Genomic DNA, 144,179 nt, shown 5'->3' on the forward strand with positions numbered 1-144,179 from the left:
AAAGAAATGTTGCATGGGTGTTTGAGAGAGTACTACATTTTTATTGATAACGATACCAGACAAACTCAAAAAATTTAAGTAATAAAAGAAATAATTAAAAAATTAATTTTATATCAATTATATGTAAGAAAATCAAGGATTTTTTTTTTCTGCCTAGACGCAATCAAAATTCAGGAAGTACTCTGTTTGACATAAAAAAAATTAAATATATATATAGTTGATGTCATATTTTAACAAATTGGTTCTCAATATTGGCAAGGAATCTCATGAACTTTTTATCTACATAATTATTAGATATAATCTTTTGTACGTATTATTAGAGTTTCTTATTTGTTTTATTATAATTATTTCTACTTGGTCGCCAACATAATTGTCAATGATGGTGACACGGAGAATATTTAAAAAGTAAGGGTTATATGTGCTTTGATTCTTATTATTGTGATATTATTTTATAATGTAGTTTTTTTTTTTATTTTGAAAAGTTACAAATCATATAAAATAAGATTTTCTCCAATTTTATCAATCAAATTATGTATATATATTTAGATTTAAAATCTCATAAAAAATGTATATATATAAATCACATGGTGTGTATGAATCTAATATATATTATAATGTTAAATTTGTAAAAACAACTATTTATAATATTTTATGTATATGGATATTGTTAGAGACAAAATGTAAAAATTATAAAAAAGAAAAGGAAAATATATAGAATGACGAACAATATTTATATAAATAAATATATATATATATATACAATAAACTTAAAAAAATAATTTGATATACATAAATTAAAGAAGTATATTTATAAATATATATAGGAAATAACTATAGTTAGAAAATTAGAAATGAGATTAGAGAATATATAAAAAGAAAACAAACGTTTAGAATAAATTGATAATATAAATAAATAAATAAATAAATAAAATCGGGAAAAAATCAAAACAAGTCTCATCGAATTTAAAATTAAGAATAAACTGTGTTTTAGTCCGGTATCTGATCTCTATTATCATTTTAGAACTTTAAGTGGACCATGTCTGAAAATAGTCCAGTAAATTTTTTTTCGCTAAAATGGTCATCCAGTGCCGGAGTCTCCACGCTGGCTAGTCGTTACTGACGGGCACTACACGGCTAACATGTCATCGTCACATAGATGCCACGTCGGATGGCCATTTAAACAAAAAAAAAAAAAAAAGTTTACTTGCAAGACTATTTTAAGACGTAGTTCATTTAAATGTCCTAAAAAAAATAAATGAGGTCATATACGAGACTTAAAAAATAGTTTAGCAAGACATTTTATAAAATAAAAAATTAAAAAATATCCACGTGTCGATGATCTGGCATCTACGTGGCAATGACATGTCAGCCGCATCAGCGCCATGTCAGCATCGGCGGGCCAACGTGGAGACACCAGCACCGGAGGACCACTTTAGCGAAATTTTTTTACTTACAGGTCAGATAGAGTCCACTTAAAGTCATAAAATGATAAATGTGGTCAGATATGGGACTAAAAAATAGTTTACACTAAAATTAATATATTTTGGTCTCATTATAAAAAATTCACCAATTTTAGTCCAAATATAAACAATTTTAATCAATTCTAGTCCCACCCATAACAAACTAACAATAACAGTTGATGTGGATGTAACGTACTGTGATGTGGCATCGGATGTGGACTAACACAGCTGTGTTCAATCACCACACGGCCATGTATTATTTTGTAATTGCAATTCATATCGCCAAATTGAATAAAATCAAGATTGATTCATCCATTCAATTTCCACGTACGCTTTCCTATTAATTTCCCCAACCTTTCTTCTCCGAAATTTCTCCTTCTTCTCCTTCCTCCCCTTTAATCAATAATTCCTCAACCCTTCAATCCTTCAATTTTTACTGTATGAGCGTAGATGCAAGTATTTCTCACACTTCTTTTATTTTTTTGAAATATATCTTATTTCAAAGAGAACCAATAAAACAACTTTTCATTTTAAATTCCTCTTCTCTATTTTTATTTATTTTATTCTATTTTATTTTTTTAGGCTGCAAGTGTTAGTGCCAGATTGAGCCTAGGTGCAAATATTTCTCCCATTTTCTTTTTTTGTTTGAAATTTGTTGTATTTCAAAGAGAACCAGTTAAAGAAATTTTTAATTGAAAAAAATATTTTTGATTTCAAATACAACTTCTCTATTTCTTTAACGAGGCTGAAGTGTTAATGCTAGTGAGTGAGCGTAGGTACAAGTATCTCTAGCATTTTTCTTGTTTCAAAATTTGTTTTTATTTCAAAGAGAACTAGTAGAATAATTTTTCATTTCTAAAAAATTTTTGATTTAAATTTCCTCCTCTATTTTTTTCCTTCTCATCTATATGGTTTTAATATTGTACACTCTGCATAACAACTGTTTCTTTTAGAGTACGTAGTATTACATTTTTATTTAATTGTTTTTTTATGTTTATAGTGTGTATTTAAATTTTATGTAGTTATGGGTCAACTTTGCAATGGCATATTTTATTTGGATATAGGAAGAATAATTGCGGCAAAATATGTTAGTTATGTTTGAATGTGTGATTTGATCCGTCTTAGTACTATATAAAACTATTCCAATTCAGTTTTTTATTTCAATTTTTATTTAAATAATATTTGGTGTGATATTTGATAAGAGTAAATAATATATCTGTTTATTGTGAACATGAAAGCTGAATCGTAAATTTTTTATTTCAAATAAAAAAATAAACAAAAAAATATATTATTTTAAAAAAGTAAAGTAATATATAATAAATTTAAAACTATTTATAAAAATAAAAATATAAAAAATAATTAATAAAATAATTAAAAAATACATAAAGAAGTGTATTTATAAATATATATTAACTATATTAAATTGTAAGTGATTAACTAATTTAGATAATATAAAAGAATTATAGAAAAGTCTAGAATAAATTATATATATAATTAATATATATATATATATATATACAACACTTCTAGAACCATTGAGTTAATATTATAAAAATCTGAGTACAAGGAAAGAAAAATGAGTGTGCCCACAAAAAAAACTCTATTTAAAAAATTGTACAAAAGTTTAGAATAAATTCAAAATATAATTAAATAAGATATATATGTATGTATGTAAACCTTCTAGAACATCTGCTTAATACCATAAAAATCCTCCATTTTGATATTAGGGTTATTGTATACTTTATCCCGCGGTGGGGCTATTATACTTGTTCAAATTGGAGTTTATTATGTGATAAGGGCTTTTTCTAAGGTTTAAATTCGGGTGCAGTTAACTACTTGTGGATTTTTATGTTAGTTAGCTTAAAAAATTCATTTATGAACCTTAGCTTAATCTCTGACTCCTCTTTGCTATAATCTAGTTTATTTCGGTAGCTGCATTCTTTACTCTATCTTAATCAGTCGTGTGGCGTTTAGTTTATCTAAGTGTATAATGTACTTATTTGTAAGCAACTTGTAATTATAAAGTCGCCGGTGATAAATTAAAGACTACTCTGAGATATGTTTTGTAAAATTGATTAAGGATTTAAAAAGCAAGTACCATTACTTTGAAGAAAAACTATGATGTATCTATCAATCGTACAGTACTCAATAGATCTCATGCTTATCAAACTCCACCATCAGCCAGGATACCTTTGCCAACTGTAAGGATAAGTCGGACCTGAGACTTGACGTAGGGGCAAGTGTGGATGCATGGTGGGAAGAGGGTGGTGGGCATATATATTGATCTTTGGATTGATTGACACATGCAAGTCAAAGGTAATTTGCTATTAATAACATATGTGACGATCAATTCAAAAATAGAGAGAGATAGGAATGTAAGAAGCAATTGAGAATTTTTTTAAAAAATAAAATAAAATAAAGGATAAAAGAAGACAATATATTATAATAAAGAAAAAGAAAAAAAATCAAAAATTGATACGGAGAGCACACTTATTATATCACGAAAACACAATTTTTATATCACAATAGTACAATATTAATTATAAAAAAGCACAACAAGGATACTTGTTATTGTGCTTTATACAATTATCTTTCTATTCATTTTCTGCAATCATTTAGTTTATCTTCTTATGTATTTTTTATTCTTATTTCATTCACTTGTTTTAAATATATAATTACTTAATTTATTAATTTAGTTAATTTTAATTTGTCTTCTATGATTTTAATATTCAAGTACTTAAATTTATTTATTTAATCTATTAATTTTTACTTTTTGCTAAGGAGAACATAAAAAAATACAATATTAGATTACTTTTATTTATTTATTTAATCTATTAATTTCTACTGCTTGCTAAACAGAACGTGAAAACATACAATAAATTAATTATAGGCATCTAAATCCGAAGAAAGAAGACAACGTTCCACAGAGGAAAGCGATGTTGCAGGGAAAAAGTGGGTGCGGGCGGCCCACCAAAAAAACTCTATTTAAACTATTATAAAAAAATTTAGAATAAAATAAAAATATAATTAAATGAATAAAAATATATTGAAATTCTAGAACGATCCGGTGAATACTATATAAATCTTCAAATGCAGAATTAGGGTTATTGTATATTTTCAGGACGGCGCTATTGTTCGTATTCAGATTAGGGTTTACCATGTAATAAGGGTTTTTTTTTTTGTTCGGGTCGGTTGATTTGTGTTTTTCTATTTAAATTTTCACTTGATTTGCTTGTTTGATTTTTGTTTATTTGTTTTGTTGCTTCACTTCAAGATATGAAAGATGATATGAGAGGCAAAATGAGATATTGGCACTACAATTTGGAACAGAAAAATACTGAGAAGATCTAGCTAAGGATTTAGAATCAATTGTTGGGCCATGGATGGAATGGTGGTGAGATAGGTGTTGATTTTGCGGGTGATGAATCAAATACAATTCTGAGGTAGGTTTTGTAAAATTGATTAAAGATTTAAAGCAAGTATCTTTACGGTGACGAAAACTATGATGTATCAATTAATCGTGCATACTCATTGGATCTTGTTCTTATCAAACTCTACCATCAATTATGAGTGAAGGGGAAGGACTTGGATCGAACCCGAAAAATCTTCAGCTCACACTTGGCTACGAAATCTCGAGATCATCCAGCAGTGGTGGCCGTTCGACAAAGATCTCCTTCGTCAGGTAGCTTTTGAATTGATGACTAAGGACAGATACTATTCCTAGATGACGAACAAAAATTTATAGTTTTCTCCTCTGCAGTTCGATTTCTTGGATGAACAAGGAACGTGGATCATAATCTACAATATCTGGGAAGACGACGAGGGATCGTCTGAATTGGATTTCGACACAGTTGAACACATTTTATCGTTGGTACGCCGTCCAGCTAGACACGACGGCAGAGGCGTAGTCGGTACGCTGTCCATCCCTATCGTTGGGTCGAACACATTTTATCGTCGGTCATGTTAACATTGGTCATCTTTCAGGTGTCATCGAAGCGAACTTTGTCAAGCCGGCGCACGATAAACAGGGATTCGCGCGAACGACTGCCCGGTCTTGGCTTGAGTCGAGACTTATGTCCAACCAGAAAAACTACTGGTTTCTCATCTTGCTTAAAGTTCACTTTGATTCTGTTCAAACAGCCGGTTTCGATTTTTATGGTCGATTTTACGCTTTCTGCAGGTCCCTAAATTTCCATCTCATCGGCTACGCTCAGCGGCACGGACCCGAGAAATGTTCTTCACCCGAGCCAGCTATCAAATGTCTTCATTCATTTGAGTGGACTGATCGACGCTGGATTTGGGGAGGAGACATCTTTCTTGTTCGGACCTGTGTTGACAGCGACAGACTTGGGAGGGCTAACAATTTTCATAAACCCTATAGGTTGACTCGTCCAACTAAGAAAAAAAAAAAAAAAAAAAGATAACATGCCAGGACGGATGAGCCTTTTTCTCGGACGGACCTCAAGTATTGCCTCGAGGAACCCAACAAAGCTGTTTGGATTGATGCACCGGAAGATCATTTTGTTCTTGAAGGATCTTCTTTGCTAGTAGGTAACAAGTTGTAATTTTGTGGGATCATAGTCATTGTTTGTACTTAATTCAACATTGGAAAGGAGCATACATTGTAAGTTCAATAGGTTTTTGACTTTTCGTGGTCGAACTACCGATTGTAAGTATTTTGTTTTTCCAAAGCACACCAATTACGCAAAGGGGATATGCATAGGAAGAACAGCTTTGGCTAAATGTGTTTTATATGTTTGAGTGTGTGGTTTGATCTACCAATAATACTCATTCCTATAATTTTGATAAAGTATAGAATTTTTAGAGCAACAATAAAATGTTTTTGTTTTTCTAAATGAATGTGTTAGATTTTGTAAAAATTGGCAATTTGAATTCGGATAACGAATTCTTTTTCCAGAACCCTCGTGGTGCAAGTGATTCCATTATGAATTATTGGTTACATTAGATAGATTAGATAGTTTTCCCATTTTGTCGTCTCCTGCTCTTAAATAAATGTAACCCTTCGTGAGGGTTAATGTTTATTGTTTCCTTCGATACAATGCTCTAGCTAACAAGAAGTTTAAATCTGAGGTGTTCAACATTTCCAAGAAGTTTAAAACGCTTGTTGAGAAGCAAAGTGGGTGTGTAATTAAATGCCTCAGAAGTGACCGAGGAAAAGAGTACAACTGCAATGCGTTTGACAAATTTTGTGATGATGAAGGCATAAGTAGGGAACTTACTGTCCGTTATACTCCTCAATAAAACGGAGTAAGTGAACGAAAGAACCAAACGGTGGTGGAGATGAGCAAGTCCATGATTCACGCAAAGGATTTGCCAAAAGATTTTTGGGAAGAGGCTGTGAATACAGCAGTGTACTTGATTAATAGAAGTCCCACAAAGGCCTTGTACAACAAAACTCTATTCGAAGCTTGGAGTGGAAGAAAGCCATCGTTGAGGCACTTGAAAGTATTTGGATGCATTTTTTATTCTCAAGTTCCAAAGGAGAGGAGAAAGAAGCTGGACTAAGCGAGTGAAAAATGCATATTCATTGGGTATAACACTATGTCGACAGGGTACAGGCTTCTGAATTTGAAAAATAACAAAGTTATAATTAGCCGTGATGTTTTATTCGGCGAGAATGCTTCTTGGAATTGGAAGAACAGGGAACTTAAAAAGAAGGAGGTTCACTTTGAGGATGAGGAATCTGAAACTGAAGAAGAAAAAGATGAAGAAGAAGATCATCCAAACTCGCCTAGTAGTCCAGAAGCATCCTCAAGTTCGAGTTCGAAATTTGTCGTCCTCTCCCGACTCAACTCCAAAGAAATTAAGGAGTTTGAGTGATATTTATGAAAGGTGCAACTTTTGTGTCTTAGAGCCTGAAAGCTTCGAAGAAGCTTACAATGATAAAGATTGGAGAAAAGCCATGGAAGATGAGATTCATTCCATAGAAAAGAACAAGACTTGGGAGATGGTTGCGACGCCAAATAATAAGGAGATTATTGGACTGAAATGGGTGTTCAAAGTGAAGGTTGCTAAAGGCTACTCACAACAGCCCAGAGTAGATTTTAATGAAACTTTTTCACCGGTAGCCCGAATCGACACGATTCGAGCTCTTATCGTAGCAGCCCAAAAGGATTGGAAACTTTATCAATTGGATGTCAAATCAGCCTTCTTGAATAGAGAATTGCAAGAGGAATTTTATGTTGAACAGCCCCAAGGTTTCTTGAAGGAAGGCGATGAAGACAAGATATACAAATTGAAGAAGGCATTGTACGGGTTGACGCAAGTGCCTCGCGCTTGGTACAAAAATATTGATGCTTATTTTGAGGGTAACATGTTTCAAAAGAGCAAAAGTGAGCCGACTCTATATGTGAAGACTCAAGGTAAATCTATTCGCATTGTTGCTCTTTATGTTGATGATTTGCTCTATACGGGAAATAATGAAGAGATGATTCTTGAGTTTAAGAAAGATATGGTGAAGAGATATGAGATGAATGATATGGGTCTGCTACATCATTTTCTTGGGATGGAAATTCATCAAAATGGCAATGGAGTGTTTCTTTGTCAAAAGAAATATGCTGAGAATATTTTGGTTAAGTTTGGAATGGATGATTGCAATCCTACCAAAACTCCTCTTGTAGTTTGTGAAAAATTGTTGAAAAATGATGGCGCAAAGAAAGTGGATGCCTCTCTTTACCGGAGTTTGGTTGGAAACTTGATGCATCTTACAGCTACGAGGCCGGATACTATGTTTGCTGCAAGTTTGTTGTCGAGGTTTATGCACGATCCAAGCCAAAATCACTTAGGGGCAGCAAAACGGTTTTTGAGGTACATTAGAGGTACTACAAATTTTGGAATCATATTTGAGAAAAATACAATTCTTAAGTTGTATTGTTATTGCGATAGCGATTGGGGAGGTTGTGTGGAGGATATGAAGAGCACTTCTGGCTATGCATTTTCTCTCGGTTCAGGCGTGATTTCATGGTCATCAAAGAAGCAAGAATCTGTGGCGCAATTATCAGCTGAAGCAGAGTATGTTTCAGCTGCTATTGCAACATCACAAATCATTTGGCTTCGAAGGATTTCGAAGGATGTCGGTGAGATCCAAAATGAGGCGACTATATTGTTCTGTGACAATAAATCGGCAATTGCTATGGCCAAAAATCCAGTTTATCACAGTCGCACTCGTCACATTGCGATCAAGCATCATTTTATTCGTGATGTTATTGAAGGAGGCGAGATGGAGCTCAGTTATTGTAAGAGTAATGAGCAAGTTGCAGACATCTTTACAAAAGCTCTTCGGAATGAGATATTTCATCAATTAAGAGAGCGCCTTGGAATTGTGAAAGCACATTAAGGGGGAGTACGTTGATTAATGCGCTATGATGATTAACGTGCTTTGTCTAATGTTTGGTTTTCATTATATTTTATAGACTCTTGGTTTCTAAGAGATACAATTAATTATTATGACTTGAAAGGTCTTCCTCTTTGGTTCACCTAGCATTCAATTAACAAGACTAATATATATATAATGTCTAGGAGGTTGGTTAGTTAATATCACATTGATACATTTTGTATTCATAATTCAAATCACTGTTGCAATAGCTCAATAGCTAGAAATAAGTCCTTGCCTTGGTAAACGAATGGTTAATGTCACTAATAAAAATTCATGACTTCGATTCTTATCATACTGTGAGGTTCTGTGTTCGGCGAGGTCGATGCAGCGCAGCCTCTGAGGCAATGTATAGTAATTTTACAAATTGACTAATTGGTTTGAAAGAAAACTTAATCATATATTCCAAAGTCAATTTAAGATCCTTCAAACCTTTATTTGCATTCCATAAATTTTTTTGCTAGTGGAATCAAAAACAATATGTGTTAAAAGTATGTGTATTTTATTTTATTTTATGCCAAGTTTTAGAAAACGAGAAATAGGTTTACAGAATAAGGGGTGAAATCCTAGCCCCAATGCAATTAAACTCCTAGACCCTATTTTAATTCATTTAAAGTTAAAACCTATTATTTTTTTTATATCTTAATTATTCTTGATCAATTATAAATTTTTTTTATATCTTAATTATATTATTTTATCTTCTTCTCCCAAAATATGACAATGCACATGGTTGTTTGTTTGTAGAATCATGGGTCATGTATGAGCACATATCTAAAGTAAACAAAAATAAAACTTAGACCATATGGTTCACTTAAATGCTCGACACAAATGTAAAAGTACATGTCTTAATTAAGATAACAAAAATGCAAGTAGTAACAATGAAACGCTTGTAATTAAATTACATGATATTATATGAGATTAAAAATTATAGTTAGTGATATATATTATCATTTTTGTCATTACAGTAAAAAAATATAAAAATTGAATATCGTGTTAAAATCAGTTACAAATGACTTTGATAAATTACAATATTTCAATGCCAAACAAATTTCACTGCCTCTTCATTTGCACAATTAATTCAGGTAATATGTTGCGCAATCATTTTCCTATCTTGTTATATATATATATATATATATATATTGGTCCTCAATGATTTACTAACCTAAAACCCTGCAGGCGAATCATGTGTGGCATGTGGACGGGAGGCGTCGGACCCTTACGAGACTATTTAGATAATATTTTGAACTACTTTTTAGTGAAAGAAAATAATATATTTTTAGAATTTGTTCTTCTCAAAGATTTTGCCAAACTTTCACTCTTCACCAAATTTTTTCTCCTAAAATATCAAATTAAGTATTTATTTTAAATTTTTTATATTATTTTTAAATTCAATTTTACATTCAAAATTTTTTTTATATCACATCATACAATTATTCAAATTCAAAATTTTTTCAATTAAATCCTAAACCCAAAATCCAAAACCTCAGACAAACACATATTTTGGAAACAGTATTGTAATAAAATATTATATTCACAATATATATTTTTTCCTTTTATTATTCAAATAAAAAGTATTTCATATTAAATAAAAGTTTGTATGTTTTTCTATTTTAAATACATATCAATATCAAAATATTGTATTAATATACTATTTAAAAAAAAAGTAAAATAAAAAATTCAATTTTCAAATCAAAACCAAATAAATCATAAGATTTTCCTCTTTTATCATTTCAATTACGTGCATATATATTTATATTTTAAAATCTCATAAATAACATATATACATATAAATGATATAATTAATATTTATTTAATGTATTTATATATCTATTTTAATTATGCTAAAAATAACAATTTAAAATATTTTTTGTATAAAGGGTTCGCTTGTTTTGATTTTAAAGTGAGTTTTTGTTTGAATTTTTGTTTAAATAATATTTAATATGTATAATAAATTTATTAGATAAAATAATATATTTTAATTGGAATCGAGCAAATTGTGGTGTAATTTTTTATTTAAATTAAAAAGCAAAGCACAATTAAATATAATAATTATAAAATAATTAAAGTACTATATATAATAAATATTAATAAAATAAAATGTATAAAATACAATTAATAAAGTAATTAAAAGTAGCTAAAGAGAAGAGACGGACGATATGACATCAAGGCAGCGTATTCGAGAGCAACAAAAGGAGAGTGAGAGGTAGGCTTAAGTGGGATTGATATGTGCCATTCATTCATGTGTATTGATATAATATAATTAATTTAATATGAACTTAAGCAAACTGACCTTGAAAAACAACATCCAACCATATCGATCTGACCGGCTCAAAGAAAATCAGCAAAATCATGTCTCCGAATATGCAAACGCCGCAGCGGTGGCTTGCCCAAGTAGTGTCTTTAAACCCTCTCTAGCAGGGAACATATACATATTTCTCCATTCATCTAAGTGGAGATCTATGGTCTGAAGGAAAAGTAAGAGGACATCTGGCATGCCCCTGTGAAGTGAAGCGGGTAGAGAGTGGAAACCAAATATATACATAAAGTACGAACAAAACTGGTTTTGAGAAAACGACAAGCCCAACATTCCCCAGACACTTCCCCGGTGGCAACCGGTGACATTCAATACTTTAGTCTTTGTGTTCAAACTTTCCCCAGTGGACCCAGAATGTATGCTCCATGAATATTGGCTGTAATTAGTTTTGAGCTAAGAATCGCTAATCCTTTCAATTTCAGCAAACAACTCTACATTTTATCTATTTTGTTCAATGTATACCATGTAATTTCTACAATACCCATTTGCCAAATTGCAACCCATTGGTTGATGAATGTGGCTATGAGTATATATAAAGAATCAACTTTTTTTCTACTTTCTTATGTAATTATTATGTAAGTCATGCTTACATGCATATTTATATTTTATGCAATTATGGGTCATGGGTGAATTTTAAGAATGCTTTTTTGTGTGTGGATATATACAGGAAGGAAGCCTTTAATTTGGGTAAATGTGTTTTATATGTTTGAGTGGTGGTTTGATCAACCTATAGTAGTCATATGGTTGTGCTAAAATTACTTAATCTCTTAATTAAAAGCTTTTTCCATTTTGTGTGAATTTTTTATTGTTTCCTTCAATAGCATGCGTGAATGACTCGGCATACAATACAACGTTCTAGCTGACGTCAATATTGAGCTGTAACCCTTTTCCCTTGTTGTTGTGTGACAATAAAAATATTCAGAAATTTGTAAAGCTCTCATTCATAAGCCTTTGTCTCTGCCTCTGTTTGTTTGCAGTAGTAGTCTTTCCTTAAAACCTACTGAAATATATGTGTGTTATCTCTAGTAGCTGCACAGAAATTTTTATCCCAACATGAAATTTTGGCGGATGTAGTAGGGAAAGGAAGGCTGATACATATTATAAGAGATCATCTTCATCTCGTTGGAGATTGGCCCACCATGGTTTTCTGCCCACTTGATTCTTGTATATGGTTGTATTGTATTTTCCTTTCTTTTCAAGGTTTTGGGATTCCCATTCATTCTTGGGCTACAAAAGGGCTGTACTGGATGGTCGGTTGGTGCTTGATTCAGACGAGAGCCTTGACCTAGTCTAGCAATATGTACGGATCTTTTCTATAAAACCGATGAATCAATTTCATTTAATATGTTTCATCCAAAATTAATTTTCATTTGACTTTATATTAGTTATCACTGTAGAATAATTTGACAGCTCTGTATTCTTGTGCAGGGATACAAATTTAATCCTCAGGTTAGGCTTCTACCATCATCATTGGAGATTGGAGATTGAAAGAACCACTACTCGAGGTGAGTCTAGGACGTCCTTTTTTTTTCATTTGTAGAAAGAAATCTGTTTCATCTATTTAGGATCATTCCGTTGGGTACACTAGCCTAAGTTTCTCATGTTTGTTCAATCCGGTTTCACTTTCTGGACTAGACGATTAGAATGTTGGTCTTTTCCGATGTCAGGCTTCATCGCTAGTTTTGTGTAGCGTTTACCGGTATATTTACATGTAACGTAAAAATGGAGTAAATGATTCAACAAATTAAGGTATTAAGTTGTAACAAGCCATCCTTAGAAATCTTGTAAATAAATATGAAAGCCTGCTGCAAGATGCTTTGGAGTTCTGTTCTCTTATGATACTATATATTCTATATATGAAACAATATTAAGTGGCATCAGATGTGAAACCTTTTGAACAATTGTATGCTATGATTATCATTTCCAATTTATGATTCAATAGTAAAACTTCAACTTCCCATGGAAAAATGTAATGTATTTCTAGCATGTTAGGGTAAAAAAAAAAAAAAAAAAATCGGCTAAAGCTTTCGAAGTGATCTTGCAATGCATGTAATGGCATAATTATCGGAGTTCTTACTGCTCCTCCTTTTGTCGTCTTTAGAAATTGGTTTCTTCTTTCAATTAGTAAATGGGCACATTTCAAGCTTTCCACATTCTTATGCTTGGATGAATGCGAGGCATTCTTGGGCCATTCTTCCCACCCGAGATACTCACAATTCCCTTAAATGATTAGAGTAAATGTTGCTGGGGTTCTTTATAGCTTCAGATAATACAGAAGGAACAAAGCTCATGACCATCTTCAATGATCGGTATCAACTCAATCAAACTATACTCATGTGGCACCAACTATATATACATTGCCTCCATAAAAGCACAAAAAAACAACTAAAATTTATAAAAGTGGGTGATGTACTACTAAGTTCGGAGACCTGGGGGAGAGGTGAGGAATGGGGAACGAAGGTGGCTCAATGCGATAGTGAAAGGTAGAATGTGTGAAAAAAGTAGACAATTTTGTGGTTGACAACAATGGAGATGGTTTGGAAACAAAATAAGCTGGAGGAAAGTAGTACTTGTTGTTTTTGGTTGGAATAGTTGAACTTGTGGTTGGGTTGGAATTTTGGTTGGATTTTTTTTTTTTTGTTTTTTGAATTAGCAATACTGGGATTCTATTTGATTTGAATCCCATTTGGCTTAATATGTTCAAATTTCTTGAACACAATTTTCAAGCTGAGGAACTGTTGCATTTAGAGGCAAGCTCTGGATGTATATTGACCCCTCAACCGTAAGCATAATGCACCTAAGAGAAAATAAGATTCATGTAACTATTCAAGAAGATTTTTAGATACTTTATATGTTGGAGATATTCAACTAGTGTTTTTCTTGTTTCATTGTTTTTTCCCTCATTTAAATGATATAAACACCAGAAGTCTATAACTTCATACTGATTTCTAGGTCACTAATTGGTTCACTGATGTGTTAGAAACAAAAGCCTTCTTGGTACAACAACATCACTTCTTGGGGTCATTCACAGAATGTCATCGAAGGAAACAAAAAAAATTATACAAATGAAAAATTCAAATAGTCAATTATAATGTACACAACCACTCGTCATATACAATATGTAACGGATTCATTCAACAAAGCTGAAACATTAGATCGCTGTTGTAAAGAGATTCATTAATTTTAGCAGATTCCTAGGAATGGGTACTATACATTGATCAAACCACACACTCAAACATATACAACACATTTAGCCAAATTAAAGGTTTCCTTCTTGTATTCAAATACAAAAAAGTATTCTTGAAGTTGGCCCATAATTGCATATAATCTAAATACATATTGTAAGCATGATATATATAACAATTATATAAATTAAATTGAAAGAGAGATAATTCTTCGTATAATCATTGCCATATTCATCCGCCAATGTAATATATGGGTTGCAATTTGGAAAATCAGTATTGTAGAATTTACTTGGTAAACAACACCCAACAAAATAGAAAAATTTGCATCAGTCGTTTGCTGAAATTGACATTAATTAAAAGGATTAGCGATTCTTAGCTAAAAAATATTACCTGCCCATATCATAGAGCATTCGTATTGGGATAATACAAAGTTTGATCTCGAATTCTGGTAGAAAATATCGAGATAAAGTGAACTTAGGGAATAAAATGAGTATGGAGACTACAATTTCTTGAAAAGATAAAACACTATATATCTATTCATCTTGTTTTGATCTGTTATTATTATCTCTGGACCAATCCATAGATCAAAAGTAACTTTTCATTCAAATTGAACAGACACAATGGTCAATTTAAATTTAAATTTTAAATGAATTGATGTATTGATTCAATTCAAACAAAAGTTTGAATTCATAATTTAAATATTATTAAACACAGATTCATAAATAAACACAATTTTTTAAATTAAAATTCTAGGAATATTCCAAAATAGCCCGTACCACTTAGTCATGCCCATTACTAAGCTATTACATTATGTCCCATAAATTTAATTACAGAACTTCCAGACTTGTAGACGGAAAATTAGTCATGCCCATGACTAAGGCTGTATCAACAATATGTCCCAGAATTTGTGTTACATGTCAAAATCACGTCGAAATTAGCTTCTTCGAGTGCGCACTCCATGCATCCCATCCCTAAGTTCACTTAATCCCAATATTCATTGGTCTCGAATAAATCCAATTACACTAAAATTACCAACAACATGTATCAATGGTGCAGGGTGAAACTAATACTGTGTTTTTGCATTTGCTTAGCATCTGTTAATACTACTTTTAATTTCCATCCGCTTTTACAGCTTAAAAGGATTCTGTTTTTGCTTTCTGAAATTTCAAAATTTCAGCTCAATTAAAAAACTGCATTTTGACCATATATATTTTTGGAGTCGAAAAAACATAATGTTGCTGCATTAGTTAGTTTCCACGTTTCACAAATTGGTTGTTTCAAATTCTGATAACCGATTTCTATTTTCAAAATCCCTGGTTTTGACAATGCCACATTCTTGCATTTTGTTGTAGTAAAAAATACATAATGGTAGGTGCTGTGTTCTATTCTAAAGTAGGTTAGAAGACAAATGGTAATTGCTGGTGTGTTTCTGCGTCAACCCACACCCAAACCCAGATCCAGAACCGACCCTGTCCGACCCGATCCAGAACCGACCCGGTTTGTTTTTTATCTCCTTAAATCAAACCGATCTCTCCCCATTCTGTTCGATTGTTTGAATCGGTCTCTCATCCGTTCCGTCATTCACGGTGCTATCCCTATTTTTTCGAGATTGATTGAGTCCGCCATGGGTGTTGATAAGGTAAGGTTGTTCCCTACTCTTTTGGGTTCTATCCATCCGCCTCCTCTGTATACATATGGGTTTGGGATTTTGGGAGAGAAGAGTGACAAGTTCGCTATTCAGTTCTCTTTTATGTGAGCGACGAACCTACTGCCTTAGCCTATCGACTTCTCTCATTATTTTTCGTCCTGATACTGCGTGTGCGAGGAACACTATAGGGTTCTTAGGTTACTTCGTGTTAGGAACCACCGCAATCGACACCTTTGTGGGTTACCTTGTAGGACGACTTGGAGTTGGCGAAGGAGTGGCTGCGATCTGAGCCTACACTACCGATTGATCTATCTTTCTTTTCAATTCTTAACATATATATATGTTTTACATTCTTAATCATCGTTTTTATCCGCACTAATTATTTGGTTGAGAATCTGTGCAGATCACCCAACGTTCAGGAAGATCGAGAATCCCAACATTGGTATCAAAGCGAGGTTAAAAGCTGAATGCGGGCTGAATTTGCTATCCTAGTTGCAAAGAGAAATTGGTAAAATTTGCCCCAATCGGTAACGGATGGCTAACCCTTGAACCTCTATGTGTTAGATAATACTTGGTCATTCGTGATTGTTTATATATGAATTGTGTGACACAACTATCACGTAACTGGCTGCTCCAAGAGCGAGTAAGTAGCTGACCACTCATAGTTAGTGAATTATTGTCTGACATACTTGATTGTGTGTGTTGGCTATTACGTACCAAGCTGCTCCTAAAGGAGTAGGTAGTTGACCTCTAATAGCCCCTTGTGTGACCGTGTAAATTATTCGTTAATATGTCGTCTGTGTCATCTTTCAATATTGCACCATTTGATGGAAAAATTGATTTTTCGATTTGGCAACAAAAATGAAAGGACTTTTAGTAACTCAAAAAGTTTCCAAAGCAATTGATGGTGATTATAATGCGTTATTGACGGAGGAGAGAAAGGCTGAAATAGATGAATGTGCTTATTCTCTGATTATCTTGAACTTGTCTGATTCTGTGATTAGAAAGGTAGGAAAACTTGATTCTACGAAAGAATTATGGGAAAGATTAGAAGAGCTTTACATGGAAAAATCTTTGCCAAACAAACTGTTTTTACTTGAAAAGTTTTTCCGTTTTAAACTTGATTTGAATCGAAACATTGATGAAAATTTAGATGTTTTTACAAAGTTAGTTCAAGATATAAAACAAACAGACAATAAGAATATTGATGAATATACCCCTATTGTTCTTTTGAATGCAATTCCTGACTCTTATTCAGATGTTAAGTCTGCTATCAAATATGGTAGAGATAGTATAAATCTTGAAACTGTCATGAATGGATTAAAAAGCAAAGAACTTGACTTGCATGCACATAAAAGTCATAAACATGCTAGTGATGAAGTTATGTTTGCTAGGGGTAGGTCACAAGTTAGAAAAAATACATAAAACCAAAAGAATAGGGGAAAGAGCAATGAGAGATCTAGGTCTAAGTCTAGGCCTAAGAACAGAAAGTGTTACAACTGTGGGGAACCCAACCATTATGCTAAGCAATGTCCACATCCTAAGAACTTTAGAAACCAACAAAATGAGCATGCTAATATGACTATAGGAAATGAATATGTAGGAGATGTTTTCATGGTTAAAGGAAGTTGTGTTGCTGTTAATACTATATGTGCTAACGAGCGGTTGCTTGATTCTGCGTGTACCTTTCACATGTCTCCTTTGAAAAACTTGTTTTCAAACTATAGGTCTATTTCGCATGCTAACGTTTCAATGGCAAATGAAAAACTTTGTAAAGTTGTTGGTATAGGTGATATCTGTCTAAAGTTTGACTCTGGCTATGTGTTAACCTTAAGGGATGTTAGGCATGTTCCTGATTTGTGCAATAACTTGATTTCATGTGCTGCACTAGATGAAAGTGGATTAATAGGAAAATGGGGAAATGGCGTTATGAAAGTCTTAAAAGGTTCATTCGTTGCATTTAAGGCTGTTAGAAAAAATAATTTGTACGTTGCTTATGCTGAACCAAATTGCATGCCAAATGTGAATTCTGTTGTTAATGATAAAACTGAATTGTGGCATAGACGATTAGGTCACCTTAGTGATAAAGGTCTTGAAATATTAAAGAAAAATGGTTTTATTGAAAATGATAAGATTACTACTGTGCCTTTTTGTGACTCATGCGTTTATGGTAAGCAACATAGGGTAAAATTTGATTTGTCCCATGCTCCTAAAGTGTCTAAATGTAAGAATGTGCTTGAATATTTCCATGTTGATGTGTGGGGTCCTGCTCCTCTTCCTACTCAAGGTGGGAGTCGTTATTTTCTGTCGGTAATTGATGAATTTTCACGAAAAGTTTGGATTTTTCTATTAGAACAAAAATCAGATGTTTTTGAAAATTTTCAAGCATGGAAAAAGTTAATAGAAAATCAAACAGGTAAGCGCATTAAATTTTTTAGAACAGATAATGGTCTTGAGTTTTGCAACAATTTGCTTGATTCATTATGTGCTAAATCAGGTATAACTAGACATAAGACAGTTCCCTATACACCCCAGCAAAATGGGGTGGCGGAACGAATGAATCGAACCCTTATTGAAAGGGTGAGGAGCATGTTAAACTCTTCGGGCCTTCCAAAGAGTTTTTAGGGGGAAGCTGTTACTACGGCTGCATATTTGATTAATAGGTCTCCCTCTGTACCACTTGGGGGTAAGTGTCCTGAATCTGTATGGTCGGGTAAGAAACTTGATTTTTCTAATTTGAAAGTATTTGGGTGTACAACATATGCTTTATATAAAGGTGATAAACTTGAACCTAGAGCTGTGAAATGCGTTTTCTTAGGTTATCGTTTAGGAGTAAAAGGATATAGGCTATGGTTAAAAGATGAACAAGGTTTCAAAGTGTTAATTAGTAGAGATGTCACCTTTAATGAAAATGAGATGCCCTGTCTAAATGTGCCAAATACTGAAATAGATTTGACTTCTAATGAGGTAGAGCCAAATAAGGTAGAGCCAACTAAATTGGAAATTTCTGAAAAGTTGCATGACAAATCTGATTCTCATGATAAGTTGCTTGAAAATGACCTACCAAATGCTGAAAATTCTGAATCAGAATATGAGAATATAGAAAACTACCAACTTACGAGAGATAGGACTAAAAGAACCATTAAGTAACCGTCTAGATTTGATGAATACGACTTGACTTCTTATGCTTTTAGTGTGTTCGAGACATTAGATGGAAATGAACCTAAGTCCTATAAAGAAGCTTTTAAATCTAAACATGCTGAACAATGGTTAAATGCAATGCATGATGAAATGAATTCCTTGCATGTTAACAATACGTGGATTCTTGTTCCTAGGCCAACTAATTGTTCTATGGTTGACTACAAATGGATTTTCAAAGTAAAAAATGAAAATGATAATGTTAGATTTAAAGCTAGGTTGGTAGCAAAAGGATTCACTCAAAAAGAAGGGATTGATTACACGAAAATTTTCTCACATGTGGTTAAATATACTACTGTTAGGATAATGCTTGCCTTAGTTGCTCACTTTAATTGGGAACTAAAACAAATGGATGTTAAAACTGCTTTCCTACATGGTGATCTAAGTGAAAAAATTTACATGAAACAACCTGATGGCTTTGTAGATAAAGATAAGCCTGATCATGTATGTCTACTTAAGAAATCTTTGTATGGTTTGAAACAATCACCTAGACAGTGGAACATTAAATTCAATGAGTGCATGAAATCTTTAAAATTCACAAGAAGTAATTTTGACCATTGCTTGTATTTTATGAGATCAAATGATGTTCCTGTTTTCTTAATTATTTATGTGGATGACATGTTATTGATTAGTCCTTGTGTGAATACTATCAAGCATGTTAATGACTGTTTGAGCAATAAGTTTGACATGAAATATTTTGGTGATGCAAAGAATATTCTTGGTATGAACATTATTAGAGATAGGGTTGCTTTTACACTTTTGTTAAATCAATCTGCATATATTGAAAAAGTCTTGAAACGATTCTGTATGTCTAATGCAAAGTCAACTAATGTGCCTCTAGCTTCTCATTTTGTGCTAAGCAAAGATCAATGTCCTAAATCTGAATCTGATATGAATTAGATGAAAGATGTGCCATATTCGAATGCTATAGGCTCTGTGATGTACTTGATGATTTGCACTAGACCTGATATTGTATATTCTGTGAGTTATTTGAGTCGTTTCATGTCTAATCCTGGAACTAAACATTGGAATGCAGTCAAGTGGTTATTTAGATATTTGTGTGGTTCTAGTAACCTAGGGCTAAAATTTGGAAAATGTGTTGAAGGAGTAAAATTGAAAGGTTATGTGGACTCTAATTATGCGAACGATAGAGACAATAGAAAATCTACAACATCCTATGTGTTTACTTTGTGTGGTTCATGCATAAGTTGGAAATCACAACTCCAACATATTGTTGCTCTATCTACTACTGAATCAGAATATGTTGCGATAACTGATGCTCTAAAGGAAGCGCTGTGGCTAAAAGGTTTGCTTTCTGAAATTGAAATTTTGCGTGACAATGTGACAGTCTATTCTGATAGTCAGTCTGGAATCCAATTATGCAAGAATCCTGTTTTTCATGATAGAACCAAACACATAGATGTTAGGTTTCATTTTATACGGGACATAGTTGCAAAAGGGTCAGTCAAACTTGAAAAAATACCTTCTCAATTTAACCCTGCTGATATGGGAACCAAATGTCTGTCTGTTTCCAAGCTTCAGTCATGTTTAAATATGTTAAATTTTGATACATTGGATTAGAACCGTGTCTGCTCTTCAATGATAGCATGTATTATTTCTCTGTGATTAATATATGCTCTACAGAATTGACTCCGTGTTAAGATTGCAGGAATAATGGCGATGATGATAGCATGTTCCCACTCTCGATTGCCCTCCAATGTAACCACGAGAGTTGACTAGAAACAAGGTAGAGATTGTTGGTGTGTTTCTGCGTCAACCCACACCCAAACCCAGATCCAGAACCGACCCTGTCCGACCCGGTTTGTTTTTTATCTCCTTAAATCAAACCGATCTCTCCCCATTCTGTTTGATCGTTTGAATCGGTCTCTCATCCGTTCCGTCATTCACGGTGCTATCCCTATTTCTTTGAGATTGATTGAGTCCGCCATGGGTGTTGATAAGGTAAGGTTGTTCCCTACTCTTTTGGGTTCTATCCATCCGCCTCCTCTGTATAAATATGGGTTTGGGATTTTGGGAGAGAAGAGTGACGAGTTCGCTATTCAGTTCTCTGTTATGTGAGCGACGAACCTACTGCCTTAGCCTATCGACTTCTCTCATTATTTTTCGTCCTGACTGTGTGTGCGAGGAACACTATAGGGTTCTTAGGTTACTTCGTGTTAGGAACCACCGCAATCGACACCACCTTTGTGGGTTACCTTGTAGGACGACTTGGAGTTGGCGAAGGAGTGGCTGCGATCTGAGCCTACACTACCGATTGATCTATTTTTTTTTTCAATTCTTAACATATATATCTGTTTTACATTCTTAATCATCGTTTTTATCCACACTAATTATTTGGTTGAGAATCTGTGCAGATCACCCAACTTTCAGGAAGATCGAGAATCCTAACAGTAATGATTTCTCTGCTTCAATTCCCTGCAGTCGAGATTGCTGGTAACAGACCAAGTCAGGACGGCAAACGGGAGGCAGCCAGTGTACGACAAGTCCTATGTCTGTTGCTACCAGAGGATACGGGCCCAACAGCCCCAAGATCTAAGGAATCTTGTAGAAGTACCGGAGCAGGAATGATCTCAGGATTATGTGTGTCTGCAGCGCAGCCTATGAAGCAATGTATATATAGCAATGTTAACAATTGAGTAATTCCTTAAGAAAACTCTATCTTATTTTCCAAAATTAATTTAAGCTGCTTCAAACTTTCATATCCGCCTTATAACTTTTGTGCAGTCAATAACAATATGTGTTATTAATATAATAATTTTCTTCTTCTTTTAGTGTAATTGTTTAGTCTATAGAATATGGGATGAGATCCTCAGCCCGGTGCAACTTTGTCCTCTTGCCAAATCAATTAAATGGTGATAAGTGTTATTTATTTTAATTTAACATTAAACCTTCTATTTTTTTTTTCTCCATATTTTAATTATTCTGTCTCTATTATTGTTAATATTTTTAAATTAAATATTTATTTTTAATTTATTATATTATACGTAAAAGCAATTCTACATTAAACATCTATTTATTTTCATCGTATCACTATTCAAATTCGAAAATAAATTTAATTTAAATCCCAAACACAAAATCCAAACCCTCCAAACAATGACATATATTTAGAAAATGGTGTGCTGCTAATAGTGTTGTAATATAATATTATATTAACAATATACATAATATTTTTTCTTATTATAATTTAAAGTAAAAGTATTTCATGTTAAATAAAAGTTTGTAAGTTTTTTTTTCAAGGTGAATTGGTTGCCCCAACTTTTTCAACAAACAAACGGAGAAAGCCTGTTTCTCTGAGCTAGGATCACATGTCCGGAATACAATCCTAGCAGTCTTGCCACCATGTCGCAGAACGTACGCTGTTGAGAGGTTCCATATTGCCGAGATGGAAAAGATTCTTCTAGTGTCTCCGGTCCCAGAAGTGCATGATAAATACCGCCAAAGCCTAATACTGCTGTGAAAAATTGTCTTCTAAAAAGGGAAATATCGAATGAAGTGATCCTAAATTCTGAAATTTGACTATTTTTTTCCCTTCTAGACAAGATCCACTAATTCGGAACTTAATTGTTCTATTTCCAAACTTCACCTTCAACAAAATCAAATAGATGCGAAATTAAATTCGAGCCTCGCGTAGCACGCGATTTCCTTGAAGCGAATTCGGCCTTCCACCGATCGCCTCCTAGGATAGAACGAATTGTGAACGGAATAACAGATTCCACAAACCGAATTAGAATGGAAGGGAAATTTTCAGAATAAATTTTTAAAATTGATATTCCGTCTTCCATCCCAAAAAGGGAGGAAAATATAATATATATATTATATATTCCGAAAAAAACCGCCCACGTCTACTGCACATTGCATTAGTTGCAACAAACTATTTATTTGATTATTTATTTATTCATTTTTCAAATAAAATAAATTAATCAAATAAAATGTGGGACAAATAATTTATTCTTCTTTCACCTATTTAATTAAATACCCAAAAATCCTCACATGAAAGAGGAAAATTATGACTCGATGAAAAAACGAAAGATGAATTATGCATAGGATAAGTAGGATTTCCTTTGAACTTTCCCTTGAACAATTGCCCAGTGGACACATTGTCCTTGAACTGTTCAATTTGTTAGTAAATGGGCTACATACCAACACAGAATTCGTGGGTCTAATTCGGTTCTCATTGTTTGGTCCGTTTTGACCAAGGAACCCGTCTTGGTTCTGTGAGAGTTTATAAAGAACTGAGCCTGGACAGTTCTCCTTTGAAGCGGTCTCACTTCTCTCTCACATAAGTGATCTCTCTACTCTGTCACTATTAGTTAACAGGAATGGGTTGAGGCTTTTATCCCCACAGTGACGCACATAAGTCTTATAGGTAGGTTGTCCCATTGAACCTAGTTTTTAGGATCTCCAATCTTTCTAGGTTTGGTTTTCTTTTATAGAACTTTTTTCTCAGTAGGTTTGAGCTTCATTTCTTTACTCAGTTTGTAAACTGCATCACGGTTTAACCATTTGGTTGGCGGATCCGCTAGGTTATCTTTTGACGCAACATGGTCTATCACAATAACCTTAGTTGTGTTCAGTTATCTTATAGAAATGTATCGACGGCGAATGTGTCGACTCTTTCCATTGTACATTGTACTTTCTGCTCTACCGATAACAGATTTATTATCGTAGTAAAGGGTTATGGCAGAGACAAGTTTGTCTCATTCTCGAATGTTCTCAAAAGAGTGAAGAATCCATTTCGCCTCTTCTTCAACATCTCCCACAGCTGTTTAGCCATTAATGCATACTAGCAGACACCGGTATAGAGAGTCGCTTAAGTCATTCAATATATAATTTTTTTTACATCAAATCTGAGTGTTTCATGACTTTCAGAATTTGTTTTTTTTTTTGTTCTTCCGAGGTCGTTCAGGCACAACAGGTGCAACCTCCATTAGCCAATCTGTCCATTCAGTGTGGTCGGATAAAACAACATATTCTGCTGTCATATTTTAAAATTCTGCCCATTGAATTTTTCTGGCTTCTCGGTTGCCGCAGCAACAGGCTGCGTTACATGGTCCGTAACAGCAACAAACTGTATACCAAGTCATCTTGTAGCTGTCTGGCAGACGCAACGAGACCCTGCGCAAGTCCCGCAGCATATGCTGCGGACGAGGCAGAACAACAACAGGTTGTTTCACACGGGTATCAACAAGATCCCGTTTTTTTTCCTCCAGCCAATAGGCTAGTTGGAGGAGGCAACAACAGGTTGCGCTCCCTCCATCGCGGCCTTGAAGACCTTGTTCATACGCTGCCGGCACAACTTTTTTGGCACCAGCCCTCTAGGTTGCCTCACCGTTTGGACGGGGCGGTTGAGGTCATGGAATATAGAGAACATGAGTGTGAAACGTTGGGCTTAACCTCCTCGTCCTCTTCCCAATTGTGCCAATCTGAATAATATTTATTCAGATTTATGTCACTTCCACCACGGCTGTCCGGATTAGCGGCGGATTTCGGGAATTTCGAGCCATCTCAGATTCCACCCGATTCACTTCAAGATTGTTGGAAAATATTTTGGTGAAATCTTGAGATACGGCTAAATCTGAAAATACAAAATGAAATAGATGCAAAATTAAATTCGAGCCTCGCGTAGCATGATTTCCTTGAAGCGAATTCAGCCTTGCAGCGATCGCCTCCAGGATGTAACGAATTGTGAACGGAATAATTACGCAAATCGAATTAGAATGGAAGAGAAATTTTCAGAATAAATTTTGAGAATTGATATTCCGTCTTCCATCCCAAAAAGGGAGGAAAATATAATATATTTATTATTATATTTAATCCAACTTATTTTGTATTTAATCCACTGCATGTTGCATTCGGTTTCAACAAACTATTTATTTGATTATTTATTTATTTATTTTTCAAATAAAATAAATTAATCAAATAAAATCTGGGACAAATAATTTATTTCTCTTTCACCTATTTAATTGAATACCCAACACAATTTTCCCCCTATACCCAAAATGTATGCTCCATGAAAATTGTCTGGTTATATTCTTGAGCTAAGAATTGCTAATCCTTTCAATTAAAATCAAACAATTTATGCATTGTATCTATCTATGGAATGTAAATGTTGCAGGTTGGCCTTGAAAACAACATCCAACGATATCCATGTGACCGGCTCAAAGAAAGATCAGCAAATTCATATGTCTGACAACTATATTTTCGAAGATGCAAACGCAGCGGTGGCTTGCCCAAATTCTAGACAATGGCTGCAGCAGCTCGCCATCTCTTGCAGACACCGGAAGCCTGAGCAGTGTCTCTGATCTCTGAAGTTCAACAGAGTAAAGATGAACACTAGGATATCTATTGCGAAAAAAGTATGAGGAGATCCTATAGCACATTGTGGCATGCCCCTTAATCTGTGAAGCGGGTCGAGAGTGGAAACCAGACACTACAAAAAAAATAGTATATTTGTAACGGAATTCCGTCACTAAAGATCACGTAGCTAACGTAATTCCATCATTAATTCTGTCTCTAATATCATTAGTAACGGAAAAAGTGAATTTAATGACGAAAAAATCTCGTTACAAAAATGATATTTTCTTGTAATGAGATATATACATAAAGCAAGATCACAGTATGTTTTGGGAAATCAGCAAGCCCAATATTTCCCAAACGCCTCTTGGGTGGCATTCATTACTTTAGTTTTGTGTACAACTTTCCCCAATTGACCCTAAATGTATGTTCATGACCATTGGTTGGTAATATTTTTGAGTCAAGAATAGCTAATCCTTTCAATTAAGTTCAATTTCAGCCAACAATTTATGCATTTTTTCAATTTTGTTCAATGTATACCAAGTAAATTTTACAATACTCATTTTCCAATTCGCAACCCATCTCTTAAATTGGTGGAATACATTGAGTAATAATCTATATATAATACATTCTCTGAGTATATGAGAATCATATCTCCTTCTACTTTTTTATTTAATTGTGACATACATCATGCATACAGTGTGCATGTAGATTTATGCCGTTATGAGTCAACTTTGTGAATGCTTTTCTGCGTGCGGATATGTAGAAGAAAGAAGACTTTAATTTGGTTAAATGTGTTATATATGTTTGAGTGTGTGGAATTAATTTACAGCAGCAATATTATAATGTTTCAACATTTTTGAATGAATGCCTTAGAAGTTATAAATCCTAATATATACTGAGTGGTTGTGTACCCTAGAACTAACAAGATTGCCCAAACCACACAACATATTCATACTGCATTTTCGTATTTGCTTTACATCTGTTAACACTAATTTTAAATTCCATTTGTTTTTACAGCTACAAGGGTTCTGTTTTGGTTTTGTGGAACTTCAATAATTCAGCTACATTGAAAAACCGCAGTTTTGACATGCCATATATTTCTTCGGAGTCGAAAAAACATAATGTGGCAGCATTAGTTAGTTAGTTTCCATGTTTTTCCAATTGCATGTTTCAATATATGATCACAGAAAACTGCAGTTTCGACAATGCTATACCTGGTTGCGTTTTGTTGGGGTAAAAAAAATATTATGTGGTTGTGTTGGTTAGTTTCCATGTTTTGCCAATTGGCATTTTCAAATTCTAATAACTAATTCCTGTTTTCAAACCGTGCTTTTGACAATGCCAAGTGCTTGCGCTTTTCTGGAACCAAAACATAAAAACATAATGTTGATGCATTATAAATGATTGGTTTCATTAGTTACTTTTGTTGTCATGCTAGCTACTGTATTCTTAATGCAATGTCTTTCCATGTGGTGTGGAGAGTTTCATTCCTTTCAATGGCTTGGAGAGTTTTCATAGTCATAGAAGAAAAATAATTTTATCTCATTAAACAAATCCAATGATACAGTCTAAAATATAGTACAATGGAATCTATGAAATAAGTAAATACTATATTTACTAAAAATACAAGGATATGTAAAAGTATTAATTTAGCCGAATATAAAGGCACTAATTGTGTCTAATACATAGCACAATATGACAAAAAATGCATCAACACTGTGTTTGACAGCCCTGGTTGACGTCAAACATATTGTAGTCACTAATATTTATAGTGTTTAGGATGTTGGTTAGTTAATATCACATTAACACATTTGGTATTCATAATTCAAATCACCGTTGCAATAGCTCAATAGCTGGAAGCAAGTCCTTGCCTTGGTAAACGAATGGTTAATGTCACCAATAAAAATTCATGACTTCGATTCTTATCAAACTGTGAGGTGCTGTGTTTGGTTGGTGGTGGCGGCGAGGTCGATGCAGCGCAGCCTCTGAAGCAATGTATAGCAATTTTACAAATTGACTAATCGGTTAAAAAAAAAATTATATCTTATATTCCAAAGTCAATTTAAGATCCTTCAAAATCTTTATTTGCATTATATAACTTTTTTTTCGAGTGGAATCAATAACAATATGAATTAAAGTACGACTATTTTATTTTATTTTATGCCAAGTTTTGGAAGATGAAAAATAGGTTTATTGAATATGGGGTGAGATCCTCAGCCCCAATGCAATTAAGCCCCTCCCGCATTATCAATTAAATAGTGACAAGTGTGAAGTGTTATTTATTTTAATTTAAAGTTAAAACTTATAATTTTCTTTCACTGTATCTTAATTATTCTTTATCAATTATAATTTTTAACCTTTCTCCATCCGGAACATATATGTGTATTTTATTTTATCTCCTTCTCCCAAAATATGACAGTGCATCTAGATCAACAACTACAATTGTCTGTACGTAGAATCATAGGTCATTTATGAGCACATATCCACAATAAACAAAAATAAAGCTTAGACCATATGATTCACTTAAATGCTCGAAAAAAATGTAAAAGTAGATGTCTTAATTAAGATAACAAAAATTCAAGTAGTAGCAATGAAACTCTTGTAATTAAATAATATGATATTATATGAGATTAAAATTTATAGCGAGGGATATATATTATCATTTTTGTCATTATAGTAAAAAATCACTACTAGAAAAAAGGTTGATAATTGCGGAAATTTGTCGCAAATTTTAATCTGTGACAATTAAAAGTCACGGAAACACTACAAAAAAATATTATTTTTGTAACGAAATTTTTTCGTCTTTAAATTCACTTTTTCCGTTATTAATGATATTAGAGACGGAATTAATGATGGAAATACATTAGCTATGTGATCTTTAGGGATGGAATTCCGTTATAAATATACTATTTTTTTGTAGTGAAAGTAATTTCTTGACAAATTTATGTCACAACTTTTTGTTTTGACTATTCCGTAAATAATATTTGCTGAAAAAGCTACAAACAACTTTCCGTGACTATTTAAAGTAACGGCTTGTGTAACGAAAATGTCCAAGATATTTCTATTCCGTGTCTTTTGATTATTTCGTCACAAAAATTGTCACGAAATTTTTTCTTGACTATTTTAAGTTGCGGCAAAAATAACCAAAATATTTCCAACATTTTAAATTATTACAGATATTGTCATAGTATAATTTTTGTGACTTTTTAAAATCAAATTTCACAACATAAGTAACGAAAATAACTATAAAATTTTCTTATTATTGTTTGTAGCTATTCAAAGTAATAACAAAATAATAAAATCATCTTCAATATCTTTATTCAATATCGTTCGTAGCTATTCAATTTTTTGTTAAAAATTCATGATGATATATTAAATAAATATGTATATATTTTTAAAAGATAAATTTATAATCAATAATATTTATATAGTTAAAATATAATAACAAACAAAAAGTAATACATTAGAGTAGATAGCTAAGTTGGCATGAGATGTCGTGTAAGTCTTTAATAACTATAGGGTCACTAGTTCGAAACCCTTCGACTTGCCAGCCAGAGTATTGCGAAATGAAATATTAATTTAAATTTTTGTTTAAGAAAATAGTGTATTTTTTTTTCCATTTTATAATTCAAAATTAAAGTATTTCATATTAGATAAAATTTTGTATGTTTTTTTAATTTTAAATACAAATCAATATTATATCACATTCTATACTATTTAAACAAAAACTAAGATAAAAAACAATTAATTTTCAAATCAAAACTAAATAAATCATAAGATTTTCCTCTTATCATTTAAATTGGGTTCATATATATTTAGATTTTAAAATCTCAGAAATAATATATAAAAATGATATAATTAATATGTATTTAATATATTTATATATCTATTTTAATTATGCAAAAAATAACAACCTAAAATATTTTATGTATAAAGGGTTTGTTTGTTTTGATTTTAAAGTGAGTTTTTGTTTAAATTTTTGTTTAAATAATGTTTAATACTATACAATAATTTTATTAGATAAAATAATATATTTTTTATTGAAATCCCGTGGATTGTGGTGTAATTTTTTATTTAAATTAAAAAACAAGCACATTTAAAATATAATAATTATAAAATAATTAAAGTAATATATATAATAAATATTAATAAAATAAGATATATAATATACTGTTAATAAAGTAATTAAAAAATACATAAAGAAAGGTATTTAATAATATAGATATAGTATGTCACAAAAGAGTAACTAAAGACATTAGATAATAATAATAATATTAATAATATTAATAAAAAGAATAGTCTAGAATAAATTTACAATATAAATAAAGAAAATTATAAATACATTATAGAAAACGGTTAAGACGAAAAAGGTGATTTAGCTTTTCGAAGCAGTCTCAAAAGCGTTCACCCAAATTTGGCTAATAATTTTAGAAATATTCCGGAATCCTTCTGGAAGGTTGTAGAACACGCTAGATCATTTGAGAAAGCCTAGAATATTCTAGGTTCTCGTAGATTCTTTGTCCTATAAAAGGACTCTGCTCCTCTCATTTGTATCATCGAAGCCGTTCGCAAGTTTATGCTTTTGTGTGATGATTTCCAGAAACACATCCAGACTATGATTAGGGTTTATTTTTTTATTAGGGCTTTTTGAATGGTTCTAATTCTTTGGTAGGTGCCTTATTCATTTTGAGTTTTATCATCTTCAGATTATTTTAATTTTTTATATTTAATTGATTTTAATTTGTTTGTTTGCTTGGATTGAATTTTCCAATTTTCAGATAATTTTAATTTTTTTTATATTTAATTGATTTTAATTTGTTTGTTTTGGTTGCTTCAGTTGGAGCGATGATGACAGCAGATTTGGGAACAGAAGTAGAGTGAGAGGTATGTTGTGGTCCGATTGATATGTGACAGTGTGTGATATAATATATTTAATTTAATATCAATTTAAATAGGCTGGTGTTGAAAAATAGCATCCAACGATATCTATGTGACCGGCTAAAAAAACCAGCAAATTTATGTCTCCCAAGGTGCAAATGCAGCAGCAGCGGTGGCTTGCCCAAATTCTGGACAGTGGCTGCAGCAGCTCGCCATCTCTTGCAGACACCGGAAACCCAAGTAGTGTCTTTAAACCCTGTCTTGCAGGGAACATATACATATTTCTTCATTCATCTGAGTAGAGATCTATGGTTTGAAGGAAAAGTAAGAGGAAACCAGATATATACATAAAGTACTATCACACCCAGTCTTGGAAAATTGACAAGCCCATCATTCCTCAAATGCTTCCCGGGTGGCAACGGGTGACATTCATTACTTTAGTCTTTGTGTGCAAACTTTTCCCAATTGACCCAAAATGTATGCTCCATTAATAAATGCTGCATTGGTGGATGAATGTGACGTTTGCAGTTATGGGTCAATTTTGAAAATGATTTTATATGTTTGAGTGGCGGTTTGATCAACCTATAGTACTCATATGATTATGCTAAAATTACTGAATCTCTTAACTAAAAGCTTTTTCCATGTTGTGTGGATTTTTTATTGTTTCCTTCAATACCATGTGTGAATGACCCAAACAGTGTTTTCGGCATACAACACAACTCTGACATCAATATTGAGCTGTCAGTAACATTTATTATGTCTAGGATTTTGGCTTTGCCTTTGTTGTGTGACAATAAAAATATTTAGAAATTTGTAATGCTATCATTCATAACCCTTTGCTCTCATTCATAAGCCTTTGCCTCAGCCTCTGCTTGTTTGCAGTGGTAGTCTTTGCTTAGAACCTAGTGAAATGTACTGTGTTTTCTTTATTAGCTGCATAGAAATTTTTATCCCAACATGAAATTTTGAAATTTTCGCAGACGTAGTAGGTAAAGGAGGGCTGATACATATAATAAGAGATCATCTTCATCTCGTTGGCTATTGGCACCCCATGGTGCTATGCGCCCTTTAGTCTTGTATACAGCTATATTGTATTTTCCTTTCTTTTCAAGGTTTTGGGATTCCCATTCATTCTTGGGCTACAGAAGCGCACTCGTTGCTTGAATCAGACGAGAGCCTTGACATAGTCTAGTAATATTTACCGATGTTTTCTATAAAACCATCAAATCAATTTCAATTTAAAATGCTTCATCCAAAATTAATTTTTGATTTGACTTTTATATTAGTTATCACTGCAAATATTTTTGACAGCTCTGCATTCTTGTGCAGGGATACAAATTTAATCTTCACTGGAAATTTCATCTATTTGGGATCATTCCGTTGGGTAAACTAGTCTAAGTTTCTCATGTTTTTCCAATCTGGTTTCACTTTCTGGACTAGGCAATTAGAATGATGGTCTTTTCCGACAAGTTGAGGTATTAAGTTCTGACAAGCCATCCTTAGAAGTCTTGGAAATAAATTTTAAAGGCTGCTGCAAGATGCTTTGGAGTTCTGTTCTCTTATGCTACTATATATTTTGTATATTGAACAATATTAAGTGGGCATCGGATGTGAAACCTTTTGGTTTATTGCAGCACATGGAGGTTGCGCAAGAAAACTTCAGCAGTGGTGGTCAAGGAAACTATCGCAACAGCCACAAAACATGTCTCCAAACTGATAGCTTCAAGGGTCAAGGAAACTTTAGTGCTGGTCGAAGCAGCAGCACCAATGTGGCCTCGGCCCAAATCAAATGGCTCGAGAATTGAAAGATAGATATGGTTGAGGCCATTTTTCAATTGGCTGATGATTAGGAGATGTGGTGAACTTTCAGGTTAAAATGCTTTTTGGATTTGATATTATACAAATGATGCTAACTTGTCAAGTATATGATTATTATTAGTACAAATATTCTTATTTTGCTTTGTTCTAAGCGTATAGATTTAAAGTCAAAATAATTTTAATATATGATGTTATGACAAATATTTTAAAATTAGTGCTATGACTATCAATGCTTTGATTTTTTGTTTTCCCAACATGAATTAATCAATGCAACTTAATGATATGTTTTTATGCTTTTAAAAAACTATACATATGATTATGCGCTACATTAGATCCCATGCGGTACACATTGCAATTAACTCTATTTAGAAAGATATATTTTTACAAAATAAATGGTAAATTAGATAGTAAACTTTGAATGTAAAACTAAAAGATTATCAAACAATGGAATAAATTTAGTGGATAGAGTAAAATAACAGTTATAGTATGGTCATTAACCTTAAAATTAGGGATCATTCTGATTCCATCACAACCATGAGATTGGATGAAAGATGGACAGTCAACAAGGCGAGCAGGGTGGATATGTAATTTGCATTATATAATAAATAAGACAAACATAAATTTTTGCATAAATTAACAAAATGCATCTATAAATATTACATTTCTTTATTAGGTTAGTGATAGTGATCATAAATCCAAGCACAATCATTTTCACAACAAAAAAAAAAAAAGAAAATTATGAATTTGTATTTTGAAGAAGATGGATCAAAATGATGTACATTTCAGTGAGTACCAGCACCCCATGATCGAAGATGAAATTTTAAAAAACCGTGAATGTAGAGTAAGTATTTTTTTTTTCCATTTATCACAAATGTAACGTAGTGGTGACTTTATTTTATATTGTACATTTACTCTTTGAACATCATACTATACATATAAATAAAGCATACTTGTATTGCTTATCTAGAATATCAGTAGTCGCAGGTAGGAGTTATTGAATCATCACCGAAATCAATTAAAAATACGGATAGTCAATAGAATATTGTAGGAAGAAAAAAACAAAGTGATCGGAATAATTTCATTGGGACGATTTTATATTTTACTGTGTGTGAAAATAAATATTACAGAAAAATATTGCCGAAAAAACAAACCCAACATTTCATGAAATGGTGTGATTAATATTTTCTAAAAATAATTGTGTTAATTGATTTAGGGAGTGTATTCATTTAAAATTTTATTGGATTTTAAAAAGTACATGGATTTATGAGCATTTAGAAAATTCACATGGTCTAAGTAGAGTTTGATGGATTTTAATTATATATTGATTTAAATGAATTTTTATAGATTTAATTGGATTGTTTATGGATTTATATAGATTTATATGATTGTAAAATAGTTTTTTTTAATTAATTTATATAATTTGTATAAATTTATATGAAACACATTTGTAAATAAAAAAAATTTAATAATTAAATAAAAATACAAAATATATATAGAGTATTACATGTTTATAAATTAAAGTATATATGAATATATATTATATATTATTAATGATGTATAATAATTATAACATAATATTACTTTTATATATTAATATTTTTAATTTTATCATTTTTATTATATTATTATTTAATATATAATTTATTTTAATTGATTAGAATTTTAGCATAATATTATTATATCTGTATATGTATTATTAATTTAATAATTTCAATGTGAAATGGCAATAACATAAAATTGATATGGAGAGGAATAATGTTTCATTGTCAAGTGTATTGTACATAAAATTTAATAATATATTTTTTAAGAATCCATCAAAATCTCTTCTTGTGTATTGTACAATTTGTTCATAACTTTTCTCTAAAATTCAATAAAATCTACAGACTTGATGGTTGAATATCATAAGATTTTAAAATACTTAGATTTAATACCTCTTTTAAAAGTTTGATTGAATAGGTTCAAATTTTAAAAACATTTAAAAGTCTGAATTAAATATCTTCAGATTTTAAAAGACTTAGTTTGGATTGAATACATAAAAAGTTCAATAGAATCCTACAAAATCAGGATTGAAGACACCCCCTTATATTTGATATATGAATAGATCTTGTATATTATGAAGCAGAAAAGTCAAACTTACCCATTACAATGAATTTTTTATGTGTAGATATTATTGCATCATATTGCGATTATATAAACATCATTTGAAAAAAAAATTATATTGTATTTAGTTTACCATAAAACATCGTAATAGTACTACGATGACATCATAACTGAGAAATCTATACGTCATTACATTTTTTATTGGTAAATATTCCCTAAAAAATTATTATCATATTTAATCGGTGGTTCTGGAAAATCAAAATCTAAATCGATTTTTATGATATTAGGTAACTGCATCACATCATATCAAAGTTTAGAAATGTTTGACTTATTTACAATTCAATCATATTTCTCCTTAAATTAGAGACAATATCCAAGAAAATTGGAGAATTGATATGGGCTTTAAATCAAATCAATTCCACTTAATTTTTCTAATATTTAACGTCATAAAATTGTATACATAAATATGTCATATGTTGGGTAAAAAAAAATGGTCAGTATTTACTTACACAATGTTTATACTGAATTGACATCGTAATTTTATAGCAGATAAATCAATTCATAGTATTATGTGTAGTATAATTTATAACATAATGTATCATTTACTTCTACGGGCAATGATTACTGGGTGAATGCATCATTTTCAAGCATTGATGATGTGTACACATTATATTGTAAATATGCACCTAGTCGAGGGTTGAAAAAAACTGATCCCAACAAGTGCAATACGTACATCCACTTTGTTGCAATAAAGACGAGAGGCAAACAATGGAGGGAGGGAAAGACGGTGGCAGCATGGCTGGGAATCGCGTGGGGAGATTTTTGCGCTGACGGGATTAGGGCTCTGGTGATATTTTGGGGTGGGGGGAGGTGTTTGGACCGAGGGTTAATTAAATTAACCTTTTCGTATTATTACCTTAATAAAAATATTGTTTCAATATCATATTCTGACACGGTAAATAGCATATCATATATATATATTTAGTAAACAGGTATATATTGTTGAATTTGGAAAATTATTGGATTTGTTAAAATATATATATATGTATATATATATATATGAAAAATATTTGTTTAAGGAACATTCTAAAATAAATACATAAAAATATCAGTACAAGGATTTGAATATTATTTTTCATAAATAATTTTGTTCATATATTTGATTAATTGATAGATTTTGTATTAAAAAAAATAAAAAAGTCAAACTTTTGAGTCATTATGAACATTTCATGTATTAAAAACGTTGCATCAATTTATGATCATGTGAACATTATTTTAAGGCAACATACATTATTTTTATATTGCAATAAAAAATCATTACAATTTCTGTAGTAATTATTTGGACAGGTTTCTAGATTAAAAAAAAAAAAAGGTGGATTCAATATATTCTAATGCTGCAAATATATATATATATGTATTTCGTAAATAATTCATATATTTGTTAATTATGGGAAAAAAAAAGAGTTAATTTCTATTTAGAGATATGAGAATTAATTATATAAGGAAACATTTTTTAAAAAATACATAGATCAAGACGACACACGGTGGTTAATGTTTACATACAAAAATTTCGAACATTCTTCAAAATATATTTGCAATAGAGATCCCCACTTCATAAGCAATACTTCCTCAGTATACTAAACTCGTACCACTATTTTATTTTATTTTTTGTCTGCTAAATGTATACACAATCTATTAATAATAAATAATTTTATCCCCTCATATTTTTATTGTTCTTAATTTAAGAAATAATAACTAATTTTTCACTGATTTTTCTGCCGGTAAAATATTTTTTTAGTTCCGTATGTGACCTATTTTATGACTTTAAATGGAACATATCTGAAAATAGTCTTGCAAATAAAATTTTTTCGCTAAGATAGTCCTCCGGTGCTGAACTTGCCATGCAAGCCCGCGCTTGATGCACCTAACATACTATCGCCATGTAGATACCCAGCTGAAAAGGTCAGAGAAACGAATCATCTCGTTTTTGTCTCATAATTTGGAGTCATGTCGATTTTTACTCCAGTAGAGAGTCATCTCGTTTTCGACTCCGGCGGAGAGTCATCTTGTTTTCGCCTCCGGTGGAGAGTCATCTCGTTTTCGACTCCGGTAGAGAGTCATTTCATTTTCGACTGACATTATCAACAATCCGATTTTTCTGCTTCTTAAGGAGCCGACCTCCGGATAATGTGTGGTGGTTTTTGGTGTGCTTGCTGAAATACTTGAGTTGCCTCAGCTTGGTGCTGCCGGAAATACGCCGCCACGTCCCCAAACTTCTAACTCTATCTCCAACTGCTGCTCGCATCACCGGAACTGGACGGTACCGCGGATGACGGTTATCTCCTTTGAAACCAAATAACTCAGGTTGTGGATCATGGTCTGATGGTTCATTGCGGGCTGATATTCAAGTTCCTCTCCTCGTCGTCCTTGAGCTCACCCCAAGCCAATTTTTTTATAATTTTTTTAGTATTAAAAATATTAATTTTTATGTATTTATATACAATTTGCCCCTTCAAAACTATCTAAATTCATATATAATTATGTCATTACTTTTTATTTAAATTTGTTAGTTAAATATTAAATAAATTATAACATTTTTCCGTCGGGATTTCGATGCTAGTTCTATCACTGCCGGCACTCCCCGCTGATCTTCCCCGCGCGACGGGAGGACAGGCTGCCGCCGATGCGTCTGGAGGAGGAGGTGGTGGAGAGTAACGGAAGGGGGACAAAGAGAGGGTTAGCATATGGCTATCTTGATCAAAGGTGGGGATGAAATAGCCGACGGCAATGGGCAAATCTGATATGTTGAAATTGTCCGAATCCAATCTCAATCAAGCAAAAATTAAATAAGACGCGGATTGGTCGAAGAACAGAAGAATCAGGTTGTGTAACAAAAGTTCCGATCGAAATTCGTCGGCTCTTCCTCTTTCACAGCTGGGTAGTAGGTCTGGAAATAAAAACACGGACGTGTTCTCCAGAATACGCTAGTGTTGGATCCGAATCACCTACCCAAGAGCAAAATTGATGAATAAGTTTTTTAACGGAATTAGTTTTGATAAATATTTTTGAATGAGACTAAAAATGAAAAAAAAAAAAAAAAAAAAAGAAGATTTTAATGGGACTACTTTTGGTTTTTGCTCCAAATTAATATGTTAGAAATAAAATAATACTCCGTCCGTCCCAATACAATAGTCTTGTTTATCATATTTGTCTATTCCAAAACAATAGTCTTATTTCTATAAATAACCATATCACTGTAAAACTACTTCTACTTTTTCATTTTTATTACACAATTGTCACTACTTTTTACACTAATACACTTACAAGGGCAAAAAAGTTTTTATCTATACTTTCTACCAACTACCAATATAATATCAATATTTCTTAAATCTCGTGTCCAATCTAATTAAGACTATATTCTGGGAAGGAGGGAGTATAAAAAAGTTAAACTTATAAAAAATGAATAACATACTAATTATAAACAAACAAAATTAAGTTTTCGCATCGGGTTTTATAAACAAGTTTAAAATTTTCAGTTTTTCGGGACTATTTCGTATCAGGTTTTTCAGATTTGTTCGAGTTATCGAATGACTTGAAATAAAATCGTTGACATGTATCGTATTTGAATTGTCAGACTTGGATTGACGCCCTTAAAAGAAGTAAGTATGGGTTCAATCCTGGACAATCCCAATAAATTTGGCATGTGTGTGCACGCATGTGTTAAAATAAAATGTCAATGATATCCGTGGGAACGCGGAAAAGTCAAGTCACACCTAGAGGCGTCGGGTTTAAACCCATTACCTCACAATTACAAGTTTACTCTGCACACCACCACAAGACCATCCTTTGCTGGACAAAATATATATTTTTTTATAATACGAAATATATTATTAAAAAATAATAAGTATCTCTTGGGTATCCAAAAATCCGAATTCAATGTCACGAGTCTACTTATACACTATCAGATGATATTTTACGGACTATTATTATTATTATTATTATTATTATTTAATGCCGATTGTGAGTGGTCTGAATAATTTATAGGTGGGCACGGACATGCCATCCCCTACTAAAGTTATCTATCTTTTACCATTGACTTCCCTGATGTGTGACCTCACTTGATCGCTTTATTCATCATTTAGCTTGCATTTGTTTTTTAGAATTTTAATTTTAATTTTAATTTAGCTTTCATTTTTTATTAAAATTTTATTTTGAATTTGAGCTTTTTTATTAAAATAATTATTTAAGTTTTTCATGTCTAAATGTGTTATATGCGTGTGTAAAAATAGAAAATATGTTTTGTATAAATAATAAGATTGTAGAAAAATAATGGTAAAGAAATAAATTTGAAAAATAAAAAATCAATAGAAAATTAGAGTTGATTTTTTTTTTTTATTTAGTAAAATAGAAAATTCACTTAAAAATATATAAGAAAAATTACAACAAGATGGATAAATTAATATAGTGTGTACCAAATGGAAAATTAGAGGATGAATAATTCATGAGAAAATGATAAATCAAATAAGAAAGAGTTTCATTGAAAATTCGTCAAAAAATAATTTTGTATTTAGTCGGTGATTTTTTTTAAATTTTAAATTTGAATAATTATTTGAATATAATATTTATGAGATTATAATAATATATTTTTAAAGAAAACTATAAAAACTAAATAGTAAAAAACAAATTAACAAATAAACATACACTGAAACATTCTTATTTTCAATTTCATTTTATTTCTCTATAAGTTGAAAGATAAGTAAAATAGAAAATAAAAAAGTTGTGTATCCAGCATTGAATTCACACTAATTCTTTAGTATAATTTGTTATTGATTTGTCCTGATTAAGAAAATTAGAGAAAATTGATAATGTGCATCAAAAAGTGGTGAATCTAACATTGAATGTACTCTAAATTTTGGGCAGTATGATACCAAATACTATTACGAGATCGGTATTGAGCACACAACAAGAACTTTCTGGTTTACTAAACCTCCACCTGTTGGACCTGATGCTCCATATACTTTTGGTCTTACAGGTATATACATACATACATATATATATACATACATACATACATATATATCTACTTGTATACATACTTGTTGGATAGGCAAGATACATAATATGCTGTATTATGGTCTTGGAGAGCTTTAAATATCATAGCCTAAACTTGGAACTTCCCAGTGCTTCAAAATGATTGAATTGAAGTTTTGTCAGCTTTTTGACAGGGGATTTGGGGGCAGAGTTACAACTCAAACAAGACACTTACACATTATGAGCAGAATCCGAAGAAGGGGCAGACTCTGTTGTTTGTTGGCGATCTTTCTTATGCCGATAGGTATGATTTCCATGACAATAGGAGGTGGGATTCGTGAGGGAGGTTTGTGGAGAGAAGTGTGGCTTTCCAACCCTGGATTTGGACTGATGGAAATCATGAGATCGATTTCGATCCTAAAATTGTAAGTGTTCTTCATTTCCTTTAACTATGTAGTTTCTTTCATTAGGGGGATCATATCATAGAATCAATCCATATTTTCATTTAATCACAACTGATTGAGCTTCTCAAATTCCATTTCTGGAAAAGAATTATGTTTATGCTAGCTGTTGGATTAGAGGATGAGTAATTAGCTGATAATTTAGGAGATGAAATTAAAGAATGTGTTGTCGGTTCATACTTTTAGGTGTGTTGTATGAATATATTTTTGTGCTGAAATCGATGGTAACATATGTTATATGGAATCAACTTGGCTTACAGCTGTTAAATCTTTGCAGGGCGAAACAAAACCATTCAAGCCTTATAAGCACCATTATCACGTCCCTTACAAAGCATCGAAGAGCACCGAACCATTTTGGTACTCATCAAGAGAGCTTCGGCACATATCATAGTTCTGGCTTCTTATTCAGCATACGGTCGGTAAATAAACAAAATGCAATCGCAAAACTGGTCAAAATGGCGTGCGACTACTTGTTTGTTATTCTTTTTTGCTCTTTTTTGAAAGGTAAATACACTCCTCAATACACGTAGCTCGAAGAGGAGCTGCCGAAGGTGAACAGATCTGAGACGCCATGGCTGATTGTGCTGATGCATTCTCCATGGTACAACAGCTACAACTACCACTACATGGAAGGAGAAACCATGAGAGTTATGTACGAGCCGTGGTTTGTCAAATACAAAGTCGACGTCGTGTTTGCTGGCCATGTACACGCCTATGAACGATCGGTATGTCGCATTAATCGGTTCACCTTGCCACAGATTGATTGTTTTGATTCACATTCTTCCCCCAAGATCACTTTCTTATCTATATGTATACTTTTGCACCATGTTTATTCTCTATGAAATGATATATATTTCAGGAACGCGTATCTAACATTGCGTATAATGTTGTGAATGGAATTTGTACACCGGTGAGAGACCAATCGGCCCCTGTTTATATAATCATTGGTGATGGAGGAAATCTTGAAGGCCTCGCTACCAAGTAAGAAACACACACATAAAATGTAATGTTTCAAATGAAAATTTTAAAATTTTTTAATATATTAAAAAATAAATATTTGATTTGATTCTTCTAAAAATAAATATTTGATTTAACGAAGGCTTAAATGATTGTAATGTAATGTCAGCATGACAGAGCACAGCCGAAATACTCGGCGTTCCGGGAGGCGAGCTTTGGACATGCGACATTCGCTATAAAGAATAGGACACACGCGTACTACAGCTGGCACCGGAACCACGATGGGGTCGTGGTGGAAGCCAACTCCATGTGGTTCTTCAACAGGTACTGACATTCTATCGACGATTCTACTGCTACCACTGCTCAATAATAATAATAGTAATTTGTTATAGGGTATTGTATTTCCGACTGTAGTTGCTATGCTGCTTTGTAAGAAAGCAGTACAAATTTCTGGATATTTTTTAAAAATATCTAAAGGAAATGCTTATTTCCGACTATTGAACTATTGCTATATCTGTGGAACTCTAGTTTAAGTCGCCAACATCGTAGAGATAATAAATGTAAAACTACTATTCAATATTGATGTTAGCTAGAGCATTGTATTGAAGGAAACAATAAACGTTAACCCGCACGAAGGGTTACATTTATTTAAGAGCAGGAAACGACCAAATGGGAAAACTATCTAATCTATCTAATGCAGCCAATCATTCATAATGGAATCGCTTGCACCATGAGGGTTCTGGAAAAAGAATTCGTTATCCGAATTCAAATTGCCAATTATTACAAAATCTAACACATTCATTTAGAAAAATAAAAATATTTTATTGTTGCTCTAAAAATTCTATACTTTATCAGAATTATAGGAATGAGTATTATTGGTAGATCAAACCACACTCTCAAACATATAAAACACATTTAGCCGAAGCTGTTCTTCCTATGCATATCCACACAAAAGCACTTGCGAAAACCATCCATAACTTACTTACCAATCAAGCAAATTAACTTAGCCAATGAATACAAAATTTAGGATGTCTCATTTGCGCGCATGAATCATTTTACCCATGAGAATATATATAAATATTGAGGCTAGAAACAATTTTAAATCCATACTTGCAAGTGTCAATAAATCGGAAAATCAATGTCCCCTTTGCGTAATTGGTGTGCTTTGGACGAACAAAATACTTACAATCGGTAGGTCGACCACGAAAAATCAAAACCCTAGTGAACTTACAATGTACGCTCCTTTCCAATATTGAATTAAGTACAAACAATTACTATGATCCCACAAAATTACAACTTGTTACCTACTAGCAAAGAAGATCCTTCAAGAATAGAATAATCTTCCGGTGCATCAATCCAAACAGCTTCGTTGGGTTCCTCGAGGCAATACTTGAGGTCCGTCCGAGAAAAAGGCTCATCCGTCCTGGCATGTTATCCTTTTTTTTTCTTAATTGGATGAGTCAACCTATAGGGTTTATGAAAATTGTTAGCCCTCCCAAGTCTGTCGCTGTCAACACAGGTCCGAACAAGAAAGATGTCTCCTCCCCAAATCCAGCGATCAGTCCACTCAAATGAATGAAGACATTTGATAGCTGGCTCGGGTGAAGCGCATTTCTCGGGTCCGTGCCGCTGAACGTAGCCGATGAGATGGCAATTTAGGGACCTGCAGAAAGCGTAAATCGACCATAAAAATCAAAACCGGCTGTTTGAACAGAATCAAAGTGAACTTTGAGCAAGGTGAGAAACCAGTAGTTTTTCTGGTTGGACATAAGTCTCGACTCGAGCCGAGACCGGGCAGTCGTTCGCGCGAATCCCTGTTTATCGTGCGCCGGCTCGATAAAGTTCGCTTCGATGACACCTGAAAGACGACCAATGTTAACATGACCGACGATAAAATGTGTTCGACCCAACAATAGGGATGGACAGCGTACCGACGACTCCTCTGCCGTCGTTTATAGCTGGACAGCGTACCGACGATAAAATGTGTTCAACTGTGCCGAAATCCAATTCAGGCGATCCCTCGTCTTCCCAAATATTGTAGATTATGATCCGCGTTCCTTGTTCATCCAAGAAATCGAACTGCAGAGGAGAAAACTATAAATTTTTGTTCGTCATCTAGGAATAGTATCTGTTCTTAGTCATCAATTCAAAAGCTACCTGACGAAGGAGATCTTTGTCGAACGGCACCACTGCTGGATGATTTCGAGATTTCGTAGCCAAGAGTGAGCTGAAGATTTTTCGGGTTTGATCCAAGTCCTTCCCCTTCACTCATAATTGATGGTAGAGTTTGATAAGAACAAGATCCAATCAGTATTGCATGATTAATTGATGCATCATAGTTCGTCACGGTAAAGATACTTGCTTTAAATATTTAATCAATTTTACAAAATCTACCTCAGAATTTTATTTAATTCATCATCAGCAAAACCAACACCTATCTCACCAAAGTTCCATCCATGGCCCAACAATTGATTCTCAATCCTCAGCCAGATCTTCTCAGTATTCTTGTGTTCCAAATTGTGGTGCCAATATCTCATTTTGCCTCTCATATCTTCAAGTGAAGCAACAAAACAAATAAACGAAAATCAAACAAGCAAATCAACTGAAAATTAAAAAAAAAAAACAAAAAAAACTACAAAATCAACCAATCCGAACCAGAAAAAGCCCTTGTTACATCGTAAACCCTAATCTGAACACGAACCATAGCGCGGCCTTGAAAATATACAATAACCCTAATTCCACAGTTGAAGATTTATATAGTATTTACTAGATCGTTCTAGAAGGTTCAATATATTTTTATTCATTTAATTATATTTTTATTATATTCTAAAATTTTTTATAATATTTTAAATAGAGTTTTTTTGGTGCTCCGTCCGTCCGCACCCACTTTTTCCCTACAACATTCCTTTCCTCTTAGGAACGTTGTCTTCTTTCTACGGATTTAGATGCCTATAATTAATTTATTGTATGTTTTTATGTTCTCCTTTAGGAAGCAGTAGAAATTAATAGATTAAATAAATAAATATAAGTAATCTAATATTGTATGTTTTTATGTTCTTCTCGGCAAGAAGTAAAAATTAATAGATTAAATAAATAAATATAAGTACTCGAATATTAAAATTATAGAAGACAAATTAAAATTAACTAAATTAAAAAATTAATAAATTAAGTAATTATATATTTAAAACAAGTGAATGAAATAAGAATAAAAAATACATGAGAAGATAAACCAAATGATTACAGAAGATGAATAGAAAGAGAATTGTATAAAGCACAATAAATAATTATCTTTATTTTGTTTTTTTGTAATTAATATTGTACTATTCTGATATAACTATTGTGTTTTCGTGATATAATAAATGTGCTCTTCATATCAATTTTTTATTTTTTTTTCTTTTTTCTTTTGTTTTTTTTAATTATAATATATTATCTACTTTTATCTCTTTTTTATTTTATTTTTTTAAAGTTAGTTTACTTTGCTTTTGTGATATAATCATTTTGCTTTCGCAATATAACAATTGTGCTCCCCTTATATAACTATTGTGCTCTTCTGTTTGTTTGTTTATTTTTTTTTTTTTTTTTTTTTTTATTCATATATCACCAAATCACAACAATCAGAATTTCAAAATTTTATTAACATATGCACGCAAACCCACTTTGTTAGTTCATTGATTTTACTGCATGTCTGCCCTCATCCTTTTCAGTCTTCAACTGAGTTTTACCATCTGCGTAGCATCTGCCTCTGCTTATGCTATTGTTATTAATTAAGGTTAGCTATAATAAATATTAGTTTGGATAATTAATTATATATTTTGATTTACTAATAGGATCTTTTATTCGAAAGCCGATGCCGTATACTCTCATTTTTTTTTTTTTATTGTTTTATTTTGAAAATTTTATTTTGTTCTTTTGAAGTAATCATTCTGTTTTTTAAATTTTATTGTTGTGCTATTTCATAATTAATATTGTGCTTTCTTGATATAATCATCGTGTTTTTTTAAAAAAATCAGTAATAATATATATTTTTTGTTGGAGAAATAATCTAGATTGAATGAACATATGAATAAATCGTATTTCGCAAGGTATACACGATTTTGGATATACTTTGAGTCACTTAGATTCGCTTTGCTTATACGATATTTCGACCCTATTAACGCCCCGGGTTACACGAAATTCGTACGAGGATAAAACAAAGCAACACTCGGATTTTAGTTGAAAAATCGAGCAAGTAAACGTTGTGAGATTATTTGCGCACACAAATTTATTCTGCAGACAACATTATTTTTTGTTCTTATGTCCGACAATTATGTAGTGGATAACAAAAAGTAGTGGAGATACCCAAAAGCGGATATCTTCATTGCGGTTAGTCTAATGTCAGCATGACAGAGCCACAGCCGAAATATTCGGCGTTCGGGGAGGCGAGCTTCGGACATGTGACATTCGCTGTAAAGAACAGGACACACGCATACTACAACTGGCACTAGAACCAGGACAGGGTCGCGGTGGAAGCTGACTCCATGTGGTTCTTCAACAGGTACGTACTGGCATTTTATTGATGATTCGACTACTACCGCTGCTCAATAATAATAATAATAATAATAATAATAATAAGAATAATTTTTTATAGGAAACTCGTATTTCCTACTACAGTTGCTATGCTGCTTTGCTTTGTAAGGAAACAGTACAAATTTCTGAATATTTTTTAACATATCTAACATTACAACAAAATATTCATATTTCTATGAAATTAGCTATGGGAATTTCAAAAAATATATGTAGCTAATGAATTTGATATAAAATTAGCCATGAAAATGTATTTAGTGACTATAAGCAGTGTAGCTAATTTTGCTATATAAATTGTCATGACAATTTGCAATATAATTTCCCACAAACTTATTTTGCACACTAATTGCCACAACAATAAGTTTGATATATATTTTGCCACATTTAAATAATAATTAATTTACCAAAATTTTCCACAAAAATTGCCACGATTTATATGAAAAAAAAAATTGTCATGAATAATTAATATTTAAACAATTAAAATTAAATATTTTAATTTTTAATGTGTACAGAAATACAAAATTTGATGTAAAATTGAAATTGTAAAATTCAATATTATAAATATTACGAATAAAAAAACATTAATGAAACATTATATATTAATTAACAAAATTAATATTTTAAAATACATATAGTAAACATCAATACAATATTTAATAAAAATATATTTAAATAATACTACTAAAAATACACATGGAAGTAAATCTTCCGGATTTTTAAAGTTTTGGCATATATGCTTCTCTTGAAATATGCTTCAAACTCTTGATACGTGCTTCGATTTCAATATTTTGCCACAATATTTGATATGAATATTTTTATTTTTTTATTTGCTTATATATTTTTGAATAAATGTAACACAAATTGCCATAAAAAATAACATGCGGCTAATTTGCTTTAATATTATTTACGAAAAAAATCCATAACAAATTTTGCTACGAAAATAGTTATATTTTTATTTTTTTTATCATATTTTTGTGGCAAATTATGTAACAATTTTGACATATAATTATTTTATAGCAAAACTTTGTAGCTATATCAATGTTTTCTAGTAGTGTAAGTGAAATGCTTATTTCCGACTATTGAAGAATTGCTATACATGTTTATATGCATTTTTACAATTACACATGTTAAACTCTAGTTTAAGTCGCAAACATCCTAGAGATAATTAATGTAAACTACTATTCGATATTGATGTGCTAGAGCATTGTATTGATGAAAATAATAAACATTAATATGCACGAACGGAAAAACATTAAATTAGAGCAGGAGACGACAAAATAGGGAATCTAATCTATCTACGCAGTCAATCATTCATAATGTAATCGCATGCATCATGAGGTTCTGGAAAAAACAAAAATATTCGATTGTTGTTCTAAAGATATTCAATAATTTATCAGAATCATAGGAACGAGTACTATTGGTAGATTAGACCATACATTCAAACATATATAACACATTCGGCCAAAGCCTTTCTTCCTATGCATATACATTCAAACATATATAACTTACTTACCAATCAAGCAAATTATCTTACCTATGAGAATATATATATATATTGAGGTTAGAAATAATTAAAATTCATACTTGCAAGTGTCAATCAATCGAAAAATCAATGTATCCCCTTTGCATAGTTGGTGTGCTTTGGACAAACAAAATACTTACAATCGGTAGGTCGACCACAAAAAATCAAAACCCTATTGAACTTACAATGTACGCTCCTTTCCAATGTTGAATTAAGTACAAACAATGACTATGATCCCACAAAATTACAACTTGTTACCTACTAGCTAAGAAGATCCCTCAAGAACAGAATTTTCTTCTGGTGCATCAATCCAAACAGCTTCGTTGGGTTCCTCGAGGCAATACTTGAGGTCCGTCCGAGAAAAGGGCTCATCCAGCGTCAATCAGTCCACTCAGATGAATGAAGAAATTTGATAGCGCTAATCTTGTCAGTATCCAGTCGAGATGACAATTTCGGGACCTGCAGAAAGCGTAAATCGACCATAAAGTTCGAAACCGGCAGTTTGAACCGAATCAAAGTGAACTTTGAGCAAGATGAGAAACCAGGAGTTTTTCTGGCTGGACTTAAGTCGTGACTCAAGCTGAGACAGGGTGGTCGTTCGCTCAAATCCTTGTTTATCGTGCGCCGGATCGACAAAGTTCGCTTCGAGGACACCTGAAACATGACCAATGTTAACATGACCTACGATAAAATGTGTTCAACCCAACGATAGGGATGGACAGCGTACCGACGACTCCTCTGCCGTGGTTTCCAGCTGGGTTCCAAACCCTCCAGAAAGGCTGTTAAGAAAAATTGGAAGTCGTAAAAATGGATCAAAACAGGGAGATATACGGCGCAGCGAACCTTGATAAGGCAGTTCTTGTGGTATACATTGAATCCTTGTACGTCGATACAGTGTTTCGCGTCTTTGATGAATCCAATCATCCCCATCGCAGACATCTGCATCAATGCAAGGAAATCGAACAAGAAAAATTGGGGGACATATGTACAAAAACAAACACAACAAATGCGCTTACATTCGGATCTTTCGACGCTGCTGGTTTGTGATGCATCTCTTGGGGGTAAATCATATCGTCGATTATATCCTGATGCTGAACATTGATGCCCCGTAAGACAATGCGAAATCCGGGTGGAATCTCATATACTGCTGCATTCTCTATCTGGCTCTCGTCTCGGCTGGCTCCTTGAATTTGTATGTCCTATTGGACAAGCAAATGCACAAATAAAATATTCAAAGATATGGTGGAGTTTGATAAGAAGAAGATCCAATGACTACTGCATGATTGATTGATGCATCATAGTTTTCATCACAGTAAAATCCTTAATTAATTCTACAAAACCTACCTTAGAATAGTATCTGATTCATCATCCAAAGAACCAACACCTATCTCGCCACGTTTGCATCTATCGACCCAACAATCGATTCCCAATCTTCAGCCACAGCCTGATCTTCTCAGTTTTCTTTTGTTCCAAATTTTGGTGCCAAGACCTATTTTGCCTTTCTCATATATCTCTCATATCTTCAACTGAAGCAACAAAACAAATCGCGAACTAGAAAAAACTCTTATATATCAGAAACCCTAATCTGAACAAGAACAATAGCAGCGCCGCCTGTGAAAATATACAATAATAAATATCCCACAATTGAAGATTTATATAGTATGCACTGGATCGTTCTAGAAGGTTCAACATATTTTTATTCATTTAATTATATTTTTATTTTATTTTAGAATCTTTTACAATATTTTAAATAGAGTTTTTTTCGGGGGCCAACCGCACCCATTTTTTTTTTTCTTGTGCTATTTTTACAGTACCGATGTTATAAAATAGTTGTATATATTTTAAATTTATTTTAGACTTTTCTATAATTTTTTTTTATATTATTTGAAATAGTTAATCTTTTACAATTGAATATATATACTGTATGTATAAATACATTTCTTTATGTATTTTATTAATTTTGCATATTTTTAATTTTATAAATATTTTTTATATTCATTTTATATATTACTTTATTTTTATAATGATACATTTTTTAGTCTTTTTTTTATATTAAATCAAAAAATTATTATTCAACTTGCATGTTCATAATAATAAAAAAAAAATTGTATTATTTATTTTTATAAAATATCAATAAAATATTATTTAAATCAAAACTCAAACAAGAAAATTCGATTTTGATAATTCTATCATAATCACATGAATAGTACTATAGTGGATCAAATTACATATACAAACATAACTAATATATTTTGTCACAAATTTCTTTCCTATATCCACATAAAATTAGCACTTGCAAAATTGAGTCATAACTACATAAAATAAAATCAAGGATTTGTTCTTCAAATAATTTTTTTCAAACATGATTCTGAATAATAAAATATTTATATTTTATAATCTCACACAATATCAACATTCAACATAAAATAATATTTTTATATTACTTATACAATTTTTTATATATCACATAAAAAATATATCTCAAATTAAAACAAAAACAAACAAACCCTAAGTACACACTATAAATATAATAAACCAATTAAATAAGAACGGATTACTATGCAGCCAAGAAGAATGACTCAAAATTATGCGCAGTAGCATAGAGTATACAACAATAACATATATATATATACATATATATGAAACGAAAAAAAGGAAAGGAGAAAGATTTTAAATCAAAGGTTGTTTTGGAAATAATAAATTGTTTTACTGCTTCTCCTTGAAATTAAACAAGTTTTGAAAGCCAAAAAGAAAAAAAGGAAAATGTCATAAATACTTACACCTACTCTCAATCATTGCCTTTAATATTTGTTTCACTTATCAATTCACTGATTTTTATAGTGTCACGTTGATGGTTCTAAAACATTGAATACATATGATTTTTATTTATTTATTTATATTTTCAATTTATCTAGAATTTTCTTTTTATATAGATTGAGGGGGTTTGCAAAAAATTAATTATTTTTTAAAACATAAAAAATATATTATTAAAAAAAAATTAAATAAAAACACAATCATATAATATTTAAAATAAACAAAAAATCAGCACTAAAAAGTACATATAATTTTTGAGAAAAAATTTAAAATCACCTAAGGATTTTGAAAAAAAATTACAAATTATAATACAAAAAAAATGTCATTTTCTAACGAAATTGAATCCACTGCAATAGTTTCGTCACAAAAAGTGGCTTTTGTTACACTTTTTGTCCGAACAAAACAAATTTGTATTGGTCAATATTTTTTATTATTTGTTTTGATAGTTTATCCGTAACAATTACAAATATGACGAGACGTAGTCCTATATATATTTGTTACGTATTTGAAACCGTAACAAAAAGTCAGTATTATAATTATAAATAAAAAAATTTAAAAAATTATATAAAATTATTTTAAAAAAATAATTAAAAAATAATAAAGTTTTAAAAACATTTTAACACTTTCCTAACATATTATATGTTAACACTTTTCCAACATACATATATTTTACCTAATACAAAATTCACCTTCTATTTTCATTTTCTCAAAATCAACTCCCGATCTGCAAGGAAGATCTGGCCGACATCCTCTGCTCTATCCGTCGCCGATTTGAAGCTCGTCATTGTTGACGGTGTGAATCTTTCTGGGCACGGTGCTGTTCTCACGAAATCGAGCGGTGAGTTAAAACCTAAGTATTCTGTGGTGTAGCTATAAAAATCGATTTTTAGGTTTTGAGTGTTCTGGGATTTTGATAATCTTCTTGTTCACATATTTAATGGTAAATAGCAGCTTTCCTTAACCACTGCTTGTCGTTTTGTCCATCCGCTGGGTTGGGGTTTAGAACCCAGATTTGTGTTCAATTTGTGCTCGTGCCTTATTTGGGAAAAAAGACATTGAAGCAGAGTAATTAATTTTTGAAGTTTTATATGGATTTGCGTTTGGCGATGGATTTGGGTTTAACTGTGACCACTAATAATATTTGGATTTTCTTCATATTTTTAATTTTTATGTTGTGGAAACACATGGAAATTTCATTTGTACTACTTAGTTTTCTGGTCCAAATTCTTAATAATGGCATCGAATATTGGTATGATGGATAGTGCACATTTTGTGGGGAGAAATAAACTTCTTGCGTGGATTAATTCCAGGCTTAGCTTAATTTGAAGAGGTAAAGAATGAACTGCAGAGACTTTAAAATCGAATTCATTTTCTTACAGTAGTTGGGGCTTTTTTCTGTGATTTTATTTTTAGTTCATTTGACCGAATTTTTGATTGTCTGATGCTTTTTGATGTGGAAGGAATGTGGTGATCTTAGATTCCAGTGTGGTTGTTGATTCATTTATGAATTTTGTTTTGATTTGCATTGGAATTGATTGATTCCATGTTGTTCTATATGTATACTTTTTTTGTTTTATTATTCATTCTTTTGACCATTAGAAGGTAGTTGCATATATGCTGCTTTTAATCTTATATTAAAATCAATTCTATTCATCAAAGATTTGGCTATCTTAGATAGAAGTTGTTAGAAGTTTGAAAATTTGGAAACTTTTTATATTTAATGTGACGTTTTGTGAAAAGAGATAGTCATTTCATAGAGATAAAGTTAATGTTTACGAGTAGCATCGAAATTAAAATAAATGTGTATGTAAACATAGCAAAGTTAGGTTGCTGGCCATATTTTGACAGCCTTTGTATCTTGCAATAACCATAGAAGAAGTATGATTATGATTATGTTTTCATTCATCTAGAGGCTTAAGGAAAAATCAGATGAGAAAACCGATTCCATATTGCTTAGGCGGTGTGCTATTTACGCATATGTTAATGGTGATCTCACATTGTGCCATAACACATTTTCAGTCGCAGCAAAAAAGATTTGCATTCTAACTATTTACAGAGTTGCTAGAATTGAGGAATACTAATTTATTTCTTTATTTATTTTGGTGGGGTGATTTAATTAAGTAAGATAAATTATTGATGTGAGACAACACATTGATTGTAAAGTTTGTATTCTTGTCTTGGGAATGGGAGAGAGACAACTCTTATTTCATTTCCATATTCTTACTGCAAGGAGTAAGGGACTGTACAAAATAATTGTAGTAGTAAGAAAGTAGGAGTTCAAAAATTCAATAGTTCTTCACCAATTAGAGATAAAATCAGAATAAAAATAGATGATAGGTGGTACATAAATGTCAACTCGCAATAGGGACACCAACATGCTTGCCTTCTGCTGCTGCTTTTACTGTTACAATGTAATCTCACAACTCACCTATATTCATACCATACAACTTTCAAATTTAGATTTAATTTTCATTTGCTTTTACATTTCAAGTGACTAATGTCTTTCGTTTCTTGTGCTTTTTCAATGGCAGCAAACTCTAAAAGAGCTACATTTTTTTCATTATAAGACCATTGTTGATGAGGACATATACGAGCCTTTTCCTAAGGCAATGATCTTCATTCACTTATTGTTGCATGTTATATCTATTGTTGTTCATTCAAGCCTCTTAGATGTACTTTCCCAAATCAGCACACTATATCAAGGCCACAAATTATCGATTATAGACAACAAATAAATATTGTAAATATGTTTGAATTATTATAGCTGATATGCATTCAACTTGCATTTCAATATCTAAAAATTTTAAGTAATTTCGTACATTTAAGGATGAACAGAAAATTGACATTTTTTTTGTGTGTTAAGTTGTTTTTCTTTCGTATAATAACAACCGCATGCTCATCCTTTTTACTCTACAGGTTGCTCTCTGAAGGTAATTGCTTTATATAAGAGAAGAGCTGTAAAATACTTTCTTTTTTATAGTGAGGTATGAAGCTTTCATTTTCTTTACTCTTGAATGCATTTCTCAATATATTGATCTCAACTGCTATAAACGTATATTAGGTTATTTGTAAATGCATAATATTATTCTCTACTTTTATTTTATTTTAGTGGTAATATTATTTCTACTAGAAGTTGATTTTATTTTGGCATTACATGAAACTGAGCTACTGTGTTCTTCAGAAAGAACAGAAACCACAATTGATTAAACGTAAAGTATTATGAATTGAAGGTGTAGGTTTGGTTAATATTGTTCTGTATTTGAATGCAATCTATGAAAAAATAGTGGCGTATAGTCGAATTTTGCTATTTTGTCATTTGGTTTGGACATCAAATTCAGAGTTGTTCTTTGATTGATCACTTTTTGGAACTTGTGATCTTCAAAGTTGAATATGAAGGTTGTTAGGTTGATGAAGGCATAGCCGCTATTTTTATTTTATTTTATTGAGGTAAATAGAAATTAGTGTGGATTGCATAATAGCAAATACATGTTTGAAAATACACAACTTTAATTAATACATATATATATATATATGTGTGTGTGTGTTTTTGTGGGTTTGATGTTCAGTGAGATCATTAAAGGAAGAGTTGCAATTACTTCAGGAACTTGGATCTTATGTTGGTGAAGTTGTCAAAGTTATGGGGAAATCAAAGGTTCTGGTGAAGGTATATTTTGCATTTGAATAAAATTATTTCTATTTACTGAAAATTTTCTGCTTGTGACATTGATATCTTAATACTTGTTTTGTGTGTGTGTGTGTGTGTGTTTTAAATCTAGATAAGTTTTGACCGTGGAAATTTCAAATTTTCGTATGCTTAGGTACACCTGGAGGGGAAGTATTAATCTATTTAGGATAGCCCCTCTAGCTTTTGACTGCTTGGTTGTCTAATTGATCTATTTCTTACCCTTGTACTATTAGATTCAGTTTAATCGTTGAAATTTTTTTGGTTTCATAAAATATATAGATAGTAGCATTTTGTTTCAATGATAATATGATTATTGAAATTAATTAATCTTCAAAATTTATATTCAGTGTTTTCTCTAGTACCTTAATAATAAATGATACATTGGTAACAATTTTTTTTTTTTTTTTGAGCTATCTAGATATATGTCTTAATCATGGTTGCCAACAAAATAAATATCAATCAAAACGAAATGTGATTTTCTTTTGGTTTTGTCCCACCATATTTATAGATTTATGTATGCATATTCATCTCACTTCAAAGTGTAGAGGAGAATTGCACGTGGTGATGAGTTTCTTTCTTTCTACTATTATACACAAAAGTAATATAAATATTATCAATATCTATCTATCTATCCAATGTCAAAGCTACGTTGGGGTTGAACTAATTTATTGAATCGAATCATCACCCAACCGCCATTCTTGGTCCTATCAACGAGAAAACCTTTGTAATCCACAACATCTGCCACTGTCAAACTTATCTATGCTGCATCACCTACTGTCTGCAATATTTATACATAGATTGTTAGATAAGGTTGTCCTAATGAATAAGTTATTTCAAGAATATATCTTATGATGATGGTGTATTTAAAGGGTTAGTTAACTACTAACCATAGAGGTAGGTTTTCTGCTTCTTGCTTGCTTTGATGTGTGTAATAGATTTTGGTTTCTTTGGGTTAGGCTCAGTTCAAGTTTAGTGGGAAAGAGATGATGAAGAAGAGAGAAAGATAGAGCAGTTTTAGCTGCAGGCTGGTTTAGTACATATTATTGCTGGAGGCTGTTGTCTACTTTATTATATTATATTAATATAGTCGTAATTATGTAACTACTAGATTTTTAATTGCCTCAAGTTAGTCTAAATTAGCATGTTGCCATTAATTGGTAAATTACAATTTTTGTTAATGCAATATTGATTATCTTTGTTGTTGTTGTTTGTTTAAATTATATTACGATAAGTGCTCATTGATTAATTATTTTGCTAGATAGATTAGTCTTGTTTTTATTTATATTAGCATAGGGCTGTTCGTAGATATTTATTTTATTATTTGGCTTAACATAATAGTGGTGATAGTTTACAGTACTAGAATAATAACTTTTGCTCCTGGCTACTTTAGTTTAAATTTTGATCAAACCTATTGTTTGGCTTAGTAGAAAACACTAAAGACTCAAGAGAGGGAGAAAATTAACATCATATGATTGTGGTGGTTTATAAATGTTGGTTTATCGGTGTTGGGAGAGTTGTTTCGTAGTTTATTGTTGTGTGGTTTATCTTCTGAATATTTGGAGGTCAGACTTCTTGACTAGTGCTTTCGGTTGAAGACATTGCTATATTCATATTTAAGATATTGTCCATAGATCAAACTGAATGATAACTTTTATTTTATTATGAAGTTTCCATGCTACTATTTTCTTGATATATTTATATATTTTATTATATTCATTCATGTTGTTTAGAGATATCATATTTCCTAATATTAGCTTTGGTTTTACATTTTTATATAGGTAATACCCTAACCATTGTCAAGGCATTTGTTACCACTGTAACGGTCCCGGAGACCGTACTTATTCTCCCAAGTAATGCCGGAGTGGAATGCTCGATGAGGTACTCGACGGAGAAAACATCAAGTGGACTTACAAGGTTGTACAATTTTTTTTTAAATGTTTATTCTTTTGGGAATTAAATTACTTTAGTTGCTGATATAATTCTTATATATCATTGGAAACATATTGCAGTTGGTTGGCTGCCTTTGATTGCTTCATCTGTGATTTTGCACTCGATGAGCTTGGTCGTTCATAGTTGTATTTTTTAGTCGACCTTAGGATTGTACTGCAGTTTGTACATATTTATTTATTCACATATTACTTTTTGGATTTGGGGATCAAGTGTTAGCAAGTTGTTAGTTGGTTGTTATGGTGTATGGCATGGTGAGTTTTGAAGATGTTTTAAAGTACTATTAACGTGGATTGATGTCATTGTGCAGATATGAACAAGTATTTCAGATTAATTATGATAATATTATATTTTAAATTATTTATGATCCAAATTGATCAATAACAAATTTAACAATTGGATTTTATTCGTGGCGACAAAATCCTTATTTGAGACATGGACACCTTTTGTAGCGAATTTTTTGTTACGGACAATGGCCGGTACAAAAAGTGTTTTACGTTTGCATTACATTTGTACCGAATTTTTCGTTGCGGAAAAATTTCGTAACAAACGGTTCTCTGACAGGACACTACCTTTGTAACGTAATTTTTTGTTACGGATGAAGATTGCAACAAAAAGTTGTCTAACAAGATTCTATATTTGTACTGTATTTTTTGTTTTGAAAATATGTCCTAACAAATAGTTCTCTGACAGGATTTAACTTTTATTCCAAATTTTTTGTTACGGACATATATTGTTCCAAAAACATGATCGATGCTTTTGTTACGTACAAAAAAACACTACAAATACAATAAACACGTGCTTATTTTGAGGGTTGACCGGCACTTATTTGTTACGGAATTTGTTGCAACATAGATTTTTTGTACCGTGATTTTTCGTAGCGGTCAAAATCCGCAACAGAGTTGACACAAAAGGCTATTTTGCACAAAAATTGGATTTTCGTTACGAATTTTTGACCGCTACAAAAAGCCAATTTTTTGGTAGTGGTAATTAACTGCACACGAATCCAGAACTTCGGAAAAACCCTAATCACGGAATCATTTCAAATTAATGAACAATAACAATAGTCCTGCAGCATGAGAGAATACAATAGCTCTTATAAAAACAAAAAAAAAAAAGAGCTTTTTGGTGTCACTTGAAAACAAAGCAAAATTTAAAATAAAAATAAAAAAGTTGAAATACTTACACCTACTATACTAGAGTTTTAGCCATGTTAGTTCAAAAAATTTTATAATATTAGACATGTGGAAGAATGTTGGATATATATAGATATATTTCTTATTTATATTTTAAATTTATTTTAGATTCTTCTTATTTTTTATATTTTAAATTTATTTTAATATATTTATTTCCAATATATTTATAAAAACATTTCTTTATATATTATTAATTACTTTATTAGTTTGTTTTATATATTTGTATTTCTTTAAATATTTTTATATTCATTATATATATATTACTTTAATTTTTTATAATTAATATATTTTATTTGTGCTTGTTTTTTTATTTCAAATGAAAAACTTACGATTTAATCTGCACTTTGAATAAAGAAATATATATTTTTTTTTTGCAAAATATCACACGAACTACTATATCAAAACACAAATAATAAATTATACTCGGATAAGTACTATAGACCGATAAAATCACACACTCAAACATAACTAATACATTTTGCTACAACCTTCCTATATCCATAGGAAATTAGCACTTGCAAAGTTAACCCCATATACATAAATCTAAATAAACACTATAAACATAATAGATCAATTAAATAACAAAATAGTACGAGATATGATTCATATCAATAAACAATAGACTGAACTATGTAAATATATGTTGATTCATACCCAAAATCAGTGGCGGAGTCATAAATTTTTTTGGCATGGGCCGAATTTTTTTTATATATAAATAATATATAATAATTTTAAAATTACAGAATATAATAAAAGAATTTAAAAATTACAAACAAACTTTTAGTTTGTTTTATCTGATATTTGTTTCAAATATTTCTAAATATTTAGATTATTTAAACAAATTTTTTAAGTATTTTATATAAATAATAATAAATTTTTATTAAATCTATAAAGGTGGCCAATTATTTAAATTTTAAAAATTATGCAAATATTACATAATAAGAATACAAAACTTAAATGATTAGGGGGCCGAACACCCTTCAATCCCCTGCTAGATCCGCCCCTGCCCAAAGCCAACATATGTTCACTTTAATAAATGAAGAAATATGCTCACCACCCTTATAGTTTATACACAATACTAGTTTATACTCTTCTTCCTAAGCGTCAGAGTACTCGAATCTACTACATTGATCAGAACAGGAAACCATAATCACAAAACAAGGGCAATTGTGCAGCAGCAAGAGACTAGATAAGAGCATTTGAAGAAGAAAGATGGTAGGGGATTTAATCTGTGTCGATCTTATAATTTTATTATCTAGGAAAACTGCACTCTCAATCTTAGTGTTTTTAGCAGGTACTCTTGCCATGCTGGAAGGAACATACCTTTTGGTGGGTCCTTTCTTCGTTTGGGAACAAAGATTTGATGCATATGATTTCTTTTGGGTATCCTCCTGAGATGTTGTGGTGGCTGATTCTTTTTCTGCTACTGCGTATGGTTTTTAGTTAAATGAGGTTCTGCCCCCACCACTATGTCCCTATCATTTGTCACTTTGTTATTATCTTTCTTCTCAGTATGCAAATTAAAGTCAGGTTGGGAAGGATCAACCTCCTCAGCAGGCTATGGAGGCAAAATAAAGATTATGAATAAGTCTCATCAGCCACATAAGATGTTAAAGAAAATTAACAAATCCAACCTTCATCTTGTGCCATTGTGCTTGATTAACACACACGAAAGTAAATAAAAAAATTTAGGATGTCTCATTTGCACGGAAAACGAATATATCATTTTTCTCATGGGAATATCTTTAAAGTTAGAAACCATTCAAATATGTCATTAATAACAAATTACCTTTAACTTGCATGTGTCAATCAATCCAAAGATCAATATATATGCCCACTACCGTCTTCCCACCATGCATCCACACTTGCTCCTACGTCAAGTCTCAGGTCCGACTTATCCCTACAGTTGGCAAAAGTATTCCTGGCTGATGGTGAAGTTTGATAAGCATGGGATCCATTGAGTACTGTACGATTGATAGATACATCATAGTTTTTCTTTACAGTAAGGGTACTTGCTTTTTAAATCCTTAATCAATTTTACAAAACATACCTCATAATAGTCTTTAATTTATCACTAGCGAAACCAACACTTATTTCGCCACCATTGCATCCATCTTCTAGCAATTGATTCCCAATCCCTCCGCACTATCATTTTTTTCCGGATTATGGTGCCAGGATCTCATACTTCCTTTCTATCTCATCTCTTCAATTGAAGCAAACAAACAAAAATCATACAAGCAAATCAAAATGAGAACACTAAAAATCACCTGATGTTGTAAAAAAAAATTTTGGGTGAAGTTGCTCACATAACTACCACAAAGGGGTTTTGTTTGAGGCTTGAGATGCGGTTTAATATTACAAGTTGCTTACAAATAAGTACATTATACACTTAGATTAACTAAACGCCACACGACTGATTAAGATAGAGTAAAGAATGCAACTACCGAAATAAACTAGATTATAGCAAAGAGGAGCCAGAGATTAAGCTAAGGTTCATAAATGAATTTTTTAAGCTAACTAACATAAAAATCCACAAGTAGTTAACTGCACCCGAATTTAAACCTTAAAAAAAGCCCTTATCACATAATAAACACTAATTTGAACAAGTACAATAGCCCCGCCGTGGGATAAAGTATACAATAACCCGAATATCAAAATTGAGGATTTTTATGGTATTAAGCAGATGTTCTAGAAGGGTTACACATATATATATATATATTATTTAATTATATTTTGAATTTATTATAAACTTTTGTACAATTTTTTAAATAGAATTTTTTTATGGGCACACTCACTTTTTTCCTTGTGCTCACTAGATTTTTATAATATTAAGTCGATGGTTCTAGAAGGGTTGTATATATATATTATATATATAATATATTCTAGACTTTTCTATAATTCTTTTATATTATCTAAATTAGTTAATCTCTTACAATTTATTATAGTTAATATATATTTATAAATATATTTCTTTATGTATTTTTTAATTACTTTATTAATTTTTTTATATTTTTATTTTTATAAATAGTTTTAAATTTATTATATATTACTTTATTTTTTTAAAATAATATATTTTTTTGTTTATATTTTTATTTGAAATAAAAAATTTATGATTCAGCTTTCACGTTCACAATAAAAAGATATATTATTTACTCTTATAAAATATCACACCAAATATTATTTAAATAAAAATTGAAATAAAAAACTGAATTTGAATAATTTTATATAGTATTAAGAAGGATCAAATCACACATTCAAACACAACTAACATATTTTGCCGCAATTATCCTTCCTATATCCACGTAAAATCTATCATTGCGAAGTTGACCCATAACTACGTAAAATTCAAATAGACACTATAAACATAATAAATCAATTAAATAAGAATGTAATACTACGTACTCTACAAGAAAAAAACAGTTGTCACAAAACTATAGGCAGAGTGTACACTATTAAAACCATATAGATGAGAAGGAAAAAAAAAAAAGTAGAGAAGAGGAATTTTAAATCAAAGATTCTTTAGAAATGAAAAATTATTTTACTAGTTCTCTTTGAAATAAAAACAAATTTCGAACCAAAAAAAAAATGCTAGAAATACTTGTACCTATGCTCACTCACTAGCACTAACACTTGTCAGCCTCGTTAAAGAAATATAGAAGTTGTATTTGAAATCAAATATTTTTTTTTTAAATTAAAAATTTCTTTATCTGGTTCTCTTTGTAATAAAACAAATTTCAAAAAAAAAAAAAAAAAAAAAAAAGAAAATGGGAGAAATACTTGCACCTAGGCTCAATCTGGCACTAACACTTGCAGCCTAATAAAAAAAACTTTTTAGAAATGAGAAGTTGTTTTATTGGTTCTCATTGAAATAAAATAAATTTCAGACAAATAAAAGTGTGAGAAATACTTGCATCTACACTCATACAGGGTTGAGGAATTATTGATTAAAGGGGAGGAAGGGGAAGAAGAAGAAATTTTGGAGAAGAAAGGTTGGGGAAATTAATAGGAAAGGGTACGTGGACTGAATGGATGAATCAATCTTGATTTTATTCGATTTGGCGATATGAATTGCAATTACAAAATAATACACGGCCGTGTGGTGATTGAACACAACTGTGTTAGTCCGCATCCGATGCCACATCATAGTACGTTACGGCCACATCAGCTGTTATTGTTAGTTTGTCATCGGTGGGACTAGAATTGATTAAAATTGTTTATATTTGGACTAAAATTGATGAATTTTTTATAATGAGACCAAAATATATTAATTTTAGTGTAAACTATTTTTTAGTCCATATCTGACCATATTTATCATTTTATGACTTTAAGTGGACTCTATCTGAAAATAGTCTTGTAAGTAAAAAAAAAATTCGCTAAAGTGGTCCTCCGGTGCCGGAGTCTCCAAACTGGCCCGCCGATGCTGACATGGCGCTGATGCAGATGACATGTCATTGCCACGTAGATGCCATATCATCGACACGTGTAATTTTTTTATATTATAAAATGTCTTGCTAAACTATTTTTTTTAGTCTCGTATTTGACCTCATTTATCTTTTTTAGGACATTTAAATGAACTAAGTCTGAAAATAGTCTTGCAAGGAGACTTTTTTTTTTTTTTGGTTAAAATGGCCATCCGACGTGGCATCTATGTAGCGATGACATGTCAGCCGCGTCAACGCCAATCAATAACGACTAGCCAGCGTGGAGACTCCGGCACCGGAGGACCATTTAGCGAAAAAAAATTTACTGGACTATTTTCAGACATTACATGTCCACTTAAAGTCCTAAAATGATAATAGAGGTCAGATACTGGACTAAAAAAACAGTTTATCCTTAATTTTAAATTCAATGAGACTTGTTTTGATTTTTTTCCGATTTTATTTATTTATATTATCAATTTATTCTAAACATTTTTTTTCTTTTTATATATTCTCTAATCTCATTTCTAATTTTCTAACTATATTCATTTCCTATATATATTTATAAATATACTTCTTTAATTTATGTATATCAAATTGTTTTTTTGAAGTTTATTGTATATATATATATTTATTTATATAAATATTGTTCATCATTCTATATATTTTTCTTTTATTTTTTATAATTTTTACATTTTGTTCTAACAATATCCATATACATAAAATATTATAAATAGTTGTTTTTACAAATTTAACATTATAATATATATTAGATTCATACACACCATGTGATTTATATATATACATTTTTTATGAGATTTTAAATCTAAATATATATACATAATTTGAATGATAAAAATGGGGAAAATCTTATTTTATATGATTTGTAATTTTTCAAAATAAAAAAAAAAAACTATATTATAAAATAATATCACAATAATAAGAATCAAAGCACAAATAAATCTTACTTTTTAAATATTTTCCGTGTCACCAGCATTGACAATTATGTTGGCGACCAAGTGGAAATAATTATAATAAAACAAATAAGAAACACTAATAATACTTACAAAAGATTATATCTAATAATTTTATGTAGATAAAAAGTTCATGAGATTCCTTGCCAATATTCAAAACCAATTTGTTAAAATATGACCTCAAGTATATATATATATATATATATTTTTAACTTTTATGTCAAACAGAGTACTTCCTGAGTTTTGATTGGCTCTGGGTAGAAAAAAAGAAATCCTTAATTTTTTACATATAATTGATATAAAATTAATTTTTTAATTATTTCTTTATTATTTAAATTTTTTGAGTTTGTCTAGTATCGTTATCAATAAAAATGTAGTACTCCCTCAGTCTCAAACACCCTATAATATTTTTTTTTGGTATGTTCCAAACACCCTGCAATATTTTCAATCTAAGAAATAATTAATTATACTTAATTTCTACAATATCACATCGTCTAAATAAAAAAATAAAATATACATTTCTCTCTCCATCACGTGACATTATTTGTAAATTATTTTACTTAATACTACCCACCTAAAAACCCATGCCCAAAACAAATGTTGCACCTTGTTTGGGACGGAGGGAGTACTATTTTATTTCATAAAAAGATCATATTAAATTTAATCTTTATATAAATATATATTTTTAAAAAATGAGCCAGTGGCCAAAATTTTGAGGCCTTGGGCGTAGGCAGCATTTGATTCGGGAAGAAGCCCAGGTTCTCGACTACATATCTGACTTTCTAAGCCCACCTGCCTCCCAAAAAAACTCCACACCAACAGTTTCGAACCATTAGAGATCTAACTTGACTAATTGACAACTAATCCCCCGAACACTCACAGCTCACAAAGAAAGAAGTCTACTTGGAAAGATTGATGAAGAGAACGATTGTAACTAACAAAAAAATAGAAAAAACCCTAAAAAATTAATGAAAGGAATGCATCAAGAGAATAAACACTCAGAATATAATCGAATTTTACGTACACAAAAATGGAACAGGGAGGAATTATATATCAGTGCGGGTCACGTTAATAGAATAAGATCCAAGTTTTAGGGGTTAGAGTTGCAAGTGGGGAAATGGATCATGGATCACGTTGGGCCAAAAATATCAATAATTTTCGTACAAAACATCACATCCCCCAAACACTCACAGCTCGCAAAGAAAGTAGTCTACTTGGAAAGATTGACGAAGAGAACGATTGTAACTAATAAAGAAATAGAAAAAACCCTAGAAAAACCAATCAAAGGAATGCATGAAGAGAATAAACACTCAGAATATAATCGAATTTTACATACACAAAGAATGGAACAGGGAGGAATTATATATCAGTGCGGGTCATGGTTAATAGAATAAGCTCCAAGTTTTAGGGGTTTGAGTTGCAAGTGGGGAAATGGATCACCGATCACGTTGCGCCAAAAATATCAATAATTTTCGTACAAAACATCACATCCAACAGATAAAATAGAAAAATCCTAATCGTTGAGCCAGGCATTTGCGTAACGACATAGGACTGGACAAAGTATGTGAAGAAGAAAGAGGGAAGCGGGATTTAATCAATGGCTCTATCCTCTTTTGTGTCCTCTGCAAGGAGGACATGGAAACGGCCACCACCTATTGATCCAATACTCCTCGGCAAAATTTTGGACAGAAATATGCAAATAGCTTTAGGCACCAAGGGAGCTCCAAACAAGGCAGAATTGGAAAATTTCGCTTTGGATCCAACTATTTTTGTGACTAAAATTAAAATATGCTGTTATTGAATTTTGTACTCCTTAATGGTACAATCAAACAAAGAATGTCTCAAGGTTTGGAGACAACACTAGCATATCCCTGTGTACGATGGGAGCTGCTCTCGGGACATCTACCTGTAGAATTGAAGGAATGAAGCTGGAAACATTGAAATTCATGCTGCTGCTGATAGCCACCCATTTGACAGCCTCACGTTTTAGCATGTTTGTGTATATATATATATATATATATTAATTTCTTTACTGCTTTCATCAGACAAAACAATTAGTCTTTTCACTAAATGAGGTTGTCACCTTTTGATTCATGGAAACATTATTGTGATCGTCACGGGTATGTCTGGTGTATTGGAAAAAGAATCCGTTATCCAAATTCAAACAACCAATTATAATGTACACACAACCACTTAACATATATTGAGATTTACGAAATCTAAGGCATTCATTCAAAAGATATGAACATTCTATTGAGTATTATTGGCAGATCAAACCACACACCCAAACATACACAACACATTTAACCAAAGTCTTTCTTCATATACATATCCACACAAAAGCACTTGCAAAAGTCCACCCGTAACTACATAAAATCTAAATACACACTATAAACATATTATATATAACAATTACATAAAAAATTTGAAAGAAATTAGATGATTCTTCACATACGAAGATATATATATTTAAAGTTAGAATCAATAATTCAAATACATGCCTGCAAGTGTCAATAATCCGAAGATCACTATGTCCCCTTTGTGATTTGGACAAACAAAGTACTTACAATCGGTAGGCCTACCACTAAAAATCAAACCCTATTCAACTTACAATGTACGTTCCTTTCTAATGTTGAATTGAGTGCAAACAATGAACATGATCCCAAAAAATTACAAATTTTTACCTACTAGCTAAGAAGATCCCTCGATAATAGAATCATATTCTGGTGCATCAATCCAAACAACTTCGTGGTGTTCCTCGAGGCAATACTTGAGGTCCGAGAAAAAAGTGTCCTCTCTCATCCATCCTGGCATGTTATCCATTTTTTTTTCTTAATTGGATGAGTTGACCCGTAGGGCTTACGAAAATGTTAGTCCTCCTAAATCTGTCACCATCAACCAATTAAATTTCACTTTGATCTAATTTATATATTGTTATGGGACAAACAACACAGGTCCGAACAAGAAAGATGTCTCCTCCCAAATCCAGCATCGATCAATCCACTAAGAGGAATGAAGAAATTTGATGGCACTAACCCTGTCACTATCCTTCCTGATCTATAGTCTGAAAAGGTTTCCTTACTGATGGTGGAGTTTGACAAGCCGAGATTGAGAGACTATTTTGAGAAATACATCATAGTTTTTCGTTCACAGTTTAAATCCTTAAATCAATTTTACAAAACCTACCTCAGAGTACTCTTTGATTCGTCATCCACAAAACCAACACCTATCTCGCCACCATTGCATCCATCGCCCAATAATATATTCCCAATCCTCAGCCAAATCTTCTCACTATCATTTTGTTCCATATTGTGTTGTCAAAATCTCATTTTGCTTTTCTCATATCTCCAACTGAAGCAACCAAAACAAATAAACAAAATTAAGCAAACAAATCAACTGGAAATGAAAAAATTCAAAATAATTAGAATCTGAACCTCAAAATAGCCCTTATCCCGCAGCCTAAGAAAGTATACAATAACCCTATCTAAAAGTGGAAGATTTTTATAGTACTAAGAGGATAGTTCTAGAACGATTCTATTTATTTTTTATTTATTTAATTATATTTTTGATTTATTCTAAGATCTTTCTACAAGTTTTTAAATAGAGTTTTTAGCGTGTACACTTTCTCACACCGATTTTTATAGTAGCAGATGATTCTAAGAAGGATTTTGGACTATTTTTGCTTAATTATATTTTAAATATAATTAAAATAGTTAATATTTTTAGTAATAATCATTAATGCTGAAAAAAAAAAGAATTCAGTACATAGATATGTGCGGATATATATATGTATTAATTTATTTCATGTTTTTCTATAGTTTTTTATATTATCTAAAGTAGTTGATCTTTTACAATTTAATATATTTATTATATATTTATAAATACATTTCTTTATGCAGTTTTTAGTTACTTTTATTTTCATAAATATTTTTCATATTTATTTTATATATATCACTTTAACTTTTTTTTTATAATTAATAGTAAATTTTTTGTGCTTTTTTATTTGAAATAAAAAAAAGTTTGCGATGCAGCGTCGCACATTTACAATAAAAAAATATATTATTTACTCTCATAAAATATCAACTATTAGAAAAAATATTGATAATTGCGGAAATATATCATAGATTTTAATTTGTGACAATTAAAAGTCAGAAGAGCAATTTCGTGATAAATTTATATCATAATTTCTTGCTTTGATTGTACCGAGGGTAATATTTATAGAAAAAGTTACAAGTAACTTTCCGTGACTATTTAAAAGAACGGCTTATGTAACCAATATGTCCAAAGATATTTCTATTTCATATTTTTTGACTATTTCTTCACAAATATTGTCACAAAATTTTTTGTGACTAATTTAAGTTATTGAACAAATACCAAAAATATTCGCAATTGATATAAGTATTTTAATTTATTTTTTTTTAAAGTATTCATGACTATTTAAATTTATGATATAAGTACTGTAATATTCGCAAAATCTTAATTCTATATTTATTTTTATAAAAAAATAATAACTACTTACGGATACATTGTACATAATTTTAATTATTTTTTATTCTATTTAATTAATATATATTAATTTAATTTACTTTAGATATTAATGTAATAAAATATTTAACTATTTATAGTTATCATATCGATAATAGATTTAAATGCATTGTTAACTTTGAAACTTTATAATTGGTGGACAATTTATGAAATTTCAATAAGTCATTTGTAACACTAAAAAATATATATTAAATAAATTTATTAATTTTTTATATTAAATAGAATGATACATTAAATAAGTATGTATATATTTTTAACAAATACTTCAAATTAGATAGCTAAGTTGGGCGTGATAGGACATAGCTTCCGAGTTGCATATTAAATTGAAAAATAGTGTGGTTAGTGGTTAGCTTAAGACATGCAGATTTATATGATAAATAATGGTGCGTGGCTGCATTAAACAATAATTATAATATAATCATATTATTTTTTCAAAAATATAAAGTCTCAAAATTGTTACAACTTTCATTGATATAAAGTCACGAAAGTGTAATAATATTATTTTGTAAGTTATTGTTACAGAAATATCACCATTTACAAGTCACAAAATTTTATTGTACTTTCTGTTGCTATAGAAAATCACAGACGCCATGGTATTACTTTGTAATTTGTTATCACAAAACTTTCACCAATTTAGAAAAAAATACCAATAAAATTCCACGGAAATAGTTCCGTATATTTTACGGTGGCTTTACAGTAAAAAATTACCAATTTGTACTAAAATCATGATTTTTGTTAACGCAACTTTAACCCAATTTTATGGTAGTGATCACACAAAATACTATTTAAATCAAAATTCAAATAAAAAAACTCAATTTCGACAATTCTATCATAATCATATGAATAGTACTATAGACGGATCAAATCACATACTCAAACATAACTAACATCTTTTGGTGCTGCCATCATTCCTATATCCGTGGAAAAGTTGACCCATAACTATATAAAATCTAAATACACACTATAAGTAGAATAAATCAATTAAATAAGAAAGTAGTACTACATATCTTACAAGAAACAGTTGACTCAAAACTATGTGCAAATAATATACAATAAAACCATACATATGAGAAGGAAGAAAAAAGAGAAGAGGATCTTAAATCAAAGTTTTGTTTTTTTTTTCAGAAATAAAAAATTGTTTTACCGGTTCCCTTTGAAATAAAAGAAATTTTCAAACACAATATAAAACAAATGCAGGCCAATGGTTCTCGAACATTGTATGCAGATGATTTTTATTTGTTTATTTATATTTTCAATTTATTATAAACTCTTCTTTTCTTTTTTATATATTATCTAGTCTCATTTCTAACTATATTTATTTCTTATATATATTTATGAATATATTTCTTTAATTTATATATTTCAAATTATTATATTAAGTTTATTTCATATATGTTTATTTTTATAAATATTTTTTTTCATTTTATATATATTGCTTTTATTTTTTATGATTTTTTGATTTTATCTACTATCAATATTCATATACATAAAAAAAATATTTAAACTGTTATTTATAGTAACATTGAAAAATTTATATATGTATATTACATTCATACACGTCATGTCACATATATATATATTATTTATGAGATTTTAAAACTATATATATACATAATTTGAATGATAAAAAGTGGGAAGAACTTATTTAGTATGATTTGTGGTTTTTCAAAATGAAAAAACTATATTATAAAATAATATCACAATAATAAGAATCAAAACACAAATAAGCTTTACTTTTTTTAAATATTTGTCATGTCACCAGTATGAAAATGATGTTGGCAACAAAGTAGAAATGATTGTAATAAACTAAATGAGCACAAAAAAATGCAAGAAATACATGTTTGGATATTTGTTTGGATCCACCTAGTTAAAATCCACTACAAAAAAAATAGTATATTTGTAACCGAATTCCGTTTTAAAGTTCACGTAGCTAACGTAATTCCATCTCTAATTCCGTCTCTAATATCATTAGTAACGGAAAAAGTGAATTTAGAAACGAAAAAACCTCGTTACAAAATTGATAATTTCTTGTAGTGATCACAGGCCCTACAGGCTACAATGCCCCATTGTGTTTGCCATCTTGCTCTTTGCTGAATAGCCGAGACACATGAATTGGTGCATCTTATCGGGAGTCATTCGGCAACCATTATCTTTGAATGCTACGTTCCTCAGGAGACCTTAGATTTGAGTCTTAACCAGCGAAGCATCGGTTTGTTAATGCGAGCCTTGTGTAGCACAGCATCCAGTATTGGGCTTCCAACAATGTTCAGGGAGCTCTTGAATGACCATATCCGGTCCTCCGGCCAAGGCATTTGGGATTTTTTCTTCTGGCAAAGAAAATACATGTGAGATTATCAGTCAGACTGAATTCGTAGAAATGAAAACAAATATCAAATTTGATTACTAAATCTGTACATGATGATCAAGGCATCAGGCTTACCATCATAGAAAGCATAAACTTCACTGTCCTTCGGCCGTAAACAAGTTGTTGTGATGGCTTCTGGGATTTGGGTAAGGACAGGCATCCCCTGCTTGATTCAGCCAGCAAAACATTTGGGTCGGGATATTAGAATACCAAAACATTAGCTGTCCTATACAATATGAATCACTATATGTTTTGTGGTATTCGTGTACACCTGAACCCAATTTCTCAGCATACTTTGGGCTGAGGTCTTGTGGAGTAATGTGAACGGGGGGAGATACTACTTTCTTGTATTTCTGAAAAAGGATGCATTTGAAGAATTAATTACTCATGCATAATTCAAGTTCAACAGGTCGGCATTTTGGTGTTGCGAGTTTGGAAGAACTAGAACTCACCCTTAGTCGGAGAAAACACTTTGTGCGCGCATATATGTGTATCACGTCACCAGCAGCATCATTCCGTCTTTTATATGTCGAATGTAACTTCCGCACCACATCCCTTAACCTGAAGCATATTGAAGAGAGTTAGATTATAAGGATTTATAGTATGATAGCATACTGAAGTGTAGCTAATGATAATTACCATTTTAAAGAGTTCTGGAACTTCGTCTGTTGGAAATCAGGACCAAATGACCCACGGGCATGAATCTTGGTCTTCAGATTCATCAATACTGCTTTAAGATTCTACTCAAGACATACAAAATGTTCAACCAAAAAATATTGCTATTTCTAAGATATACTACGTTCATCAAGAAAATTTATTTTTTCAAATTCTTTAGTATGCAATTCCGAAACCTCCCAAGAAAAATACACTATCCCCTCTTACAATCATCACATCAAACTACTATGCAAGCAAAATTTAAACACATACATATATACATACACACACCTTGAACTGCCACCTAGTAGTATTGTTCTCAAGCACATCGATGCTCACATATGTAGCCCCAAAAACCTGATTACAAAAAACCTATATTCATAATCGAGTAATAGATGGAAAAAAAGGGACTTTTGAGAGTTATAAGGGCATGAAAGGTACCTCATCTAAAGCATTATCAAGCAGTGGCTGACTTTGGAGTGTGGTTGGGAGCTCCAACAGCTGCTCTACCGACAAAATCGTTTTCTCACCTGTCGATAGGTTAGATATACGAATCAGTTGATAACAATCAGGGGGTCTGAAAGGCCAAATTATTGTATGTGTTCGACTAGTGTACCGGGGAAGTAGAGCGGAAGTTTATGGCATCCAATTACGATGCCTTCCCGCCACCACGCATCCACAATTGCTCCTACTTCAGGCCTTGTGTCCACAAAATCCCTATAGTCGGCGTAGGTTTCCTTATTGACGGTGGAGTTTGATAAGCACAAGATCCAATGAGTTGATAGATACATGGTAGATTTTTGTCACAGTAAAAAAGTACTTGTTTTAAATCCTTAATCAATTTTAGAAAACTTACCTCAGAGCAATATTTGATTCATCATCTGCAAAACCAACACCTTTCTTGCCACCATGACATCTATCGTCCAACAATCGATTCTCAATCTTCAGCCAGATCTTCTCTTTTTGTTCCAGAGTGGTGCCAAGATATCATTTTGCCTTTCTAATATCTCCAACTAACCAACTAAAACAAATAAACAAAAATAGACAAACAAGCAAATCAAATGAAAATGAAAAAACTCAAAATCACCAGATCTGAACCGAGGCTTTATCCCGCCGCCAAAAAAGTATACAATAACCCTAATCCTAAAATGGGCTATTTTTATAGTAGTAAAGGATTGTTCTAGAAGGAATCTATATATTTTATTTATTTACTTATATTTTTAATTTATTCTTTTCTACAATTTTTTAAATGTAGCTTTTTGGTGTGCCTTACTTTTTTCTTTTTTTTTTTCTTTCTATGTGCTCACCAATTTTTATAGTAGCCGATGATTCTAGAAGGGTTTTATATATATATATTATTTATATTTTAAATTGATTCTAGATTTTTGTACAAATTTTTATATTAGCCTTGAATCTTTTACAATTTAATATATTTACAATATTTTTATAAATAAAATTCTTTGTCTTTTATTATTTAATTTATTAAGTTTGTTTTGGATATTTTTATTTTTATAAATATTTTTATATTTAGTTTATATATATTAATTTTTTATAATTAATATATTTTTTTTGTGTTTGTTTTTATTTTATATAAAAAAATTTATGATTCAACCTCTATGTTCACAATAAAAAATATATATTATTTAGTCTTACAAAATATCACACAAAATATTATTTAAATAAAATGAAAAAAAGACTCAATTTCGATAATTCTATGATAATAACATGAATAGTACTATAGAGTGATCAAATCACACGTAATCATAACTAACATATTTTGTCAAGTCTTTCTTTCAATATCCACATAAATTTACCCATAGCTATATAAATATACACTATAAGCTAAATCAATTGAATAAAAAAGTAGTACCACGTACCTTACAAGAAAAAATTGATTTTTATCCAATCAAAAAATAAAAGTTGATTTTTAGTTTTAGATTTATCTACTTTCAATATCCAGGGTCAGCCCTGGCCCGGACGAGTGCAGGGCCCAACCTAGATAAGGGCCCATAATATATTTATGTTATGTATAAAATATTTATATATGCATATTATTTGATTTTAATATATTAATAGAGGAATATGACTCGATTATTACATGTTTCATGTACTACTTACGAGGTTTTGGGTTCAAACCTATGTACCATAAAAATTTGAAAGTATATTTTAATGCATTAAACAAAGTTAATATTAATTAATACTATTATTAATATTTTTCATATAAAAATGTTAGAAATTTAATTTTATTCAATTGTTTATATTTTATTATAGATAAAAAAAATATATTATTTATAAATATTGTTTAGACAAAATTAATATTAATACTAATATTGATATTTTATCTAAAAATATTAGAAAAAGCTATTTTATCTAATTATTTATATTCTATTATAGGTAAAAATATATATATACTTCATCTGCGCCTTTAGGAATATTAGTATTATATTGGGGTGTGGTATGAATAAATAGAAAAGATTTGTGTAATATATTGTAAGTTGTAAGGGTATTTTTAATGTTAGTAGAAAGTACTGTTACTAAAAAAAAAAAATCGATACTTTGTTATGGGACGGATCAAAATAGAAAAATGGATAAATTGTTAAGGGACGGAGGGAGTATATCATTTATAAGGGGTTTTTTAATTTTTTTTAATTTTAATTTTTTTTTTTTTTTTGCATTAAGAAGAAAATAAGTATTAGACAAAATTATTATTACTATTAGTAAAAATTATCAACAACTCTCTTGTTGCTTTAAAATTTTGCGTATAATTTATGAATTGCATGACGCCCTCTTATACTTTCAAAATTGTCGAATAAAACTTCTTTTTATATTTTTTGGATGATGAGAAGATGATTTTTTGTTTATATTTTTTTGCATGATGTAAGTTTCATATAACATTTAATTTGTTAAAGTATAAAAGGGACGCCACACCATTTTTAAGGTACAAAAAAATTTTATGCTAAGTTTCAAAACTATATGAAAATAATGAACAATTTTGCCTTATCATTATTGATATTTTTGAGTAAAAATACTAAAAAAAATATTTTTTTATTATTTATATTTTATTATATGTCAAAAAATATTTTATATATATATTTAAGGCCCTTAATTTTTATTTCGCCCTGGACCCTTCAAAAGTCAGGACTGGCCCGGTCAATATCTATATACATAATAATAATAATAATAATAATAATAATAATAATAATAATAATAATAATAATAGTAATAATAAAAAATTAATTAATTAATTGTTAATTTAAAACTTTAAAATTATAATATATATTATATTCATACACTCCATCTCATATATATATATATATAGTGATGTTGGATTTGAGATCAAATATGTGTATGAAATATACTTTTAAAGTCATTATTTTATCTAGTCATATTATTTAAGTGGTCTAATTAATAAATTAATTATTGACTGATAGATTTGATTGTTATGGAATGAAAGTATAACTACCCGTATAATATTATTATTTTGGTGACGTGACAAATTAATAATATTAGTTAAGGGCATAATTGTAATTACAATTATGTTTGCTCTATTATAAATAGGCTAGGGTTAGGTTTCCAGGATCAGCGCGCTGTAAAAGATATCTAATTCTCCTTGCACTTTCTGCTCCTCACCCGTCAAGGACAGAAAGGAAGCCGGCACCCTGATCTTGGAAGACCAAATCTTTAATCACTCAACATTTGTATATGGCTTCATCTACAGGTACGCTTCCGCTTTAAGGATTGGACATTTAAATTCAACAATTGGTATCAGAGCATGTTGAATTTTAGTTGTTTTCTTGAATTAGTTGGCATTTAATCGGGATCATATATTGAAAATTTCGATGTTGCAATTCTTTGCAAAATCTTATGAATTCAATTTGATCCTTTGTCGATTAATCTAAATTCCTTACACCCGAACCAAATTTTAATCTTCAGCGATGGAAAATATTTTATGTAATCAATAGTTGTATTGGGATTCATATGAATGAGTGAATTTTTTTTTTTGGGAATCTGTGTGTACGAGTTGAAGGTTTTGAAATCTTGATTAGACAACTTGTTTATTTATTTATTTTTTATTTTGTGGAATAAAATATATTGAATGCATGTATGTATATATATGTTGTAATGAATCTACAGAATATGCCTCGGTCTCCGTACATACATCTGTTTTGTATTTGTTAGTGTACGTACAATCAAATACACATACGCGTGGACATTCATTCATTCATTTATTTATTAATCTATTTATGTATTAAATACATGTCATGATTTCATGTTTATTTGTTTATAAAATTATCATGAATATTTTGGAATATATTATTTATGAAATTGATGTATGCATCTTCAGAAATTGATTTTGCTTATATTGCAAATATTTTTCATCTTCAGAATTAGAAACTCATAGATAATGCTTGCTGCGTTTTGACAGTGAAAATTTAGTATTTGAAGTTGCCAAAGTAACATCTCTTATATGAAATTTTTTCTTGATAACGTAAGTATTTACATGTGTACTTTAATTCATGTGATTATTCTTCGGCCCAAAGGCAGTCGATAATTGACAGAATAAAATATACATCTGCGATAATATGTATGGGACAATTATATAGATTTAACTTATGTGAATAGTAAATCAGTCCAAAGATTGGTTACTGTTTGACATTACCTTATTATCCGTATATGATTATTGCAACAAGATGATTGCTTGTAGTTAATGGCATTGATCCAAAGATTAAACATTAATGTTGCGTTTAGTGTCTTGAGATGGGATTGCATTATTTTATTTTGAGTTTCATTATGCTACTTGAGTACTTATGTGTATATTTATTCCTTGTTATCTTCATGATCGAATCTTATGGTATCTTCTAACTATTCAGTCCCAATACTGTCTGGGGACAACTATCAGCACTGGAAAGAATCAATATTGATTCATTTGGTTGTATGAATCTAGACTTGGCATTAAGGATAGACTAACTCCCTTCTTCTACGGAAAGAGGAGCATTGCAGATGAAAAGCAGTTGTTTGAGAAGTGGGATAGGTCTAATCGCCTAAGTCTAATGATCATAAAGAAAAGCATTCCAGAAATCTTTAGGGGCACGATATATGATGATATCACTACTGCTAATGATTTCCATGTCGAAATTGAGAAATGCTTTACCAAAAGCGATAAGGCGGAAATGAGTACTCTTCTGAAGAGTCTCATTACCATGAGGTATAACGACAAAGGAAATATAAGGGAATACATCCTGAACATATCTAATACTGCTTCTAAGTTGAGAGCACTTAAGTTAGACCTTTCAGAGGACATGTTAGTCCTATTGATTTTGCTCTCACTTCCTACTCAATATGATCAGTTTAAAGTCAGTTATAATTGTCAAAAGGAGAAGCTTAATGAGCTCATATCTCACTGTGTTGAGGAAGAAGAAAGGATGAAGCGTAATAAGACTTAAGAGGTACATGTGGTTGATACCTCAAAGATGCAGGCGGCAAGAAGAGAAAATATAAGGCCGTTAAGGTTGAGACTACTAAGGCTCATGTTCCACCTCCAGCTCCTCGGGCTCGTCCTAAAAAGACTTGCTTCTTTTGCAAGAAACCTGGACATAAGAAGAAGAATTGTACTAAATTTACGTTTCTTACTTTGGTTTGTTTTGAGGTTAATTTAGCTTCAGTACCTCGAAACACTTGGTGGTTAGACTCTGGATCAACTACTAACATCAGTGTTTCAATGCAGGGTTGCCTGAGCTACCGAAACACAACTGATGCTGAAAAACGCATTTACTTTGGAAATGGAGATTCAGTAGAGATGGAAGCCATGGGCATTTTCAAGTTGTTACTGAGTACTGGACATTTTCTTGAATTGCAAGATATTTTTATTATACTGTCATTTAGACGGAATTTGGTTTCTGTTTCTTATTTGGACAAATTCGATTATCATTGTTCTTTTGGAAACAAGAAACTTGAGTTGTCTTTTAATTCATGTTTGGTTGGTTTTGGTACTTTTATGGTGAATGACAATTTATATATGCTCGATATTATGGTTTCATATAATGAGGCACTTAATACAGAATCAAAAGGTACTAAGCGAAAATTGCATGACTCTAGTTTATTGTGGCACAAACGTTTAGGTCATATTTCAAGAAACAGAGTTGAAAGACTTATTAAGGACGGAATCCTTGATTCCATAAATTTTTTAGACTCTGACGTTTGTGTCGATTGCATTAAGGGTAAACAACCCAAGCTTAAAAGGATAGGTGCTTATCGAGCTACGGATGTCTTAGAAATGATACATACAGACATTTGTGGGCCTTTTTCCACTCCTTCGTGGAACGGTCAACAATATTTTGTGTCATTTGTAGATGATTATTCTCGATATGGTCATCTGTACCTTATTAAGGAAAAATCTGAGGCACTGGACATGTTCAAAGCATTTAAGGCTGAAGTTGAAAATCAACTAAGCAAACGCATTAAGACTGTCAGATCTGACCGTGGAGGAGAATATGTCGGCAGAAATGATGGCTCGGGTGAACAACATCCAGGTCCTTTTGCTGACTTCCTTAAGGAGTGTGGAATTTTCCCTCAATACACATGCCCGATTCACCTAGCATGAACGGTGTTGCTGAGAGACGAAACAGCACATTGAAGGATATGGTTCGAAGTATGATTAGTCAATCTACTTTGCCACCATCGTTATGGGGAGAAGCATTAAAGACAACAGTCTATATCCTTAATCGAGTGCCAACTAAGGCAACTGCCAAAACACCCTATGAACTCTGGATTCGGCGCAAGCCTAGCTTAAATCATCTTAGGGTGTGGGGTTGTCCAACTGACGCAAAGGCCTATAGGCCAAATGAACCAAAGCTAGCACCTCGTACAGTGAGCAGCTATTTTATTGGCTACTCGGAACGGTCAAGGGGGTATAAATTTTATGATCCCACATCAAGAACTATTTTTGAGACGGCTACTGCCAAGTTCTTTGAGGATATTGAGTTTAGGGGGAGAAATACAGTTTTAGACTTTACTTTTGAGGATCAAGAAATCACTGATGTGATTGATCAAACACCTCATGAATTAGCAGTCATTCTAGCTCCCATAGAGCTTCAAAGTGCGACTGAGGAACCCGTTCGTATAGAACAGGAACCTATGCCTATGGAACAAACTCAACAAACTCAAGAACATACAGTTCAAGAGCCAACGCAATTGCGTAGATCAACTAGAGAACGAAGAAATGCCATTTCGGATGATTATGTGACATTTCTTTAAGAAAGTGAGGACAATGATGGCATGACTGAGGATGATCCAATTAATATTTATCATGCCATGAAGTGTCCTTATTCAGATAAATGGATCGATGCGATGTGTGATGAGTACAAGTCAATGCAAGACATTAAAGTTTGGAACTTGTCCCATTGCCAGAAGTTGCAAAACCCGTAGGTTGCAAATGGATTTTTAAAACCAAATGGGATGCAAATGGTAATGTAGAGAGGTATAAGGCACGTCTTGTAGCTAAAGGCTATACTCAGAAAAAGGGGATTGACTATAAAGGACTTTCTCTCCGGTTTCTTCGAAGGACTCTTTTAGGACAATCATGGCTCTTGTGGCATACTTTGATTTAAAGCTCCATCAAATGGATGTTAAGACGGCGTTTTTAAATGGTGACATTGATGAAACGATCTATATGGTACAACCAGAAAATTTTGAGGTCGGTGACCCAAAGCGAATGGTTTGTAAATTAAGAAAATCCATCTATGGGCTCAAACAAGCATCTCGACAGTGGTATCACAAATTTCATCAAGTGATTCTCTCATATGGTTTTGAGATGAATGTGGTTGATGATTGTGTTTATTACAAGTTCAGTGGGAGCAAGTTTATTTTCTTGGTTTTGTATGTGGATGACATTTTGCTTGCCACAAATAATGTGAGCATGTTGCACGAAACTAAGAAATTTCTCTTGAGTAACTTTGAAATGAAAGATCTTGGTGAATCATCTTTTGTATTAGGGATCCAAATATATCGTGATAGATCTCGGTGTATTCTTGGATTATCTCAAAAGAGCTATATTGATAAAATACTCGAGCGATTCAACATGCAGAAATGTAAGCCGGGAGATACCCCTATAGCTAAATGAGAGAAATTAAGTCTCAGCCAATGCCCTAAAGTAAATCTGGAAATTGAGGAGATGAAAAAGATCCCCTATGCCTCGGCAGTTGGGAGCCTCATGTATGCACAAGTATGCATGCATCCAGATATTGTGTACATAGTCGGTGTGTTAGGCAGATACCTTAGTAATCCTGGATTGGATCACTGGAAGGCAGCCAAAAGGGTGATGACATGCTTGAAGAGAACTAGTAATCACATGCTCACATATATTAGGTCAGACCAATTGGAGATCGTTGGATACTCTGACTCCAACTTTGTAGGATGCCAAGATAGTAGGAAATCTACATCTGGCTATGTTTATATGTTGGTTGGTGGGGCCATTGCTTGGCGCAGTGCCAAACAGACACTCGTTACCAGTTCCACGATGGAAGCTGAGTTCGTGGCATGTTTTGAGGCATCACAACAAGCAATTTGGCTAAAGAATTTTGTCACTGGGCTGCGAATAATTCCGATGGTTGAAAAATCCATCAAGATTTTCTGTGACAACAATTCAACCGTTGAATACTCCAATAACAATAGGAGCTCATCCAGGTCAAAGCATATTGACATTAAGTTCCTAGTTGTGAAGGAGAGAGTGAAGGATCATCATATTTCTGTCGAGCACTTAGGGACAATATCCATGTTAGCAGACCCCCTAACTAAAGGTGTAACACCTAAGGTCTTCCATGAGCATACTACTCATATGGGTGTATTAGAATTTGAAGAAGCTTCACTGTAGTGGGAGTATGCATTTATATTCTTTTGTCGTTCACTTGATATTTGTTTTATACTATTTTGATCATTATTATGGTTATGATGTTTTGGACATTATGATTAAGTAATTTACGATCTCATTCAGTTTGGACCAGTAGAAAATTGACATATTCAGATCACACTTATGTAATTTTCTCTCTGCACGTTCCATGATTGATCTATGTCATTTGATTACACTGATATCCGTGATTACTGTGAGTTTAGCTGTTGATACAACGAATGCTTCTTTAGTCCTATATTGTTGTGATTGATGGACCAGATTGTTGCAAGCCTTGTTTTATAATGACTGAAAACTGAGCTCATAAGGAATAATATGTTCATTCAGACACATACTAGATCCAGTGGGAGATTGTTGGATTTGGGATCAAATATGTGTATGGAATATATTGTTAAAGTTATTATTTTGTCCAGTCATATTATTTAAGTGGTCTAATTAATATAATTAATTATTGACTGATAGATTTGATTGTTATGGAATGAAAAAAGTGTAGCTACCTGTATAATATTATTATTTTGGTGACGTGACAAATTAATAATATTAATTAAGGTCATAATTGTAATTACAATTATGTTTGCGCTATTATAAATAGGCTAGGGTTAGGTCCCCAGGATCAGAACGCCATAAGAGATCTGATTCTTCTTGCAGTTTCTGCTCCTCACCCGTCAAGGACAGAAAGGAAGCCGACACCCTGATCTTGGAAGACCAAACCTTTAATCACCCAAGATTTGTATATGGCTTTATCTACAGGTACGCTTCCGCTTTAAGGATCGGGCATTTAAATTCAACAAGTGATACATTATTTATGAGATTTTAAATCTAAATATATTTTTATATAGTATTATTTGTATTTTTGATAACAAAAAAAACTGCATCATAAAATAATATCACAAGAATAAGAATCAAAGCACAAAAAAGGCTTACTTTGTAAATATTTTACATTTCACCAACATGAAAATTATGTTGGCAAAAATGTAGAAATAATTGTAATAAAACAAATAAGCAACACTAATAATACTTACAAAATATTAAATCTAATAATTATGTAGATACAAAGTTGATGAAATTTCTCGCCAATCTTCATAACCAACTTGATAAAATATGACCTCAACTATATATATTTAACTTTCTATGACAAAAAGGTCCTTCCAGAATTTTGATGAACTCTAGATAAAAATAAAAATGAATCCTTATTAATTTTTTTTATATGAAATTAATATTTTTTAATTATTTGTTTCATTATTACTATTTTTTTCAGTTTTTCTGATATTGTTATCAATAAAAATATACTCTTTTAATTCATAAAAATATCATATTAAGATATTTTTAAATATTTTAAATATAAAAACTCAAATTTCAATGCAACTGAAGACATTATACATATATTTTATAAATTTGATTTATATATAAATATGTTTTTTTTTAAAAAAAAAAAAATGAGAGCCAAAATTTTGAGGCCTCAGGCGTGGGCTCAAGTGACCCATGCCCAGGGTGGGCACTAATGACAAGGCATTTGATTTGGGATGAGGCAAAGTTCTCGACTATATATCTAACTTTCTAAGACCAAATGCCTTCAAACAAACCCGACACCAACGGCTTCAAACTATTAGAACCTAACTCAACTAATCGGCAACTAATGTTCCGAACACTCACAGCTCATGAAGATGAAGTCTCACTAGAAAGATTGACGAAGAGAACAATACACTACAAAAAAAATGTTGATTTGCAAGGGAAAAATTCCTTCGCAAATCAAATTATTTCCCTCGCAAAACCCGCTAGCGAAAGAAGTTGCGAAGGAATAAACACCATCGCTATTCACTTACTCGCAAATTTGGATCCGAGGAAAAATTCCTTCGTAAAAAGTTGTGAAGAAATTTTGACGATGGAACAATTCCTTCACAAATATAACTTCATTTTTCCGAGGAAATTTTGACGAGAGAACAATTCCTTCGCAAATATAACTTTATTTTTTCGAGGGAATATATTCCCTCGCAAACTTCACTTTTGCAATGAAATAAATTCCTTCAAAAAATTTGTTTTCCATGATTCCAAATTTTACGAGAAATTCATTCATTCGAAAAAATCCATTGTAAACTATTTTACAAATTTCCCAATTCATTTCAAATTCTTACCCCTGTCCCAAATAGTCACAAGCTAATAATATAGATTCATTTCGAATTCCAATGTCTGTTCCAAACAATTTCAAACTAACAATATAGATTCATTTTACATTCATACACTTGTCCCAAAAAATAACAAACTAATAATATAGTCATTCCAACAACAATCCAAAAAGTTAACACAATAGAATACAAAATAAACTTTGTTCCCAATATCATACGATAACATAAAATAAACCAAGTGCAAGGTTCTATCCCGCGCATTTCTTAGATTGCTCATCCACTTGTTATAAGCCTCTTGTATGCTATTATTAAGCTGCTTTAGGACCTTTTCCTCATAAGCTGGATCTCATCTAATTAGAATACACAATACAAAAATATTAGAAAAAGGGAACTGAATCTAAATTAGTATGTTAAAAATTCACATAATTAATTGGTGTACTTTCATCTTAGTCGCATACCACCAGTGTGTATCTTTTGGTATGAAGAGCCACTTTCTTCCTTACTCCGTTAGGTTCAGTTTGAAAAAAATTCGACATATCCAAGGATTCCAATCATGGGGAGGATTTTGCTAATGAACAAATTGCACCATCAAAAAGCTTTTGACAGGAAGTGATATCAAGTTCTTGCAAAATGCGACAATTGAGTATTACATGAGACATGCTACTACGTCTGAGAGACAAAGTTTCAAGGTGTGAATATTTGAAGAAGACCATAAATATAATTAATGCAGTTGAAAAACAATACAATAGGACAAAATGCGACAAAAATGGTAAACTTTGTACCTGACAGATATGCAGCGCGGACATCTCTGTATGTGAAGCTCAACTAATCTATCATGTGAAATGTAACTAATTTATTCAACATACGGCAATCAATTAAGACTTGGAAAAATGCCTCTGGCAACTAGCTTTTGCCCAGAGTTAAACTCTCAAGATTTCTAGGATAAATGAGAGGTTCATAAATATAATATAAGACTACCACAGTTAAACCATCTTAAAAAAATGCATATTGTATATACCTCAATAAGGCTAATGTTTTTATTCTAAGAAGGTCAATTCTGGAGCACCATAGACATTCACACTTGTAGTGTTTGGATATCGATCACACATGGTTTCAACTAAATGAAAGAACAAAGTTAAAAGTAAGTTCTTAACTCTCTGGGACAAGAGAATCAACACATGCATGTAAGAATGAAAAGGCTTTAAGCCGAATAATAGTTGGATTATACTTGATCATATTTCACATATCTAAAATGTAGGCAGAAAGAACTTTGAATCCATATTTATATCAAAATGTCATATAATGGATAAAAAAATCGTTGAACAAATAGCATATCACAATTGAACTACACTTACATCGTTTGATAAACATCGCTTTATTCTCAAAATTTAAAAACCATAAGAAGTCTTCAAAACAACTTGTGTCTCCATTGTCTGCAAACCCCTGCTGCTTGACAGATATCAATTAGGTCTAAGAAAGAGAACCTGCAGCAAGTAGCATTGTAAGAATGTGTCTTACCACTTAAAAAAAGAACAAAAGTTAATGTTTAACATGAGTCATCTGTAATACTTACTGCATGCAATATGTCCTCTGCAATATCCATCAAAGCATCTAAATAGTCTGTTTTACGAGCAACACATTTAATTCTCAAGTTACTTCTCGTAACATTAGATTCAACATAGAGTCAGTTTTCTTCTGAACCGGAGCAGGATGGTGAATCTCATTTTCAAAACTACTATGCCCACTACTCTATACAAGACATATCAGAATGTGCACATATATTTATATATATATATATAAAACCAAGAAATAGAGTGTGCTCATTTAGAGTTTGATTGTCTTTTGATAAGAATCATGATAGTTGCATAGTAAAAGAACATATAATCAAATTCCAAAATAGTGCACCCAAAGAATCAACCCACATCATATTATTTAAAAGAGGCTAAAGTACATTTTGGGGACACCAATGCGGATTAAATCATGTAAAGAAAAATAAGGAAAAATAATAATAACAAAATACATTTTGGGAAACCAGCTTTGAGCTCACACTAGAGTCGCTTTAAAATACAGAGTCGCTTAACACTAGAAAAGTCCCAGGAAGATTGTATACTTTTTCGAAGTCGCATGTCGTCATTTGACACACATCATTATATTGAACCCAACAACATAACAAAATAGCCAAAAGCTCTTATAGAAAAAGACATAACACAATAACTTTTAATAAAAAATAACTACATATATTCCCATTGGTTGACCAAAATAACCTCAATTGTCCCAGCACTGCGACATAATCAGAACCATAAAGTCAACCATTTACTATCAATAAAGATCTCCCTAGCAATATAGTAAAATAAACTCACCTAAATTGTAGCTTTTTGTTTATGGTTTTTCCCAGTAATATAGTAGTATAATTGGAAAATAATTTATTTTCCTTCACCTCAATTCCCTAATCAAATGCAAAATTACTAGGTATCTCCCCCCCCCCCTCCCCTTTTCTTCATTCCATATGAACCAATACACTACCCTTTGTTGAACGTTGAACCAAACACACCCCAAGGGTGAACAACACCTAAACAAGCCAAACATGAATAGAAAATCAAATACTTCCTCCATCCCCAAAAAATGTGCTCAAACTTTCGGATATGGGTTTCAATATGAGGTGTGTACTTTTTGTTACTTTTTTCTTTTTATAGCAAGAAAATACAAAAAGTAATATATTTTTTTATTAAAAAGAGAAACAAGAATATTTTTTTTATGAAAATCCCAAATGAAAAATGAGCACATTGTAAGGCGACGGAGGGAGTATTGATCGGTGTGAAATACATACATATATATATATATCAGGACGTACTGACCAGTATAAGGAACTAACATATTTGTATCCTGAATTAGGGCGCCAATTCTTATTTGCTTGCTGATACATCGAGATTGTGCCATACTCAACGCCTACATAAATCTCTCCGGTTCCTGAGCGAGGCATTTTATTTTAAGGGGTACAACAGAATGCTAGATAAACATACCACTAAAAATTAGGTAGAGGTGGCTAATAATAATAACTTAAAGGAAACAGGGTGCAAAAGCAACAAAATACCCAATTTCTTTCCCAAAATTACAATGCTCGCTTTATTTGTTCTCTCATGGTGGAAGCCAGCTCCTCATCCTGTAGCTCCAAAAGGTCTTCCTGTAATTGAAATAAGAAAATATGAAAAAGCTCATTCAATAATATAGGCAAAAGCAAATATTTGGATTTTATTTCTGAAGTTGTCAAACAATCTTAAAAGTCCATCTTGCAGGGGGAGCAAATGGTTGTATAACCTAGGCAGATTCAAACCTCCGTAGAAAGAATAAAGCTTCAGTATACACATCCAGTCATTAGTGTAACTTTAGATGTAGATTTAGTGTAACTCTACCCGGCATCACATTACTAATAAAAATTAAACGACACAAAAACTCAATAACTTAAGTAATATTTGGCCTAATTGGACACACTCTTTACTTTCTCTATCAATATACATCCAGTCACTCCAACAAGATCAACTCAATTACAAATTCACACGGGCACACACACACACACAAAAATACAGAGTCATTCGAGCTAGAATTGGTTCAACAACACAAACACAGTCAAAGTTCATGTTATTTCGGAAAAGTATCATTGAGCGCACAATTTGATACACGCTCACACAAAAGCTTCAGCAAGTTTTGCCTTAATTGTCTAAAAGTCCATATGTTGTAGGTGTGACATTCTGCAGTCTCTATTTAATATTTTGTCAGTCCAAAGAAGAGAGGAAGAAATCTCGATGGTATCATACTATCATTTCAATTCTTCTTGACATTAATGAATACATAACATTAAAATTTGTCCATAATTAGTATTCTAATCATAAACCAAATGACACGACAACTTCCAAAGAGCACTGCTCCACAAAATAACCAAATTTCACTAACAATCTAACAATCGCACAAAGATCATACACACAAAAAATAAATAAATAAAATAAAATCATATATATCATCCAACTTATCAAACAAAATTATGAATTCAATCCGTCAAATTAAAAACCTTATGACCCAGCGTGCAGAGAACCATTGATTAGAAGTTAACCCCATGGTTGCATCGTCGGCGTTGGTGTCTTTGTGTGTGCGTGCGGCGGCCAGCGGGAAGTGAATATTATCGACGCCGAAACAGTAGATGTGTTTGCCAGTGACTGCGTGTGGTGTGGCCGTGTGGGTGTCTATAGGTTAAGGGTTTGAGTTGAATTTTAAAATTAGGTAATAAATTAATGGGTATTGGATAGTGGGCCATTTTGTATTTATATTGAACAATTCAGTCCAAAAGCTCAGGTATAAATAATTATAATATATATAACTAGTAATATAAATTAAAAATATATAAAAATATATTTGGTTCGGTTAATTAAATTCGATTTGGTTAAGTTTGGTTTAAAGATTCGACGGTTTGGTTCGGGATGCTATTAGGTATCTAGGATTATGAAATTTAGCTTTTTGTTTAAAATAAAAATAATTTTATATGTTTGTTTTAATAAATAAATTATTTAATAAAAATAAAAAATAATTTTTAATTTTGTGAGGAATATAAATCCTTTGCAAACTCATTTGTTAATAACAAGAAATTTTTAAATTATTTTCAAGGGAAATAAAATCCCTTGCAAAAATCATTCGCTAATTAGTAATTTTTTTTGTAGTGATAGTAAATAACAATAAAATAGAAAACCACCTAAAAACCAATGAAAGAAAGAATGCATGAAGATGATGAACACTCAAAATAGAATCGAATTTTACGTACACAAAAAATGGAAGAGGGAGGAATTATATATTGATGCAGGTCAGGGGTAATAGAATATGATCCAAGTTACAGTGGTTTCGCTTGCATGTGGGGCAATGGGTCACGGATTAGGTTGGGCCAAAAATATCAACAATTTTCATATAAAACATCACACCCAAAATATGAAACAGAAAAATCCTAATCACAAAACAAGACAAAGTATTTGAAAAGAGGGAAGGGGGATTTAATCCATGGCTCTATCCTCTTTGTGTGCTCTGCTCTGCAAGGAAGACCTGGAAACGGCCCACCATATGTTCATCCATTGCTCTTTCTTGAGAAAAGTTTGGACAGAAATATGCAAATGACTTTAGGCACCAAGGGAGCTGGACTCGATTGAGGAAACAGAAGACTGGATAAAAACAACCGGTTCGAAAATCATGCTACGGATCATCCTTTCCGCGACTCTTTATTATATTTGGACAGCACGGAACATGGTAGCATTGGAAAATTTCACTTTAGATCCAACTATCATCAAATTACCATGCCTTCCCACCACCACGCATCCACAATTGCTCCTACTTCAGGCCTTTCTGCAGAATCCCTATAGTCCGGATAGGTTTCCTTTCTGATGGTGGAGTTTGATAAGCACAAGATCCAATGAGTACAATATGATTGATAGATGTATCATAGTTTTTTGTCATAGTAAATGTATTTTCTTTAAATACTTAATCACTTTTACAAAATGTACCTCAGAGTAGTCATTGATTCATCATCCGCAAATCCAACACCTATCTCGCCACCGTTGCATCCATCGACCAGCAATCAATTCCCAATCCTCAGCCAGATCTGCTCACTATCCTTTTGTTCCTGATTGTGTTGCCAAGATCTCATTTTCCTTTCTCATACCTACAACTAAAGCAACCAAAACAAATAAACAAAAATGAGATCAATTGGAAATGGAAAAACACGCAATCACCCTCTGAACCTCCGAAAAAGCCCTTATGTACAATAACCCTAAAGATTTTAATAGTATTATGTGGATGGTTCAAAAAGGGCTCCATATATTTTTATTTACTTAATTATCTTTTTAATTTATTGTAAGATTTTTCTATAATTTTTTAAATAGAGTTTTTCTATGGACGCACTCATTTTTTTTTTCTTTGTGCTCACAAATTTTTTCAGTAGTGGATGGTTCTAGAAGTGTTGTATATATATCTATATATTATTTATATTTTAAATTTATTTTAAACTTTTCTATAATTTTTTTTATATGATTTGAAGTAGTTAATATTTTACAATTTAATATATTTACTATATATTTATAAACAATTTCTTTATGTATTTTATTAACTAATATATTAAGTTTGTTTTTTTGGTAATATTATTATAGGATTAGCCAATAGAAATATTAATTACTTCTACCGCTAACCACTATTTTATATATTGTATAATATACTATATATAATATTATAACATATGATATATAATATGCGGGAGTAGTAATTAATATATATGTGTTGTGTGTATGTAGTATGTAAGTATAATATATTAGTTAATGTATGTATGTATGTATGTATGTATATATAAATTTTATGTATGTATGATATTGTTGACGAGAGAGAAATGGAGAGAATGAGGGGTGTGAATTTCATTTCACTCAGCCTATATTTATACATGCAAAAACCTTCATGCGAAGGAATGAAAAGCATATTCACTACGTAGAACCTTCCTGTGTGCTACGTGTACAATACTACCCCTTGGATGTTTTTTTTTTTTTTGTTTTTTTCCCCTTGGATGCTTTTATACAAAGAATGTACCTCGTTAAAACCTTCCTAGGAAAAAACCCCGTGGACAACAACATTCTTGTATCAATTCGCTCCCCCCTGATCTGAGTATCATTTGAGATCCCTTAACCGACGCATCCGAATTTTCTTTACCAATTTTTCAAATGTTGCAGTCGGTAACGCCTTAGTTAATATATCCGCCAAATTATGAGTAAAAAAGAATTTTGGTAAAATATGTTTATTCTAGATGCCTATTTTATTTTTATATAGATTGAGGGTGTTTGCAAAATAGACTTTTGAAGAGCTTTTAGCAATTTGAAGAACTTTTATTTGTTTAACAAGTAAAAAAAATAATTTAATTATTTGTTAAATTAGTTTTATGAAATATTCTAATGACCTAAAAGCTAATTATAAAAGTTATCTTGCTAGCGTTTTCACTCTACTTTTATTTAATTTTTTTATATTTGCCTTTAGAATTTAATTATTTTCCTTACAAAAATATCAATATAGTTTTATTTATTATCTTGTATTTTTGGTAAATTATAATTTTATTTTTAAAAATTTCAACTAATTGAAATTATTAATTATTCTATATATTTTTATTTTTTGTAAAAATATATTAATTTATTAAATTAAGTAATAATATAAATATTATTAATTTTTCTATGTAGTTTTTTATTATAGAAATTGTATTAAAAATAAATCAAATAGAATAAATTTATTGGAAAGTATAATAATAAATAAATTAATAATTAATATATTAAAATATATATACTTCCTTTTCTATATTTGACGCAAATATAAATTGCAATAATAGAAAAAAAAAAATGGATACTTTTGGAGCTTAAATAATCAACACAGTAATTAACTGCACCCGAATTCGATCTGAACCTCATAAAGCCCTAATCACGGAATAATCTCTAATAGCTGAATAAGAACAATAGCCCGCACGAGAGAATACAAGAACTCTAATCAGAATATTGAGTTTTTTGGTGTTTCTTTAAAACAAAGCAAATTTAAAAATAAAAATAAAAAATCAGAAATGCTTACACCTACTCTACTAGGTTTTTAGTCTTTTCGGTTCAATTTTTTTTATAATATTAGACGGATGGTTCTAGAATATTGGATATATATATTTTTTAGTTATTTATATTTTAAATTTATTTTAAATTCTTCTTTATTTTGTTATATTATCTAAATAGTCAATCTCTTATAATTTAATATATTTATTTCTTATATATTTATAAATACATTTCTTTATACATTATTTAATTACTTTATTAGTATGTTTTATATATTTTTATATTCATTTGATATATATTACTTTAATTTTTTATAATTAATATATTTTATTAGTGTTTTTTTATTTCAAATAAAAAAAAATGATTCAATCCCCACTTTGCAATAAAAAAATATATTATTTACTCTCACAAAATATCAGATGAATTATTATTTAAATCAAAATACAAATTAAAAAAAAGTACACAAAATCATGCGAAAATTATTATGGACCGATAAAATCACACACTCAAACATAACTATGTAATGTACTAGACAAAGTATGTGATATACCATTTTGAGAGGTAACACCACTTGATACTTATTTATTATATCTTCTTTTGAACGCAGATTTTTGCACCGACTAGCCCAACAAGGCAAGTCACACTCAGAGTTTGAACCCATGATCTCATAGTCACAAGTTTACTTCCCACACCATCACGTCATTCGGACAACATAATATATATTTTTAAATTATGTAGGGTATTCCAAACCTATATTATTTTTGTCTATTTAGTTTTCAAAATAATTTTTCTGTACACAATCAGATTTTTCTAGCAGTGTACTAATATGTTAATGATAGATCATATCTACTAATTATAAAAAAATTAAAATAACATCGATTTTAAAATATATCAATAAATATAAAATGGTAAAAGATTAATCAATAAATATTAAATGGTAAAAGATTAATCAAAAGATTAGAAGACAATATGTGATATAAAAAAGAAGAATATAAATTAATATATGAATAAATAAAAAATATATATATATAGTATTTTCAGAAACATCGATCAGCTCTAAGGTTTCATTTACTTTTTGTGTATTGATATTTAAATATTAATTATTATATTCAGGGCCGTCTCGGACTTTTTTTAGGCACTGAGAGAAAATAAATTATAGGCCCTACAAATAAATAATTAAAATGTATTCTTAATAATATTACTGATTGACGTTGATTGAACAAGAGGTTGAAGGACCGTCTGAACAATGTCAATTTGAGAAAAGAAGATGAAAGACGGTCTGTCTAAAAATTCGAAAAGCAAGAATGACCGAAGGAGGGTGAAAGATATGACAGAAAAGTGTAAGGCAAAGAAGTGTAGACCATTAGAAATAAATATTTTTTTTATATATGATTAGAAATATAAATTTAATTTTAAAATTAAATAGGATAATTATGAAAAAGGAAAAAAAAAATATAAATTAAAATTTAAAATTTAATAATAATAATAATAATAGATAATATTTAAAATATAGGCCCGCCCTGAGCAGTTGCTCACCTTGCTCCTGCTATAAGCCGCCCCTGATTATAGTATTCTTTAGGGGTGTCAAAAGTAAACCCGACCCGAAAAACCGAACCCGTTCGACCTGAAATTTTTCAAGTTTGGGTTTGGGTATTTCGGGTTTGAAAAAAATCGGGTCGACCCAAACCTGAAAAGAAAAAAATTCGTGTCGTGTTCGGGTCGTGTTTTGTGTTGACCCGATAACCTGAAATATCAAAATCAGGTTAGGTTTTGGGTTTCGTGTTTACCTGAAATTTTAATTATTATTATTTTAATTTATAATATTTATATTATTTTAAGTATAAAATAATATAAAAATAAAATAAAAAATGATATTTTTAGGCCAATTTAATTTTTAAAAAATTTTCGGGTCTGTTTCGTGTCGGGTTCGTATCGGGTTTCTTCGGGTTTCGGGTGACCTGAAACTAATTCAGGTCAACCTGAACCCGACCTTAAAGAATTCGTGTCGTGTTCGGGTTTAGGGTTTCAGGTTAAATTTCGGGTTCGGGTTGACAGTTTTTTTGTTATCCTCATGGCTCAACCCGACCCAAAAACACGAATTGACACCCCTAGTATTCTTTCTTCTCAGTATTCTCCACACGAGGAATTGCATATTAGAGTCAGGTAGGGGAGGATCGACCACATCAGCAGATTCCAGAAGCAAAATGAATATTATAAATAAGTCTCATCAGCAACATAAGATCTTAAAGAGATAAACAAATCCAACATTCATCTTGTGCCATTGTGCTTGATCAACACACATGAAAGTAAATAAAATATTTAGGATGTCCAATTTGCACAGAGAGCACATGAATCATTTTTCTCATGGGAATATATTTGAATTTAGAAACAATTCAAATATGTCATTACTAGCAAATTACCTTTAACTTCCATGTGTCGATCAATCCGAAGATCAATATATATGCCCTCTTGCGTAATTGTTGTGCTCTGCATCGGAAAACCCCATTACCAGCTGGTGCAAACACATAAAGATAAATTAGTAACAATATCCAAGAATAACACATACACAAAAGCACAGTTTACGGAAATAAATAAATCACAGGCCCTACATTGCCCGATTGTGTTTGCCATCTTGCTCTTTGCCGAATAGCCGAGAGACATGCATTGGCGCATCTTATCGGGAGTCATTCTGCAACCATTATCTATGTACATACGCAAAATAAGATTGAATTAGAGCCACAAGTGCTACGGAGAAACTTAAAGTGTGTATTGTTACACAACTAGATCAAACATAATAAGGAGCAACATCACTAAGACTACTCTAAGGTTCTACTCAAGACATACAAAATTTTTAACCAAAAAATATTCTTTCATCAAGCAAATTTTTTTCAAATTCTTTAGTATGCAATACCGAAACTCCCCAAGAAAAAATACACTATCCCCCCTAACAATCCTCACATCAAGCTACTATGCAAACACAAAATTAAGACACATATATATACACACACCTTCAACTGCCGCTATTTTGCTATTAGTACTGTTCTCAAGCACATTGATGCTCACGTATGTCGCCCCATTGCAAACCTGATTACAAAATGCATATATTCATGATCGAGTAATAGATGAAAGAAGGGGCTTTTTTGAGAGTTATAAGCGCGTCAAAGGTACCTCATCTAAAGCATTATCGAGAAGTTGTGACTGAGATTGGGGTGCGGTCGGGAGCTCCAGCAGCTGCGCAGGGTTCATAGCTGACGTCAAGAAGGCTAGAATGCCAGGCACTGGTTAGATGTTCACCCAGCTGTTGTCTATCCAATCTTTGGAAATCTTGACGTCTTTCCTCTCTACTGACAAAAATTTTTTCTCACCTGTGGACAAGTTAGATTCATGAATCAGTTGATAAGAATTAGCGGGTCGAAAAGGCCAACTTATTGAATGTGTTGGATTAATTTACCGGGGAAGTAGAGTTGAAGTTTATCGCATCCAATTAGGATGCCTTCCCAATAATAGGCATAAGTTTCCTTGTTGATGGTGGAGTTTGATAAGCACATGATCCAATGAATACTGCACGATTGATAGATATACATCATAGTTTTTTTATCACAGTAAATGTACTTGCTTTAAATCCTTGATCAATTTTATAAAACCTACCTCAGAGTAATATTTGATTCATCATCCGCAAAATCAATACCTATCTAGCCACCAGTGCACCCATCGTCCAACAATCGACTCCCAATCCCAGCCAGATCTTCTAAGTATTCTTCTGGTCTAGATTGTGGTGCAAAGATCTCATTTTACCTTTGTCTCATCTCTCATATCTCCAACTAAAACAACCAAATCAAATAAACTAAAATCAAACAAGCAAATTAACTGGAAATAAAAGGTTAAAAAAAAAAAAACTCAAAATCAACCACAGTAATTCTCTTCAACGCAAATCAGAAAAAGCTCTTTGTCACATCATAAACCCTAATATGAACATGAACAATACCGCCACAGATGAAAAGATACAATAACCCTAATCTCACAAAAGAAGATTTATATAGTATATATTCAGTGAATCGTTTTAGAAGGTTCAATATATTTTTATTTATTTAATTAATATATTTTTTTATTTTATTTTAGAGTTTTTTACAATATTTTAAATAGAATTTTTTGGTGAGCGGTTGTACTCATTTTTTTTCCTTGTGCTCACCTATTTTTATAGTAGGGGATGGTTCCAGAAGGATTGTATATGTATATATTATTTATTTATATTTTAAAATTATTCTAGACATTTTTACAATTTTTTATATTATTTGAAATTAGTTAATCTTTTACAATTGAATATATATACTATATATTAATAAATACATTTCTTTACATATTTTATTAATTAATTTATTAAGTTTATTTTGCATATTTTTTAATTTTATAAATATTTTTTATATTTATTTTATACATATTACATTATTTTTGTATAATTACTATATTTTTGTGTCAGTTTTTTATATTAAATAAAAAATTTATGATTCAACGTGCATGTTCATAATAAAAAAAAATTATATTAATTATTCTTATAAAATATTACTAAATATAATTTAAATCAAAACTCAAATAAAAAAAATTAGATTTCGATAATTCTATCACAATCAAAATTTAAAAATAATTATAAATTTAAATCAAAATTTAAATTAAAAAAAAAATGTTCTTAACAATTCTATCAGAATAATACACTCAAACATATTAAAACATTTTTCTACAGCCATCTAATAATTACATAAAATCTAAATACACATTATAAACATAATAGACCAATTAATAAGAAAGTAATAAAAGGTATCATTCATATCAAGAAAGAGTTGACTCAACTATATAAAGATGTTGATTCACCCCCAAATTAAAGCCGAAAAATGTATGGGATCAACTAGGCTTACAGCTGTTAAATCTTTGCAGAACGAAACCATTCAAGCCTTATAAGCATCGTTATCACGTCCCTTACAAAGCATCGAAGAGCACCAAACCATTTTGGTACTCTATCAAGAGAGCTTCAGCACATATCATAGTTCTGACTTCTTACTCAGCGTACGGTTGGTAAATAAACAAAATGCAATCGAAAAACTCGTCAAAATGGCGTGCAACTACTTGTTTTTTATTCTTTTTTGCTCTTTTTTAAAGGTAAATACACTCCTCAATACACGTGGCTTGAAGAGGAGCTGCTGAAAGTGAACAGATCGGAGACGCCATGGCTGATTGTTCTGATGCATTCTCCATGGTACAACAGCTACAACTACCACTACATGGAAGGAGAAACCATGAGAATTATGCACGAGCCGTGGTTCGTCAAACACAAAGTCGACGTCGTGTTTGCTGGCCATGTACACGCCTATGAACGATCGGTATGTTGCATCAAACATGTCCACCTTGCCAAGAATTGATTGCTTTGATTCACATTATTCCATGAAAATCAGTTTCATATCTTTATATAGGTATATATGTTAAGATTTGATTAAAAAATAATTAGGATATATTTTATATTTATTATTTATTATATTCAGTTTTAGAAGGTGGATTTGATTAATAATTATTCCATATTTATCTTTGGAATGTAATCTCAATATATTGAGATGTTTCCATTGAATAATATGAAGGCCTTTGAAGTTTATCCAGAAAAACACGCCCTGCACGATCTCTCCTCTCTACTCTGTTCTTCTCCATTGTCTACAACTTAGTTTGGTGGCAATTTCTCTCTTGATTTGCAACAATTCTGATATCAGAGCGTAAGTATGGCAAACAACTCCGGATTGAGCATCTCGCAGCCGGCAATTCCAATTCTTTCAAGCGAAAATTATGAATTTTGGAGCATTAAGATGAAGATGTTGTTCAAGTCCCAAGATCTGTGGGACTTTGTCGAGACCGGATACTTGGAGCAAGATCCCGATGAAGCGATATTGAGGGAGAATAAGAAAAAAGATTCCAAGGCGCTGTTCTTCATACAACAAGCAGTCCATGACTCAATCTTTTCAAAGATCTCATCAGCTTCAACATCGAAAGAAGCATGGAACACCTTGAAAATGGCATTTCAAGGATCTGCGAAGGTTCTTACCGTGAAGCTTCAAACTCTCAGACGTGATTTCGAAACTGCGCATATGAAGGAAGGAGAAACGGTGCAAGATTTTCTCACTAGAGTCTCTGGAATCGTAAGCCAAATGAAGTCCTACGGTGAAAGGGTTAACGATCAAATTGTGGTTGCAAAAATTTTTAGGAGTTTGACTCCCAAATTTGATCATGTGGTTGCCGCTATTGAAGAGTCAAAGGATTTAAACACATATTCCTTTGATGAATTGATGGGTTCACTGCAATCCCATGAAACAAGGCTGAGCAGATCAGAAGAAAAACATGAAGAGAAAGCTTTTCATGTTAAAAGGTGATTCTTTCTATCGCAAAAAAATGAACCGAAATACGCAGGCATTAGAGGATGTGGAAGAGGTCGCTACCAAGCGAGGAATGGTCGTGGCAGAGGACGAGGAGATGCACTTCAATGATCGGAGCAATAATCAGCGTGGTAATAATTTACAAGGCAATAAAAGTCATGTGCAATGTTATTATTGCAAAGGGTTTGGACATGTACAAGCTGATTGCTGGAAGCGAGAAAAACAGGCTTGTTATGCAGAACAACGAGATGATGAACTCAAGTTGTTTATGACCAGCCGAGGTGATACAACCACTTCTAATAATATATGGTTTTTGGATAGTGGTTGTTCTAATCACATGACAGGGATAAAGTCGTTGTTTAAGGAGATTGACGAAACTTACAAGTTACAAGTAAGGCTCGAAGATGATAAACAAATGCAAGTTGAGGGCAGAGGCATCGTTGAAGTCATGAATGATCGGGGTAATTTGAAGCTCCTTTATGATGTTTATTTTGTTCCTACGTTGACTCAAAATTTATTGAGTGTTGGGCAACTCATTGATAGTGGATATGCCATTTTATTCGACAATTCGTCATGTGTGATTAGACATAAAAAATCTTGTCAAGTGATTGTCAATATTCAGATAACGCCAAACAAATTATTTCCACTTGAGGTGTCGAAAGTTGACGAACGTGTACTCGGTGTCAAAGCAGCCTGCGAGTCTAAATTGTGGCATTTAAGGTATGGGCATTTAAATGTGAATGGTTTGAAATTGTTGAGTCAAAAGGATATGGTTTATGGCTTGCCTAAAATTGAAAAATCATCGGAGTTATGTGAGGGCTGTGTTCTTGGCAAACAAACAAAGAGATCTTTTCTGGTAGGAGTTTCTGGACGTGCATCTACTTGTCTTGAGCTTATACATGCAGATTTGGTAGGCCCGATGAAAACAAAATCTCTCGGTGGGAGCAGATTCTTCTTGTTGCTAACCGATGATTACAGTCGAATGAGCTGGGTTTATTTTCTACAAGCCAAGTCAGAAACATTTGATATGTTCAAAAAATTCAAGGCTCTTGTGGAAAATCAATCCGGAAAATATGTGAAGGTGCTGCGTACAGACAGAGGTGGTGAGTTTGTATCTCACAAGTTTAATCAATTTTGTGATGAGCATGGCATAAGAAGAGAATTAACAGCCCCATACACTCCGGAACAAAATGGTGTCGCCGAGCGCAAAAATAGAACAGTGGTGGAGATGGCAAGAAGCTTGCTGAAATCTAAAGGACTTCCAGATATGTTTTGGGCTGAGGCAGTAGCGACAGCAGTGTATTTGCTTAATTTATCTCCTACAAAGGCTGTTTTGAACCGCACACCATATGAGGCTTGGAATCGAAGGAAACCGGGAGTAAGTCATTTGAAAGTATTTGGTTGTGTTGCCTATGCTTTAGTTGATGCATCACATTGTAGGAAGCTTGATGAAAAATCAAAAAAATGCATTTTTCTTGGCTATTGTTTACAGTCCAAAGCCTATAGATTGTACAATCCTGTTGCGCGCAAAGTTATCATAAATAGAAATGTGGTTTTCGATGAAGAAGCAAGCTGGAAGTGGGATAACAGCTCAAGGAACATTGCTGTTAGAGTTTTGGTGAAAATGAGACCATTGGAAGGGAGATACAACAGCTGCCTTCACCATATTCTTTAGGCTCGTCATCACCATCTTCACCTAGACTCATACCTGAAGGATCAAGAAGCAATTCTGCTGATGAAACTCCTCCACTCATGTTTCGATCATTGGATGAAATATATGCAGATTCTTATGCTATGTTTGTAGGTGATCCTATAACCTTTCAAGAAGCAGTGAAGGGAGAAGAATGGCATGCAGCAATGAAGGATGAAATAACCTCAATTCAAAAAAATAAGACTTGGGAATTGGTAGATCCTCCGGAAGGAAAAAAACCAATTGGAGTTAAATGGGTTTTTCGAACAAAATATGGAGCTGATGGCGCTGTTCAAAAACATAAGGCGCGACTTGTGGCCAAGGGGTATGCACAACAGCAGGGAGTTGATTATGTCGACACTTTCTCTCCGGTCGCACGATTTGAGACAGTGAGAATCCTTCTTGCAATGGCTGCAAAATTAAATTGGCCGATATACCAATATGATGTGAAATCAGCTTTTCTAAATGGTGATTTAAAGGAGGAGGTTTATGTCACTCAGCCAGAAGGATTTATAATTAAAGGTAATGAGGAGAAGGTGTACAGGCTGCACAAAGCCTTGTACGGGTTAAAACAAGCTTCGCGTGCATGGTATGGAAAAATAGATTCCTATCTTTGTGAAAATGAATTTGAGCGAAGCAAGAATGAGCCCACATTATATGTGAAGAAGCAAGGTAAAAATGATTTTCTCATTCTTTGCCTTTATGTTGATGATATGATTTATATGGGTTCATCTCCTTCTCTTATTGACGACTTTAAAGTCCGCATGAAGAAAAAGTTTGAAATGACAGATTTAGGAAAGTTGCAATATTTTTTGGGGTTGGAAGTGAAGCAAGGTGATGATGGAATTTTTGTGTCTCAACAAAAGTATGCTTGCGATTTGTTGAAAAAGTTTAATATGTTGAATTGTAAGGCTTCAGCAACGCCTATGAACTTGAATGAGAAGTTACAAGTTGATGATGGTTCTGGACAAGCAAACGAGAAACAATTCAGAAGCTTGATTGGAGGATTGATTTATTTGGCGCATACACGTCCAGACATTGCTTTCTCGGTGGGAGTACTGTCCAGGTTTATGCATTCCCCTTCACAGCATCACTTTGGTGCTGCAAAAAAAGTGTTACGCTATGTTGCTGGAACAGTCCAATTTGGATTATGGTATAGCCATGCATCCGATTTCAAGTTCATCGGTTATACGGACAGCGATTGGGCAGGCTGTTTGGAGGACAGAAGAAGCACCTCTGGTTACGTGTTTAGTCTTGGATCTGGTTCGATATGTTGAAGTTCGAAGAAGCAAGAATCTGCAGCACTTTCAACGTCTGAAGCTGAATACATAGCAGCGACAACATCAGCCTGTCAAGTAGTTTGGCTACGTCGTATTCTTGCAGATTTTGCTCAAGTCCAATCTGAACCAACTGAGATCTTTTGTGACAATAACGCGATTTCCATGTCGAAGAATCCAACCTACCATGGAAGGACAAAGCGCATAGATATTCGAGTACACTTTATTCGAGATCTTGTGTCAATGAATTTAATAACTTTAAAGTATTGCAGTACACATGAGCAGGTGGCTGACATCATGACCAAGTCTCTTCCTCGAAACAAGCATATTCACTTTCGATCGAAGCTTGGTGTTTGCACTTTTGAATCAAGGGGGAGTGTTAAGATTTGATTCAAAAATAATTAGGATATATTTTATATTTATTATTTACTATATTCAGTTTTAGAAGGTGGATTTGATTAATAATTATTCCATATTTATCTTGGAATGTAATCTCAATATATTGAGATGTTTCCTATTGAATAATATGAAGGTCTTTGAAGTTTATCCAAAAAAAACACGCCCTGCATGATCTCTCCTCTCTGCTTTGTTCTTCTCCATTGTCTACAACCTAGTTTGGTGGCAATTTCTCTCTTGATTTGCAACAATATATACTTTTGTACGTGTTTATTCTCTATAAAATGATAAATATTTCAGGAACACGTGTCTAACATTGCGTACAATGTTGTGAATGGAATTTTACACCGGTGAGAAACCAGTCGGCCCCTGTTTACATAATCATCGGTGATGGTGGAAATCTCGAAGGCCTCGCTACCAAGTAAGAAACACACAACACACATAAAATGTAATGTTTTAAATGAAAATTTAAATTTTTTTTAATATATTAAAAAAATAAATATTTGATTTGATTCTTCTAAAAATAAATATTTGATTTAATGAAGGCTTAAATGATTGTAATGTAATGTCAGCATGACAGAGCCACAGCCGAAATACTCGGCGTTCGGGGAGACGAGCTTCGGACATGCGACATTCGCTATAAAGAACAGGAAACACGCGTACTACAGCTGGCACCAGAACCACGATGGGGTCGCGGTGGAAGCCGACTCCATGTGGTTCTTCAACAGGTACTGGCATTCTATCGACGATTCTACTGCTACCACTGCTCAATAATAATAATAGTAATTTGTTATAGGGTATTGTATTTCCGACTGTAGTTGCTATGCTGCTTTGTAAGAAAGCAGTACAAATTTCTGGATATTTTTTAAAAATATCTAAAGGAAATGCTTATTTCCGACTATTGAACTATTGCTATATCTGTGGAACTCTAGTTTAAGTCGCCAACATCGTAGAGATAATAAATGTAAAACTACGATTCAATATTGATGTTAGCTAGAGCATTGTATTGAAGGAAACAATAAACATTAACCCGCACGAAGGGTTACAATTATTTAAGAGCAGGAAACGACAAAACGGGGAAATATCTAATCTATTTAATGCAGCCAATCATTTATAATGGAATCGCTTGCACCATGAGGGTTCTGGAAAAAGAATTCGTTATCCGAATTCAAATTGCCAATTGTTACGAAATCTAACACATTCATTTAGAAAAACAAAAATATTCTATTGTTGCTCTAAAGATTCTATACTTTATCAGAATCATAGGAATGAGTACTATTGGTAGATCAAACCACACACTCAAACATATAAAACACATTTAGCCGAAGCTTTTCTTCCTATGCATATCCATACAAAAGCACTTGCGAAACACATCCATAACTTACTTACCAATCAACCAAATTAACTTAGCCAGTGGATACAAAATTTAGGATGTCTCATTTGCGCGCATGAATCATTTTACCCATGAGAATATATATACATATTGAGGTTAGAAACAATTCAAATCCATACTTGCAAGTGTCAATCAATCGGAAAATCAATATGTTCCGTTTGCGTAATTGGTGTGCTTTGGACAAACAAAATACTTACAATCGGTAGGTCAACCACGAAAAATCAAAACCCTATTGAACTTAGAATGTACCCTCCTTTCCAATGTTGAATTAAATATAAACAATGACTATGATCCCACAAAATTACAACTTGTTACCTACTAGCTAAGAAGATCCATAAAGAACATAATCATCTTCCCAGTGCATTAATCCAAACAGCTTTGTGGGGTTCCTCGAGGCAATACTTGGGGTCCAAGAAAAAGGCACCTTCTCTCATCTGTCCCGGCATGTTATCCTTTTTTTTCCTTAATTGGATGAGTCAACCTATAGGGTTTACGAAAATTGTTACCCCTCCCAAGTCTGTAGCCATCAACACAGGTCCGAACAAGAAAGATGTCTCCTCCCCAAATCCAGTGTCGATCAGTCCACTCAAATGAATGAAGAAATTTGATAGCGCTAATCCTGTCACTATCCTTCCTGATCTATAGTCTGAAAAGGTTTCCTTGCTGATGGTGGAGTTTGACAAGCCGAGATTGAGAGACTATTTGAGAGATACATCATAGTTTTTCGTCACAGTTTAAATCCTTAAATCAATTTTACAAAACCTACCTTAGAGTACTCTTTGATTCGACTTCCACAAAACCAACACCTATCTCGCCACCATTGCATCCATCGTCCACCAATAGATTCCCAATCCTCAGCCAAATCTTCTCACTGTCTTTTTGTTCCATATTGTGCTGTCAAAATCTCATTTTGCATTTCTTATATCTCCAACTGAAGCAACCAAAACAAATAAACAAAATTAAGCAAACAAATCAACTGGAAATGAAAAAATTCAAAATAATTAGAATCTGAAACTCAAAATAGCTCTTATCACGCAGCTAAGAAAGTATACAATAACCCTATCTAAAAGTGGAAGGATTTTACAGTACTAAGAGGATGGTTCTAGAACGATTCTATTTATTTTTATTTATTTAATTATATTTTTTATTTATTCTAAGATCTTTCTACAATTTTTTTAAATAGAGTTTTTTAGTGTGTACATTCTCTCACCGATTTTTATAGTAGTAGATGATTCTAGAAGGATTTTCGACTATTTCTGCTTAATTATATTTTAAATATAATTAAAGTAGCTAATATTTTTAGTAATCATCATTAATGCTGAAAAGAAAAGATTCAGTACATAGATCTATGCGGATATATATATTTATTAATTTATTTCAGGTTTTTCTATTATTTTTTATATTATCTAAAGTAGTCAATCTTTTACAATTTAGTATATTTATTATATATTTATAAATACATTTCTTCATGCAGTTTATAGTTACTTTTATTTTTATAAATATTTTTCATATTTATTTTATATATATCACTTTAACTTTTTTTATAATTAATAGTATATTTTTTGTGCTTTTTTACTTGAAATAAAAAAAGTTTGCGATGCAGCCCGCACGTTTACAATAAAAAAAAAATATTATTTATCTCATAAAATATCAACTATTAGAAAAAATATTGATAACTGCGAAAATTTATCATAGATTTTAATTTGTGACAATTAAAAGTCAGGAAGAGCAATTTCGTGATAAATTTATGTTATAATTTCTTGCTTTGATTGTACCGAGGGTAATATTTATTGAAAAAGTTACAAGTAACTTTCTGTGACTATTTAAAAGAATGGCTTATGTAACGAATATGTTCAAAGATATTTCTATTTTGTATTTTTTTACTTTTCGTCACAAATATTGTCACAAAATTTTTTGTGACTAATTTAAGTTACGGAACAAATACCAAAAATATTCGAATTGATAAAATGAAATTCTTCTCCATCAAACTCCAAGTTGAGCGTGCCCTTTTTAACATCTATCTTTGTTCCTGCAGTGCACATAAAAGGTCTTCCTAACAAAAGAGGCGGTGGATTAAAGCAATGTGCATCACGCATATCCAGAATATAAAAATCAACAGGAAAAATTAAGTCATTCAATTGAACTAGTACATCTTCTATCATACCACCAGGATAAACATTGGTTCGATCAGTAAGTTGAATAATAATTCCTATTTCTTTTAGAGGCCCTAGATTTAAAGAGTCATATATTGATCGTGGCATGACATTAATAACAACTCTTAGATCTAGCATAGCCTTAGTTATCTCAGTTTTTCCAATCTTACAAGGGATAGAAAACATACCTTGATCACCTATTTTAGGCGGTACCTTTCTTTTGAGAACAGCAGAAACGTTCTCACACGCTATAATGTATTCATCCCCTCGCAATTTTCTCTTGTTGGTGCACAGTTTTTTAAAAATTTTTGCATACTTGGGGATTTGGTTGATTGCTTTCAGGAGCGGGATATCAATTTCCACCTTCTTGAATATTTCTATCAGGAAAAGGAGCTGATTTAGCTTCAGTAGGAGGAACAAAGTTAGGAGATACCTTTTCGTGAAGTTCTGCTTCTTTTTCAATCTTCATCTCAATCTGATTCTCATTATGTTCCTTTGAGGTATGAGGTGGACCTTCCAATTCCTTTCCGCTACGAAGGGTTATAGCACTCAAATTCTTTGGATTAGGCCGGGAAGAACATTCAATCATCGTGTCACTGCATGTAGTGATGGCACTGACATTTGCTGGATTTGGCTCAGGCTGAGCGGGCCACTTTCCTCTTTCACGTAGTTGTCTTACCTCCTCTGACACTTGATTGATCTGACCTTGTAATTTGTCAACTGTCGATCTCATCTCTTGTTGGAACTTTTTCGTCTCTTGTTGGAACTGCAGGGTAGTGGTAGCCATAGACTTCACCAAGTCTTCCAAACATGAACTGGAGTTGCTTGTGGGTGCTTGGGGCAGCTGTTTCTCATAGAAACGAGGTTGTTGTATCTACTGTATAGCTCCGAATGGTTGAGGAGCATTACTCTGCTGTGCGTTTCCATAACGCAGGTTCAGATGATCTCTCCAGCTTGGATTGTAGGTGTTGGAGTATGGATTGTATGCTGGAGGTCTATTCATACCGTAGTTTGCAGCGTTCACATCCACTGCACTTTCTTCTTGGAGGGTCGGGCATGCATCTGTAGGGTGTCCTGCACTCATGTATATTCCACACACCTTGACCTGGACACTCGGGTTGGATTTTTCCACGACCATCTTGCGAACAAAGCTCGTCAACTAAGAAAGTTGTTGTTGCATCGATTGGATGGCATGGTCGCTGTTGTTTCCGCTCGTCTGTCCAACATCCCTTGAACCAAATTGCTGCGTGTTTTCAGCCATCCTCGCAATAAGATCCCAAGCTTGTGCCAACATCTTATTTACTAAAGCTCCACCACTTGCAATATCGATGATGTTCCTGTCCATCAATGAAAAACCATCGTAAAAGTATTGAGTCAATAATTGAGGGGGAATTTGATATTGTGGAATTTTAATGATATGCTTATTAAATCGCTCCCAATATTCATGGAGCGTTTCACCTGATTGTTGCTTTCTTTCTCAGAATCACAACTCTGGAAGCTGAAAAGTACTTCTCCAAAAATTTCTTTTTCATGTCGTTCCACGTGTCAATGCTTCCAGGTGGGAGATAGTAGAGCCAATCCTTTGCAGCATCTTTGAGTGAGAATGGGAAGGCTCTGAGTTTGTTCTGTTCCTCAGTAAGACCTGGCGGTTTTATGCTGGAGCACACAACGTCGAACTCTTCCAAGTGTTTGTGAGGTTCTTCACCTGCAAGTCCATGAAAATAAGGTAGTAAATGAATTAAGCCAGATTTCTGTTCAAAAGCTATAGTATTATTGAGTGTTGGAAAGTTAATGCATAAGGGCTGCTGCGCCAAGTCGGGAGCAACTAACTCCCTTAGAGTGTGGGTATGCTCAGCCATGACAGTCTCTTGATCACTTTAAGAGTTACTAGAGTTAGAGATTCTGAGGTGGTTTAAAGATTCTGTCAGCTTCGCAACTTGAGCAGCTTTTCGTTGTTTGGCTTCCTTACGCAGCTTTCGCTCAACCTTCTTGATCTCAAGAATAAATATCAGTTCACCTGTATGGGAAGAACGGGGCATAAACAAGAGGATAAATTAAAATAACCCAAAAGAGTAAAACAAAGCACCAATCCCCAGCAACGGCGCCAAAAATTGACCTGTCATACGGTCAATCAAATAATTCACCTATTCCGTGCTCATTACTTAATGTAATACAGGAGAAGGGATCGTCTCCACAAGGATTGTGTGATTCACTCTTTCGCGTTCTAAGATAGTAAATATAGGGGGAATTTTCTTTTATTATCTAATGAAGGCAGAATAACAAAATAATTAAATCAACGGAGAACTAGCTATCAAGGGGATATCTGGCTCAAGGGATGATGCAATTATAGCACTTGTGTTTTCTCATTGATTCAATAAAGTTAGTTCTTATTAAAGTATCAATAAATTGGTTATAGTTATCAACAAGCTCTGACAACCAATTTTTCCTTATTGTGTAGGTAATTATGGTACGACCGTTAACTACACCTAATTAAGCTAATAAACCTAGGTATGCCCATACGAAATATTGCCTAATCGCATTTTAATCTAGAAAAACCCAATTCAAAATAATTACGACCTAAGAGGAGCAATTAGATTTGATTGTGTAACCCCCGGGAAGGAACTATTCAACCCGGTTGTCACCTATTTAAGTGCGAATACAATTACGGATATCCTACCTGAATTGACTTTAGATTATCAGACTAATTTAAATATCCGTACAAAAATATCCAATCAATCTGACAATCAAAAACATTATTTTCAGAATTAGACAAATATTGATAATTAAAAAGAAATTTATAAAGAAAGTCAAGAATCTCCAAAACATAAGGACCAAAAAATTATCATCCCCAAAACTAGAAAAGTATCTACTCCATAATCAAATAGTAAAGAACAAAAGAGAAAGATAAAGTCATAGTGGGAGGGGAAATCTTCTCTGTCGATTTGCTCATGCGCGATCTATGAGTCTGTCAGTCTCCTGCTCCTGTGCGTATTTGCTCTGGTCGTTCTCCTCCCTCTTTCTGCGTGTGATCCTCTCATTTTATTTAATTTTTGCCCTAATTATTTTGTAGTTGGCTTTTGGGCTTTTAATTAAATTCCCCATGTCAAGAGGGTGTGTTTATTCATGGTCATGACCAACTTGATTGTCCAATGGTGATTTTTTTCTTCTATTTTTCTCCAAATTCACCAAATTTGTCTTTTTTTTTTTCCTGCATGTCGGAAATAAACAATACGCACTGAAATTAGGCAGAATCCAATCAAAATCAATCGAATATCGCATATAACATGAATATTTAACGCATGTGATTTCTAACTATCAAGGTGCAACACATTTTCATTTTCAATTCGACTTGGATCGATACTAAATTCTCAAAATATAACACTGAGGCTACGAATAGGCTATTAGCTAAAGAAATTCGTCGATTAAATAGCTAAATAGTCAATTGTGAATTTTCGAAGAATTTCTAATTTAATACACAAATATCCAAATTCATATTAAAAATTACAATTAAACTCTAGTCCCAGCAAGGAACACACTATCAAAGTCAGAATTGAAATCGGATGGCTAAATCTTTGTCTTTTTCTTCTTTTCTTTCTTCTCCGGCCGCGTTTGCTTTTACTTAGGGTTTAGTTGCTTTGACTTTTCCTTTGTATGTATATACATGTCATACATAAATTTATTACATTTATATATTATTATTATTATGATAATGATCATCTTTAACTTACCTTATATTATTATTATTATTATTGTTACTTTAATTATCTTATTATATATATATATTATATATTATATTTATCTTTATCGATATATATCCTTTTAATAATCTCTTCAATCATAATAAAAAAATAAAATAAGAATATAATTTATTCCCGAATATTAATTTCTCTATCTCATTAATGTTACCAAAATATTTATTTGATATAATAATATTATTTTAATATATTTCAAAATCGGGATATTACACTCACTCCTCCTTAAAAGGTTTTGTCCCCGAAATCAATCAAAACCACGGCATCTAAACTGCCCTCAACACCACAATCTTTTAACCAAGACTATCAACTAACAAGCCACTACCAATCATGCCTCAAAGTCTTGGGATTCTCAAATCAACCTCAAAACCTCTTCAATCTATCAATTTTTAAACGAGCCCAAAATTACAGATACCATAAAACTCAGATAGCTATCATGTTGGTATCAAATCACCGAGTAAGTATTAACACATACAACAAAATCACGAGCTCGAATTACACAAATAGGGCAATTAAATCACACAAACGTACCAAAAAGCTCAGGGTACCGCTCACGGATCAACGACTCCTCTTCCCACGTGGTTTCCTCGACTCCACGTCGATGTATAACACTTTCACGAAATGTACATTCCTATTCCTTAAGGGTTTAACACTTGTGTGATAACTTTTTTTATATGAAAATTCGATTAAGCTCAAACGATCAGTCCATGAAATCTGAAATTGCAGCACACAAGCCCTCAACATATCCTCAAGAGTCTGAATGGTCCTCTCCGTCTGACCATCAGTCATCGGGTTAAATCCAGTACTGAAACTCAATTTTGTCCCAAATTCATGCCGCATCTCTTTCCAAAAGTGAGACATAAACTTGGAATCTCTATCTGAAATGATACTAGTTGGCACACCCGTTTCACCACATCACGTACATACGCTTTGGCCAACTTAGTCATTGACCAATTCTTATGTATATGTAAGAACACTACAGTCTTTGAAAATCTATCCACAACCACCAAATTGAATCAAATTGGTTCTTACTCACCGGTAAGCCAGTCACAAAGTCCATCGCTATTGAGTCTCATTTCCAACTCGGGACCTCAAGTGGCTGTAACAGACCCATCGGTCTACCATGCTCAATCTTCACCCTTAAACACACAAGGCATTTAGAAATGTAATCAACAACATCTCTTTCCAAACCAACCAACCAAAAATTTCTTTTTAAGTCTTTGTACATCTTATCACCCCTCAGATGAACCGAGTAAGGTGACAAATGGGCTTCATCCATCAATCTCCCTTTCAAATCTCTACTTGAGTCTAGCAAGCACCATCTCTCTTTAAATGAAAGCTATCATCACTAGCCAACTCAAACCTACTTCTCTCATTGAGCTTCCCTTTGCATACCCGTACTATGATCTTAGAACATTTGGGATCCATCTTTTGCCTCTCGTGAATCTCATAATACAAGGTAGGTGCAGCCGAAAGTGCATCCAACATCACTTGTGTTTACCCAGGAGTGACTACCTCTAATCTCAATCAATTCATCTTTCACATATCTTGTCAAAAAATACGAGAGAACCAACATGATGACTTTTACCACTTAGAGCATCAGCTACCACATTAGCCTTGCCCTCATGGTATAATATGTCAGCATCGTAATCCTTAACCAATTCCAACCAACAAATCTGTCTCAGGTTGAAGTCTCTTTATGTGAACACTGATTTTCATCTTTTATGATCTGTGAAGATGCGACATTTACTCCCCAATAGATAATGTCTCTAGATCTTCAAGGCAAGCACAACTGCTGCATTTCCAAATCATGAGTCGGATATCGCTTCTCATGTGATTTCAATTATCTTGAAGCATATGCAATAACCTGACCATTCTTCATGAAAACACAACCTAAACCATTAAGAGAGGCGTCAGCATAAATATCATAATCTTGGCCATCTTTGGGCAATGCCAACACGGATGTAGAAGTCAATCTCGACTTTAATTCTGACAATGCCGCTGCACATTTATCATTCCATTCGAACTTCACTATTTCTTTTGTCAAGTTTGTGAAGGGTCGAGCTATCTTTGCAAAGTCCTTAATAAATATTTGATAATAACCCGCTAAACCCAAAAATCTTCTCCCTTCCCCGATGTTGCACGGTGCCTTCCAATTCGATACTCTTTCCACCTTTGAGGCATCCATGGTGACCCCTTCAACATATATGACATGTCCAAGAAAGTGCACACGCGACAACAAGAATTTGTATTTTGAAAATTTCATGTACAACTTCTAAACTTGAAGCTTCTTTAATACCATTCCTAAGTGTCGGCCATGTGCATGAGGATCCTTCGAATATATCAAGATATCATCGATAAATACGACCACAAACTTATCCTGCCACTGTCCAAAGACCTTTTGCATTAGATCCATAAACATAGCTGGGGCATTCGTATGTCCAAATGGCATCACGGTTAATTCAAAGTGTCCGTATCATGTCCGTAAAGCCGTAATTAGGATATCAATTTCCTTCACACGAATCTGATGATACCCTGATCTCAAGTCCACCTTTGAGAAAACTTGTGCCCGTCTAATTGATCAAACAAGTCCTCGATCCTCAAAAGTGGATATTTGTTCTTTATTTCCATTTGGTTGATTGCTTAATAGTCAATACAAAGCCTCAGAGACCCATCCTTCTTTTGTACAAATAGCACAGGGGCTCCCATGGTGAGCTAATCGGTCACATGTATGATTTCTCTAATAGTTTATCCAACTGTTTCTTCAACTCTTTTATTTCAGTTGGAACCATATGATAAGGTAGCCTTGACACTGGTTGTGCTCCCGGTACCAAGTTTATTTCAAAATCAATCTCTCGTACTGGACGAAAACCTGGAATTTCATAGGGGAAAAACATCGAGAAAATCTCAAACTATAGGAATACTTTCCAAGTTTAGTTCCTTAGCTCGTGTGTAATAAATCAAACACAAAAAGACTGGATACCCTTTTCGGATCATCAAGGAGAGCGTTATAGAGCTAACCACCTTGGACTTAGACATCACTTGTTGCTTGTAGCATGACGTCGTCACTCCATCCATCGTCCTAAGATTTAGGTTGCCTAAGTGAAAATCCCATTGGGCTCGATATTTTTCCGACCAATCGATTCCCAATATCAAGTCAAACTCACTAAACTCTAACACAAGGAAATCAATGGTAAACACGATATGATTAACTACCACAGACACATAACGGATCATAGTATCACAAATAAGATCCTGACCCAAAGGCAAAGCTATACTCATAAAAGTAGAATCGAACCCAGATACGCCACTTAACCGAGCAAAATGTGCACCAATGAAGGAACAAGAAGCACCCAAATCAAACAATGTAAATCCGGAGTGATCGGATACAAGAAGTGTACCCTTCATCACATCACTTCTCTTTTCTGCCTCAGGTGCAGAGCGAACAGTCAATGGAGCACCCGTTTGGAGTGGGGGACGTCCATGCCATGTAGGTGCAATTTGTGGATACTGTGGTGCTCCCGGTGGGGGTCCTCCCGCCTGCACTCTCCCATCGCTCCCCGGTATAGTGCACTGAAACTGCATGTGCCCGGGCTGTCCATAACTGAGGCATTCTCTTAGATTCCCGTTAGGGGGCGTTTGGTACAAATAATGGAATTGCATAGAAATGAAAGTAGAAAATGGAATTGGAGAGAAAAAGAATTGAATTGAGCAAAAGAATCAATTCTCTTGTTTGGTCAAACAGAGAATTCAATTGAGAAATATAAAAAAAGGCAGCTATATGAATAGATCATACAAGAATAAATGATTTACCGAATAAAACAAATTTTAACGAATGAGAATTCATGAAAAATAATTTTGGTGACTTTTTTTTTTAAAAAAAGTTATAAATTATATACGATGTTTTTTAAGATTATATTTAATACAATTTCTTAAAAGATCGTAAAAATTAAATAATTTAACAATAAATCAAATTTGATTTTTGTAAAATTGAAATAATATAATTTTTTAAAAAAATATAAAAATTAAATAATACAAAAAAGATAAAAAAATTTTTTAAAAAATATACTGCAACATCATTTCTCTCTATTTCCCTGTATTTGAGAGAGAAATAAAAATCGAGAAATGGAAATGATTTATTTCTTAAGTTTCATTTCTCTTACTCAAACAAACAAGAGAAAATGAGGCCATTTCCATTTCCATGACCTCATTTCTCTGTACCAAACACAACCAGTAATATACAGGATGATTAATAAAACAACTTGGACACAGAGCAGATGCCCAACCTTCTTCACCTCTTTCCTTCCCCTATTTCTCAAACCACCCCTTAGACCTGCCCCCCAATGAAACAGGGCTTGTGGCCTCTTCCCTCCTGGCCCTAAACTTAATCTGGATTCATGCCTCTTAAAAGCTCTCACCCGCTCACCATCCCAAAGTGCTCTCTCCATGTATGCTGCTCGATTATATGCTTCAATGAGTGTGGGTGTCCTTACACTCGCAAAGGCAACACGAATCTCCCCATTGCACACGTCCTCGAACTTTACAACTTGTGCAGCCGAATCTTTGAAAATACTTAGATCAAATTTCATCAACTCACAAAATCGTGTAGTACTCAATAATCGTCCTGCTCCCCTGAATCATCCGGTGGAACTCAAACTTTTTCTCAGACCTCAAATAGCTAGGATAGACGTCCTAGTCATTTCGGCTTTTAGTGCCTCCTAAGTTTAGGCTTCAAGTGCCTCACCTTCAAGATGAGTGTTACACCAGCACTCATCCGCCTCACCAGTCAAAAAGTAGACTGCAACACCAACACGGTGGGTCTCAGGGCATCTCACAGCATAGAAGATCTTATCGAAAAAGGAGAACCACAATTCTAGAATGATGGAGTCATCTTTGTCAGCATAGTGAGGAGGTCTATGTTTCTGAGCCTTCTCCAAATATTCATCCCGTACAACATATGCATTCAATCTCTAATCCATCCCATCAGTCCCCCCTCGTGTTTGCTGATGTGCAAGATGCTCTCTCAAAAGAACATTCTACCATATTAGCAGCTCGGACTATTTCTGAAAAGTCTGTATCATAGTCCTCTGCCATGCAAAGATCTCATCAATACCCAGGGGTACATACTTCCCCTCCGGGTGTAGTTCTGTCTTAGCTTCTTCAACGATCGGTGTTGGTGGAGGAGGCCGGTTTTCCTCAATCATAGGATCATCGGTAAACCCACCTGATCCATCAATAGGCGATGTTGCACCAAAGGCAGTGCAACACGTCGAACACGTGGAGGTCATCCACGCGGAGTCATTTCTCACTTCACTACAAGAAGAACCCAAACTATAAGCAACCTCTAAAAGGTCAATCACAACAAGATGAGAGTCTAGTGCATCTAATCAAAACCACAGACATATATAAGCACAAAAGGTCAATAGACTCAACATCCATATCCAATTAGTCGAGTAATTCAACAACCACAACTAATAAGGCAATCAAGTCACATCACGCAATGCAGAGATGTATGTAATGCAAGCCCCCAAGTCCCAAATATTGATTTCATAATGCATGCACTGCAAAAAATTTTCAAAAATGGGTGTGGTGTTTTATTTCATAAAAACTATGCTCTGATACCACTAAACGTAACAACCCGGAATGCGGGTATGTCACATGCCAACATTATAGCAATAACGTGTAGCGACACGCCATGCTATAATACTAAAGCTTCACAAAATTTCACCTATATATTTTTTTTGCAGTAATAACATTTATTCCTAAAGGTAGGAATATGTCATATCACCCATAGTATTTCTCAAACACAAGAAAAGAGTGACTCAAGCATATTACAAAATAGTGCCAAAAACGAGTGTCTCGTAATACAAACGACCATTTCCCCAATGATATGCCATTCATTGACCGGAGGGTTCAGCTAAGCAGTCTAAAAGAGAAAAAATGTAATATCATCAGCAACACTAGATGAGTATGGAAATGAATACGTAAACAAAAAGTGCAACCAACCGTAACCCAAAAGTCAAGGCAATACTCGTGACCATTCATCCCATCATAACACATAACAATTTACCAATATAACATAATCAATGTCATATAGATGGCCCACTCCCGGCTAAACAATAGTAAATATCCAATCGATAGCCCACTCCCGGATAAACGATAATCAATGTCACATCGATAGCCCACTCATGGCTAAATGATAATAAATATCATATCGATAGCCCATTCCCAACTAAACGATAGTAAATATCACATCGATAGCCCACTCCCGGCTAAATGGTAATCAATGCCATATTGATAGCCCACTCTCGGCCAAACGATCATCAATATCACATCGATAGCCCACTCCCGGCTCCACAATAATCAATCTCACATCGATAGCCCACTCCCAGCTAAAAAATTATCAATGTCATATCGATAACCCGCTCCCGACTAAACGATTAATAATGTCACATCGATAGCCCACTCCCAGCTAAACAATCATCAATGTCACATTGATAGTCCACTCCCGGCTAAACAATGATCAATGTCACATCGATAGCCTGCTCCCGGCTAAACAATCATCAATATCACATCGATAGCCCACTTTTGGCTAAATGATAATCAATATCACAATAGTCACACAAATGAAAAGACACATGAGCACATCGTATCATGTATCTCGCTTCATCAAACATATAGTCACACGATAAGACACACATTCAAAATTCACATCTAAGCACACAATCGAACATATAATCAATTACATATTCATTTTAGGCACAGTCTGATGGCTATTTGGTTTACAATATTTACGTCCATACCTTATTTACAGATAGAAAATACCAAGCAGCTATCCGGAAAATCCACTCTAATGATCGAAACATTTTCTGGTAAAGATTCAATAAATGTTGTGGTTGATTGATTTTAAAAAATGGCACAGTCTTCTATGCAAAAAAACCACTGATGCTTATGTTGCTTTATTATTTTTCAAAGAGGTTTTTATATTGCATGGTGTTCCACGATCCATTGTTTCTGATAGAAATTCTCAATTTCTGAGCTATTTTTATAAAACACTTTGGGCTAAATTAGGTACAAAGTTAATGTTTTCCATCACACCACCCACAACCTGATGGTCAAATTGAAGTTGTTTTTCAAACTTTAGGTAGCTTGTTACGTGCCTTAGTTAATGGGAATTCGAACAATTGGGAAGAATGTTTAGCTTATGCTGAATTTGCATATAACCATATGAGTCATAGCTCTACGAATTGTTCTCCATTTGAGGTTGTTTACAGTTTAAACCCATTAACTCCTCTTGATCTTATGCCATTTCCATGAAATAAACATGTTAGTTTTGATGGCAGAAAAAGGGCTGAATTTTCCAACAACTTCATTCACAAGTTCGGGATAACCTACGAAAGACAGCTGACAAATGCGCAAAACAAGCTAACAAATGCGCAAAACAAGCTAACTGTGGGCTCAAGAAACTTGTATTCAAGAAAGGATATTGGGTTTGGCTACACTTAAGAAATGATGGATTTCTAGAATTTCATAACTAGGCGATAGGCCATTTGGTGTGTTGGAACACATTAATGATAATGCCTACAAACTTGAACTCCCAGGTGAGTACAATGTTCATGTTACTTTAATGTTTCTGACTTAAGCCTTTTTTATGCAAAGGCTGAATATTTTGTTCGAGAGAACAAGAAAGCTTTTCAAGAAGGAGGTAATGACGAGGACGTCCAATCTTCAAGGATTCAAATGCCCGTGGGACCCATCACTCGAAGTCGAGCTCTTCAGTTTCAATAATCCATTACTACGTTTAGCCGATGATTTTTCATGGAGAATCAATTTAAAGATGATGCTTGGAGACCCACTTAGCCCTCACCTGACATTACGTCAATGGGACCAACAAGAATCAGAATTGAAGGATCAAGAGAATCGCTAAATATGGAATATTATTAACAGAATCATCACTTATGGAAGCTTTTAGAAGTTATCGTAATATAAATTTCTTTTTATTATAACTTTCCATATAGCATAATTTCATATCTAGAACTTTCCTTATTATTTATTTCTTTATAGTTAGATTTACCTTTTGGTTTGTTTCTTTTATTATTTGTTGTCTTTCATTTCTCAAGGACCTCTATATAAGGTTTTTTTTCTATCTTTTTAATTGGAACCTTTTTGACATCTTGAATAAAATTTCACTTTTATAATTTTCTAGTGTTAAGGAGTGAGTTCCTCACATTAAGAGTCTCAAATCGGGTCTTTGGAGTGATTCCATCGGTTCGTGGCTTCCAATCCTTTGCAGTGGGATTTAGCCTATTTTTGTGTTTTAGCCTATGGTTTGATTTCAGGACTGACACTCATTCTCGTGGTTGGTTTTCATCTATGTTAATTCACATTCTATGCACTATCCTTTCTTCTTGATTATTCTGTTTTCTTTAATCCATATTCTTATTACATTGGTTGTATTGAACTTTATGGCTAAAAATATTATTTTCCGCATAATTATACATGGTCGGGCAGTGTCATCTTCTATCAGAACCTTACACTCAAGTTTTCTATCAATTTGAGTCGGTCAAAGTCAAGTTTCGTTCTAAAATAAAAGAAAAAAAAGTCTGTGCTTATCGAGAGACAACACAAAAAGAAAAGGAAAAAAAAAGGAAAAAAAATTCCTATTATCGAATCTCAAGATATTTCTTACTTTACGACTAAGGAAATTATTTTTGGCATACTTATACATGGCTGGGCCAAGTCACTTGCAACTCTAGCTTTCTTCCCTAAAATAAATCATGAGACACTTTCATTAATGATGCAAAAAGAAAGAAAAACATACACTATAAATGCATATCTTTCAGTGCATGACAAGAGAAGCTGCTTGCAACTCTAGTTTTCCTTTAAAATTCCATCTTTGGCCATCAATATTTGTCACAAGGAAATTCATCTTTAACAAACAGTTGAAACATTGCGTGACTTTCCTATGAAATGAAATATGCCTGTCAGATTGAAAAGATTAACCCAAAAAACTGAATTTAAGTTTTGTAAATACCATAGAGCACACTTTTCTTTTCGTATTACTTTTTTAGCTAAAACCATACATCATTCTCAAACAATACAATAACAATATGCTACAAATACTGCAAATTAATTCAGTGATTACCGCAATAATAACTATTCCCATAACTGATGGCCGGAATCTTATATATCATGATAATCACTATAGTTCAAACAAAACTATAATGAAACCATTTTACCGAACACTATTGCAATGCTCCACATTGTTATAAGAACTGAAATGCGATAATCAGATAGATCAAGAATAAATATATTTGAACTATCCTAATTAGTCTTCGGTACAATTTTCTTATTTTGAAGAAAAAAAAAACAAATATGAACTAGATTTCGGTGTGCTTAGGAATATTAACTAACCATTAGATTGAATTATATACCTTAGAACATAAACTATTTTATAAGGAAATTGGCTAACATCATATATCATAACAAGAAAAAAATGTTGTTCAGTTTGATCTCAGATGTATCTTGGAATGATAGTTGTGCAAAAATTTAGCCTTTGCACGTGAAAATTCACGTGATGTATAAGAACATACATATGCAGAATTTGAACTTTGTTTTAAGTGAAATTCTGAATGTACAGACATGGAATTGTAGACTATACAAACTGGATAACAAATCGGTGATTTTCTACAAATGCTAAGACAATATCAACAAAATAACTTCACCTAAGAAGCTATTACTTTAGTTGAAAAAATAAAGAAGTTTGGATAAGTAGGTATAACTAACTATAATGAAACCAAAAGAAATCCTGAGACACTTTCATAAATGATGCAGAAAGAAAGAAAGAAAGACATACAATATAAATGGATATGTTGCAGTGCATCACAAGAGAAGTCGCTTGCATCTCTAGTTTTACTCCCGAAGTTTAATCTTTGGCCATGGATTTGCAATATTTGTCAAAGTGAATTCATCTTTAACAAACGGTTGAAACATTGCTTGACTTTCCTATGAAATGAAACAAGCCTTTCCGGTTGAAAAGCTTAACCCAAAACAACCAAATTTAAGTTTTGTACATACCATAGATCACACTTTTCTTTCCATATTACTTTTCTAGCTAAAACCATATATCATTCTCGAACAAGACAATAAAAATATGCTACAAAGACCACAAATTAATCAATCAATTACCGTAATATTAACTATTCTCATAATTGATGGACGGAAATCATATCTATCACGATAATCGCGGAGGTTCAAAATAAACTTCAATTAAAACCATTTTTGTAATGCCCCCTATTGTGATAACAACTAAAATATGATAATCAGATAGATCAAGAATATATAAATTTCACCGATGCAATCAGTCTTCAGTACAAAGTTCTTATCATAAAGAGGAAAGAAAAAATATGAACTAGATTTGGGTGTGCTTAGGAATATTTAGTAAACCTTAGATTGAAGTATATATCTTAGAACATAAACTATTTTATAAGGAAAGTGGCTAACATCATATATTATAACAAAACAAAATATGTTGTGTAGTGTGATCCTAGATGTATCTTAGAATGATAGTTGGGAAACAATTAAGCCTTTGCAAGTGCACATTCACGTGTATATAGAAGCACAAACAAATGAATAATTTGAACTTTGTTTTCAGTGATATTCCAAGTGTACGAACACGGGAGTGTAGGCTACACCAAGAAGATAATAAATTGCTAATTTTCTACAAATTGTGAGACAATATCAATACAATAACTTCACCTAAGAATCTATTAGTTTAGTTGAAACAGCAAAGACATTTGCATAAGTAGGTATAACTAACATTAATCAAAACCAAAAGAATTCATTTCTTGATGATGTGTGAAGAAAGTAAGACATACAGTATAAATGCATATGCTACAGTGCATGAAAAGAGAAATCCCTTGCAACTCTAGTTTTCCTACCCAAGTTTCATCCTTGGCCATGTATTTGCAATATTTGTAAAAAGAAAATTCATCTTCGAAAAACAGTTGAAACATAGTTTGACTTTCGTATGAAATGAAACAAGCTTGCAAGATTGGAAAGCTTAACCCAAAACAATTGAATTTAAGTTTTGTAAATACCACAGAGCACAATTTTTTTATTCGATATTACTTTTCTAGCTAAAACCATATATCATTCTCAAGCATGACAAAAACCATATGCTACAAAGACTGCAATTTAATTTATCAGTTACCGTAATATTAGCTATTCTCCTAATTGATGGCCGGAATCATATCTATCATGATAATCACTATGATTCAAACAAAATTGCAATTAAAACCATTTTTACCAAACATTGTTGTAATGCTCCCCATTTTGATAAGAACTAAAATATGATAATCAAATAAATCAACAATAAATAAATTAGACCGAAGCAATCTATCTTCCAAACAATTTTCTAATTTTGAACATTAAAAAACATTAACTAGATTGGGTGTGCGTAGGAATATTTAGTAACCCTTAGATTGAAGTATATATCTTAGAACATAAACCATTTTATAAGGAAAGTGGCTAACATCACATATTATAACCAAAAAAAAAAAATGTTTGTGTAGCGTGATCCCAGATTTATCTTAGAAGGATAGTTGGGCAAATATTAAGCCTTTGCAAGTGCACATTTACGTGTATATAGAAGCACTAAAAAATGAATCATTTGAACTTCGTTTTCAGTGATATTCCAAGTGTGCAAAGATGGGAGTGTAGACTACACAAAGAAGATAAAAAATTGCTAATTTTCTACAAATTCTGTGACAATATCAATACAATAACTTCGCCTATGAATCTATTAGTTTAGTTGAAACAATAAAGACATTTGGATAAGTAGGTATAAATAACGTTTATCAAAACCAAAACAATTCATTTATTTGATGATGTATGAAGAAAGTAAGACATACACTATAATTGTATATGTTGCAGTGCATGACAAGAGAAGTCACTTGCAGCTCTAATTTTCCTACCCAAGTTCCATTCTTGGCCATTGATTTGCAATATTTGTAAAAAGGAAATTCATCTTGAACAAACGGTTGAAACATTGTTTCACTTTCCTACGAAATGAAACAAGCTTGCAAGATTGAATAGCTTAAGCCAAAAAAACTGAATTTAAGTTTTGTAAATACAATAGGGCACAATTTTTATACCATATTAATTTTCTAGCTAAAACCATACATCATTCTCAAACAAGACAATAACCATAATCTACAAAGACTACAAATTAATTAATCGGTTATCGCAATCTAAACTATTCTCATAATTGATGGCCGGAATCCTGTCTATTATGATAACCACTATGACTCAACAAAATGGCAATTAATATAATTTTTACCAAACGTTGTTGTAACGCTTCCCATTGTGATAGGAACTAAAATATGATAATCATATAGATCAAGAATAAATAAATTTCGCCGATGCAATCAGTCTTCGGTACAATGTTCTTATCTTAAAGTGGAAAGAAAAAATATGAACTAGATTTGGGTGTGATTAAAAATATTTAGTAACCATTAGATTGAAGTATATATCTTAGAACATAAACAATTCTACAAGGAAGGTGCCTAACATGATATATTATAACAAAAAAAAAAAAAGAAAATGTTGTGCAGTGGGATTCCAGATGTATCTTAGAATAATAGTTGGGAAAAAATTAAGCCTTTGCAAGTGCACACTCACGTGTATGTAGAAGCACAAACAAATGAATAATTTGAACTTCGTTTCTAGTGATATTCCAAGTGTACGAACACGGGAATGTGGACTACACAAAGAAAATAAGAAATTGCTAATTTTCTACAAATTCCGAGACTATCAATACAATAACTTCGGCTAAGAATCTATTAGTTTAATTGAACAGTAAAGATGTTTGGATAAGTAGGTATTACTAACGTTTATCAAAACCAAAAGAATTAATTTCTTTGATGATGTATGAAGAAAGTAAGACATACACTATGAATGCATATGCTGCAGTGCATGACAAGAGAAGTCGCTTGCAACTCTAGTTTTCCTCCTTAAGTTCTATCATTGGCCATGGGTTCGCAATATTTGTGGAAAGGAAATTCATCTTCAATAAACGATTGAAATATTGTTTGACTTTCCTATGAAATTAAACAAGCTTGCAAGATTGAAAAGCTTAACGCAAAACCACTAAATTTAAGTTTTGTAAATACCATAGAGCACAATTTTGATTCCATCTTCCTTTTTTGCTAAAATCATACATCACTCTCAACAAAGACAATAACCATATGCAACAAAGACTACAAAGTAATGAATCGATTACAACAATCTTAACTATAATCATAGTTGATGGCCGGAATCATATCTATCATGATAATCTCTATGATTCCAACAAAACTATAATTGAAACCATTTTTACAAAAGTTGTTGTAATGCTCCTCATTCTGATAAGAACTTAATTGTGATAATAAGATAGATCAAGAATAATTGAATTTCAATGATGCCAATTAGTCTTCGGTACAATTTTCTTATCTTGTAAAGGAAAGAAAAAATATGAACTAGATTTCGGTGTGCTAAGGAATATTTAGTAACCCTTAGATTAAAGTATATAAGTTAGAACATAAAGCATTTTATAAGGAAGTGATTAAAATCTTATATTATAACAAAAACAAATGTTGTCCAGTGTGATCGTAGATGTATCTTAGAACGATACTCTGGAAACAATTATGCCTTTTCCAGTGCACATTCACGTATATATTGAAGCACTTACAAATGAATCATTTGAATTTCATTTTCAGTGAAATTTCGAATATACAAACGCCGGAGAATAGCCTACACAAACAAGATTATAAATTGGTAATTTTCCATAATTCTGAGACAATATCAACACAATAACTTCGCCTAAGAAGCTATTACTTTAGTTGAAACAGGAAAGATGTTTGGATAAGTAGGTATAACTAACTATAATTATAACCAAAAGAAATCATTTAATTGTTGATGTATGAAGAAAGTTAGACATACACTATAAATGCATATGTTGCAGAGCATGATAAGAGAAGTCGCTTGCAACTCTAGTTTTCCACCCAAAGTTTCATCCTTGCCCATGAATTTGCAATATTTGTAAAATGTTATTCATCTTCAACAAATGGTTGAAACATTGCTTGACTTTCCTATCAAATGAATCAAGCCTGTCAAACTAAAAAGCTTAACCCAAAACAACTGAATATAAGTTTTCTAAATACCATAGAGCACAATTTTGATTTCATATTACCTTTCTAGGTAAAACCATACATCATTCTCAAAAACGACAATAACCATATGATACAAAGACAACAAATTATTTAATCGATTACATCAATCTTAACTATTCTAAGAGATGATGGCAAAAATTATATTCATCCTGATAATCAGTATGATTCAAACAAAAACTATAACTAAAACAATTTTTACCAAACACTGTTGTAGTACTCCCCATTGTGATAAGAACTAAAATATGATAATTAGATAGATCAAGAATAATTAAATTTCACCGATGCCAATTAGTCTTCGGTAAATTTTTCTTATCTTGAATAGGAAAGAAAAAAATATAAACTTGATTTTGGTGTGCTTAGGAATATTTATTAACCCTTAGATTAAAGTATATAAGTTAGAACATAAACCATCTTAAAAGGAAATTAGCTAACATCTTATATTATAAAAAAAAAAAAATGTTGTCTAGTGTGATCCTAGATGTATCTTAGAACATAATTTGGAAACAATTATGCCTTTGCAAGTGCACATTCACGTATATATTGAAGCACTTACAAATGAATCATTTGAATTTCGTTTTCAGTGAATTTTTTAATATACAAACGCCGGAGAATAGCCTACACAAACAAGATTGTAAATTGGTAATTTTCCATAAATTATGAGACAATATCAACACAATAACTTCTCCTAAGAAGCTATTACTTTAGTTGAAACAGTAAAGTCATTTGGATAAGTAGGTTTAACTAACTATAATTAAAACCAAAAGAAATCATTTAATTGTTGATGTATGAAGAAAGTTAGACATACACTATAAATGCATATGTTGCAGAGCATGATAAGAGAAGTCGCTTGCAACTCTAGTTTTCCACCCAAAGTTCCATCCTTGGCCATGAATTTGCAATATTTGTAAAAAGTTATTCATCTTAAACAAATGGTTGAAACATTGCTTGACTTTCCTATGAAATGAAGCAAGCTTGTCAGACTAAACAACTTAAACCAAAACAACTGAATTTAAGTTTTCTAAGTACCATAGAGCACAATTTTGATTCCATATTACTTTTCTAGCAAAAACCATATGTCATTCTCAAAAAAAGACAATAACCATATGATACAAAGACAACAAATTATTCAATCGATTACAACAATCTTAACTATTCTAAGAGATGATGGCCAAAATTATATTCATCCTGATAATCCCTACGATTCAAACAAAAACTATAACTGAAATAATTTTTACCATACGCTGTTGTAGTACTCCCGATTGTGATAACAACTAAAACATGATAATCAGATGGATCAAGAATAATTAAATTTCACCGATGCCAATTAGTCATCGGTAAATTTTTCTTATCTTGAATAGCAAAGAAAAAAATATGAATTTGATTTCAGTGTGCTTAGGAATATTTAGTAACCCTTAGATTAAAGTATATAAGTTAGAACATGAACCATTTTATAAGGAAAGTGGCTAACAACTTATATTATAACAAAAAAAAAAAAATGTTGTCCGGTGTGATCCTAGATATATCTTAGAACGATAATTTGGAAACAATTATGCCTTTGCAAGTGTACATTCACGTATATGTTGAAGCACTTACAAATGAATCATTTGAATTTCATTTTCAGTGAAATTTCGAATATACAAACACCGGAGAATAGCCTACACAAACAAGATAATAAATTGGTAATTTTCCATAAATTTTGAGACAATATCAACACAATAACTTCGCCTAAGAAGCTATTACTTTACTTGAAACAGTAAAGACGTTTCGATAAGTAGGTATAACTAACTATAATTAAAACCAAAAGAAATCATTTAATTGTTGATGTATGAAGAAAGTTAGACATACACTATAAATGCATATGTTGCAGAGCATGATAAGAGAAGTCGCTTGCAACTCTAGTTTTCCAAACAAAGTTTCATCCTTGCCCATGAATTTGCAATATTTGTAAAAAGTTAATTCATCTTCATCAAACGGTTGAAACATTGCTTGACTTTCTTATGAATTGAAGCAAGTCTGTCAGACTGAAAAGCTTAACCCGAAACAACTGAATTTTCATTTTGTAAATATCATAGAGCACAATTTTTTTTCTATATTACTTTTCTACCTAAAAACATATGTCATTCTCAAAAAGACAATAACAATATCCTACAAACACTACAAATTAATTATTCGATTACAACAATCTTAACTATTCCTATAGTTGATGGCCAGAATAATATCTATCATGACAATCCCTATGATTAAAAAAAAAATAATTGAAACCATTTTTACGAAATGCTATTGTAATGCTCCCCATTGTGATAAGAACCTAAATATGATAATCATATAGATCAAGAATAAATAAATTTGACTTATGCCTATCGGTCTTTAGTACAATTTTCTTATTTTGTAGAAGAAAAAAAAATATGAAGTAGATTTGAGTGTGCTTAGGAATAGTTAGTAACCGTTAGTTTTAAATATATACCTAGAACATAAACAATTTCATAAGGGAAGTGGCTATTATCATATATTATAAAAAAAAAAAATTGTCGTGTGGGACCCCAGAAGTATCTTAGAATGATAGTTGTGCAAAAATTAAGCCCTTGCAAGGCAATATTCACGTCTATGTACAAGCACTTACAAATGAATCATTTGAACTTTGTTCTTAGTGAAATTGTGAATGTACAAACATGGGAGTGTAGACTACTCAAACAAGATCAATGATCGCTAATTTTCTACAAATTCTGAAACAATGTGAACAAAAAAACTTCTTCTTAGAAGCTATTCCTTTATTTGATATAGTAAAGATGTTTTGATAAGTAGGTATAACTAACGATAATGAAAACCAAAAGAATTCATGAGATACTTTCATTAATGATGTATGAAGAAAGTAAAACATACATTATAAATGCATATGTTCTAATTCATGGCAAGACAATTCGCTTGTGACTCCAGTTTTCCTCGCTAAGTTCCATCCTAGCCATGGATTTGCAATATTTGTAAAAAGGAAATTCATCTTCAAAACACGGTTAAAACATTGCTTGACTTTCCTATGAAATGAAGCAAGTCTGTCAGACTGAAAAGCTTAAACCAAAACAACTTAATTTAAGTTTTGTAAATATCATAGAGCACAATTTTTATTCTATATTACTTTACGACCTAAAACCATACGTCAATCTAAAAAAACACTAACAATATGCTACAAAGACTACAAATTAATTAATCGATTACAACAATCCTAACTATTCCCAGAGTTGATTGCCGGAATCATATCTATCATGATAATCCCTATGATTTAAACAAAACTATAATTGAAACCATATTTAACAAACGTTGTTGTAATGTTCCCCACTGTGATAAGAACTTAAATATGATAATCATATAGATCAAGAATAAACAAATTTAACTGATGCCAATCAGTCTTCAGTACAATTTTGTTATTTTTTAGAGGAAAGAAAAAAAATATGAACTAGATTTAGGTGTGCTTAGAAATACTTAGTAACCTTTAGATTTAAGTATATACCTTAGAACGTAAACAATTTAATAAGGGAAGTGGTTAATAACATATATTATAACAAAAAAGAAAAATAGAATGATATGTCTTAAGTCTTTGCATCTGCATATTCACGTGTAAGTATAAGCACGTAAAGATGAATCATTTGAACTTCGTTCTCAGTGAAATTGTGAATGTACAAACATGGGAGTGTAGACTACTCAAACAAGATAAAAGATCGCTAATTTTCTACAAATTCTGAAATAATATGAACAAAAAAACTTCGTCTTAGAAGCAATTACTTTAATTGAAACAGTAAAGATGCTTTTAGAAATAGGTGTAACTAACGATAATGAAAACCAAAAGAATTCATGACACACTTTCATTAATGTTGTATGATGAGAGTAAGACATACACTATAAATGCATATGTTGTAGTGCATGACAAGAGAATTCGTTTGTAACTCTAGTTTTCCACCTCAAGTTCCATCCTAGGCATGGATTTGTAATATTTCTAAAGAGGAAATTCGTCTTCAACAAACAGTTGAAACATTGCTTGACTTTCTTATGAAATGAAGCAAGTTTGTCAGACAGAAAAGTTTAACTCGAAACAACTGAATTTAAGTTTTGTAAATATCATAGAGCATAATTTTTATTCTATATTACTTTTCTAGCTAAAACCATACGTTATTCTAAAAAAAAACAATAACAAGATACTACAAAGACCGCAAATTACTTAATCGATTACAAAAATCTTAAATATTCTTATAATTGATGGCAAGAATCATATCTGTCATGATAATCACTATTATTCAATCAAATTTATAATTGAAACCATTTTTACGAAACACTGTTTTATCGCTCCCCATTGCCATAAGAAAAAAAATGATAATCAAATAGATCAAGAATAAATAAATTTCACCGATGCCAACTTCGATACTATATTCTTATCTTGAAGAATAAATAATAAAAAAATAAAAATTTTGGTGTACTTAGGAATATTATGTAACCCTTAGATTGAAGTAAAGAAGTTAGAACAAAAACCATTTTATAAGGAACGTGCCTAACCTCATATATTATAACAATGAAAAAATGTTATCCAATGTGATCCCAGATGTATCTTAGAATGTTAGTTGGAAAATAATTAATCCTTTGCAAGTGTACATTCATGTATATGTAGAAGCATTTAGAAATTAATCATTTAAACTTCTTTTTCAGTAATATTCTGCATGTACAAACACAAGAGTGTAGACTACACAAACAAGAGAAGAAATTGCTAATTTTCTACAAATTCTGAGACAATATCAACACACTAACTTTGCCTAAGAATTTATTCCATTAGTTGAAACAGAAAAGGTGTTTGGATAAGTAGATATAGCTAAGGGTAATAAAAACTGTAAGAAATTATTTCTTTAATGATGTATGAAGAAACTAAGACATACATATAAATGTATATGTTGCACTACCTGACAAGAGAAGTCACTTGCAACTCTAGTTTTCCTCCTTAAGTTCCATCATTGGCCACGAACGGTTGAAACATTGCTCGACTTTCCTTTGAAATAAACAAGCCCGTCAGATTGTAAAGTCTAACCCAAAAGAACTGAATTTAAGTTTTGAACATACCATGGAGCACAATTTTAATTCCATATTACTTTTCTAGCTAAAACCATACATCATTCTCAACCAAGACAATAACCATATGCTACAAAAACTGCAAATATTTTAATCGATTACAACAATCTTAACTATTCTCATAATTGATGGTTGTAATCATATATATCATGATAATCACTATGATTCAAGCAAAACTTTAATTGAAACCATTCTTACAAAACGCTGTTGTAATGATCCTCAGTGTGATAAGAACTAAAATATGATAATAAGATAGATCAACAATAAATAAATTTCACCGATGCCAATCAGTGTTTGTTATAATTTTCTTATTTTGAAGAGGAAACAAAAAAATATGAACTAGATTTGCGTGTGCTTAGGAATATTTAGTAACCCTTAGATTTAAGTATATAAGTTAGAACATAAACCATTTTATAAGGAAAGTGGCTAACATCATATATTATAATAAAAAGAAAATTTTGTCCAGTGTGATCCTAGATGTATCTTAGAATGATAGTTGGAAAAAAAAAAGCATTTGAGAGTGCACATTCACATGTATGTTGAAGCACTTACAAAGGAATCATTTGAATTTCGTTTTCAATGAAATTCTAAATGTACAAACATGGGAGTGTAGACTACAAAAAAAAAAAAAAAAAAAAAAGGAGAATTTGCTAACTTTCCAGAAATTCAAAGACAATATCAACACAATAACTTCACTTAAGAATCTATTAAATTAGTTGAAACAATAAAGACATTTGGATAAGTAGGTATCACTAACGATAATGAAAACCAAACGAAATAAGTTCTTTAGCACTGTATGAAGAAAGTAAGACATACACAATAAATGCATATGTTGCAGTGCATGACAAGAGAAGTCACTTGCAACTCTTGTTTTCTTACCCAAGTTCTATCATTGCCCATGGATTTCAATATTTGTCTGAAGGAAATTCATCTTCAACAAACCGTTGAAACATATTTTGACTTTCCTATTAAGTGAAACTAGCATACCAGATTAAAAAGCTTAACCCAAAACAACTAAATTTAAGTTTTGAAAATATCATAGAGCATAATTTTGATTCCATATAACTTTTCTAACTAAAAACCATACATCATTCTAAAACGAGACAATAACCCTATACTACAGAGAATGCAAATTAATTAATCGATTACAACAATCTTAACTATTCTCATAATTCATGGCCGGAATCATATCTATCATGATAATCACTATGATTCATGTAAAACTGAAATTGAAACCATTATATGAAATGTTGTTGTAATGCTCCTCATTGTGATAGAACTAAAATATGATAATCAGATAGATCAAGAATAAATAAATTTCACCGATACCAATCAGTCTTCGGTACAATTTTCTTATGTTGAAGAGGAAAGAAAAAAATACGAAATAGATTTAGGTGTGCTTAGGAATATTTAGAAACCCTTACATTGAAGTATACAAGTTAGAACAAAAACCATTTTGTAAGGAAAGTGGCTAACATCATATATTATAACAAAAAAAAAATATGTTTTCCAGTGTGATCCGAGATGGATCTTAGAATGATAGTTTGGCAAAAACTAAGATTTTGCATTTTTACAGTCATGTGTATGTAGAAGCACTTACAAATGAATCATTTGAACTTCGTTTTTAATGAAATTCCGAATGTACAAACACGGGAGTGTAGACTACACAAACAAGATAAGAAATTGCTTATTTTCTACAAATTCTGAGACAATATCAACACAATAACTTCGCCTAAGAATCTATTGCTTTAGTTCAAACAGTAAGGACATTTGGATAAGTAGGTATAACTAACAATAATGAAAACCAAAATAAATAATTTGTTTAACGATGTCTGAAGTAAGACATACATATAAACGCTTATGTTGTAGTGCATGACCAGCGAAGTCTCTTCAAACTCAAGTTTTCCTCCCCAAGTTCCATCCTTGGCTATGGATTTGCAGTATTTGTAAAAAGGAAATTCATCTTCAACAAACGGTTGAAACATTGCTTGACTTTCCTTTGAAATGAAACACGCCGATTCTAAAGCTTAACCCAAATAACTGAATTTGAAAATACCATAGAGCACAATTTTGATTCCATATTACTTTTCTAGCTAAAACCATACATCATTCTCAAACAAGAAAATAACCATATGCTACAAAGACTGCAAATTAGTTAATCGATTACAACAATCTTAACTGTTCACATAATTGATGGTCGGAATCATATATATCATGATAATCACTATGATTTAACCAAAATTGTAATTGAAACAGTTTCTACGAAACGCTGTTGTAATGCTCCCCATTTTGATAAGAATAAAAATTCTATATATAGATAGATCAAGAATAAATAAATTTCACTGATGCCAATAAGTCTTCAATACAAATTTCTTCAGTGTGATCGCAGATGTATCTTAGAATGTTAGTTGGAAAATAATTAACCTGTAAAGTGTACATTCATGTGTATGTAGAAGCACTTACAAATGAATCATTTGAATTTTATTCTTCAATGAAGTTCTGAATGTACAAACACGGGAGTGTAGACTACACAAACAAGACGAGAAATTTCTAATTTTCTACAAATTCTTAGAAAATATCAACACAATAACTTTGCCTAAGTATCTATTACATTAGTTAAAACAATAAAGTCGTTTGGATAAGTAGATATAACTAACGATAATGAAAACTATAAGAAATTATTTCTTTAATGATGTATGAAGAAAGTAAAACAAAGACTATAAATGCATATATTGCAGTGCATGACAAAAAAGTGGATTGCAACTCTAGTTTTTCTCCCCAAGTTTAATCCCTTAACATGGATTTGCAATATTTGTAAAAAGGAAATTCATCTTCAACAAATGGTTGAAACATTGCTTGACTTTCCTATGAAATGAAACAAGCCTGTCAGATTGTAAAGCTTAACCCAAAAAAACTGAATTTAAGTTTTGAAAATACCATAGAGCACAATTTTGATTCCATATTACTTTTCTAGCTAAAACCATACATCATTCTCAAATAAGACAATAACCATATGCTACAAAGTCTGCAAATTAATTAATTAATTACAACAATCTTAACTTTTCTCACAATTGATGGCCATAATCATATCTATCATGATAATCACAATATTCAAACAAAACTATAATTGAAACCATTTTGACGAAATGTTGTTGTAATGTTCACCATTGTGGTAAAAATAAAAAAAAAAGATAATCAGATAGATCAAGAATAAATAAATTTCACCAATGCCTTTCAGAATTCGGAACAATATTCTTATCTTGAACAAGAAAGAAAAAAATATGAACTAGATTTCGGTGTTCTTATGAATATTTAGTAACCCTTAGATTGAGGTGTATAAGTTATAACATAAACCATTTTATAAGGAAAAAGGCTAACATCATATATTATAAAAAAAAAAAAAAAAAAAAAAGTTTTCCAGTGTGATCCCAGATGTATCTTAGAATGTTGGTTGGAAAAAAATTAAGCCTTTCCAAGTGTACATTCACGTGTATGTTGAAGCACTTACAAATGAATCATTTGAACTTTTTTTTCAGTGATATTCGGAATGTACAAAAACGTGAGTGTAGACCACACAAATAAGATACGAAATTGCTAAATTTCTACAAATTCTAATACAATATCAAGACAATAACTACGCCTAAGAATCTATTACTTTAGTTTAAACAGGCAAGACGTTTGAATAAGTAGGTATAACTAACGATAATGAAAACTAAAAGAAATCAATTCTTTAAAGATGTATGAAGAAATTAAGACATACACTATAAATGCATATGTTGCAGTGCATGACAAGAGAAGTCACTTGCAACTCTAGTTTTCTTACCCAAGTTCCGTCATTGGCCATGGATTTGCAACATTTGTCAAAAGGAAATTCATCTTCAACAAACCATTGAAACATTGCTTGACTTTCCTTTTAAGTTAAACTAGCCTGCAAGATTGAAAAGCTTGAACCAAAAGAACTGAATTTAAAATTTGAAAATACCGTCGAGCACAATTTTGATTCCATATTACTTTTTCTAACTAAAACCATGCATCATTCTCAAACGAGACAATAACCATATGCTACAAACACAACAAATTAATTAATCGATTACAACAATCTTAACTATTCTCATAAATGATGTCCGGAATCATATCTATCATGATAATCACTATGATTCAAGCAAAACTGTAATTGAAACCATTTTTACAAAACTATGTTGTAATGCTCCTCATTGTAATAAAAACTAAAATATGATAATCAGATAGATCAAGAATAAATAAATTTCACCGATGTCAAGCAGTCTTGGGTAGAATTTTTTTATTTTGAAGAGGAAACAAAAAAAATATGAACAATATTTGGGTGTACTTACGAATATTTAGTAACCCTTAGACTGAAGTATATAAGTTAGACCATAAACCATTTTATGAGGGAAGTGGCTAACATAAGATATTATAACAAAAAAAATGTTGTCCAGTGTGATCCTAGATGTATCTTAGAATAATAGTTGGGCAAAAATTAAGCGTTTGCGAGTGCACATTCACATCTATGTAGAAGCACTTACAAATAAATCATTTGAATTTCGTTTTCAAAGAAATTTCAAAGGTACAAACATAGCAGTGTGGACTACATCGACAAGATAAGAAATAGTAAAGATATTTGGATAAGTTTCCACAAATTCTGAGACAATATCAACACAATAACTTTGCCCGAGAATATATTAATTTAGTTGAAACAGTAAAGATGTTTGGATAAGTAGGTATAATCACTACGGTTCAAACAAAAATATAATCAAAACCATTTTTTCCAAACGCTGTTGTAATGCTCCCTTTTGTGATAAAAAACTAAAATATGATAATCAGATAGATCAACAATAAATAAATTTGACTGATGCCAATGAACAGTCGGTTCAATTGTCTTATTTTGAACAAGAAAGAAAATAATATGACCTATATTTGGGTGTGCTTAGGAAAATTTAGTAACTCTTAGTTTGAAGTATATACCTTAGAACATAAACCATTTTATAAAGAAAGTGGCTAACACCATATATTATAACGAAAAAAAGAAGTTGTCCAGTGTGATCCGAGATGTATATTGGAATGATAGTTGTGCAAAAATTAAGCATTTGCAAGTGCACATTCACGTGTAAGTAGAATCACTTACAGATGAATCATTTGAACTTCGTTGTCACTAAAATTCCAAATGTACAAACATGGCAATGTAGACTACACAGACACGGTAAGAAATCGCTAATTTTCTAAAAATTCTGAGACAATATCAAAAAAATAACTTCGTCTAAGAAGCTACTAGTTTCGTTGAAACTGTAAAGAAATTTAGATAAATAGGTATAACTATCGATAATGAAAACCAAAACAAATCATGAGACACTTTTGTTAATGATGTAGGAAGAAGGAAAGACATACACTATATATGCATATGTTGCAATGCATGACAATAGAAGTTGCTTGCAACTCTATTTTTCCTCCCCAAGTTCCATCTTTGGCCATGGGTTTGCGATATTTGTCAAAAGGAAATTAATCTTCACTAAACGGTTGAAACGTTGCTTGACTTTCCTATAAAATGAAGCAAGCCTGTCATATGGAAAAGCTTAGCCCAAAAAAACTTAACTTAAGTTTTGTAAATACCATTGAGCATAATTTTCATTCCATATTACTTTTCTAGCTACAACCATACATTATTCTCGAACAAGACAATGACCATATGCTACAAAAATTGCTATGATGGCCGGAATCAAATAGACCAAGAATCACTATGATTAAACAAAAAGTAATAATTGATAGCCGGAATCATATCTGTCATAATAATCAATCTAAGGGTTACAAAAATTAATCGATTACCGTAATTTAAACTATCCCCATAATTGATGGCCGGAATCATATCTATCATGATAATCACTATGATTAAACAAAAAATAATAATTGAAACCATTTTTACCAAGCGCTATTCTAATGCTCCCCATTGTGATAAGAACTAAAATATGATGGTCAAATAAACCAAGAATTAATAAATTTGACCAATGTCAATCACTCTTCGATACACTTTTCTTATTTCCAAGAGGAAAGAAAAGAATATGAACTAGATTTTGGTGTGCTTAGGAATTTTTAATAACCCTTAGATTGAAGTATATTACTTAGATTATAAACAATTTTATAAGGAAAGTGACAAACATCATATATTATAACAAAAAAAAATGTTGTCCACTGTGATCCCAAATGTATCTTAGAATGATAGTTGTGCAAAAATTAAGTCTTTGCAAGTGCAAATGTATGTGTATGTAGAAACACTTACAGATGAATCATTTGAACTTCGTTGTCAGTGATAAGAAATCGCTAATTCTCTATGAATTCTGACATATTTTAGACTACAAAATAACTTCGCCTCAAAAGCTATTACTTTAGTATAAACAATAAAGACGTTTGGATAAGTAGGTATAACTAACGATTATGAAAACCAAAAGAAATCATGAGACACTTTCATTAATGATACTGGAAGAAAGAAAGACATACACTATAAATGCATATCTTGCAGTGCATGACAAGAGAAGATGCTTCAAACTCTTGGTTTCCTTCCTAAGTTCCATCTTTGGCTATGGATTTGCAATATTTGTCAAAAGAAGATTCGTCTTCAACAAACGGTTGAAATATTTCTTTATTTTCCTATGAATAGAAACAAGCTTGTCAGATCGAAAAACTTAACCCAAAATACTTGAATTTAAGTTTTGTAACTAGCATACAACATATGTTTCTTTCCATATTACTTTTCTAGCTAAAACCATACATCATTCTCAAACAAAAAAATAACCATAAGATACATTCACTACTAATTAAATAATCGATTATGGCAATCATAACTATTCTCATATTTTATGTCCGGACTCATGTCTATCATGAGAATCACAATGGTTCAAACAAAACTATAATTGATACCCTTTTACCAAACGTTGTTGTAATGCTCCCCTTGTAATAAGAACTGAAATAAGATAATATGATAGATCTAGAATAAATAAATTTTACCAATGCCATTCAGTCTTGGCACAATTTTGTTATTTTGAAGAGGAAAGAAAAAAATATGAACCAGATTTGGGTGTGGTTTGGAATATTTATCAACCCTTAGATTGAAGTATATACCTAAGAACATAAACCATTTTATAAGGAAACTGGGTAACATCATATATTATAACAAAAAAAAATAGTTATTGTCCATTGGTACAATATTTGATATGTACTCTGATACCTACATGTACGAATGAAATTGGCTTTTAGGATCTTCTCCACTTCCTCCTTGGTTCTTGGAAAATGTTTGGTGTAAATCATCTTGGATGCTTCTTATGCGGACGACAAGAAGGCTTAGAGGGAAATCGATGTTTCATCAATCCTTGCGGCAGCCCAAGCATCTCATTGTATTCCTAAGAAATACATCCCCAAAATTCCTTAATCAAAGTAATCAGCTGATCTTTATGCTCTTGAGCAAACAAAGCGCTGATCTTGGTGAGTTGACGCTCCTCACAACTTCCTAAGTTAACATCTTTCGGTGGATCTCGGGCCTCGAATGGCGGAACCGTTCGCTAGATTGTCTTCAGGGAATGGTATTTTCTCATATATTGGGCTTCTAATCAAGATTTTCTTCCGGGATTGGTATTTTCTCATATATTGGGCGCCCCTCTAGCGGATTCCACCACTTGTTCATCCTCTTGGTAGGACAGCTTCCGCGGCCAGTCCTCCCATCTGCCAAGGAACTCTTAGTTGTCAATCATCACTTTCCTCTATGAAGTATGTTCATGGATCGGCCTGCATCTAAACCTCGAATCCTTGGGCAGTGAGATTGCATTTTTCCCACTCTTCACAGCTCTGGGTCATCATGGATATTGGATATACCTTCAGAGAGTAGTATATTGCCTCCAAAGCATGAACCTCCATCAGTGGGTTTTCCCTCAATTACAAAAAATGTCATCATATTCTTTATGCTCTCAATGGTAACAACCTTCATCACAACTTCAGCTGTTCGATGGGCATTACCCGTAAAATTCGTGGTCCTCATTGTCATCGGGATCAACACATTTCTTATCTTCCCGGTCTTCCTCAATGTTGCTAATGTTATGATATTGACTTAAGCTCCACCATCAACCAATTCTTTTCTTATTGTCCTCCCAACAAGAGTAACAGTGAGAAAGAGCGACTTCATGTGCCGGGTAGATTCCTCTATTGGTTTCTTGAAAACCATATTCTTCTGTTTAATATCTGCCGGTTTTCCCATGTCATTAGCCCGAAAAATTGGACTAGAAACATACACCATGACATCCCCCTGTAAAAATGGTAGCTGAATTGGGGTGCCATAAATTTCTTTGGAAGAATTCCAATCATATTGACGGTAAATCCTAAAAAAAAAAAAAAAAAAAAAAAAAAAAAAAAATCCTTGCAGTATCTCATCGCCCTCTTGAAATCCTCATAATTTCCAATAACCATAAATCCGGCTTCAGACTCGTTATATTCATCTGACAATGCATCCCCTAACAAATCATTCATCTGATCCTCGAGAAAGTTACTCCTAGAGAAATCTTCTGGAAAATTACCACCGATCTTGCAATACATAATACCATCTTCTAACACACATCTAGGCTGCCACTCCTGCCTGACTTGCGGGTGGTTCCTTAGCTCCCTCAAGGGGGATTACTATGACTTCCATCAGGTCTACAGGTCCTACCCTATCATGGATGTTTGTCCGCTGAGTAGTTACCCATTATGCCTATTATCGACATTGTATCCGTTGTTTTTGCAATCTGGTCAAGGTCTTCCGCTGGCTTTTCCACTCATTGATCACCCATTGACCATCCGCAGGGGTTGCTCTAAGTGCCTAGTGGGTTGCGGTTTGATCACCACCTGATCCAGAAAAGTGATCTTCCATACTCGGTCATCCTTATAGAAACTGATTTCCACCACCGTATTATGTGCTGAATGTCCATCCCATACTGAAATCCCTAAATTCGGTATGGAAGTTCTCCTTGATGGACCAACTTGTGTCCGAGCCTCTCGAACACGCTATGCTTCGGTGATTTTCATCTTGTTCTCTATGGATCTTATCCTCGGATTAAATAATCTAATCAAACAATTGATAACTTGGTTATAGGTGTTCGATACGATCAAATACACAATTTTTCCTAACTTTGTCGGTGGCAACGGTACGACCAATTGACCACTCTCTAATCAAAAAAATTAAACTAGGTAGGACCTTAGTAAGAATCTTCCAATTGAATTTAACTCAAGAAAAACCCAATTCAAATAATTAATCAATTACGAAAGATTTTTTATTTGATCATGCAATTCTTAAGCTAAGCGCGTTAACCTAATTACTACTTTATCGAATAAATACACAATTATGGATGCAGTTATTCAATTAGTAGATAATCAATAAACATACTTAAATTTTGGCCACAATAATAAATCGCATCTAATGATTACATACTTAAATTTTGGCCACAATAATAAATCGCATCTAATGATTGTAAACACGGTACACGAAAATCGCACAAATACCAATTAATTGAAAGATTCGATTAAAATCAAAACTATCTCACAAATCCATAATTTAAGAATTCAATCCACCCTCAGACTAGAATAATAAACCTAGCCACTAAACATAACTAGAAATTCAATAACAAAAGCGTTCTACTTGAAAGAAGATGAAGAAGCGTTGCGTAGGCATTTTGATCGCTCTAACCGTCGCGCGCGTTCTTTCTTTCTTGCCAAGATGATTTTCTGATTTATTTCTCCTTTCTTGATGTAAAAAGCACCGTGCAGCCCTAGGATGGCTTGAATGTATATTTTTATTATTGTTTTGCTCTCTTGAAGCGAAATTCCAGTTTTATCTTTCAAGTCTTGGCTTATCAAAACATTCTGTAGGCATGGGCATGCTTAAATCGAAGCGAGAATCTGAATTTTTTTTTCAAATATCTTCAATTTCTTCCATTTCTAACACAAAATCAAATTCGACCAAAAATTAGTAGAAACTATACAAAATTATAGTTAATATGCGCAATTTACGTACAAAAAGTAGGATGAACAATAAGTTCATCAATCCCTGCATACCTAGACTATGCTTGCCCCCAAGCATGTTACAAAATATGTATAAAACTAAATATGTAACAACATGCCAAACACGAAAATGATATCTCAATGCTAACTCTATCAAGTCCAGATCATACCAACTTCAACCAACCTCACAAGGGAAGAGTGTATGCACTCAACACTCAAATAAAACAAGAGGATAATAAACGCTCCTTGCATAATGGAAAATGATTAGTCTATAGGCTTGCATAGAAATCAAGTCTCCTTCGATTATTATAAGAATCAAATGCAAAAATCAAAGGGTCTTTTGAGAGTTGTAATGGGACTTTTGGTTGAGGTAGGAAAAATGGATTAAACGGCTAAATATCAACAACGCATTAAGTTCATCATATAGCTTATGCTTTTTCGATTTTACATCCCAAATGAAGCGGCTCAATCTAAATAAAGGACTACCCTCTCAAAAAAATACAAACACTCCCCAAACATCAAACGATCTCTCTTTTTAATTATATATATTATTATTTTTTTTTCACACGTCTTTGTTTTTAGTGCATTTTTTTAAGCACGTTTTATTTCTTTTTTTTTGGTGCTTTTTTTTTTTGGATACTATATTTATTTATCAATCAATCAAAACAAAATCGAAACAATTTCTATCAATATGCAAAACAAATTTGATTTTCAACTTTTTTCCTTTCTTTCAACCTTCACAATGTCTAATAGCAATAACTATAAGTGATGAACTCAAAATGCAATATTAATAACAGGTTCAAATAATTGGCTAAGACGGGGCATGACTTGGAAATATTTACAAATAATGCAAGTTGAGCCTGAAAGTTATGATCACATTAAAAATATAATATAATAAATAAATAAAGAAGATAAAATGATTGTTTATAATAATAATAATAATAATAATAATAATAATAATAAAAGCGATAATAATAACAATATACCGATAACTATTGAAAGTAATAATAATATAATAATACATTATAATTTAATATAATAGTATTATATATATATATATATAAGTACACGTAATTAAAAGAAAGCAAACTCTAACCTTAGAAGCAACATGGCGCAGAGGAGAGAAATAGAAGAAAAGAGGGAGAAAAAAATAAATTTAGCCGTTGGATTTCGATTCCGACTTCGATATTCTATTATTTACTAGACGTAGAGTTTAACTATGAATTTTAATATAAATTTAGATATTGGGGATATTAAATTAGAAATTCTTCATAAATTCGTAACTGGCTATTTGGCTATTTAGTCGACGAATTTATTTAGCTAATAGTCTATTCGTAGTCCTAGTGTTATATTATGAGAATTTTGTATAGATCCAAACCGGATTGAAAATGGCAGTCTATTGCACCTGCCTGTTTATTTATATCTTTAAGTATTTTTTTATTTAATAATCGGGCGATATAAATATTATGAGGTATAAGGGTTTTATAGCTATAAAAGTTTGAAGCCCGACGAGCTAATTATAGAAATTAGTTTGTGAATAAGCAGGTAGCTCCTATGAATAATCATATAGCTCATCTGATTTGAGTAAATAATAGGGCAGGTGTATGTAGGAGGTGATTTCAATGAGATTGCAAAAGTCAAGGAGTATCGATAAGAGGTAAACAGTAGAGAATTAATTATAATTTTAAGAAATTAGGTATGCATATTGCGTGTGATTATATTTATAATGCTAATGTGATATTATGAGGATCATTAATCCAGTGCATGTATATATTTATACATATGTGTGCGTATGCATATGTGAGACTTCTCATTTTATGATATTTGATACACGTATTTGATCGCGTTAGTGAATTTATGAAAAGAATGATAGGTTAGCTGTCTCACCAGCCCTTTTCGATAAATTCACTTATTTGACATGTTGCACACATATTTCACGGTTTATCAGTTATGTTTTATGGATTTATTGTTTAGTCGCCGTGTGCGGTAGTGCTATGCGAGGGCATCATCTGGGGTTAGGATATTCGACCCTGATGTACTATAATACTTTGGCGATAGTGGACAATAGTAGTCGGGCAACTAGGTAACTTAGTTGCACGGTCATTCACGGATTAGACCTATTGTATTTGAGATGTATTTGGTCTAATCATTCATGTTCGGTGTTGTTCCACTCATTGGAGTAGTTACTAGTAAAGTCTACCGGTAGTTTAGGATCATATGTCAAACTATAAACGTGATCCTGTTAGGACGCGCGAGGAGTAGTAGAGTTTCCGAGTTTCCCTTGGGTGATTCCAGGTTGCACGGATTCTACTACATTACACGGGATAGGGCTAGTCAGTCGGGGTCTTATCTTTGCTATCACAGACTCTAGGGCGTCTTGTGGTTAATGACGACAACGTTCAGCTATCCATGTATTGATTGTGGGAGTCGTATGGTGGGTATATAGAAGTGACCGGATGATCGTTATATTATTATGGGTTTATCAGGTTGTTCCTTAAGCCGATGATTTTCTAGTTATTTATGATGATGGTTTAGTGAGCTTGTTACTATGGGGCCGAAGATATTCCGGCTGCTCACTTAGACAGATGCAGTGAGCCTGTTATTATGCAGCTGAGGTTTTTCCGGCTGCTCACTTCGACGGAAGTATATATATATATATGAACATGTGCATTGTTGTCAAGTTTGATATCTTTGTTGCATCATTTCACTATTGGCATGACATGACACGTATTTAATGATTGACGAAGATTAGACTTTATTTTGAAAAGTATGACATGACATATTTCACATTAGTTCTTAAAATAGATTTGATTCTAGACTGCTTTTAAGAAAAATATTTGGTTCAGGTATGCATGGCAGCTCCGGGACAAGGGACGCGTCGGGATATAGAAAGACAGGCTGAGTGAGTGAACTTACATCTATTGTATTATATGTAAATTTTTAACCGGCAAAATCTCTTACCTAGGAGTGTGTTTTGCAAATATTCATAAATCAGATTTTGTTATATAATAATGCGTTTTTATGGTTAATTTTAGCCTTAACACTGTATTGTGGGGCATGAAGTAGTACGTGACGACGTCATGATGCAGTGTGGCGGTAGCATTTCCAGTGTAACCAACTGGGTGTGTTACACATTAACACACCACGAATCACACAAACAAAATATTGTCCTTATCTTTATCTTTTTCTTTCATTTTATATAATTTGTCTTAGCCTTTACTCTTTAGTTTCATGGCATTTAAATTTCAATGCTTTATATTATTCCAATTTTTTTTATATTAATTTCAAATTATTTTTTCTAAATGATTAGATTCAGTAGTTAAAATTTTGATTCCATGGGAATCGCTCAATTTCTCCTCTGGTGTCGCGATTCCAGGCGGCTTACTCAATACTTTCAGTGGTTTGGACCCTTCGAGGCTAAAGACCGCAAGCATTTGCTGGCCTTACAATTTAGGGCTGCACGCACGCCATCCTTGGCAGTAGAGGCCATTTGGGACTAAGAACTTGGGTATCAACCACCAGCAAGGTGGGGCTTTTGCTCAAGGGCCACATACGTTCGATATTCGACAACATGAGGCCTTTTACAGCTAAGGACCACGAACATGCCTTCAACTCGGTGGCATTCTCATCAAGGGCAGCACACACGTATAGCTTTGATATGGAACCGATTTAATAAACTGTATTTTTGTTTATTTCCATACTTGACTAGCCATGGGCTTGTACCTTTTTTTGACACATGTAGGGCTTGTTTCTTCTGGCCCGGTTTGGGAGAAAAACGCTGGGCATTCACAGTGTTTTCTCCCGAACCGAGCCAACTCCCCCTTCACTGACATTTGCCGCAAAATGAAAGCAAAAACAACAATTTGTATTATTAATTTTTTTTAATTTTTTTAAATATTATATTTATTTAATATTTATAATAATTATAGGATAAAAAAATATATACAGTATATATGTCATTTTGTAGAGAATAAAATTTTTTATAATACGAATAAACAAAAATTTAAATATATATATGTTTGGTATAATATAAATTCATAATAAAATTATACAATATAAATTTTATCAATTAAATTTAATACACGTTTATATTATTTTATTTATTATTCATCGAATCAATACCCATCCAAACTCCCAAAACCCCAACCAAACCCAAACACAAAAGAAATAACAAAGTTCAAACTCATCCCAAAATTCAAATAAAAACCAAACTCAAACCCAAATTCCCCCAAACCCCTCTAAAGAAACACACCCGCAGTTAAAAATACAATACAACCACATGTAAAATATCGTGTATTAACGTCAAGTCCCTAGAGAATTTTATATACAAATATGATAATATAATAGATATAGTTATTTTAATTATTAGTTCCTCCGTCCCATGAATTTGGTCTCTTCATTTTTTATTTTTCACACGCATATAGAAAAAATATTGTTTTGATTAGGTGATATAATATTTGTAATAAAATGTTACTTTAAATATTTTATATTTGACGCAATAATGAAATAAATATTAAATTTTTTTTTATCTAATTCATAAATATTGAATATTTTATGTATTGAAATTATTTTTTATAAAATTAATGTTTTAGTTGTAAATTAATATATGTAATTAGATAATAAAAAAGTAAATTACTTTAATAATTTATATGCAATTAAAACAATAAATGATAATAATTATAAAAATTTTAAAATAAAAACTACGTTGTTGGTAGGAATAGTTGTTATGATATTCCAAAATTTACATTCAAACACACAATAAAATTAGAAATATTAATAGTTTAATCTAATATTGTTAAAATTTTAATTTTAGTTATTATTTACCAATTATTACTAAATAAGAAAGTTGACGAATTTCATGGTACGAATAAGAAAGAAAAAATGGACGAATTTGGTGGGACGGAGAGAGTACCAAAATGATATAAAAATAAAAAATAAAAAATAACTATTCTCTCCGTCCGTTAACAAACTATCCATTTTTTCATTTTGGTCGTCTCACGATAAAGTATCTATTTTTCTTTTTAGTAATTGTTACTATCTATCTAACACTACAAATACCCTTACAATTTATAATATATTACACAAATGACATTACCTTTATATCACATAATACTAATAAGGTTATTTTACTCATTTCTACTTTATTCCTATTACATTCCAATATAATACTCTCTCCGTCCCAGATACCATGTCCATGTTGCCGTTTCTGTCCGTCCCACATACTATGTCACTTTTCTTTTTTGGAAAATGATTACACACTTTAATCTCATTTTAAATTTTTTAATTTTATTTTTTAATTTTAATTAAACTAATTAGTTATCTTAATCTTAATTTATAATTATTTATATTATAGAATAATTATTTTCACTAATACATTCTTAATTATCTACTAATTACACCTCTCCTACGATACGGTGTCTACAGTATAGCATACACGATATCTGGGACGGAGGGAGTATTAACATTTCTAAAACTCCGTGTAAAAAGCAAGCAGATACGTAGGTATATGACAAGTGGAGTAATATAAATAACTTTCTTATTCAAAAACATGCATTATAATACTAATTAAGTTTTATTTTAGGTAATATCTACTATATATTACTAAATAAACAATTTTATTATTAATATAGATTGCATCTATGGTTTGACACGGTTCGATTATTTGTAAATATGCAATTATTTGGTATTTGAACCTAACCGAACAAATCACGAACCAAATTGATTCCAAAATTTTGGTTAACTGAAAATATTTGCAATATTTGCAAATAATTCGAACTCAATTGAGATTAAGAAAAAATACATTGAAAAAATAATTAAAATTCTAATTGAATAAAAATAGTTGCATATATTACAAACCGCCGAACCGAAACCGAATGGTATATAATTATTAATATAAATTCTATAATATGATAATATAAATATATTAATATTCTCGGTTCGGTTAACCGAACTAAAAAGAATATAAAAAACTAAAATCAAATCAAATCGAACAAATAACAAATATACAATAGTTGTATTCGAATTGAATTTGTTCGATCAACCAAATATTCGATTAAATTCAATTCGGATATATATATATATTATACCTTTTTTTTGTGATAATTTTTAATATTATTATACGATTGGCTCCAAATTTAAAAAGTTAATTTAAAATTAATTTCTCAAATTTTATTGAAGCAGTTGTGATCTAAAAACATTTTGTTATATATTTTAATAGACATTAATCACTGTGTTAGATTAAATTGTATATTTATTTTTTATTGTATAAAATAAAGGAAATGTCATCCTCAGCTAATGATCACAGACCATCATATATATATATATATCTAAAAAAATATGTTCAATTATTGAAGCAAAGTGGTCAATTTTTCACAATTATAATATATTAATTTGGAGATTGATCAAGAGTGGCGTGGGAATGTAATTATGGGTAAATTATATAATCGTTGATGTATTTTTTCAATAAACAAAAAGTAAAATTCAAAAATATAAAAATATCCTTAAATTTGACTAATTAGTGCATGAGATTAGGAATCTCTAAAGGAAAATTAACTGGAAATTAAAAGACTGGAATTTAAAGTGGTGATCCCCAAATCTGACTTTGCTTTTGTTGAAGTTGATTGAAGATATCTTGCCAGTTGCAAATTTTAATCCTTAAATACTCTTTAGAAACGGTACTGGAAACCGTTGCCCGAACGGTTATAACGCTTCTTTTCAACAGTCTGCTAACTCCTCTCCTGCTGACACGTGCCCTCAGTTGACCGAAATTATCACTCTCATTCACTCTCAACAGTATCCAACTCTCTGGACCGACCGCAGACCTTCCGTCCTTTTGGCCCGAACGCAACTTTTTCGCCCTGTTGGTCCGACTGCAAACCTCCCGATTTGCAGACCACCCGACTTGTTTGGTCCAGCCGCAAACCTTCCGACTTACAGACCATCCGACTTGTTGGTCCAGCCGCAAACCTCCCGACTGATAAACCATCCGACTTGTTTGGTCCAGCCGCAAACCCCCCTACTGATAAACCATCCGACTTGTTTGGTCCAGCCGCAAACCTCCCGACTTATAGACCAACCGACCCGCGGACTTTCCGAACTACGGACCTTCCGACTTGCGGACCTTCCGACCTGCGGACTTTCCGACCTGAGGACCTTCCGACCTGCGGACCTTCCGACCTGCGGACTTTCCGACCTGCAGACTTTCCGACCTGCCGACTTTCCGACCCGCGGACCTTCCGACCTGCGGACCTCCCGACCTGAGGACTTTCCGACCTACGGACTTTCCGACCTGCGGATTTTCTGACCCGCTATTTCCTTAGAAAAATATATCTACTTTCACCTGAGTTTCCCGCGGTACCTCTCAACCAGTTCAATCACCTCAATTGTTAGGCCCATTTTTCTTTTTACCTGGGGCTTTTAAACCTAATTCTAAATTTCATACGTAACAACTTGCCCGCCGCCAGGGACTTTCAGACGCCATTTCTCAATCGCCGTTTGGAAGTTCATAAACCACAACCCCACTGAGGAATTGCCTCTGCAACTGCAATCAGTTTTTTCTGCAACACTCCCCCTTTCTTCCAAACCACTCCTGTTAATTGCAATTCCTGCAACTTAAAACCATGGCGAATCAATACATACCTGCCATTCCCTTCGACGGATCAAACCCCGAAACAGCTTTTGTGGCGACGAAAATGCTTACTCCAACCATTTGCCTCTACTGCACTACCCCTGAAGACTCCAACCGAATGAGAGAAGTCTTGGAGGCAAGAAACCTACTAGCTATCAACAACCCCAACTACAACGCAATCCGTCTCCATGACAACATCAAAACTCATTTGACAGACCCCAATGATCCATATCGCACCTGGTACCAAAGAGTAGCAGAACATTTCCAGGGTCAATGGAAAACTCAACAGATCGACCATGCCATACGTCTATCTACACTCCCATGCCATTTGCATGAAAAAGTTCTTCTAGCAATGGCGGCGTTTTGGCACCCCGAGATTTGTACTTTTCTTCTTCCAACAGCCCCTATCAGCCCCACCCTCATGGATGTGGCCATGATCGCTCATCTGCCAATCGTAGGGGAAGACCCTTTAATGGGTGCCCTAGATGGGCAAGAGCCCAATGCAGACCATTTGGGCTAGTCTCTGACGGATGTGAAGGAATGGGGCTGGACAAAATTTTTAAATAATCAACAAGGAGCAGACGGGACCCCTGTTACCGACCTGGAGCACACAGCGTTCTTGCTCTTTTGGCTCTGTAAGTATGTTGTAGCTTCTCCTTTGAAATGCGTCATTCCCTCTCATCTTGACTTAGCCATACATATAGCTTCTGGTCGTTTCTTCTCTTTGGGCACTCTTTTCCTTGCCAATCTTTTTTAAGGATTATCTAGGGTTAGCACCCGCCTTACAGAAATTGATGGTAAAAAATTAGACACTGCTGCGTCGGGTCCTTTTTGGTTCCTGGAACTATGGTTCCGTCTCTATTTTCCCGACGCTTTCCAACTCGATCATTCTCCTATTGCCCCCACACTTGAGAAGTCGCTAGGAGTAGCCCTTAACCGACTGTGCTTAGGTCATAATAACCTCCAAGCATCAGATCCGATCATAACTGCCATTCTTGCTGATAACCGAAATGACACCCATTTCTACATACATAGAAGGTATATTGGATATGCATCCGGCCTGTTTTGGCCATTCCCTCTATCCTCACCTTTGTCCGAACCAGACCCACTTCCATATCCAACTTACTCTTTCTCCTGGGATGTTGCTCTTAAGCCCAGGTCCTTATTTACTAGTAAGAAAATTGATAAGAATAGTCCCAAAGTTTTTTATACCTTCAACTACCAGCCTCAATTTTTGGCACGCCAATTCGGATGCCAACAAGGCTTACCTGGTCCCATTGCTCATCCACATTTAATAATTCAGAGTCCGGATAGGAGAGCCGTTCTTGATTTGATTGCCCCGTACGTATCCCAGCTCACTAATTACATAACTTCCAACTCCTATATCCCTTTCAAAACTTCTCCAGCTTCAATCGAAACCTTTCGCGAATGGTGGTCGGTCACCTGGGCCCTAATTGCCCCTGACAAGGATCGTCTGCTGGGCATCCTTCTTCCCCTACCTGCGCTGACATTAGGGACGACCCCACTAACTAATGTCCGAAGGAAAATAATTACTCAGGGCACTGGGTCGGGCACTCCACAAAGGAAAAGAAGAGCCTCTCAGACTCAAGCTATTCCCCCTGCTGGAGACAATCAACCGACCTTAATCAACCGCCCATCAGGTCGGGCAACTATAAAGACCCGACCTCGTCCAAGTATAATCTCATATTCTCAACTTAACTTGATCCTTTCCTTACCATGGTACTAATCCTTATTTTTATATTCAGGCTTAACTTCAGCCAGAGCGACCGCCCAACCTGCTTCCAGATCAACTAAAGCAACAGAGCCACCAACCGACCAACTCCACGAACCTGAACCCCCGACCAAACACCGGGCCTCAAAGAAAATGCCTTCATCCGCCGAACGGGCAATAACAAGGGTCTCATCCCCGAGTGAGGCGACTGCTTCAGAGATGGGAAGATTACCTTATGTAGCTTTAGACCCATCTCTGCCTCCTATAGCACCAATGGCCACACCTGCATCTGCCTCTGCTGTAGACGCCTCTGATGTGGTCGCTTCAAAAGACCGAAACGTCCCTGATG

The 144,179-nt window shown here is 32.3% G+C and overlaps 1 protein-coding gene, 1 long non-coding RNA gene and 1 pseudogene across 9 annotated transcripts; 2 read left to right on the forward strand and 1 right to left on the reverse strand.

Annotated features, from left to right (window-relative positions):
* The first annotated feature begins 30,552 nt into the window (after window positions 1-30,552).
* Window positions 30,553-98,605, forward strand: LOC127260324 (purple acid phosphatase-like; annotated as a pseudogene).
* On the forward strand, window positions 40,226-41,294 carry LOC127260275 (purple acid phosphatase 10-like). Its single transcript, XM_051287985.1, has 3 exons — window positions 40,226-40,529; window positions 40,664-40,785; window positions 40,931-41,294. Exons 1-3 carry the CDS (start codon window positions 40,392-40,394, stop codon window positions 40,998-41,000), a joined length of 330 nt encoding a protein of 109 aa, XP_051143942.1. The 5' UTR covers window positions 40,226-40,391; the 3' UTR covers window positions 41,001-41,294.
* On the reverse strand, window positions 80,509-84,724 carry LOC127260276 (uncharacterized). Of its 8 annotated transcripts, XR_007840686.1 has the most exons (6): window positions 84,533-84,724; window positions 82,043-83,650; window positions 81,825-81,953; window positions 81,252-81,299; window positions 80,928-81,138; window positions 80,510-80,819 (listed from the first exon to the last, which is right to left on the reverse strand). It is a non-coding gene; the product is annotated as an uncharacterized LOC127260276 (long non-coding RNA). The 8 variants fall into 8 exon arrangements; XR_007840681.1 differs by having other exon boundaries at window positions 80,509-80,819; window positions 80,928-81,953; window positions 82,043-83,436; window positions 83,561-83,650; XR_007840685.1 differs by having other exon boundaries at window positions 80,509-80,819; window positions 80,928-81,037; window positions 81,252-81,953.
* Window positions 98,606-144,179: the final 45,574 nt, after the last annotated feature.

The sequence above is a fragment of the Andrographis paniculata genome, unplaced genomic scaffold (genome assembly GCF_009805555.1).
Source record: "Andrographis paniculata isolate CXL003 unplaced genomic scaffold, ASM980555v1 Contig61END, whole genome shotgun sequence".
NCBI lineage: Eukaryota > Viridiplantae > Streptophyta > Magnoliopsida > Lamiales > Acanthaceae > Andrographis > Andrographis paniculata.

Bases quoted from the DNA above. Each gene is read 5' to 3' on its own strand.
- LOC127260275 (XM_051287985.1), top strand. From the start codon at position 40,392: ATGCATTCTCCATGGTACAACAGCTACAACTACCACTACATGGAAGGA. The intron at 40,530-40,663 runs GTATGTCGCATT...TATATATTTCAG, and splicing joins TACACGCCTATGAACGATCG to GAACGCGTATCTAACATTGC. The intron at 40,786-40,930 runs GTAAGAAACACA...ATGTAATGTCAG, and splicing joins CTTGAAGGCCTCGCTACCAA to CATGACAGAGCACAGCCGAA.